The sequence below is a fragment of the Chenopodium quinoa genome, unplaced genomic scaffold, assembly GCF_001683475.1.
Source record: "Chenopodium quinoa cultivar QQ74 unplaced genomic scaffold, ASM168347v1, whole genome shotgun sequence".
In the NCBI taxonomy this organism is placed as follows: Eukaryota; Viridiplantae; Streptophyta; class Magnoliopsida; order Caryophyllales; family Amaranthaceae; genus Chenopodium; species Chenopodium quinoa.
The window spans coordinates 4162015-4306193 of NW_018745286.1; the positions used below are offsets into that span (position 1 = coordinate 4162015).

At 36.9% G+C, this 144179-nt stretch overlaps 8 protein-coding genes, 3 long non-coding RNA genes and 6 pseudogenes across 11 annotated transcripts in view; 10 read left to right on the forward strand and 7 right to left on the reverse strand.

The window, feature by feature from the left end:
* The first annotated feature begins 1431 nt into the window (after positions 1-1431).
* Positions 1432-4790, forward strand: LOC110712004. Its single transcript, XR_002509486.1, has 2 exons — positions 1432-1618; positions 3003-4790. It is a non-coding gene; the product is annotated as an uncharacterized LOC110712004 (long non-coding RNA).
* Positions 4791-15033: 10243 nt separating this feature from the next.
* LOC110712065 lies at positions 15034-17557 on the reverse strand. The gene is made up of 6 exons (XM_021890489.1): positions 17071-17557; positions 16851-16947; positions 16285-16732; positions 15914-16192; positions 15181-15831; positions 15034-15123 (listed from the first exon to the last, which is right to left on the reverse strand). Exons 1-6 carry the CDS (start codon positions 17555-17557, stop codon positions 15034-15036), a joined length of 2052 nt encoding a protein of 683 aa, XP_021746181.1.
* An 865-nt stretch (positions 17558-18422) lies between these two features.
* LOC110711949 lies at positions 18423-25562 on the forward strand. The gene is made up of 2 exons (XM_021890387.1): positions 18423-24143; positions 24239-25562. Exon 1 carries the CDS (start codon positions 18495-18497, stop codon positions 20388-20390), a length of 1896 nt encoding a protein of 631 aa, XP_021746079.1. The 5' UTR covers positions 18423-18494; the 3' UTR covers positions 20391-24143; positions 24239-25562.
* A 606-nt stretch (positions 25563-26168) lies between these two features.
* LOC110711991 lies at positions 26169-27830 on the reverse strand. The gene is made up of 2 exons (XR_002509475.1): positions 27483-27830; positions 26169-27330 (listed from the first exon to the last, which is right to left on the reverse strand). It is a non-coding gene; the product is annotated as an uncharacterized LOC110711991 (long non-coding RNA).
* An 805-nt stretch (positions 27831-28635) lies between these two features.
* On the reverse strand, positions 28636-32073 carry LOC110712066 (annotated as a pseudogene).
* Positions 32074-37012: 4939 nt separating this feature from the next.
* Positions 37013-39516, forward strand: LOC110711975 (annotated as a pseudogene).
* Positions 39517-39666: 150 nt separating this feature from the next.
* Positions 39667-40966, forward strand: LOC110711898 (probable glutathione S-transferase). Its single transcript, XM_021890337.1, has 2 exons — positions 39667-40290; positions 40622-40966. The coding sequence occupies exons 1-2, from the start codon at positions 39970-39972 to the stop codon at positions 40961-40963; spliced, it is 663 nt and encodes a 220-aa protein (XP_021746029.1). The 5' UTR covers positions 39667-39969; the 3' UTR covers positions 40964-40966.
* Positions 40967-43040: 2074 nt separating this feature from the next.
* On the forward strand, positions 43041-51579 carry LOC110712024 (annotated as a pseudogene).
* A 26329-nt stretch (positions 51580-77908) lies between these two features.
* LOC110712025 (calcineurin subunit B-like) lies at positions 77909-78706 on the reverse strand. Its single transcript, XM_021890453.1, has 3 exons — positions 78375-78706; positions 78154-78278; positions 77909-78039 (listed from the first exon to the last, which is right to left on the reverse strand). Exons 1-3 carry the CDS (start codon positions 78442-78444, stop codon positions 77920-77922), a joined length of 315 nt encoding a protein of 104 aa, XP_021746145.1. The 5' UTR covers positions 78445-78706; the 3' UTR covers positions 77909-77919.
* A 776-nt stretch (positions 78707-79482) lies between these two features.
* LOC110712067 (probable glutathione S-transferase) lies at positions 79483-80424 on the forward strand. Its single transcript, XM_021890490.1, has 2 exons — positions 79483-79747; positions 80080-80424. The coding sequence occupies exons 1-2, from the start codon at positions 79483-79485 to the stop codon at positions 80400-80402; spliced, it is 588 nt and encodes a 195-aa protein (XP_021746182.1). The 3' UTR covers positions 80403-80424.
* Positions 80425-82742: 2318 nt separating this feature from the next.
* Positions 82743-83689, forward strand: LOC110712027. The gene is made up of 3 exons (XR_002509491.1): positions 82743-82781; positions 82919-83034; positions 83602-83689. It is a non-coding gene; the product is annotated as an uncharacterized LOC110712027 (long non-coding RNA).
* A 303-nt stretch (positions 83690-83992) lies between these two features.
* On the forward strand, positions 83993-84653 carry LOC110712068 (annotated as a pseudogene).
* A 17763-nt stretch (positions 84654-102416) lies between these two features.
* LOC110712069 (calcineurin subunit B type 2-like) lies at positions 102417-104097 on the reverse strand. The gene is made up of 5 exons (XM_021890491.1): positions 103939-104097; positions 103728-103824; positions 102657-102766; positions 102578-102608; positions 102417-102493 (listed from the first exon to the last, which is right to left on the reverse strand). Exons 1-5 carry the CDS (start codon positions 104095-104097, stop codon positions 102417-102419), a joined length of 474 nt encoding a protein of 157 aa, XP_021746183.1.
* An 11790-nt stretch (positions 104098-115887) lies between these two features.
* On the forward strand, positions 115888-117679 carry LOC110712070 (annotated as a pseudogene).
* A 709-nt stretch (positions 117680-118388) lies between these two features.
* On the forward strand, positions 118389-119529 carry LOC110712026 (annotated as a pseudogene).
* A 13437-nt stretch (positions 119530-132966) lies between these two features.
* LOC110712071 (peptidyl-prolyl cis-trans isomerase FKBP42-like) lies at positions 132967-133428 on the reverse strand. The gene has a single exon (XM_021890492.1). The coding sequence runs from the start codon at positions 133426-133428 to the stop codon at positions 132967-132969; it is 462 nt and encodes a 153-aa protein (XP_021746184.1).
* A 10503-nt stretch (positions 133429-143931) lies between these two features.
* LOC110711896 (WD repeat-containing protein 74-like) overlaps positions 143932-144179 on the reverse strand; it is a 6400-nt gene continuing 6152 nt past the window's right edge. Inside the window, exon 10 of the mRNA XM_021890335.1 lies at positions 143932-144179. This exon is cut by the window's right edge and continues 418 nt beyond it. The gene's annotated coding sequence lies outside the window, so the exon portion shown is untranslated.

Sequence of the window (144179 nt, forward strand, 5' to 3'; positions counted from 1 at the left end):
TTAAAGTTGAGGTAAAATGAGCTTGACCACTATTTTACAGAATTGGGACTTTTTAGAGAAGAATTGTAAATATGTAATAGAAAGCTTCAGTCTTGGAGAAATTGGGAAGTGCTCTGATATTTTGTTGATTGGAAATTTTTGTGGGATGATACCAAAGTTGCTGGGAAATACTGTGATGAAATTTATGTATAGGTAGAAAATTGTATGAAAAAGTATGAGGGTGATTTACCTGGATTTTCAATACAGTTGACTGATTGTAAAAATTACAGAAACTGCTGGTACTAGTTCCGACCACCACCCTAACCGTCTAAACACCGACGCCTCCAATTACAGTCGATTGCTGCTCTAGAGTCCAGACTCATCGATTTACTTGTACCAAGGCTATGGTTTTAACCTTTAAGGGCCCACCTTGTTTTTGTTTGATACGACTTATTCGAGATGATCTGATATGAACTTATTTTATCTGATTTAAATTTATGGTTTGATTTGACTAAATCAATATGTAATTTATATATTGCATATTTTTTTCAATATGGAATTAATCATATTTAGAGATTAAAATATTGCACAAAAAGCGATTATGATATGAAATACCCCAAAATGTATAGGAGGCTCGCATATTATTTAAATAGAAGGCTCGTATATAGCAACCATAAGTCGACCACTCTGTGAGTGAGAGATAGCTCAATTGGTAAGAGCTTTCCTCCCGATTCCAGGTGATACTGGGATCGATTCTCATCCCCGCCCTAAGTGGCTCATATGAACCAAAAAAAAAAGGTCGACCACTCTTTGGACAATATTACCCTTCCCTTCTTTGTCTCCTCTTCTTCTTTTTCTCGCTACCACCAATATCGCTCATTTCACCACCACCAACCACCACACTTATCTAGCTACCACAACCATCCGAACATTTTTATAACACCGAAAAACCAAGTTGGCATCATTTGATCGCCATCGACATAAGCTTGTCATTAGTGGTAGTGTCATCGATGTAAGGGTATTTTGGTACATTCATTTAATAATTGTTAGTACAATGATAAATTACATAATGTTATAAAAAATGATTGTAGGGTCATAAGGAAGATGGAGAAGTAATATACTACAAGTACTATATGTTAGCAGGGTTTCTATATTAGGTAATAGGACAGTAAAAAAAAAAAAAGGCCATTATTGAGAAGTGGGCCACTTGAAAAAAAAACGGAAGGAGTGAAAAGTTAGTACTTCCATTTCGTATTAATTACAACAATTTGAGTTTTACACTATCCATAAAAAAAAATTAGGTGTACATTGTAGAGTTGTCCTAAAATGATCAAAAGTTACTCTAAAATAGGTAGCTAGAGTAACTTTTGATCATTTTAGGACAACTCTACAATGTACACCTAATTTTTTTTATGTAACTTTTTTATCATTTTAGGACAACTCTACAATGTACACCTAATTTTTTAGAGTAACTTTTGATCATTTCAGTGAGTAGCTATAGTAAACAAATTCTCTTGTCTCTTTTGTAGTTATTTTCAGGGTTTATGACTCGGATGGCAATGGGAAGGTGACTTTCAATGACATTATAGAAGTGCTCAGTGATATGACTGGTTCATTCATGACTGCTGAGCAAAGAGAGGTATGGACAGTTTTACAACTACATTCATTCTTTGCTTTTTATACTGAGTTCATGTGGTTTGATACAAATGTCATGACCTGTATAAAATTTCCAATTGTGAAAACTACTAAAGATAGTTGGCTTAATTTAACAAAACTTTTTTTCTGTTTTATTCTTTACCAGTTACTTTTCTATTGCACGATGACCATTCTAGTTCAACAGAAATATTTAAAAACTCACTGATGAATGACATTGGTTGAGCTGGGTAACAACTCCCCTTCCTCCCCTTCTCTCAAGTCTTAATATAGTGATAAGATGTCAAGCAAGCACTAAGTATACCAGAATATAGGAAAAATATTATCTTGTAAATAAAGAATTCATAATGTTGCCTTATGTCTGTAATGGCGGAAGGACTTTATCTGTGATGGGTAAATAATAGGTTGTTTGTTGCTTTACAACAAATAAAAGTAGAACATGTTTATATTACGTCATTTGATTTAGTTGATAGATTGCTCAATAGTAACGCTTTTGATTTAATTAAACAAGGACAAGAAAGACGTCATTGATCCAGACAAAATATTATACTAGCATTGTTGTTGCTTTTCCATCTTTTTGGATCATCCATGAGAATTTAATGCCTTCAGAAGTCATTCTGTACAAAACCTGCTTTCTAAAATGTTTCTGCTTAATATGCGACTAAAGAGAAATTAGAGCAGTTTCTGCTTCATTTGATTGATATGGCCATACTGGCATTACTTCTGCCTATTGTTAGCCTCATTTTTTACTTAGGCATTACTTGGTGCCATATTTGACATTGTCAATGTTAAATGAGCTGTTTGTGTATCGCCTTTTGTGCCAGAATTGAGCTGTGTGTGTATGGCCTTTTGTGCCAGAATTGATGTCCATCTGATGTGTTCATAGTGTACCGTGTAAGGTCAAATTTCTATAAATGTAAATAATTATTAAACCACAATATGCTGTTGTTACGTATTGCAGTTTTCAAATTTTCGTAAAGTATTGAATATACATGGTTTTTTTTTTTTTTTTTTTTTTTTTTTTTTTTGTGTGTGTGTGTGTGTAATAGGACTCAAACATGAAAAGTGTGTTATTCTTTCAAAAACTGCAAAGGTTTTTGTAACACCAGATGTGATAATATTTTGGGATGAAAAAAAAACTATTTGCTGCATCATTAATGGTCACTCTTATAATGTAAAACTTTCTTATATAGCATATAGGCTGATAATCTCTTGGACTCTTCATTAAAAAGATAATCTCTTGGACTCTATTTTATGATTTTATCCCTTTGTATAAGCTTCGTGTATGTGGGCTTTGCTATGCTTGTGTAAGTGGAATATATAAAGTGCAGCATCGGTCAGTCTCTAATTGTTTGTAATATGTGCCATAGGCGGTGTTGACGCAATTGTTGCAGGAAGCTGGCTACACAAGGGAGTCTTATTTGATGCTGGATGATTTTGTGAAGGTATCATTCAAAAATATAAATCTGAGACAACGATTTGTTAGTTCAGCTTTATTGCTGTTTCTCATCTCAAAGTTGCCTCTATATTATATTTCATGTATCCCCAATTCCACATCATATCATAATAACTCGTGAATTGATGTCTTATTTCCAATGTGCTTCAAGGTGATAAGAAATTTTAGGAGTTGCTGATCAGATAATCATTTTTTAAATTGTTGGTATATGGCAACATCTAGAGTTATGCATGACAGCCTCCATGATCTTCTGTTTTATATTGTCAAAAATAGAGTGCCAAAAAAAAACAGAAAAAAAAGAGAAACCATACAAAACTGTTTGATGGCTTGCTATTTACGGAATTTTGTGTTGATTAAACTATAAAAATTAGTCTTCTCATAATGTATAGGCCTACCGTTGTTATGTTCTTTCTTACCATGATTTAGCCAGTTAGCCCCATGCTGTTTTCAGTTTGTGCTATGTTACCTGTCTATCATCCTTGACATTGTAGGCATCAATTCTTTTAGGGCAGCTTTAACCTCTAAAAGTAGGAAGCTTCTTTTCAAAGATATTTTGTATTGGATAATCTTTTCAAGAGTTACAAATGAAGTTTTTTTTTCCAAGTAATTATGTTTGATCCTTTTCTGTCCATGATAAGTTCTACTGATAACTGTTGAATATGAACTCTGAAACTTGACAAAAAGCATTCTAAATATGCATCCTTTGTTTTCTTGAGTTGGGAAGTTCTAGGAAGTACAACTTCCTCTCCGACACCTAGTGTTTGTCTTGGATAGTGCTGAACATTCCAAACACCGAGCAATGCAAAGTTGATGTATTTCCCTGTAATAGTATCTGCCCGTGTTTGCTCATGTGAAATGCAAATAGGTGGGAGCTACAAATTGATTGCTTGGAAAGAAATATAGAATAATTGGAATTTGAGTGTTACTGTTTATATGTAGTATTAATATTAATGTTTGTGCTGATGACTTGGAAGTTTTTGTATTTGTTGTCACTTGTGAGCAACTTTTGATGCAACTTTATAATATATTTTTGAGTTACTCCATGCTGATTTAGGTGAGTATATTTGTAAAAACATTTGTATAGATTTCTAGAGCTCGTATTTCTTTGCATCATATGGACTGTCTTCAGTGATTTCACGAGCACCTATTTGCTATTGAATTCTGTGTGATTGTGCCTCTTAAACCTCTTTGCACAGCTCTTTATCCAAACCTGACCGAATTTTCTGGTCATACTCAGATTTTGCAAATTCGGACATGAAGATGGATGTAGAGATTCCAATAGATTAAGCATGCATTTGAAAGACGGCACTTATTAATAATCAGAAACAGATGTTGCTAGAATGTGTTGTGGAGCAACTGTGAACTTTATAATAATATGGACACACTATATCATGCAAAAGCAAATGGATTAGTTGCTTCATTGAATTGGGTTTAGATTTTTTTTTTCTTTTTTTCTCTTTTAAAAAAAAAAGAAAATATATTGTGAAGCTGACAATTTCTTTTTCTAGTGCGAAGTGCATCATTAGTTATTAGCTAACAGCCTTCAGGCCAGTATCTTCATAGCATACACTGGGTAAATGCACATTTACGGTTTCTGTCTTTAGATTATCATATCTGATGTATCGATCATACATACACACGTCTGTTTATTTTAAGATTTGCAATATTACCTTTTCTTTGCCTTCAAAGAAGTTTTACCTCATATGAAGTACATGTCCTTACTATTAAAAAAAAAAGTACATGTTTTTGGCCAATTTAGCCAATCTTCAATTTTTATATTTTTCTCGAGGACAATTGATCGGATAGCTGATGTTGGTTATTTAGTTTGTATACTTGTATAGATTTTCATACTTATCTCGACGATTACATTTTCAATCATGGAGGAAAAATTTGGCGAAGTACTGGTTAGAAATTTGAAAGGGTAAAATTTCAAAGCTGCTATTATTTCACATATCAAATGAAGCCAAAACTTCTGCTGAAATACAGCCAAACTTTGCACCTTCTCAAGTAGGTGAAGGTGCAAGTCAACAAACAGAGCCGCAAAGCTTGCAGCTTTCAAATTAGCATATAGACAATATTCCTTTGATCAACTCCTATGCAGTGCGGTTCTAGTAACATCTACCTTAGACCACCGCTATTCTACATCCTGGGTTCTTGTAACATGATTTCTCGTACTCAAGGTTGTTTCTCCTAAACAAGAGTTAAGTAGAGGCGATAACATGAATCAACGATAGGGTCCTTAATAATGGATGAAAAATCTACCGCGAATTTTCCTAAGAGTGCTGAAGGTAGTAGTAGCAGTGGCAGCAGCGACAGCAATAGAAATATTGTAGCACCCATGGAAATCCTGAATAACAGACTGGACGTACTTGAACAAGAAGCTGAAAACATGAAGAAGATGTTGCTTGTTTCCATGAATGAGAGGAGAAAGACTATCACTGAGATTCTGCAGCTGTTCCAGACTCTATGCAGACATTTATATCATTCAGAAGCCAAGCATCCCCTCAGTTTTCACAAGGTAAGCTACCTTAGGATGATGCAAGTGTTCATAATATTTGATATGGTTTAAAATCTGTGGAAAGTTATGAATTCATGATGGCCTTTTATAGTTATGATAAGTTCATACAAATTTTCATAATAATGTATTTTTCTACGCGAATATATATTGGCAATTAGCGTTACCAATATTAATGAAAGTTTGTGAAGGAAAGGGTAGACAAACCATGAATTATAATTTTGGGTTTTGCAGACAAGCGCTTCAGGATCTTAATTACGGCATTATACCTCTTATATAAACCCTACTTTTAAACTTGTGACAATATTGACAATATTACTGCCTATAAAATGACCGAACAAGTCATGAGTTATATAGAGGATAATACTTCAATCTACATGAACATGACATTACCCTTCATACTCTTCATACCCCTCTGCACAGAATACTAATACACAACACTGGAGCTGTATACCTACGTCCTACATGTTGAAAGATGAATGCCTTGACTATTGATCATTGCGTTATTTGGTTATTATCGCAGCAGGAGACAAGGCACCAGAATATCGGTCTATTACAAGTTTTGTGTGAAGATTCCAATCCATTCCTGGTCTTGCGGAATTCTACCAAGACAAGTAGCCTTTCCTAGTTTTCTAAGAAATAGTGTGTTTAAGCTACATGATTCTGGATGGTTATAATATGTACTCGTCCACTTTGAGTCATTACATTATCTACTTTCTAGAACTTAGGCATTTCAAAATCATATACTTATGTTTTCAAACTCGAGTTGATTATATGTTCCTGTCAACTGCCTTGATCAACACCCTGCTAACGACAAATCTCAAGCATCAACTTGCAGCAAAGCGAACTATGAACTAGATCAATTATTGAAAGCAGTATTGACAAAAATATTACTCTAATGTGAATGCATGGCAGCCAGAGATTCTGTTCTGATTTCCACGGGTGAGTAATTTGCTTATTCACAATATATTCATCAAACTTTTCAAATACACCATATACCCCCGAGTCTAACAAAATGCCCCATATACCCAAATGCCCCATATACCCAAATGATTAACGGACGTCAATTCCGTTAGACATTAAGGGTTAATTGTGCCACGTGACATCTCTTGATTAGTTATTTTTTTAATTTATTAATTAATTATTAATAAAATCAAAATATTTTAACAAAAAAACAAGCCAGCTACCGCCGCTTCCCCTGAACCCAGCCACCGCCACCGCCGCCTCCTATGAACCCCACGCCAACACCGATGTCGGCGCAAATCCCACCTGAACCCCTGCGCCGACGTCAGCCCGACCCAACCCCTTGAAATTGGCCCAAACCACCATCCCCGCAACACCTAAAACCCCTCCCTCCCTCGAAAAAACCTCCCTCCCCACCTGCCGGCGCTCCAAAACCCCCTCCCCCGTACCGGAGAACACAATTCACCCCTCCCCCTACCACCTCCACCCTTTCCCCAACTTCATCGCTGGCGGCTGCAGAAAATCACCACCCCGAAACCCTAAAACTCCAAAATCGAAACCCTAATTTTGGTTTTAAGATATCGATTTTGGTTTTAATAAGGTTTTAGCGTGCTAGTTCAAGGGGAAAAGGGGCGTTAATGGCTGGGAGAGTGGCGAATTAAGTTCGCCGGCGCAGAAGGAGGGGTTTGGGCGCCGATGAGTGGTGATGGAGGGTTTTTCGAGGGAGGTGGTTTTCGGGTAAAGGAAGGATGGTTTAGGGGAAAGGGAGGGGCGTTGATGAGGCAAGGGGTTTTGGGGTGGCGCTGACGCTGTAGTTTAGGGCAGAGCGCCGGCGAGGGGTGGTTAGGGTGGGGGCAGGTGGCTGGCTGGGGAGTTGTGGGTGGTTGGGTTTATTTTTTTTGTTTTTTATAATTATAATTAAATAATTACTTTAATTTTTTATTGATTAAAAGAAATATAGACTAACGAGTTAATGTCCTTTACTAATTTGCGCATTTGGTGACATTGTTATTAAACTCAGGTGTATATGGTGTATTTGAAAAATTTCATAGGTATAATGTAAATTAACGAATTAGGTATTTGTTGAAATAACCATTGTTTTAATCCTCCATCAAGCGTGACCAAGGGCATCTGAATTCTGGTAATGGTCAATACACTTTGACTGAATCTAAGTCAACAATATATTTTTGGATAATTTGTAAATTACCACAAAAAAATGTACCCGTTTTTAAAATAACCACAAATTTAATTTTTATTTTTATTTTACCACCTCTTAAATTAAATAACCGCTCAGATTACCACCCATTTCAAAATTTTGATGGTTTTCCGTCTGTGGACCCCACCTAACGGGTGGTAATTTAAATATTTTCCCCATATTTTCAATTTTTTCCCTCAATTTTTTCTCAAACTGGGGGTTATGGAGCCCAGAGTTCCAAACTCCCAAACTGTACGTCGGTCATGTAGGACGTGTGCATGAAACACATAGGTAGAACGACGAGAAAAGTGTGAGCTGCAATTGTGCACCAAGTGCATAGGCTAGTTGCGTAGGGCACACAAAGTTGTCAGCCCCCTCTGTGCTCAAAGACGAAGGCTTTTGCTTAACTCTAAAGTATTAGGGGTACGGTTTTAACCGGTTTTAACCGGTTCAAGGAGATATTCTAAGAGTTTAGAGTAGATCGGGTCCACATAAGAGCCGTTTAGCTAGGGGTGAAACTAATGCGGTTTAAAACCGAATCAAACCGCAAATCACACCGAATTTGAAAATGTGGTGCGGTTTTTTTTCTAATATGGTTCGGTGCGGTTTGAGAATCCCAGAACCGAATTGATATGGTTTGGTTTCGGTTTTAAGATTTAAAAAACCAAAAACCGAAATACAAACTGAATTATAGCCCATATCCAAATTATAGCCTAGCCCAATAATAATTTCTACCTTACATATATAAAGCCAAAAAATAATAAAACTTAGTGTTTTTTTTAGGTCCTAGAATGTCAACCAATGTGGGTCATGTTGGAGTGAATGACCAGTTAGATGGAGCAAAAAGGAATAGGATGAAAAGTTTCGGTGTGGTTCAGTTTCTTTTGAAAAGCCGAATTTAAAACGGTGTGGTTTGATTCGGTTTCAATACTAATATGGTGCGATGTTTGAAAAATCCCAAAATCAAATTAATGTGGTTTGGTTTCGGTTTGGGCTATAAATCACACCGAAAACCGAACTTCCACCCCTACGTTTAGCTAGGCAAGAGAAGATAATGGTCCGATCCATCACGAGCCCATCATAAGCTCGACACAGCTCAAGAGGCACTCTAGTACCCCATGGGCTTTATTAACAAAATTTTGCTCAAACCTATATCATAAACATGACAAGTCAACCCGTGTTTCGGTCCACTTATTTTTAACCAATTTACCAAAAATATGTACTGTATATAAAATAATATAGCTTACTAAATCATAGCATGTTAAATAGGGAGTCACTTTTTGGTATCTATGGAAGCCCTCACTTTAGAAGAAATCCTATGAAGATAATTTAGGGGGTTTTTTATATCTTATATTAAAAAAAATCTAAGAAACCGTATTAGATTGATATATGATTTTTTATTTTTAACCTATGAAAACAGATACCTCTATTATAAGGTTTTGTATCTAAGATATTGGATTATGGTGATATATGGTTTCTTAGTTTTCACCCACAAATGGGATATCTCTCTTATAAGGTTTCTTTATTTAAGAAATCATATAAGTGAATTTTATGGTGTCTTAAGAATGGTTCCTTAGGCCTTTTATATGGTGTCTTAAGACTGGTTTTTTAGGCCTTTATTACAGTACTCCGTAGCTATGTTTGCCTATAGTGGGGTCAACCTTGCTTTAACCAGGGCTAATGGCAGTCAGATTTGCTGGTGACGGTCAATCTGCCTAGAATGGAGTTAATGACAGTTTATTCTTGCCTTGATTTTCTTGCCTTGATTTTTATAGGGATAGCATGCTTGCTAATTTTTCTCTAGGATAGAACAATCTGAGCTTGATTTTGACCTAAAAACGATTCTGAGACCTTAGCCTTGCATGAGGATTGAGGTTTAGAAAGTTAGACCCTATGGCTTGATGTTCAAACTTGTGTGCGCACATACGTGTGTGTGTGCGCTCTGATACATGAAAGGATTATGCTTTGATATGGACAATGCATGAATACCTAACTTTAGCACGGTTAGATGACTTCATTGACTCATTGGGACATCTTTGAAAACTTAGACGAACTATGATAAATTTTTATCCCGATTGATCTGCTAATTTGGTGTTGAAATAAAAAATAATTCTTGAAATAAATAGTGCTAGCTAACTTGATACTATTTTTCAAATTGGTATCCATTTAGTATTGGATATCGCAAAAATAAAAATAAAAATTCTTAGCTTTGGTTTAAGTGTAAAAAAATATAGAAAAACAAAATTAATAATAGATCAAAAGATGTTGTTGATGCTAGCTAGGACGCCATAAGGCCATCCCATTTATCCAACAAAAGTTTATGAATTGGGATATTTTGAAAATGTGTTTTTTAGTACTCCTTCCATCCCTAAATGATTTTCCCATTTGTGATAATACATGAAAATTAAGAAAGGGAAGGAAAAAGTAGTATAAATACAAGATAATCTTTAACAAATTAAAAGAGATACTCTACCTTAAAAAATATAGTCATTATAACTAGCTATACATTGAAAAATTCAAACATTCAAAATGAAAAAAAAAAAATAAAACTCTTAATAGTTAGCCATTAAAAAAGACAAGCTAATTAATTAGGCTATTACAAAAACTGCATATAGAAAGATTTGAATCTATGTATAGTAATTGGGTTGCTTAAACATGAACGTAAATTTAAAATATGTTATAATACGGTGAAATCTACATTTTAAGCTAGCAACTAGCAATTTATTTTTCTTGTAAATAGTATTAAGTTAAAATTTTAAAACTCAAAACTTGTAATAAAGAACTCAATTCACAATCAATACAACTAAAGGGTGTGGAAACTCACTTGAGAGACATGATAGCTACAACAAAGGAGATTCCAGTGATTGATGAGTTAAGATTTATTATTTAGGTTAGATAGAAAAAACTGGATAAAAGCGTAGATCATGATAAAGTAGGTTCACCTGATGGGTGTTCCATTTGATAGTAGAATGTTATAAACCTTCCTAAGGGAAGTCTCTCAAGTTATCATGTAAACAATGTCACAAACAGCTTAAACCATAATATGTTGTGACACTATAAACCATAAATCGAACTTTTCCCCAAAAGTATATTGTCCCATTTCATAGTGTCTCTCAAATCTCTCCCTTGTGACGATTTCATACATTTTCACCATTTGTCATAGTGTGTATAGCGTTATTATCCATGACATTACTAATATTATCACACCAGAACCCCTTAAATACATACATTCATTCAATGACATTTGTGTTATTTTATTATTATGTGAACTAATCATACAAGTACACAATCTCGTAGACTAATTTTTTATGGTATGTGTACTTGTACTAATTATTATATTACTAATTTTTATTACATTACTAATTTACTAGTATGCATATATCAAATAACATGCAATATTATTACATTACTAATTTTTATTACATTACTAATTTACTATCATGCATATATCACTGAAGTACCATAATATTTACTCCACAATTTTCACATAAGTATCAATTCACACACGAGTATGTTGCACTAGTAGAAAAAAAGTAATGGGAAGCCAGTAATTGGAAGCGGTTATTGGAATCCGCTTCCAATTCTGTACAAAAATAACCCGCGTAAAAAAAAAAAAAAAAAAAAAAAAAAAAAAAAAAAGAGAGAGAGAGAGAATTGGAAGCGGTTTGAGTTGAACCGCTTCCAATAAGTAATTAGAAGCAGTTCAAACGGCTTCCTTTTTTTTTAAAAAAAAAAAAAAAAAAAAAAAAAAAAAAAAAAAACGGGTTAAAGGCTTCTTCTTTCCCTCGTATTCATTCCCTCCTTCTAGCTTCAATTGTGCACTCCTTCTTTCACTGTCTCACCTCCTTCAACGTTCCTCTTTCACTTTCACACACCATCACAGCCCACAAGCAACCACCATTGTCGTGCATGTGTTACCCACCACAACTACAACCTTTGTCTTCGTTCCATTGAAGGGCTTGAACCACCGTTCTGCTTCACGGTGTTGGGTTCGAATAGGGCTAGCTGCTCTTGCTCCGACCACCACAACCACCATAAGCTGCCGCCGTTCTATTGTCGGCGCCTCCACCACAGCCGCCCTCCATCATGCTGCTGCCCCTGCTGCCTAAGCTCCATTACTAGCTGCAACCTAACCATAAGCTGCCTAAGCTCCTCTGCCAAGTGCACCTAAGCCCACCACACCTCTCCCTCTTACCCCACATTCCATATTTTTGGGTGAGTTTATGCTTAATTTAAATTCATTACTTATATGTTGTTAATAATTTCCCATATTTTAGGGTTTCAATTTTAGTTAATCAAATTTTATGTTTATTAATATATGAATTATTTGTATACAAAATGTTAATTCTTACCTTAATTGTATAATGTTATAAGTTGTTTTAATTTGAGTAGCTAAAAATGAATGGATTGAAAGTAAGATTAGTTTGCTTGTAGGTAGTCCAAATAGCATTGTATGAATGAATAAACTTGTGTTTTGTTAAATGTCAAACAAATGGAAATTTTTTAATGCTTGCATCATCATTTGCCTAGATACCCGTTCAAGTCTTTCTCATTAGGAGGAAGACTTGAATAGTCCCCGGTTGGGACTGTTCTTGGACGTTTAATCTCACTTAGGTAGTGAATGTATGTCTCTTTTTCGATTTTAAGGAATATCTCGGCTTAGCATTTCGTCTCCATGTTCTCCGGGTGCATATGTAGGTAATTATTTACCTACATTGTGTACTTGGAGAATTAGGGCGAAATGCTGCCGGATTTTCCTTAAAATTGGAAAGTTGACATACATTCACTAGTGAGATTAGACGTTCAAGGATGGGTTAGGTTGGAGTGATAAGGACCTTTTTGGGAGCATTCATTTTTACACTATATGCATGAACGATATAAATACAAACAATGTACTTTGATTATATGTTGCAATTTTACATTATTTATAATGTGTTGGTTTGCGTAAAGGCAATTTAAAACGTTGATGGATCACGGTTGGATGTATGGTAGACGTGATACGTTGGATTTCTTTAATGGGGTCCAAGAGCTTTGCGAGAGTGCTTCACAATATCAGATCAAAACGGGTGTGAATGACCTTTATTGTCCTTGTGTCAACTGTAATAATGTGACAATGGTCGACAGTGTTGATACAATAAGGGATCATGTGGTATGTCATGGGTTTAGGCCTCAATATCATGTGTGGGTTTGGCACGGTGAACAGGGATCGTATAGGGAGAATGTTGTTGGGAATGATACTCATGATAACAAAGCCGAGATTCGTGCGGAAGATGATTATGGTACTGATGGTGGTGGAGATGGAGATGAGGATGGGGATGAGATCGAGGACAGTGGTGGTGATCACTTGGATGAGATGATGCATAATGTTGAAGGTGAATTTGGTGACCGATGTGATGTATTTGAGTCATTATCAGAGGCTGCCAAAAAGCCTTTGTATCCCGAGTCGAAAAAATACACCAAACTATCAACCGTGCTAACACTTTTTAACATTAAGTCAAAGTATAACTGGAGCGACACTAGTTTTACTTCTTTGTTTTTTTTGGTAAGTAAGCAAGTATTATTACCAAAGAAACAACTTACAAGGAGTTGTACAAAAAACCCAAACTACACAAGCCAAAAAGGCACTCAACCACCAAAAACCAACCAGAGGGCAAGCCCTCACACTACCAACCACAGCCTATTAAGGCACACTAGCTCTAAGGCTAAAAAGTCATTTACAATGATTCCTATTCCATTTACAATTAACAAGTTGCCTACACCTATCTACTATTTCTATACAAATCACTTCACACAAAATATTAGGAAGAAAACAACTTTCTGCTAGAGGACATGGTTCCTGGCAAATCAGATATGATACACAATAGCTGATAAAGCAGCCATGCCAACTTTCCTGCAAATAGGGTCTTTGAGCTGCCTGCACCACTGCTTCCAAATTGCCTCAATGCTGTAAGCAGTATCTCTGATCTTTAACCAATCAGCAATCAAAGCAACACAATTCTTGCTATAATTGCACTCAAAGAACAGGTGGTTCCTGTTCTCAGTTGCATCACCACACAGCAGACACCTGTTGTCAGAACAGATGCCAAATCTTTCCAATCTGTCCCTTGTTTTGAGCTTATTGTGAATTGCAAGCCATGAAATGAACATGTGCTTAGGAGAATTAAATTGATTCCAAATCCATGATTTCCAATCAACTTCCTGACCTGAACCATGCAACCAGTCATAGACCTTATGAATGTTATAAGGACCCTGTAACCAGCCCTTCTCTATAAACCCATCCTGCAACTCATCTTTAACTCTACATAGCTTTTTCCATGCCCAACCAGCATTACCCTTAGGCCTATAATCCCACCAATTATGATCTTTCAAATACACAGAGTGAACCCATTTTACCCACAAAGAATCTTCCTTCTTTGCAATCTTCCAAACATACTTTCCCAAGGCAGCCTTGTTCCACATTCTGCAATTCCTGATGCCAAGTCCTCCAACATTCTTAGACTTACAAACCCAATCCCAAGAAATAGGAGGGCTCCTCGAGAGGTTAGCATTACCATCCCAAAGAAAAGCCCTGCAGATCTGGGTAATTCTGTCCAGTACAGAAGTAGGTAACAGCAAACATTGCGCCCAATACACATGCAGACTCATAAGAACAGCATTAATCAGCACAACCCTTGCAGCATAAGACAGATTTCTACTTGACCAACAGGTGATTCTTGCAAGCATTTTATCAATCAGAGCATCATAATCTACAAATCTTAAGTATCTGGAGTTCAAGGGAATTCCCGGGTATCTAAAAGGGAAATCACCTTCACTAAACCCTGTAAAACCCAGAACTTGGTCTTTAACAGTAGCAGACATATTACCAAAATAAATGGATGTCTTAGATTGATTTGCCAGAAGTCCAGAGCAGTTGCCAAAAGTTCTCAGAGCTTTATGAAGTAAAGAAATGGACTTCCTATCACCATAAGAAAACAACATTAAATCATCTGCAAAAATCAAGTGATTAAGGCCAATACTCCTACACCTAGCATGAAACTTGAAACCCTTGAGCTTCCCAACTTTTCTCAGCAGTCTGGACAGATACTCCATGGCTAATACAAAAAGCAAAGGAGACATAGGATCACCTTGCCTAATACCCCTAGCACCCTTAAAAAAAACCATACATCCCTCCATTAATCATCAAAGAATAAGAAGGGGAACAAATGCAAGTCATAATCCAGTTACAAAACTGAAAAGGGAATCCTAAAGCCTGAAGCATGCTTCAATGAAATCTCAGCTGATAGAATCATAAGCTTTCTGTAAATCCACCTTAACAGTGCAACGAGGTGGCTTCCTTTTGTTCTTGTAATCTTTAAGTATATCCTGACATAGCAAAATATTGTCCAAGATGGACCTACCAGCCACAAATGCACCCTAAACCTCAGAAACAAGATCTGGCAATACTTCCTTTAGCCTACTGCAAATCATCTTAGAGATGATTTTGTACATTACATTGCAACAAGAAATAGGTCTATATTGCCCAACTTTACTAGCACATTCCACCTTAGGGATCAAAGTAATAGCAGTATTATTAACCTGCCTCAGAAGTTTACCAGTTTGAAAGAAATCAAGAGCAGCCTTACATACATCTTTGCCCACAATACCCCAAGCCTTCTTGAAGAACTGGCTAGAAAACCCATCTGGACCAGGGGCCTTATTGTCATCTATATCCCACAAAGCCTTTTTAACATCAGCATCTAGAAAAGGCCTACAAAGCCCCCTGCTCCTATCACCATCAATCACAGGCCCTTCATCAATAACAGATTGATGAATGGAACCCTGAACAGGAACATCAGTACCTAGTAAATCCTTGTAAAACCCTAAGAAAGCATCTGCAATTTGCTCATGCCCCTGGACAGCCACCCCATCCTTATTCTCAATACTACTAATCCTGTTCTGAAGCCTTCTCTTCTTTATGCTAGCATGAAAATGAGCAGAGTTCACATCTCCATGTTTGAGCCAATGGAGCTTAGCTTTCTGTTTTAGAAAGCTCATTTTCTTCTTATGAGCCTCACCATACTGCTTCCTAGCCTCACATTCCAGATCAATCAACCTAACATTACAAGGATCCTTATTGAGTCTTTCCTACTTATCTTTAAGCTCAGCAGCCAACTTTTCCTCTAGGATCAACACATTTCTGGTTCTTATTCAAACCTTTAAGCCCATTTTTACAGGCTTTAAGTCTTTGAACTAAACAAAACATAGCAGTCCCAGTCACATTACAATCCCAAGCCCTAGCTACCACTTCTTGGAACTCAGGCAACTCAGACCAAAAGTTGAAGAACTTAAAAGGCTTTTTGAAACCCATCTCAGAATCCAATAGATCCACCACACAGGGACAATGATCCATGAGACCTTCTGGCAGAAACACAACCTTAATAGGCTTCACAACCTGCAACCAGTGATCATTAACCAAAACCCTGTCAATTCTTGAGAACACCCTGTCCTCCCCTTCTTGCTTATTATTCCAAGTATAGAACATGCCACTAGTGTTGAAATCAGTAAGCCCACAAACCTAAAAGCATCAACTTCTGCTAATGAAACAGGTGAACCAACCCTATCTCCAATATTCAGAGCATTATTAAAATCTCCAAAAACCATCCAAGGATCCATACTACACCTACTGATCTCTTCCAAATACCTCCATAAATCTTCCCTTCTACTAGGCTTATTAAAACCATTCACCACAGTCAACCAGAATAGCAGACCAGTAGCCTTATGCAGAATTTGAACATGAATACACTGATTTTCAATCTTGTTAATAGTAACAGTGAAAATAGTAGGTTTCCAAATAACCCAGATTCTACCCCCTACACACTTTGAGTAATTAGCACACACAGACCACTCATCACCAAAATTGGAGAAGACCTTACCAAAATTCTTGGCCTTCACCTTTGTTTCTAGGAGTCCAAACAGTCCAATATCCTGCTGTCTAACAAAATTCAAGACTTCACAGATTCTGTCTGAGCTGTTTAGACCCCTAGTGTTCCAGAACCCCCACCTATCCATGAGGAGGTGAAGGGTATGCAACCCCCTCCTCACTGCCATACACCACCTTGTCAACAAAAGCTAAATGCCTCCTCCCTATTGCCAAACAGTCACTGCCTTGTTCAACTTCCTCATTCTCAGTATCACTGCCTACAAGCCCTGCAAATCTGCCACCAATTGTACTCAAAACACCCATTAATCTTGTCCCATCCTGTTGAGGTGTTTGCTGAGATTGCTGGTTTATCAAAGGCCTCAAAACAGGCTTCTGAACTAATTTCTAACCTGCCTTCTGAACAGGTGATTGAACTGACTTCTGAGAAGGTTTCTGAACAGGCTTCCAAACCTTCCTAGTAGGTCCATTCTTCTTTTGATTATCTTTCTTGATATGAGGCCCATTCCTCTTTTCCATTCTCACCCTAGTACATTGAGAACTATCATGACCCAGTCCCTTACAACTAGTGCACAGGACAGGTTTCCATTCAAACTCCACCTCTTGTGTCACAATTTGGCCTAATTCATCCATGAATTCCACTTTCTCAATCCCACATCCTACTTGCACTTCCACTAGGAGCCTGGCAAAAGCAATCATGTCTCTATTTGCAATAGCTCTATCCATCCTAATTGGTTTACCAATTAAACTCCCTATCTTCATCAATGTCTGTTGTCCCCAAAACTTCAAATCAAGCCCATGAAGCCGAACCCACACTGGAACAACATCTACAGCAATATCTGACAGATTCAAACCAGCCTTCCAATGTTTCATAATCATCGTTTCCTGTCAAAGAAAATTGAGCCAGCTGACATGGCCCTCTCACTACCAGTCATGTCTTTGAATCTAACTAGGAACACGCCATTACTACTCATCGACACCTTGTCAATTCCAAATCTTCCCCACATACGTCTAGTAAACCCATTAAACACATATAAAGATGGTTTAGCACATAAAATGTAACAAACAACAGCTGAATTCCAGTAATCAACTTCAGCAGCCACATCATCCATTGTTAATTTGAGCATGCTCGAAGACTCACCCTCATGAATAGTGTTAGGGGAAGGATTATTCACAAAACAAGTACCCTCATCCGTCACATTCTTGAACTTATCACGCCAAGAAGAGCCAAGATTCAATCCCAGATTACTCCCCACCCCAGTATTCACAAAAACAGGGTCAGAAAAATTGGGGGTTTTAGGCGAATTCAAATCCTCAAGATTATCACAAATCATCATTAATGGAGTAGAATTAACTACATTTTCATTCAAGAAATCATCACAACAATCTATATTATTCCCCTCTACATCACTATTAACAAAACCATTATCCCCTATTTTACCCGCAAACGGAGAAGCAGAGTTTCGGTGAATTACCTCAAGCCATTGATTCAGTTGCTGCCTATGGATTACCAAATCATCATTATTGACATCCTTAACAGTAATACCCTCCATTGAAACATCATCAAGCCAGCTGACAACAGATTCATCTTCAAACTTTCCATTATCATCCCTCTTTTGAACCGTCTCCTTCTTCTTCTGTTTAGCCTTCTTTTTAGATTTGGAGGAAGAATTATTCTTCCCCTTACCCTTCTTTGCCTTGGCCATGCCAGAAAATAGCTGAGAAATCACGCAAAAATGGTGGGTTCAAGCCTTCTAGAGAGAGAAAGCTAGAGAGAGAAAGCTTAGGAACTTCTTTGTTGACTGTGTTATGTGACATGTTGCCTGATGAGAATGAACTTCCTAAGTCGTACTATTATGCAAAGAAACTCATGTGTCCATTTGGTTTGGAGTATAAGAAGATACATGCATGTCCTAATGACTGTGTTCTTTATCGAAATGAATATGAAGAGTTGGAGGAATGTCCACGTTGTGGTAAGTCGCGTTACAAGCGAAAGAGCTGCAATGCTGGTATGAAGGGACCTCCTACCAAAGTGTTATGGTATCTTCCCATCATTCCAAGGTTCAAGCGTCTATTTTCAATACCAAAAGATGCTAAGAACATGAGATGGCGTGCAGAGGGAAGAAAGAAAAACGGTTTGCTGAAGCATCCAGCTGACTCTCCGGGTTGGAAGAACATCGATATGAAGTTCAGGGCATTTGGTGATGAAGTCAGAAATTTGAGGCTGGGGTTGTGCACCGATGGTATGAATCCATTTGGCACTCTGAGTACCCAACATAGCACATGGCCGGTACTTTTAGTGATCTACAACTTGCTTCTGTGGTTGTGTACGAAACGAAAATACGTAATGCTGTCTCTTTTAATAACGGGTCCAAGGCAACCTGGACACGACATTGATGTTTACCTTGAGCCCCTTGTTGATGATTTGAGAAAGATGTGGGACGAAGGAGTTTCTGTTTATGATGCCCATAAGAACGAGATGTTCCTAATGCGTGCAGCCCTGATGTGGACCATTAATGATTTTCTCGCATATGGCAACCTGTCCGGGTATAAGAACAAAGGGTATAAAGCATGTCCTATTTGTATCGATGACACACCAAACGTGTACCTTGAACACTACGGCAAAGATGTGTACGTGAGGACCCGACGATTGCTTAGGCGCGATCACCCATATCATAGGCAGAAAAAGGCCTTCAATGGGAAAGTTGAAGAAGGGGTTGCGCCTAGGCCATTAAGTGGACATGAGGTGTATGGTCAAGTGAAGGGTATACCAACTGTTTTTGGTAAAACTTCGAAACCTTTAGACCCACATGCCTTATTTAAAAAGGAATCGATCTTTTGGAAGCTTGAGTACTGGAAAGAACATGATGTTAGACATTGTCTCGATGTGATGCATATAGAGAAGAATGTTTGTGATGCAGTTGTTGGGACAATAATGGGTATTCATGGCAAGACAAAGGATGAGAAGAGCGCCCGATTAGATTTGGAAGCGTGGGGTGTTCGTCCGGAATTGTGGGTCCAGCCAAAGGAAGGGAAGGCAAAGGTAATGGAAAAGGTAAGGGAAGATGGTGGCAATAAACGTAAGGGGGAGCGTAAAGGAAAGGGCATCAGTGTATCAAAGAAGAAAGATGAAAAGATGTATTTACCTCCAGCTTGCTACACATTGTCAAAGGAAGAAAAACGAAAGTTTTGTGCTTGTTTGTATGACATTAAGGTTGCCTCTGGTTTCTCGTCAAACATGAAAAGATTCGTTTCCTTGAATAGGGAATTGAAGTTGACTAGTATGAAATCTCATGATTGTCACATGATGATGCAAGTATTCCTACCGATTGCCATTCGTGGTATTTTACCAAAGCACGTGAGAGAAGCTATTACGAGCCTTTGTTTGTTTTTCAACACTATATGCAGCAAAGTGCTCGATCCTTTTACACTTGATGCTCTCCTGGCGAATGTAGTTGTAACATTGTGCAAATTTGAGATGTATTTTCCACCATCATTTTTTGACATAATGGTGCATTTGGTCCTTCATTTGGTTCGTGAGATCAAGATGTGCGGTCCAGTCTTTATGAGGTGGTGTTATCCTTTTGAAAGACACATGGGCACATTACAACATAAAGTCAGGAATCCATCCCATCCAGAAGGTAGTATGATTCAAGGGATTGTGGCGGAGGAGATTGGTAATTTCGTGGCGGAGTATGTTGCCGTTGCCTAACCAATTGGGCTTCCCACTTCCCGACATGAAGGGGGACTTGATGGTCATGGCACACTTGGGTCGAAATGGATCTCACCTACTCATGATCAGTTCTTGCAAGCTCACTTATTTGTGCTTCATCATGTTGCGGAGGTTCGCCCATATTTAGAAGAGCACATGGATAGTTTGCGTGCGGAATTTCCATCAAAAGGGGAAAGGGCACTAATGCAGTTGCATAATAAGAGTTTGCCAGTGCGAAGGATACATCACCGGTTGACGCACAATTATCCTACTACGGACGAATTCAGGAAATATGGGAACTAGATTATCGTGAGTTCAAGGTAGGTCTATTTAAATGTAAATGAGTTGATAATATTAGGCGCAACATCAGACACGATGACTTCACTCTTGTAGACCTTGGCCACTTGCGAGATAGTTTGGAACCATTCATCCTTGCATCTCAAGCTAAGCAAGTGTTCTATGTAACCGACCCAGCCGATCCTAAATGGTCCATAGTCCTTGCTAGCAAGAGAAGAATCTTAGGGGTTGGAGATGTCGAAGACGAGGACGAATATGATGCGTTTGATGATTCGCCCCCTTTCACTGCCCCTAGAGTTGACGTATCAAATGATGTAGACAAGGATGCAAATTATATTCGAGCAGACCATAATGAGGGAATACTCGAATGAGGTACATTTGTTTTTGCATCGTAATGACAATCTTCTTTTTTGCCATTTTGTACATATTTTGCTACCTACGTTCTTGTATTAGCATAAAATCATTACCTTTATCGCATTTTCAACTAGTAAACATGTTTTATATACCTAATGTGAGTTGTTAGAAGGATTAGATGTGAACTAGGAATGAAATTAACGAAGTTGGGAAAGGTAGAAGCCCTTTTTTGCCATTTTGTACATATTTTGTTCACTTCGTTGTTGTATTAGCATGGAATCATTTCATTTATCGCATATTCAGCTTTTAAACACTTATTTGTATACCTAATGTGAGTTGTTAGAAGGATTAGTTGTGTAATAGGAATGAAAATAACGAAGTTGGGAATGGTAGAAGCTCATTTTTGCCATTTTGTACATATTTTGTTCACTTCGTTCTTGTATTAGCATGAAATCATTTCATTAATCGCATGTTCAGCTTGTAAGCATTTAAGAAGCCCGGGGAACACATGGTTCTAGAGTTTGACGAGTTGGGTCAACCTACTGGGCAATGGCGCAGCAAATATTCCACACACATTGGCATCCTAACTCGTAAAATACCGATCACACTTGACTAGGCAGAGATTCCAAAAGGGTTGCTTCAAATGTTTTGGGATGATACAATGGTAAGTGTTAATTATTTCAGTTTTGTTCATAAAACTTCGAGTCAAAATCAATGCATTCTCACCGGAAAAAACAAAAATTCGTGCCTAAAAACCAAACTTCGAGCCTGCCTCGTTGTGGGTGCAGCATGACAGGCAGGCAGGCTCTGGCAGGTCCCTGCCTGGCTTGCCTGGCTGGGCAAGTGCCTGCCTAGCTGGGCAGGTCCCTGCCTGGCTGGGCTGCCTGGCTCGGCAGGTGTCTGGCTGGTTGGGCTGCCTGCCTGGCTGCTGCCTGCCTAGCTAGGCTCTTGCTTGGCTGTGTAGCCTGCCCGGGCTGTTTTGCAATGTGTTTTTTTTTTTTTTGACTAATTCCTTTCTCCATTTTTTCCTCAATTTTTTTTCACTTGACTGACATGGAAGTTTGCGATTCTTACATAGTGTGTTCAATATTCCCGATGACCTAGACAAGAGGTGATCGTTTGAAGGTTTTGTACAAGAGAGATTCAAAAACTTCAAAAGTACGTTAAGAACAAGATGGATCCATAAGAAACAAAGGCATAAACCCAAGAAAACTTTGATGGGTAATGCAGGAGAGGATGAAGTTGAGAAGAAACTGTGGGATGTATATCCACAAATAACGGTGAAGGACTGGGAGAAGTTCGTGGCGAAATCAACAACTACTACTGCACTTGTATGTAATCTTATATAAATTACAATTGTTTTGAAAAATTTGCTCACTTCATATAATGATGCGAACAATTGCTAATGTGTAGGAAAGAAGTCAACAAGCTATGCGCAATGCTGAGAAGAAAATGTATAACCATCATATGGGTTGTAAGACATTTGCGGAAAGTCGACAAAAGTGGATCAAAGAGGGTTTGTACCCTACATCCAAAATATCTTCACCTGATACACCGATTCCCTCCACGGTGACATCTTTGGTGAGTCGTGCCAATGACTGGTGGTGTGCTATGCATGGGATCGACAAGAACACCGGGAAGTACGTCATGCACCCGGATACCAAAACAGTAGCAGATGCACTTGTCAGCACCCTAATCTATGACATTTAATATAATATTTCACCGTTATTAATATTTAATATTTCGATAACGACTACATCTAACTTAGAATGAACCAAATTTTTTGTGTTGTTGCAGCTCGAGCATACGTCAAAAGTGGTTGAAGGCAAGCTCACTCCAAGCATTGAGAATGATCCTTTTACCTTGGCTTTGGGAAAACCATACCACCCTGGGCGAGTAATTGGAGCGGGCGGCAAACAACTTGGGTGGGAAAAGGTTATGGGTTCAGATTACACTAGATCAGGAAGATCTAGATCAAGTGTTAATTCGCCCTACCGAATGGATGCCAAGGAAAAAGAATCAATAAAGGTGGAGATCCGCAAAGAGGTGCAAGAACAGCTGCAAAGTCAATTCAATACTATTTTGAAGCATATGAACTTGCCAACCTTGTCTATGCCCCTGGTAACCCCAGCTGACTCATGTAGTCAACCCAAAGATGCCATGGACGATCCACTTGTTCACAGTGAGGTAATTGAATTACAATTGAGATCATGAACTCCATATCATCAAACGAGGCCTTAGCATGATTGTTTTGAACTTTTGCAGAATCCTAGTCCGACGCATGCAAACTCAAGAGGGATTGCAAACCAAAAATCTGATCCTTTTCCAAATGTTCAGGTAAATTTCAATCACTTATATGTCCTTGTATTAGCATGACGTTGGTTAATTAGGTTATAACTTGTCCTAATAAAATGTGTAGGAAGAGACGCCATGTGAGCTCCTTCACCCAGAGAAAAACATGAATGGTGAGTTGGTGGGGTATGGTAGCGCACAACCGTTTAACAAGGTCCATTTCAAGTCTACTACTAATACCCACTACATCTCCGTCGGCATCAATTCCATAGTACCTGGGTTTGAGGACTTGCCCCTACCGGTGCCTAGAGAGGAATATGACTTCATCACCCTACTTGATGCGAAAGGTAGCTTTGTTCAATGGCCACGTGATCGAGTGAGACTGATAGGAGGGGTAAGTGTTCACTACTTAGCTTGTTTAAAAAACATGTCCCATATAGCTTGTAATTTAACCATTTGCTTTTATGTTACAAATGAAATACAGTCATCCATAATGAAGAAGGTGGAGAAGCCAAAATATAAGAATGTCCAACAAGGACAAGGACAAGGGTTGACGAAGAGTTCGAGAGGTTCGGCCGCGAGTTGTACTCCACTAGTAGAAACTGACATACTGAACTCGTTGTCCAAAGCATGTACTTTTCTTCACAACCGTGTGAGCGAGTTGCCTAGGGGTAGATCTATTGAAGTGACTTTACCTAAGGCAATGTTCCACTATGATGACGATGGGATCGCACCAATTACAAAAGAGGATGCGAAGGAATTTCCATCGGGTGTCATGCTTAACATTTCCATCATTCAAGCTTTCATGAGGTAATTCAATGCCAATAATCATAATCATATAGGCTTTGCATTTTCGAATATAAACAATGTAATTAATAATTAATCCCTACATTAATGTCGTGAAGGGCACTACAGGAGCACCTTGTTAGTGGATGCAACTCCGAGGCTGCAATTGGGTGGTTATGCCCCGAGCAAACCTCCATTACCAAATGCTTATGCAACCCTTGTGAAGTGGAAGATTACCTAGAAAGGAGTATGAAGGAATCAACTCGTGGTGGAGATAAGTTCATATTAGCCCCATGTTTTGAGGAGTACGTCACAAAATGTCATAATTTAGTTTTTTTCTTTTTTCCAAATTCTGAAATTGCAGTTAGCTGAGGCGTATAATATGTTCACGTTTATGTAAATATATGCAGAAATCATTGGACCCTTTTGGTGATTTGTGTATCCAGTAACACAATCTACCACTTTGATTCTATTCGAGAGACTCCACCACGGAGGTTGCTAGTGAAGAACCTACTGAATAGGTACATATTGCTTCCCTTTGTTGATTGCCCTAACCTAAATCATTGAGAATTTATGTTTCTAACTTAGAACTTATTTTCCTAAAGTGTTATGAAGAAGTTAAACTGTCGTTCCGTTGCGGGTCCTAAGTGGAAATATGCAAAGGTAATGCCTTGAGTTAGTGATTTGTTTAATATACTTGGCTTCGGTAATGGCTACGCATGATAACAGTACCTTTGTGGCATGTGAGTGTGCCCAACAAAACAACGAACTTGATTGTGCCCTATACGTGATGAGGTTTATGCTTTTACTGTATTCAATCTATACCTTGCTTCCATTATTGCACCGAACATAAAACAAGCGTAACACGCAGGCTGCCCAAGCAAAGCAAGGTAGGCACCTGCCCAGCCAAGCAGGCAGCCCTCCCAGGCAGGGACCTGCCAACCAGGCAGGCACCCCAGCCAGACAGGCACCCCAGACAGGCATGGACCTGCCAGCCAGGCAGGCAGCCCAACCAGGTAGGGAACTGCGCAGCCAGGTACCTGCCAGCCAGTCAGCCCAGCCAGGCAACTCCTCCGACTACATGCTCGTGCTTCCACTGCATTTCGGTTGTTTTTGCATCTTGTTGGTTAATTTCTATGATTTTGGTGCTTTTCGGTGTTGGGGGTGCTACATACTGATGACAATGTTTGATTTTTATTTTCATCTTTAGTTTTGCAAGGTTGAAAGAGTAGGTCCGTTGTCAAGCAAGGAAATCAATGAAGTTCGCGACATGTGGGCTTTTTTCGTCACGTTTGATGGCATCTAGGTAGAATCGGTGTAATGGTTATATTGGTTTGTTAGCTTGCATTGACTTTATTAATTAGTTATTATATATCAACAATTATATATTTTAATGAATTGAAGTACGTATTAGTATGTTGTATTTGTAATCTTGTTACTAACATTATATATTTTAACTTTGGTGTAATTAAATATTGTTAAGTTTTATGTATATAATTAATTGTTGTTATATATATAATTGTATTATTTAGTTTGTAATAATAATAATAATAATATTATTAATTAATAATATTAATTTTATTATTAATTAATAATATTAATTTTATTTATTAATTAATAATTATAATTTTATATCGATTTATTGTATTCTTTTTTTATTGATTAATGATATGAAAGATCACTAATTTTATTATTTTATCAAAATTAATAATAATTCAAAAAAAAAAAAAATAGGTATTGGAAGCGGTTTGGCGCCATAACCGCTTCCAATTATATGAGAAACCACTTCCAATTAAATGGGATTTGGAAGCGGTTTGGCGCCAGAACCGCTGCCTTTTCCCATACTATTGGAAGCGGTTTGAACCGCTTCTAAAAAAAATTTACATAGGCAAGCCCCCCCAAAGAAAAATGGTTCAAAACCGCTTCCAATTTAGGGGTTTGAACTGCTTCCCAATTAGTTTATTCTACTAGTGATTTGTCGTTTCCTTATTTCAAAAGTAAATAATACTTGCCCAGGAGTAAATTAGAAAAACACAAAAGTAATAAATATAAAAATATCAAAAGTGTATCTATAATCTAATGGTTCGAAGCGTTAAAAAAAACCTACGTGGGATTTGAACCCACATTTTTTTGTGCACTTGCACAATGCTCTAACAATTGAGAGAGTAGGCTATTATAGAGTCATTTTTAGTTTCTTTATACATTATATATTTTAAAGTAAAGAAAACAAATACAAAAGTTAATAAGATATACTCAAAAGTAAATAAGAGAAGCACTAAAGATAACATTAGCCATATTAAACTAATTAGAGCTCAGTTTTCTTTCTAAATGGGAGGTTCTTAGAATAGGGGACAACTTGCTTCGAGGAAATATCCCCAAAAGTATTGGCAACATTATTGAATCGAAAGTTCTAGCCATTGCTTATTGCCTGTTGAATGGATGTGTCCCATCTAAGATAGGCAAACTTAAGAATTTGGTATCTCTTGATTTGCAACAGAACGCTCTCACGAGCCCAATTCCAAGTAAGATTGGTGACGTGAGAAGCAAAAATAATTTGCAACCTCCAACAATGTGCTCAACTCCAAATAACAACATTCATGTCATAGATAAATTACACATCAGTTCATGGTTGCTATTCGACATACAGCATGGTGTATTCAGATTTCAGAGTTTAGAACTTCAATAGCATTTTGATTATTATAGCACCAGTGATTCCCAAATGATTTGCTTTTCAACAAGGAAAATAGCTAATGGACTCCACTACTTCAAAATGCATCCTATTGTTAAAATCCAGCGTCGCCTATATACATTCTAGGAGATTAAAGTCTTAACTTAAATCTAGAAGGTTGAACTCAACATGAGAATACTGAATCATCACCAAGATTTAAGAAGGAAGAATTTTACAAAGAAAAACCAAATTATAATTGTACAAGGCCGTGACTCCGTGAGACCGATAGCCACTCCCCAGGCGGCCAGGCCCTAGTTCAGCCCCGACAGCCACCCCCTCCGACACCACCACCGAAACCACCCTAATTCCCTAAATTAGGTATATACTGACTCTGACAATAGCACTACTACACTAGTCACTAGATTATCAAGATCTAACCTCAGAGTAGGCTGCTTCAGTGGAGGAGCGAAAGCTTAGAAAGTCAGAAGCCGCTTGCCCGCTTCAATGGAGAATTTCGAGTTGCTACGCTCCACAAACCAAACCCTGCAACACATTAGCAAATAGCAACCAAAATTGACTCAATTATCAACCCACAATTATCAAACTTCGAAAAACCCTAAATTGAGTATATAGTAACAAATCTGACAATTAATTAATTAAATTAGGTCAATGATTACAGAAAAAGAAGATCTAACCTTTGAGACTGCTTCAGTGGAGGAGAGAAAGCTCAGAAGCCTCTTCAATGGAGATTTTTGAGTATGCATGACGCTTCAATGGAGGAAAGAGAGAGGAAACGTGTTTAGGTTTTGTTTTCTGGCTTTCTAGGACTTTGGGAGGAGAGAGAGTGACTGAGAGGCGTGAAAATTGATCTAATTTTTTTTTTTTTCAAAAAATAATAGTGTGTCACCGGACCCACAATGACTACATGTGGGTTCGCCACTGCGTACACTATGAACACATCAGATGGACATCAATTCTGGCACAAAAGGCCATACACACACAGCTCAATTCTGGCACAAAAGGCCATACACAAACAGCTCATTTAACATTGACAATGTTAAAGATGGCACCAAGTAATGCCTAAGTAAAAAATGAGGCTAATAATAGGCAGAAGTAATGCCGGTATGGCCATATCAATCAAATGAAGCAGAAACTGCTCTAATTTCTCTTTAGTCGCATATTAGGCAAGAGATGAGGATTAACGCCCATGCTAAAATTAAAGAACCACCCCCCTCCCCAAATTGCCCCTTTTCCTAATTTCATTGTTGTGATGGATCATGAAGCAGAGCTATAATTGGTATTTGGCACCTTGAATTTAAGAGTTGAAGGGAAAACTTTTAGGTGCAGAGAAAGGACAAAAATTAATGCTGAAAGGATTATTGCGCCTAAATTTTGGGGCCACAAACTGGACAAAACCAAGCAAAATAAAACATTTTAGAAAGTAGGTTTTGTACAAAATGACTTCTGAAGTCATTAAATTCTCATGGATGATCCAAAAAGATGGAAAAGCAACAACAATGCTAATATAATATTTTGTCTGGATTTATGACGTCTTTCTTGTCCTTGTTTAATTAAATCAAAAGCGTTACTATTGAGCAATCTATCAACTAAATCAAATGACGTAATATAAACATGTTCTACTTTTATTTGTTGCAAAGCAACAAACAACCTATTCTTTACCCATCTCATATAAACTCCTTCCGCCATTACAGACATAAGGCAACATTATGAATTCTTTATTTATAAGATAATATTTTTCCTATATTTTGGTATGCTTAGTGCTTCCTTGACATCTTATCACTATATTGAGACTTGAGAGAAGGGGAGGAAGGGGAGTTGTTACCCAGCTCAACCAATGTCATTCATCATTGGCTTTTTAAATGTTTCTGTTGAACTAGAATGGTCATCGTGCAATGGAAAAGTAACTGGTAAAGAATAAAACAGAAAAAAAAAAGTTTTGTTAAATTAAGCCAACCATCTTTAGTAGTTTTCACCATTGGAAATTTTATACAGGTCATGGCATTTGTATCAAACCACATGAACTCTGTATAAAAAGCAAAGAATGAATGTAGTTGTAAAACTGCCCATACCTCTCTTTGCTCAGCAGTCATGAATGAACCAGTCATATCACTAAGCACTTCTATAATGTCATTGAAAGTCACCTTCCCATTGTCATCCAAGTCATAAACCCTTAAAATAACTACAAAAGAGACAAGAGAATTTGTTTACTATAGCTACTCACTGAAATTTGGAGCTTACACAGGTGTCATTTAACAAATTGTTATGTTGAAAGGGGCATTAATACAAGTACCACAGAAGAGTTAATAATCATTCCTTTAAAGGATTTAAAGGAGAAGAGGGAGAGAGAATCTACAAAATAATCACACATTAAGATAAGGTGATAGTCACTGATTAACTCAATGACTGATAATCTAACCAGATTCTCAAATACTTAACTACACATCTATAAACAAAAAGGATTTATCCATCTTCTTACTACTTTTCTTTTACTTCCTCAGTACATTTTAATTGCATCATTTGGGGTCTACAACAACTTATTTCAAAATTTGAGGTCTACTAACGTGCCACAAATTCTTGGCCTCACAGAGGCAAAGTAAATAGAAGCTGGTTCTAGGAAGCAATAATGTTAATTGAGTCTTTGGCTCTTAGTTCTTAAAGACTTATTGTCTAAAAATTTATACAAAGGGTGCCATATTGTCACCTCAGCCATGGGTGGAAGCCATGGTATTCACTTGGTGTCATTCTAATTATGTATAATATCTTAATGATGAAAATCACTAGTCAACTTACAAAACCCCTAGGATATGTTGGCCCCACAAAATAAAATCCTTCTTCTCAAAAAACAATATTTCAATCCATATGCAATCCTAAAGTAAACAAAAACAGGAAGGATACAGTCATACAGCCCATCAGGTTTTTAAAATTAACTCAAAAAAACAGGATAGGCTATTCTGCTAACCATAATGTTGACCGAACCTTATTCCATTTACAAAGACTGAGATAGTACTCAAGCAGCTGAACAATCAAAATTATGAGGTAGCACTCTTGCCTAGAAGATGAAGACATCAACTAATTGAGATAACCATTAGCAATCCCCGATAAACATAAATCTATCAAATCAAAATCAAAAACTTATGGGCAGCTTTCTGCTCAATGCTTGCTTTGGCACTAAATGCAGATAAGAATGCAACAAAATCCTTAAAATTTAAACCATCAACCATCTTCAACAACCTCTGCATAAAGACACACCACGAATTCATAACATCAATTCCGCGAAAAAATCCTAATCAACAGTTAATTCATAACAGGCAACACGAGTATGATCTCAAAATCTGCACACTCAATACCTGAGCTAAAGGGTTCATTGCATACTCTGGCACAGACATAAATTCATCGGATGAAATAAAACTGATAGGCGGTCGCACACCTAGCAAAAATAACCTAACTATTCCTCCAAATTATGTAGCAGGGTAAGTCAGGGTCGATCCCACAGAGACTATGGGTCACCTAAATTAATTAGACTCAAGTAATTACCAAGCCAGAATCAATCAATGATGGAATAACTAAGAAGCTAATGTATGGAAAACTAGGAACAAATCAAAGAATATAATAAATCAATAAGCTAAAACATCCAAGATCAAGTATCACCACAATTACGATCGATGCAATTATATATCTACCCCTAACATACAATTCCAATGAACATGGGGAAAAGCAAACCCTTACCAATACCAAGGACCTCTCTCGAGTATCAATGGCTTCCCTAACCCACAATCAAGCCTATTCTCATGGTATCATGCAAATTAGAGACATTAAACACTTTACTTCACTTCCCAATTATCAATTCAACTACTCTCGTGATGAATCTCAAATCCTAAATTAATTTACTCAAATCCTTTAAAATCCAACTCTTATTGTGATAGAAACAATGGAATAATAACAATACTAATTATCTCTAATATAGCATTGGCATAATCACAATCAATTTAGCATAGACAATTACAATGGTTATTAGAGAATTAAAAGAATTAATTCATGCATCGATCATAATTGGGCTATCCTAGATCTTGGAATAAGAAATCTACTCACACATATTGAAAAAAGCAATAACAAAAATAATCAAAGAAAACATAATTGAAAACAAAAATAATTGAAAGAAAAAGAAATAGAGATGAATACCAATGATGCTTCAATTTAAATAACTCAAATTGTTAATCAACAATAATCAAATCTAATGAAGTAATTAAATTGCTTAAAAGAAATAAACTAGGGTTCTAGAGAGAGAATAAAACTTAAGGAATTAATCCCCGTTCTAATGATGATTACAATGGGTATTTATACCCTTAATGAGTTACAAAATCCCGAAAATAAGAAAGTTGGTTTCCATATAACTGTGCCCGGTCTAACCGGGCGGGTGGTGCCTGATCGGGCGCGAGGGCCTTCTTCTTGAATAGCTTGTTGCTGTCGAAAACACCTAATATCATCTAACTCTTATGTGCCCGGTCCAACCGGGCAAGGCATGCCCAACCGGGCACATGGTATCTGCAGCATATAATATGTATTTTGCTCATCCTTCTTTGCCCTGTCTGACCGGGCAAGCTAGGATCAACAGGGCATGGGGGAAATCTTCATCTTCATGCACTAATCTCTTCTATAAAATCCAAAACATGTTCGATTCATCCAAGAAACTTCACATTCCTATGAAACTTACAAAAATACATCGAACACACTAGAGAAGAGATTGTTAGCGTGAAATGGCTCCAAAGAGCCTAAAATCATGCAAATATACGTTGTAAAACCGGGATAAATCATGGTATAAAACTCATACATCAAAAACCTTTGGCAGTCCGATCAAGTTGACAAAATCTTTAATACAAAGAAACTATCTCTTGCTGATTGACTATATTAAAACAATAGCATATATCATATTTCATTGAATCATGACAAAATTTAGCATTCTACAAAATATAAGAGAAAATCAAAATAAACCCCATACAAAATTTATTGCAGTGTTCTTGAACTTCTTCAATATCATATTGGGTAAGAGTTGATGAAGCATTACCCATTTGCTTCCTTCTCAATCTGTGATAATTAATCAAGCAAAAAAATAAAAATCAATAATTACCATCGAAAAATTCACAAAAAATTTCTAGGAAAATCGAAAATTAAGCACGCCCACTAAATTATAACAATAAAATAGATGCATTGAAACTTGAAAAGCACCCTTCAATTGAAACCCATAAAATGAAAATCGAGATTTACCAAAACAGCAATTCCTTCAGGATTGTATTAAATGATAAATGAATATCGTTAAAGTTGAGGTAAAATGAGCTTGACCACTATTTTACAGAATTGGGACTTTTTAGAGAAGAATTGTAAATATGTAATAGAAAGCTTCAGTCTTGGAGAAATTGGGAAGTGCTCTGATATTTTGTTGATTGGAAATTTTTGTGGGATGATACCATAGTTGCTGGAAAATTCTGTGATGAAATTTATGTATAGGTAGAAATTTGTATGATAAAGTATGAGGGTGATTTACCTGGATTTCAATACAGTTGACTGAGAGTAAAGATTACAGAAATGGCCGGTACTAGTTCCGACCACCACCTTAACCGTCTAAACACCGACGCCTCCGATTACAGTCGATTGCTGCTCTAGAGTCCAGACTCATCGATTTACTTGTACCAAGGCTATGGTTTTAACCTTTAAGGGCCCACCTTGTTTTTGTTTGATCAACTTATTCGAGATGATCTGATATGAACTTATTTTATCTGATTTAAATTTATGGTTTGATTTGACTAAATCAATGTGTAATTTATATATTGCAAATTTTTTTTCAATATGGAATTAATCATATTTAGAGATTAAAAAATTGCACAAAAAGCGATTATGATATGAAATACCCCAAAATGTATAGCAGGCTCGTATATTATTTAAATAGAAGGCTCGTATATAGCAACCATAAGTCGACCACTCTGAGAGTGAAGGATAACTCAGTTGGTAAGAGCTTTCCTCCCGATTCCAGGTGATCTTGGGATCGATTCTCATCCCCGCCCTAAGTGGCTCATATGAACCAAAAAAAAAAGGTCGACCACTCTTTGGACAATATTACCCTTCCCTTCTTTGTCTCCTCTTCTTCTTTTTCTCGCTACCACCAATATCGCTCATTTCACCACCACCAACCACCACACTTATCTAGCTACCACAAACCATCCGAACTTTTTTATAACACCGAAAAACCAAGTTGGCATCATTTGATCGGCATCCACATAAGATCGTCATTAGTGGTAGTGTCATCGATGTATGCGTATTTTGGTACATTCATTTAATAATTGTTAGTACAATGATAAATTACATAATGTTATAAAATGATTGTAGGTTCATAAGGAAGATGGAGAAGTAATACACTACGAGTACTATAATGTTAGTGGGGTTTATATATTAGGTAATAGGACACTTTAAAAAAAAAAGGCCACTATTGAGAAGTGGGCCACTTGAAAAAAACGGAAGGAGTGAAAAGTTAGTACTTTTATTTCGTATTAATTACAACAATTTGAGTTTTACACTATCTATAAAAAAAAATTAGGTGTACATTGTAGAGTTGTCCTAAAATGATCAAAAGTTACTCTAAAATAGGTAAAAACTACCCTAATAAAGTTACTTTATTTAAAAGATTAGATATCAAATCTCAATCAGTGAAATTAATTATATAATCCTTATAAAACTTATGTCCCCAAATTGGCTAAAAAAACAACTATAATGCGTAAATTGCTTAAATGTCCCTTTCATCATCAATTCTCTAGCTCCTCACAACTTCTATGAGATCCTAACGGTGTTTGGGTTCATCGGAGTATAACCCATGCTCGTTGGAGAAATTTTATGAAAAACAACTTAGGGAGAACCCAGTATCCCTTTCTCGAATTTTTTTTTTTAAATATTTGTGTATTTAATTATGTTTGAAAATCTTGCTAGGAAAGATTTGAATTTTTTTCTAAGCCAATTGATTATTGAGAAGAAAAATAAATACCGAGTAAGAGGGAATGGATTAATAGTGTGTAAAAAGTAAATCTATTTACGAATTAGATACATAGTTGTAAGATATTCATTTGGTTAAAAGAAGGAATGGTAAAATTAGTTAGTGAAATATATATAAATATACATATATGTGTATTTTTAAATTATCTATTTTGCTAGTAATAGACTCTTTTATAATTAATTTATTTTACAAAGTAGTAACTTAAATAGATTTTTATTTTTAATTAAATATAGTGTTAATAATTATAGAGTAGTTATTGAAAATTACCGTGCATGGCACGGGACCTAACCTAGTTAAGTTAAAAGTTGATATATGAATAATGCAAAAATCAAAGTGATGTACTTATTGACGAGGGAGTAGCAAACATTTATTTGGATTCGTAATTGGAAGAGGGAATTGTTAAACATCGCCCACAAATTACTACATAAAGCCCACAAAATTAATATGATTTGATAGTTTTTCCCCTTTGTCAATTTTCTCTGAAAACGAAAATTTCACTCACCGAAAAATGTGGACTCGTACGGGGACGCCGGGGGAGGCCGGAGATTCGGGGACAACGAATGTCATCGGAAAAGACGGTTGTCGTCCGAAGGAGCCGCCACCACCGTGGCACAGTCGCCTGGCCGGGACGCCGCCACCATGGCGGTGGCGCCTAGCCAGGACGCCTGTACCATGGTTGAGGCTTCCAGGCCAGGCGCCATGACCATGGTACTGGCGTCCCGGCTAGGCGCCACCACCATGGTGGCGGCGTCCCCGCCAGGCGCCGGTTCCAGGGTGGTGGTCCGGCCATTTTTTTTTTCTACATTTGACTTGCTTAAAATTCAAAATAAAAAAATTTCTCAGTTACCAACAAAAAAAAACAAAATATTAAAAAAAAAAGAAATTTTTTTTCTCAATTTCCAACAAAAAAAACACAATATTACACAAAAAAAAGAAAACAAAAAATTATCAATTTCCAACAAAAAAAACACAATATTATTACACAAAAATAGAAAAAAAAATCTCAATTTCCAACAAAAAAAAAAAAATTTATACAAAAAAATTAAAAAAAAATTACAAAACAACCACGACAAGGTGGTGGGGCGCCTGGCCAGGACGGCCGATGGCTGGTGGTAGCGCCAGGTCCGGCAGCCACGTCCACCGGCCTGGCGTCTGGGCAGGACGCCCAGCCACAGTGACTGGCGCCTGTCCCAAACGCCACTCACCGTGGCTGGGCGTCCTGCCTAGACACCAGGCCGGTGGACGTGGCTGCCGGACCTGTCGCCACCACCACCTTGCCGCCACGAGCCAACCCTCCCTCCTCCGCAGCCGCCGCCAACTCTTTTCCTTGCCGCCTCGACATCCCCGTACTTTGATTTTTTTTGAGGTTGTGTTTTTTATTTTTTTAAGGTCAAGGGCAATATTGTAACTTCAATATAAGTTTGCGGGCTTTATGTGGAGATTTGCGGGCGATGTTTAGCAATCCACTTGGAAGAAGGTATGTTGGATATAGTTTTTAGGGTTTTAATGTTATTGTAATCAACATATTACTAATTAATTTGGTAACATAACATAAACCAATAATAGTCATTAATTAATTTATAATGATATATTATATTGAAAGAATTAATTTATAATGATAGATATATCGTGTGAAATTGATATTGATATCTTTGAACCTTGCATTTGAATAGTACATGTAGTGGTATTTCATTGGTATTATATTAGTTAATATGAATTTCACAATGTAAAAATTTATTTCATTGGTACAAGTTCTTAAGCAAGTTATAAGGTGAAGAAGGAGAAGTGATACGACAACACAAGCAAAAGTTAATACAAGTTTGCTAGTTGGAGTAGGATTAATGGTTTGAGCCCTGACTTTGGATTTGGGATTGAAGTGTGGAGTGAATATTGTGGTGGTCAAATGAGTTCTTGGTATTCTACTTGATGAACTTGATCATGGGACTGAAGTCTCCATTGTATAAGTGTGTTATAAAATGATTTCAATCAAATTCTAATAACTTTAATTTGGGGTTCGACTTTAATCAATTATTTGAAAATTTTGAGTTTGATGAACTATACAAATAAGAACTACTTTTATTTTGATTGAAAAGGTACACATAGCACGCATAATAATCCCTACAAATGTAAACTATAGAACATAAATGAAATTTACAAATAAAAAATTTAGAAATTACTTATGTGTTAATTTTGTGTTAAATGTATTAATTTAATCTTTATATAATTATATGTATTTAAAAATAATATGGCATTGTTGTAGGACTATGGTGGAGACATAAATGATTATAGTGGGATTTTTGTACATGATGGTCCCTTCGGAGATGCTCAACAAGTGATTGATTGGTGAAAACAAGTTGCAATTAGATCTGGTTTTTCTTCCAAGAAAAAAAAGATTAGAAAAGATTTAATGTATCCTTCCAAATATATATTGATACCATAAATTTCTTAAAATTATATGTCACTCTGTTTTATTAGAGTTTCTAATGAATTGTTTTATGACCCTACAATCATTTTATAACATTATGTAATTTATCATTGTACTAACAATTATTAGTGAATGTACCAAAATACCCTTACATCGATGATACTACCACTAATGACGAGCTTATGTGGATGCCGATCAAATGATGCCAACTTGGTTTTTCGGTGTTATAAAAATGTTCGGATGGTTGTGGTAGCTAGATAAGTGTGGTGGTTGGTGGTGGTGAAATGAGCGATATTGGTGGTAGCGAGAAAAAGAAGAAGAGGAGACAAAGAAGGGAAGGGTAATATTGTCCAAAGAGTGGTCGACCTTTTTTTTTTGGTTCATATGAGCCACTTAGGGCGGGGATGAGAATCGATCCCAAGATCACCTGGAATCGGGAGGAAAGCTCTTACCAACTGAGTTATCCTTCACTCTCAGAGTGGTCGACTTATGGTTGCTATATACGAGCCTTCTATTTAAATAATATACGAGCCTGCTATACATTTTGGGGTATTTCATATCATAATCTCTTTTTGTGCAATTTTTTAATCTCTAAATATGATTAATTCCATATTGAAAAAAAAAATTGCAATATATAAATTGCATATTGATTTAGTCAAATCAAACCATAAATTTAAATCAGATAAAATAAGTTCATATCAGATCATCTCGAATAAGTCATATCAAACAAAAACAAGGTGGGCCCTTAAAGGTTAAAACCATAGCCTTGGTACAAGTAAATCGATGAGTCTGGACTCTAGAGCAGCAATCGACTGTAATCGGAGGCGTCGGTGTTTAGACGGTTAGGGTGGTGGTCGGAACTAGTACAAGTCATTTCTGTAATCTTTACACTCAGTCAACTGTATTGAAATCCAGGTAAATCACCCTCATACTTTATCATACAAATTTCTACCTATACATAAATTTCATCACAGAATTTCCCAGCAACTTTGGTATCATCCCACAAAAATTTCCAATCAAAAAAATATCAGAGCACTTCCCAATTTCTCCAAGACTGAAGCTTTCTATTACATATTTACAATTCTTCTCTAGAAAGTCCCAATTCTGTAAAATAGTGGTCAAGCTCATTTTACCTCAACTTTAACGATATTCATTTATCATTTAATACAATCCTGGAGGAATTGTTGTTTTGGTAAATCTCGATTTTCATTTTATGGGTTTCAATTGAAGGGTGCTTTTCATGTTTCAATGCATCTATTTGATTGTTATAATTTAGTGGGCGTGCTTAATTTTTGATTTTCCTAGAATTTTTTTGTGAATTTTTCGATTGTAATTAGTGGGTTGTTTTTAATTTTTATTTTTTTGCTTGATTAATCATCACAGATTGAGAAGGAAGCAAATGGGTAATGCTCCATCAACGCTTACCCAATATGATATTGAAGAAGTTCAAGAACACTGCAATAAATTGTGTATGGGGTTTATTTTGATTTTCTCTTATATTTTGTAGAATGCTAAATTTTGTCATGATTCAATAAAATATGATATATGCTATTGTTTTAATATAGTCAATCAGCAAGAGATAGTTTCTTTGTATCAAAGATTTTGTTAACTTGATCGGACTGCCAAAGGTTTTATTTCATCCGATGAATTTATGTCTGTGCTGGAGTATGCAATGAACCCTTTAGCTCAGGTATTGAGTGTGTAGATTTTGAGATCATACTCGTGTTGCCTGTTATGAATTAACTATTGATTAGGATTTTTTCGCGCAATTGATGTTATGAATTCGTGGTGTGTCTTTATGCAGAGGTTGTTGAAGATGGTTGATGGTTTAAATTTTAAGGATTTTGTTGCATTCTTATCTGCATTTAGTGCCAAAGCAAGCATTGAGCAGAAAGCTGCCCGTAAGTTTTCGATTTTGATCTTATAGATTTATGTTTATCGGGGATTGCTAATGGTTATCTCAATTAGTTGTTGTCTTCATCTTCTAGGCAAGAGTGCTACCTCATAATTTTGATTGTTCTGCTGCTTGAGTAATATCTCAGTCTTTGTAAATGGAATAAGGTACGGTCAACATTATGGCTAGCAGAACAGCCTATCCTGTTTTTTTGAGTTAATTTTAAAAACCTGATGGGCTGTATGACTGTATCCTTCCTGTTTTTGTTTACTTTAGGATTACATATGGATTGAAATATTGTTTTTTGAGAAGAAGGATTTTATTTTATAGGGCCAACATATCCTAGGGGTTTTCTAAGTTGACTAGTGATTTTCATCGTTAAGATATTATACATAATTAGAATGACACCAAGTGAATACCATGGCTTCCACCCATGGCTGAGGTGACAATCTGGCACCCTTTTTATAAATTTTTAGACAATAAATCTTTAAGAGCTAAGAGCCAAAGACTCAATTAACATTATTGCTTCCTGGAACCAGCTTCTATTTACTTTGCCTCTGTGAGGCCAAGAATTTGTGGCACGTTAGTAGACCTCAAATTTTGAAATAAGTTATTGTAGACCCCAAATGATGCAATTAAAATGTACTGAGGAAGTAAAAGAAAAGTAGTAAAAATAAAGATAAATCCTTTTTGTTTATAGATGTGTAGTTAAGTATTTGAGAATCTGGTTAGATTATCAGTCATTGAGTTAATCAGTGACTATCACCTTATCTTAATGTGTGATTATTTTGTAGATTCTCTCTCCCTCTTCTCCTTTAAATTCTTTTAAGGAATGATTATTAACTCTTCTGTGGTACTTGTATTAATGTTCCTTTCAACATAACAATTTGTTAAATGACACCTGTGTAAGCTCCAAATTTCAGTGAGTAGCTATAGTAAACAAATTCTATTGTCTCTTTTGCAGTTATTTTCAGGGTTTATGACTCGGATGACAATGGGAAGGTGACTTTCAATGACATTATAGAAGTGCTTAGTGATATAACTGGTTCATTCATGACTGCTGAGCAAAGAGAGATATGGGCAGTTTTACAACTACATTCATTCTTTGCTTTTTATACAGAGTTCATGTGGTTTGATACAAATGCCATGACCTGTATAAAATTTCCAATGGTGAAAACTACTAAAGATGGTTGGCTTAATTTAACAGAACTCTTTTTTCTGTTTTATTCTTTACCAGTTACTTTTCCATTGCACGATAAATACCTATATTATACATAGCATATATAATTTTATTCTTTACCAGTTAATTACCTGTTTTTTTACCAGGCCACAAGTATTCATAATTAGAGATTTTTGATTCCCGATCCCCATAATATTTTTCTTCCAGCTTTTTTATTAATTATTATTATTCTTTCATATATAAATCAAATAAAGTAATATTTTAAATATTCCTTATAAACATATATTATGGGAAACTTTCTATCCATTTTTTTTTTTGACAAATCTTCTTATAAGATATATAATCTACTATTATATTTTTTTCCCCTATATTACCATTGTCCTTCTATATATACTCAGTATATATTTAATTAAAATATTGTTTCAAATCTTTATTGTCTTTTATATTAAGAAAAACTAATTTACATGCAACAATAAAGGATCATCATCCATCAACCTAGGATCTCCACAATTTTCCTTCACTCTCCAAAACCCTTTATAAATACCCTTCAAACCCACGTTATCAAAAACACCTTATTAAAAACCCTACTCCCTTTCTTTTACTCCACAAAAAAAAAAAAAAAAAAAATGGCAACAGATAATGTAGTACAATTGTTGGATTTTTGGGCAAGTCCATTTGGGATGAGAGTGAGGATAGCATTAGCTGAAAAAGGAGTGAAATATGAATACAGTGAACAAGATTTGAAGAATAAGAGTGAATTACTACTTAAGATGAACCCGGTTCATAAAAAGATACCAGGTCTTGTTCATAATAATAAACCGGTTTGTGAGTCTCTTATAATTGTTGAGTACATTGATGAAGTTTGGTCTGATAAAGCTACTTTGTTGCCTTCTGATCCTTATCGTAGGGCTCAAGCTCGTTTTTGGGCTGATTTTGTTGAGAAGAAGGTAACTCTTAAGAATTTTAACTTTTATTTTTATTTTTATTAGCCCGTCTCTTTTCAAGCGGTCTGATCGGAGATTATTAATGTGTTTAAAATCAATAATTAAAGGATTTCGATTAAAAGTAGTTATGGTAATTTATAAGTGAGTATTTATTAATTCAAATGGAAAAAACAAGTAGGACATTACTAAGTCTACCTAATTATAAAATGGTGAGTTTGATTTTCACTACCACTACTCTAGCTAGTTGAAATAGGTTCATTTTGTAATAATTTATACGTTAAGTTAGATGAAGATGTATGTCCAACATTTGATCAAATGACTAACATTTGTACAGATATACGATACTGGGAGGAGAGTTTGGACGACTAAAGGCGAAGATCAAGAGGCGGCGAAGAAGGAATTCATTGAGCACTTGAAGGTATTGGAGCAAGAGTTAGGGAACAAATCTTACTTTGGAGGAGATGAATTTGGGTTTGTTGATATTTTTTTTATCCCATTCTATAGTTGGTTTCACGCCTATGAAACATTGGCCAACTTCAAGATTGAAGAATCTTTCCCAAAGATCATTGAATGGGCTAAGAGGTGCATGCAAAGGGAAAGTGTGGCTAAAGCTCTTCCTGACCAAAACAAGGTTTATGAGTTTATTTTGGAGTTAAAGAAGAGGTTGGGCATTTAGAGAAGCTGCTTTTTTGATGCTGCATTGTATGGTTTGGTGAGAGTAATAATGTAAGGCGTATATTATCGTAGGATTGATAATGTTATCTTATTGTATGGTTTGGTGAGAAGTTGGTTTTTTATGCTATATTATTGTATGGCTTAGAAGTTGAGACTGATTTATTTGAAAACATAAAGCGTATATTATCGTATGAATAATAATCTTACTCGAGTGTTTCTAAGTCTAGTGTCTCTTGTTACTCCTATGAACCCTTTCTTTCAAAATATTTGACGCAATTTTATATTCTCTCGTCCCATAATTAAGTGTCCGTTTTTAATATTTCACAAAAATTAAGAAAAGTGTAAAATCATGTGGGTATGTAGTAATGAGAATAGTTACAAAGAATCAAATTGTATTATACGGAATATTTTACTCCGTATTTTTTAGTGAATACAATAATATAAAAACATACACTAAAGTAATAAAGACTAGCTCAACATATAAATTAAAATAAGTAATTAATATAATGACTAGTATAATACTATAGTATTTAACACTAACAATATATATTGATTAGATTGTCTAACAAGTAGGGCTAAGCAAAATTATCTGAAAATCCTAATCGAAAATTAAGGTACCCGTCTCAATAACCACAACAATTCGGGTACTCGATCCGATAATTTATTATTGGGTACGGTTATTGGGCTTCATTTTAAAATTAACGGTTATCCGATCCGATAAGCAATTTTTTTTTCCTACTTAAATCTATTTATCCAAAATCTAAACTCTTACTTTACATCGTAATCACTTCATAATTTAAATGATTAGTAATTATTAGGGGTGAACATGAGATAGGTTCCCGCACTGTTACACTATCGGTTCGGATACCCGATAACCAATAACACTAAAAATGATATCCATTATCCGAACTTCGGGTACCCGAATTTTAGGAACGGTTATCGGGTATCTAATATGATATCCAATAATGAAAATTTAGACTTTATAATATAGTTATTATGATATCATTCAACAATAATATCACATGATCATGACCAAATTACTAATAATTACTAGGGGTGAGCAAATTGGGTAACCGGTCAAAATTTTAGGACCCGGACCCGAAATTGGTTGGGACGAGGTCCTAAATCCGGAACCGGAATTGGAATTTGTTAAATCCGGTCCTAAAATTTAGGACTTAGAATTGGAATCACTGGATACCGATTTCGGTTTTGGGTACTCACTTATGTATATAATGGGCGAATGGTATACATAAAACCTAACGATCAATCATCAACACCAAACAAAAAAAATCACAAAATACAAACCCAAAAAGAGTCGCAAATTTGTAAAAACAACAATTGAATTTAAATTGAAGCAATCAGTCAAAATCTAATCTAATAACAAGTCATTAACATTAAAAAATCACAAAATACAAACCCTAAACAAGTCGCAAATGCTTAATAATAAAATTCACCAGGAAAATCCAAAACACAACAATTGTACATGGAAACAATTAAATCAAAATCAAAATAAAAAATGAAATAGCACTAACCGTGAAAAACTGATAGATCGAAATTCGTGAGGTTGTGTGATTTGATGAGAATGAAGAAGATTATCTCTCTCTAAAATGCGGAAGTTTGTGGAAAACTTGAAATTGTGGTTGGGGATAGCCTTATAAGGCGCAGGAAGGTTCTGGAGAATGCTGATTCAGATGTTATTTTTTTTATTTACTCCTATTTTTTATTCCGCTTCATAAAGGTGGTACCGCTAATAGCAAATAATTGAGTTCGTATTATTTTACACACACGTTAATAGTTGGTATTATTTTAAGCCAATTTTTCTAAAAATAATCGAAAGTTGTGATTATTTTGAGCAAATGAGGCAAAATACGAATTATTCTGAGCAATTTTTTCAAAAAAAAACTTTTTTTTTTTTTTCATAAAATTGGGTTCGCACTTAAACCTACCCTAAATACGCCTCTGGCTGCAGCCTTCCCTCTCTTTCTCCTCCATTGAAGCATACTCTGAAATTCTCCATTGAAGCGGCTTCTGAGCTTTCTCCCCTCCATTGAAGTAGCTTCTGAAACAAGGTACTTTCCTTTTAATTATCGAATATCAATTGTTTAATTCCACACTTTCGTTAATTTAATTTTCAATATACTCAATTTAGGGTTCAGATGATTGATCTATTGTAAGGGCGGAGCTAGAAGACACTTGTCCCCCCCCATTTTAAAAAAAAAAAATATTTAAAAAAAAAAAAGAAAAAACACGCGCTGTGCTGCTATTCTGCTAAGAGCCTAAGACAGAAAAAAGAAAACAAAAACCAAACCCTAACTTTTCAATTTTCAGTTTCTCTCTCTTCGAAGGCGGAAGGTCTCAAGATCGCCATTGATTCGCCGTCGCCGTTCGCCGTGCGTGGTGTTTCAGGCGAAAGCTCGGCCAGACGCTGCTTCCATTGGCTGCTTCGCAAATCTCAAATCTCAAATTGACAAGTTCTCACTTCGCAAATCTCTAGTTCACTGTTCGCACTTCGCAAATTCAATTGGCCAATTCACCCAAATCAATTAATTAATGGAGGTATGTATTATGTAAATCTGAATTTCATTACTTGTTTAATTGTTTTATAGTTTATACTTTTATTGTGAATTTGTCATTTGTGGGTATTGAATTGATTAATGATTATTGAAGTTTTGAATTTTGGACTGAGTCCGCCGCTCTCGCTCGTCGGCTCCACTCCCGGCACTCCGTCTCAACGGCTAAATCGCTAGACCCAATTCACGGTATGTAAATCTGAATTTAATCTCTGAATTATTAGTTTATTACTTGTTTAATTGTTTTACCGTTATACTTTTATTCAATTATTCTGGGTATTGAAGATTTGAAGTATTGTAATTTTGAAATGTGTTGGTTTATTGTCTTATTGAAATCTCTGAATATTGAAATTTGTTGGTTAATTGGTTTATTACTTGTTTTTTCTTCTGTTTTTGTGAATTTATTGAAATAATGAAATGTATAGTTAATTTTGTGAACTTTTGATTGCATTTTTTTCTCCTGTTTTTGTGAATTTTTTGAAATGTATAGTTGAAGTAGAATTTAAGGATTTATTATTATGTAATGATGTGGAATTGTGTATTGTAGAAATTGATGTATACTTTTCAATTTAATTAGGAAATATCAAAAGATTCACCTAATTCAAACAAATCCAAGGCAACTAGTCAACAACCCGATCTTCGACAATTCTTGTTTAAAAGATTGAAACTCAATGCAAATGAGTCAAATTTAAATATTAGGTATTAACCAATTTGTGTGTTTGATTTTTTTATTTTAGTAAGCTTTTTGTCCAAGTTAAAGCTTTTTGTCCCCCCAAGTTGAAAATCCCGGCTCCGCCACTCATTATTTGTATATAATTACTCGAAGAATTTAAGGTTTGCTAATTAAGTCAAATTTGGTTGCTAAATGTGTTGCAGTCCTCTGCCCATATACAGAAATGCCGCGAACAACCACAATAGAATGCCCAGGTTGCCCACCATTAAGAGCCCTAACTTTCGACGTACTTGGCCTTGTTAAAGGTACTAACTTTAATTTTAATTTATGCTTAATATTACCATACAATTTATTCATTTCATGGGTGTTTTTGTTTTTTTATTTTTTTTAATTTTTGTTGAATAATTTCCTTACAAAATTGTCGCCATTGTTGTTCAGTAATTGAAGCTCGGAGTAAGCTAGATGGAGTTCCTAAGGTTGTAGAGAGGTGGGGTGACCCTGATTCCTCTAAAGCTATCCTTGCCGCTTCTATCAATGACCGAAAATCCAACCTTGTATGTATGAGTTTTCTGTTCCTATGTTTATATTTTTGCTTATGATCTTACTTGTTTGTGTGCGTGTTTTTGTGAAGTTAGTGTATTGTGATGAACTTGTTGTTTTGGTTTATGTACTTTGTTTGCTTAAGTCTAATTTTTTGTGTTATTGCCGGACAACGTCTCCTTAATGCGTTTGAGGACTGTATATTTGTTTCATTAGCTATATTTCTTGATGAAATGGAGTTTTAGCCTCACAGTGCATGTTTGGGATTGTAGTTTAACTATCCCTGTGTTCTATTCACTTAATTTATATAAGTGGAAATAATGTGAACATGAACAGGGCTTCGTTGTTAGAGTATGAGTTCAAATTACATCATCAGTTTGACGGGGAGGGATGGAGCTGTATTCCAGGGGTGTGCCGTGTCATATACTTTTTTGTCTGGTTTAACATGCTCGTATGCCTTAATTTCATAGGAAAAGTTGTTGATTTTGTACATATTATGCTACTGCATTGTATCTATTCAATTGAAAATCTTATAAATATTGTTATTGATTGCTGCAGTTGCTAGCAGTTGCCAGGAAAAATGGTGCAGTAAGTTGCTTGCTTCCCATGTAAACACCAATGTAAATGGTATCATGCGTATCCTGCTTTACGCTCATAGTTTTTGCTGCGTTGTGTACACGGTATTGTACTATTCAGATTGAAGTTTTGAGCCCGGTTACTGGAGAGTTGTGTTTTTCAATTTGCGATGATGGTGATGACACTTCTCCATTAGATGACCCGATTGCTGGATTGCATTTATTTAAAAAGCGGATGGTAGAGTCATCATCAAGGTAGGTCATTTTAACTCTCTTTGTATGACATCAGAAAATAAAAGTTTCTTTTTGGTTTTTAAATTTTGACCTGAGTTAGTAAAGGATACAATGGGGTCACTGTGGTGGTATTAAATTTATCTCTATATGTTTTATGTGTAACTAGGTCGTGCACCTTGCTTTCTTGTACAACTAAAGGGAAAGCAAGCTTGAGGAGAATCGAAGATTTTGATTCACACACTGGTTCTGTTTCTTTTGCTACTCCAGAAACGTGGAGTGTGTGCGGTTCTGGTGAGATTTGCTGCTCCAAAGTACATGCTGATGAAGGCTACTCTGTGTTTGGAGGGTAAGCCTTGTGTATTCAGAACTATATTTCTTAAGAAATTTAAAAATTAAGATCTTTTACTGTTTCATTTCATTTAAATAATGCTGATTTTGTGTTGAATGATATGCTTTAATTTCTGTTATTATGTTTCTTTTTAGGAAAGGCATTGAAATTAACATGTGGGACCTGGAGAAGACTAGTAAGATTTGGAGTGCAAAATCTGTAAGCTAAATAATTTTACTAATTAATTCCTTCCTGAACTGCAATGTGACCTTGTTGTGTTTCACTTTTGTCAAGCAGACATAAATTCTAATTATTGTTGTTATGCTTTTGCAGCCCCAAGCGAATAACCTTGGAATTTTTACGCCAACTTGCTTTACATCTTTGACCTTCCTAAGCAACGATGATCATCGCAAGGTTGTGGTTGGTACCAAAAACCACCAGGTAATATCAGCTGATGGAGATTCTTGTTGTCAGTTGTATGGAGGCAAATGTGGTCCTTTTTAAGACCATGCTTTGTTTTATTAACTTCCTTAGATTTGGGAGATCCTTATATAGCCAGTTTCTTATGAGTGGTGGTGGGGGGGGGGTGGCGGGTAAGGGCGATGTGGAATTTCCTATGTCGTTTTTCCCCTGATGTAAACATGTCTGAGCACATTTGTAATTACATAAGCTATAGATTGCAATCCGCACTATTTCTTCAAAAAAGGTTTTCTCTTTGTTGACTTAGGGTCTGAAATGTCTCGATTTCTATTACTCTGGGAAAAGATGCATGAGCAATGCTCCATATCCTTTCCTAAGATCAGTCTGGGTGCATATTTGAGCAGATGGAGAGTAGCTTTAGTAATTCCCATCTAGGGATGCAAGAACTTTTTCATAGACTCAGCACACGATATGGGTGAAACTGTCTTTGCTTGTTTGAGTGTCACTTTCTATCAGCCACTAGTGGTTTACTCTTGGACATGGTTACTGCATTACTTCATGGATATTTTTATACACCATTATTTATTTAAAGTGTTTGTACCCTGTGGAGACTACCTATTCTCATTGGGGACCTTTCGGAACGTGACCCATCAAATCTCTGGGCATATTCAGGAATCTGCAAATCAAATCCACTTATTTTAGCCTTTTTTCAGAAGTTGATCTAAGTGTTAAATTTTCCTTTTTAAGATAGTTATTCAACTTAATAAGATATTTGCCTCTGGTTACCTTACGTGATAGAAATTTTAATTTTTTTTTTTAAACATGTTTTGATGTATTCGAAAAATAATACGGAGTAATAGATAATAAACTAGCCCAGTTTTTTGAATTTCCAACTGAGTAGTTGTTAAAAACCCATCTGCCTTAGCCCACAAGGAAGTTAAATAAGTCATATTCACTAAAATGCTTCATTAGAAAGATGTAAACATTCCCTTCATCCATTTCCACAGAAAGTACAAATAGCCATTAAAAAATTCTATTCTTTCTCTTCATCTTCTTTTTCTTTGTCATATTTGAGAGTTGTTATTTTTAATCAGTGACTAAAGATACAATTATATTTTGAAGATTTTAGGGAAGCATAATAGCAAGTTTACCTTTTATTTGCATTATTTGTTTACCGAATTTTAGCTTATGCTCACCTTTGTCTGGATAGGTTCGCCTCTACGATACATCATCACAGAGAAGGCCCGTGTTATCAATTGATTTTAGGGAAACACCTATTAAATCTGTTGCAGAAGATTTGGATGGACATACTATATATGTAGGAAATGGTTCTGGTGATCTGGGTTCTTTTGACATTCGTACAGGTAGTGAATTTGAATATCTTGAAATATAATTATCTTGTCTTTTTGACTAAACATAATTATGTATGGTACACCACCCTAATACATTCCCAATAGATATCTGGCCGATCCTTTCTTTGAGTGGTAATTCTTTGCTCATACCTGTGTATCTGAAATGCTATAAACATGTTCAACCAAAACAAAAATGCCATAGAGCTGGAAAATTGGAATCATCTTCTTGCAGAACTTAAGTGCAATATCAATCTTTTTGTCTAACATGAAAAGATCTCTGTTAAACTTCAATAGTTGCAAAATTGCCGTTCTCAGGGCGAAACTGAAATGAAAAGCTAAAAACAGATGAGTGATAATTTCTGGCTTTACACCACTGAAGTTACACAAGTAACACCCAGTTTCATTTTGTGTGAAGTGAATGTGTTTTTTGTGCCATTACTTTGAAGTTTGGCACCTAAGATGGTGATTTTGGATGTGGGGTAAAAATGTTGAATTGGCTTGGCTTAAATTTAAACCATTAAGTACAGAGTATTTATCTTCGGTTCGAATGCAACTTGATGTAATTCTTTAGTATAAGCACATTGCTGGAAATGGCTGGGTGGGTTCCTTCTTCATACATTTTTTAAATGTAACTGATGTGCGTGATTTGAAAGCATGGATCTGCCCTTTCTCCATTTCTCTTGGTTTTTATATTCTGCTTCCTTTCTCCTTTTTGCGTGCTCACTTTTAAGCTGACTCATGCTTCTCAATCTGTGAAGGGTTTTCATTAAATTAGCTTAATAGTGCTGTTTTGTCTATTTTATTAAAAGGGAGTGCTAGAAGATCCAATAGATAGTGTTAAGTGCTCATTTGGTTTGAGAAAAATGTGACAAGATAGTGGAAAAGCTCCAGAGTGCAAAAGTTAGTGTTCACTGGAGGCAGATTTTAAAAGTTCTGGTTTTTCAATTGGGTGTAGATTGAAAAAAAAGAAACCTTTATTAAGTTACGCTGCAATCTGTTATTGGGAGAGAGGGGGGAGGGGGGGGTCAGGTTGGAACAATTCCCCAATATAGGTTTTGTTTCCATATATATATGAAGAACAAACACAACACTCATCCCGGACTCTCTCCATCTACGAACACAATACTTGATAGTTAATAGGACAAGAAGCCTTACTCACTTTCATCACAGCATGTATACATTTACCAATTCCTTGGATGAAATCAAGTTTATTTTCAAAAGCTCTGTTTTCCCTCAAATTTTATACACTTTCACTGTTGCAGTAATCTAAGCACTTTTAATGCTCCAAAGCTTCTTGTCCTTCAAACCTTTCCCAAAAAAGACTCTAGTAAGTATCAATGTCGTTTACTTACTCTTCTAACCTTTAACCAGCCACAAACTTCTGGGATATGTAATTTATTAAATCACAAATACTGAGAATCTGGATCGTAGGGATACATGATGGGAAAAGAATTTAAACACTGATCTTTATGTATTGAAGCTTCTCCATAACGTTCTGTCTTCTTGCTTTGTTTGGGGTCCCTTTTACATAATTCTTATTCTAGGGCAAAAAGTGAAGTGTTAATAGTAGTCAATTAAGTTATATGATTTTGCTTTAATTTTTTTCTTTTTGATTTGAATCTATGACTTCAAATTTTTGATGCTGATGTTAATGTCTTACTACAATGAAGTTTGGTCAGTGTATCAGGCTTTCATTGGAGACTAATCTTTTCTTTATTTATTTATTTATCTATTATGTTGGATTGTGACAAGGAAGTTACTGGGATGCTTCTTGGGAAAGTGTTCTGGTAGTATTCGTTCCATAACAGCACTCTATCATAGCATCATGTGGTAATTACTTAATGATTTATTTTTGTTCATTTATTGATCAAATTATGTCTTAACTTATATATATATATATATATATATATTTATTTATTTATTTTATCATTAATAATTTTCTTTTAGATGTGAAGGGGGTGGGGTTAACTGTTTTTATTTTCATGTATATGTAACAAAAATTTAGCTGAAAGTGAAGGATGAGGTGCCTCTTCATTTTGAATCTAAGATGACCTTTGACTGCTGTTTGCAGAACTTCTCTTATATAATACTTTCCTTTCTGAATCAGGGTTGGACAGTTATGTGCGCTTTTGGGACATTAATTCTAGGCCGCTTCTTTCTGCGGTAAGTTCTTTGTTGCCATTCAAATGATTGTCTTTAGGAGCTTCTGTGACTTATTTCATGCATTACAGATTTTCAACTCTGTATGACGTTTCTAACTATTGCTCCCAGCGGGATCATTCAATTTCTCCATATTCCAATCTGATTTCCCTAAATCCATGCATACATGTTGATGCCTCCCTACGAAAATGCAAGATCTGTAATGTAGTGTGTTTTGGAGGGAAATTAAGCTCAAAGTATAACTGTTGATGTCATTGCTCATAAGATTTGAATTTACTTGCACAACAACTTTTTTTTATCTACTCAAGCAGTCTTGCGTTAAAGATGCTCTATTACTGAAGTTAAATTATGGTTTCTCCATCTTGCGTAGCCTATTATTTCAAGAATACTATGAAAATGTTGGTCATTCATGTGATTTCTGGGGAAATAGTTTTGTAAATACAAATTGGCCGGGGCCCTCTGAAGCTTTAACTTGATTTGGTTCGTCTGAAAGGAATGTGCTATATGCTGAAGGGGCTGATCAACTGCAACTTGAGCAGTTGTGAAACCAATTTGTGCGTACTTTGTCCCTGTGGGAGTGTACTATTTTGTATATAGGCAGAGATTTAAAATTGATATTCTTGTTGTGGTCAATCAAAATGCAACATCAGAATAGCCTTTTCTTCCCCTTGTACTGTAGTAGTGTAAAATAGTTCATAAGTGGATTCATAAGCTGGTTGGTTAGATTGACTTGTGCCTGAAAAAGTATGATTATCTTATCATGGTGATCAAATGTTGCCTATTGAAAACTATAATTCAGATTTAGCACCAATTTTTAATTAATTGCACCTTAAATGTTCAAATGGGCTTCTGAATGTTTGTGGTGGTGATGTAAAAAAGACTAGTACGTTTGTTTATCAAGTTGATACTTTTATAGTGCTTGTTCTTTTGCATATTTTTCATTTCTTGCTGCCTTTTATGAAAATAATTATGTAGCAAACTTACACAAGTATTCTTACCAGAATGTTTAGCTTTCAAGAAAGTGTTAATATAGCAGTTGCAATTATGATTGCATCTAGCTACGCAGTTGTTTTTCTGCGCTATACTACACATCATGTCCTAATAAATTGTGAAATAGAGAAAGAACTTCTGTAGCACCTTTACCAGGTTGATTGTATTGCATTGCGATGATTCTTTTTTCAAGTTTAAACCATCGCCAACTTCTATATTTGCCACATATCTGAAACATTGTTTTTCATCTGTAATGCTGGTGCAGGTGTTTTTAAAGCAACCTTCTTGGCGTCTTATAGTTGTCAGAGCCGGTGTTCTCATAAGAGTCATGAACCAGTCTCAGTCCCAGTCTGGACCTGTTAGAGGAGAGATCTATTCTAGGTTTATTGCAGAATTGTACATGTATACAAATCTAGATATTGAGATAGTGATATTGATTCACATAAGGATACATAAATTATTCCATTTCTTTCGTTGCTATAGCCTCATTAGAAAATCTCCTTTAAATTCTATTTTCAATATATTGGTGAACCGATTAGTAATGAAGTGAAATGATTATTTTATATGTGCAATTATGGTCTGTTTGATAGATAATAAAGAGTAAAAAGGCTTCTAAAGAAAACCTCTTGGCAAAGTCTGTGGTAGATTGGTAGTACAATTTCACTTTTGTGTATCCCATAAATGTCTCTCTACTACGTGCTTTAGGAAATTCAAGAAAAACACAATTATGCCATGAGATTCACATATTTCTCACAAACTTACATACATATTTATCTGTTACTGTAGTTTTGTTTTTGGTTATTGGTTTTTGTTTGTTTTTTTATTTTTTATATATTTTTTTATAATTATAATTATTTTTATTTTTATTAAAATCCTTGTGAAAGAACTTAATCATGCAGTCCCTCTCCCTTTTGCTTATCTGATGAAATAGTTTGCTTTTCTCCTTATAATTAGATATCCTTTTTGATTAAGTAGTAGTTTGTATTTGTTGAAATAAACTAGTATTCATGGAATGATCAATATTTGGACAGAAACGACAATTGCTATAGATCCACACAAAGATGAGATTCATGTTAGCAATGAGGAGCAATTTCAAAATGAAGAAGACGCACTGCCAGTAAAGAGGAAAAAGGCTTCTAAAGGAAAAATTGAAGCCAAGAAAAAATCCAAGAAAGTGAAGAAAGTTAAGGACGAGGTTCATGTTGAAGAGTAATATCATGGTCCCTAGAAAGATATATTCTAAGATTTTCATACTTTTCAGGTGCATCCATTTTTGCTAGATTACAAATTTTAAGACGTATGAGTCTTTGTAGTAGTTATTTTTTTAAAGTTTATTTATATAATTATGTATTTTTTTTATTAAAGAAAGAACAACTAATGTAATTTGTGTTTTTTAATACACTTTTTTGGTTAAAGAACAACTAATGTAATGAGAGATGATAATACACTTTCACGAGTCAAATTCAGGTGCAATTGTGTAATTTGTGTTTTATAACATTACAAGTGTAAAATGGAGTTTTCTAATTAACAGAAAACTACCTAGAAGTATAAGCCAATTAGACAAATAAATTTAAATAAGAAGCTAAAAGTGAAAAGAATAGACATTAAATAAACATTTATTGTACCGATTTACTTGTGAATTGTTAATACTTAAAAAAAAAGAAGTATATTCAATGTTTATGGATTGCATAAAGCATTATCAGTTTTTTTTTTTAATTTTTTTCTTGGGCAAAAAACTGCTCTATTTATAATAATTGACACACTTTATACGATACGTAGTTTAAGAAAATAATACGGAGTATGTATGAATTAGATTATCCAATGTTTGCTACTGTGTACTACCATTTGCGAAAGTCTTTTAGATTTTGCTTAGGTAGACGTTTGTTGACCAAAGGTTAATACATAAATACCCCTAGCCCCATGACTTGGAATGACAACACTATCTTTATTTTTTAGACAACGGAGTAATAACCAAAATACACTACTACTCATCTCTAGTGGGACCTGCTAGATTTTGACTTTTGAGTAGTCTTACACGAGGTACAAACTACAATAATTAAAATCAAAAGTACAAACACATAAACTAAAATTAAGCTTCTTATTTGGATGGTCAGAGAGATTCATTGATGTACCACCCTTCCTCTTCATACCTGCATGAAAATTGGATTTTATGATAGGATAGGCATGGGTAGGGTGCAAACTCTTGCTTTGTTTTTGAATCCTTTCTCTGATTCTCCTTTTCTGAAGGCTGGAAAATTTGTCTATGGCTTCTAAAGAGCTTTCCTCCTCGACTTACTCTTAAACTCTAGTAGAGGTTGAACGGGTTCTTTGTTAGGAATTGGTAGACTGGTATTCTTCTCTTTCAGACCCTGCACTTGATACTCATCCTTGATATAGATAGATTCTTGCGGCAGGTGGACATGGTTAGTTCAAACATCAACAAAGGTGATTAGGGGATTTTTCCCCAACTAGTCATCATCTGACAAGTGGACCATTCAGGACTTGCCATGTGTCCGCCACATGGACTAATGGGAGCCTGCCACGTGTCAGGCGTTGATCCTTCCACCATGGACCAATTGTGTCACGCCACGTGGCCACCATAAGCCAAACATGCCAAATGGCCACCTAGGCCCAACTGTCAAGGGAAGCCCAGTCAGCCCTAGGTAGACCTAAACCTAGTAATTGGCACGCTTCCCAAGACTATAAATATATTGATTAATCCTCATTTAACGAGGATTCCGCATTAATTACTCTCACTTAGAGAAGTCTAAACACATTGATCACTCCTCCCCTAGAGGAACCAGATCTTCCAACCTTTACGTTTTCGCACTATTTTACTCCTTAAATAAGTACTAACTTGACCGTCGGAGGCAGAACTCCCACCAACAGGAGTCTCCGTTATTTTGCAGGTACAGGCGTGTGGACATCAGAAAACCCCGAAACATTTTGGCGCCGTCTATGGGGAGAGTACTTTCGAGATGGCATCACAGTCTGTACTGGTTCCAAGTGACAAGCGTCCCATGGACGAACCTGAGGTCCACACGGACCATGACACTGATATTGAAGTCGAGGTCGAGACTCATACGGCCTCAGACGGGACCTTAAGGGCCCGACGCACCCGTCCCAAAGAGAGGAGGGAACGGGAGGATTGGCAAACTAGTCCCAGTCAACCAGCCGGTCCACCGCCTGAGCAACAGCAGGCGGCTGAGGGATCTGCTCCCATTACAAGGAATGAACTCATGAACCTCATGAGAGGGTTCAAGGGAGAGATCCAAGAGCTGATTAAGAACAGAACGACAGTCCCACCAAAGGAAAAGTCGGCCAGAAGACTCTCCTGTTCTGGGAGAAAGAAGCCGGTAGGAGATCGAGAGGCGACTTCTTATCCTAAATTCAAGGGTCGGGATCCGCCAGTGATTGATCTTACCAAGATCCGCTTCCCCTCTCCGGGGAAGAGAAAGCCCATCCGCCTTGTCCAGGCGGACGGGTCGAAGAAAACCTATTCAGATGCTCGACTGGTGATAGACCAAAAGAAGAATGTCCGACTATTAGAGTCGGCCTCTACGTCTGATTTTCCAGAAAGTTTACACAATACCTTACTAAGGTAATCTAAATCAAATTATGAGAGCTAGACAGACGGCACCTCCCGTCTGTCCGGACCCCATAAAGACCAGACGGCCCCGTATGTGCCACACTAGCCATACGTGCCGCAACAACAATATTTCTTGCAGCCTCCTCTGTTTGGAGGGCAAACGGCAAGGAATGTCCAACCTTTGGACTGGAAACTGCGGTTGCTTAAACTTGGGGAACAACTGTCAGCCTTCTCCAAGGAAATTATTGAGGCCGTCCAGCTGGCCAAAGTGAAGAATGTGTTGGTAGGAGCCTATGATGGCACTACTAACCCAGAGGACCATTTGATAGCGTTCACCAACCTTATGTATCTCCAAGGGTTGGATGATCCCTCATGGTGCAAGTGCTTCCCAGCCACTTTGAAGGGCATTGCTCAACAATGGTTCGGCAACCTGCCGACTGGTTGTGTGAACAATTTCAAGACTCTCGCCTACTTGTTCACCTCCAACTTTGCCATGAACATTACTGCTAAGAAGACAACCCTTGACTTGGGGACCATACATCAGGGTGAGAAAGAGGGACTCCGTTCCTACATCAAGCGGTTTAACCTGATGAGGATTCAAATTCAAGGGCTGCCTGATGAGGTCGCCTATACTGATTTTTTCAGAGGTTTTAAGGACGGGTTGACCTTCAAGTTTAACCTAGTCCGGAAGAGGGTTGCTACCCTTCAAGAAGTCTTAATAGAGGCTGAAGCCTACATACAGGCGACTAACCTTTATAATACTGGGAAGCAGTCGGATGGAAGGAGGTTCGACAAAAAAGAAAGCCGACCAAAGCAGTCGGCAAATAAAGATGAGAAAAAGAGAAAAGAAATCTGGGCGGCCGACTCTTCTGAACAGCCGTCCCAGAAAAAGAAGAAAGAATACAAGCCATACTCTTCTAAGTATGCCTTTAACAAGGATAGCCAAGCTATCCTCAATGAAATCAAGGGCTGGATCTCAATTGAGAAGCTGGCACCTATGAAAGGTTCTGCGAGCAATCGGAACCAAAATAAATTTTGTCATTTTCATGAGGACATTGGTCATGAAACCAATGAATTCGTAAGCCTCATGCGCTTTTTGGACCGCCTGGAAGAAAAAGGCGACCTTGATTCCTTTATCAAGAAGTCCAATGGGAATGCTCCCCCCAAACAGAAGCAGTCGGCCAAGAAGAATCACCGTTCGACTGACAGTTCTGACACTGATGACGCCGTCGTCTATACCATAGCAGGCAGCTTCGCAGGAGGCGGCCCCACAATTAGGGGCAACAAAGACAATATCAGGCGGTTGGATGTGAACTCTGTCAATCAAGGACAGACCGCCAAGAGTACATTCCCAGAAATTGTCATCACTGAAGAGGATCTAGGAGGTATTAGGGGGCCGCATGACGACCCCATTGTTATTGAATGTAAAGTGGCCAACCAAAGAGTTGGCCGGATCCTCATAGATACCGACAGTTCCTCTGATCTTATCAGCAATAAGTGCTTGGCAAAGCTCAAGTACAAACTAGACTGTATACACCCAGTATCTCACCCTTTAGTAGGTTTTGGAGGAAGTGTCGTACACCCGGTGGGACGGGTGGATTTACCCATCCGCCCGAGTGAGAAAGGGGAGGGCCGTCAGATGGTGGTCCGGTTCTTAGTTGTTGAAGAACTGTCGGCCTACAACATGATCTTGGGACGACCCACCCTGAACAACTCTAAAGCTGTCATCATTCCCTCTCTTATGCTGCTCAAATTTGAGAAAGATTATGGAACAGTCGGCTCCCTAAGGGTAGATCAGAAGATGACCCGAGAGTGCTACCTCTCGGATATCAAGCCCACTGTAGCGGCTGCTGGCCCAAGTGGAGAGAACAATGACCTTGAACAGATCAAGGAGAATGCGCATGCAGCAGGCGGCAAGAAAAGAAAGGCCGCCCAACTGGGAGCCGAGAGAAAAGAAAAAAGATAGCAATCACTGGCAGAGGAGCGGTCAGATGAATTCCGCCCTCAACCAGCTGGTGAGCATACAGATGTCGTCCTAGACGACTCATGTCCTGACCGAACAGTAAAAGTTGGGATGACTGCTCTTGCAGTACTAGGTGATGATCTTCACCAACTCTTGAAGGAATTCAAGGATATCTTCGCATTTGAGGTACATGAAATGCCAAGTATAAGTCCAGACCTGGCTGTGCACAAGCTAGCTGTGGATCCAAAAATGAAGCTGGTCCGGCAAAAGAAGCGGAACCATGGCGAAGAGAGAAGTCAGGCGGCAGCCACCGAAGTTAAGAAGTTGCTTGATGTAGGGTTCATTCGGTAATGTTATTTCCCTGACTGAGTTGCAAACATCGTCCTAGTGAAGAAGCCAAATGGTACCTGGCGAATGTGTGTAGACTACACTGATTTGAACAAGGCGTGCCCCAAAGATAGCTACCCATTGCCTAAAATCGATAGTCTGGTCGACTTAACAGACGACCACGCCCTAATGAGCTTCATGGACGCCTACTCTAGTTTTCATCAGATTCCCTTGTGGAAGAAAGATCAGGAGAAGACGACCTTCGTCACTAACCAAGGGTTGTATTGCTACACGGTCATGCCGTTTGGTCTGAAGAACGCCCCGGCCACCTTCCAAAGAATGATAAACACGATCTTCTTTGACCAGATTGGAAGGAATGTCGAGGCATATATCGATGATATGATTGTGAAATCCAAGCTTCAGACGAACCACTTGGCCGACCTCCGAGAAACATTCACCACACTCAGGCGGCACCATGTTATGCTCAATCCCAAGAAATGTGTCTTTGGGGTTGAGTCTGGGAAGTTTCTCGGATTTCTCATTAATCAGAGAGGTATAGAGGCGAACCCCGAGAAAGTGCAGGCGGTCATAGACATGCAGTCGCCTCGCACAGTCCTAGAGGTTCAAAAGTTAACAGGTTGCCCGGCGACTCTGGGAAGATTTCTCAGCCGAGCAGGCGACAAATGCCTTTACTTCTTTCAAGCAATCAAGAAAAGAGCTATGTTTGAATGGGGGCAGGATGTTGAGGTGGCCTTCCAATAGCTGAAAGACTATCTGCACTCCTTACCAAGGCTGGTCAGCCCCTTGCCCATAGAAGTGCTCTACATGTATCTGGCGGTGTCTGACCATGCTTTAAGTACTTTCCTCCTTGCTGAAAGAGACGGATTCCAGCTCCCGATCTATTTTGTCAGCCATGTGTTGAAAAATGCTGAGTTGAGATACCCCCTAGTGGAAAAATTCGGTCTTGCCCTCTTCATGGCAGTTAGAAAATTGAAGCCTTACTTCTTGGCACATCCAGTCGTTGTATATACAGATCAGCCAATTAAGCGGCCACTGTCAACCATGGAGTCGTCAGGCCGAATGATCAAAGGGGCGATAGAAACTCAGAGCCTGGAAATCACATTTGAGCTAAAAAAAGCAGTAAAGGGGCAAGCATTTGTTGATTTTGCTGTAGAGATGACTCGGCCCTCTGATTCTCAAATACCAGACTAAGTCTGGAAGGTCTATGTAGACGGAAGCTCCACTTCGAATGGTTGTGGGGCAGGCGTCATATGTCAGTCGCCAGAAGGCGACAGGTACGAGTATGCTCTACGTTTTAACTTCCAAGCCTCGTACAACGAGGTGGAATATTAAGCTTTACTGGCCGGCATCCGTATGTGTAAGGCGGGTGGGGCAAGAAAGATAAATGCATGTTCTGACTCACAGTTGATAGTAAGCCAGTACAACGACGAATATGAAGCAACCCATCCGGCCATAATTAAATACCTGCATGCGGTACGACAGGCGACTACGTCACTGGAAGAGTTTCATCTAACTCAAGTACCCCGGTCCGAGAACAACCAGGTGGATGCTCTCTCAAAATTAGCATCCTCGGCCTCCTATGACACTCCAAGAACCGTCTTCTGGGAAGTTATGGAAAAGAGAAGCATTGAAGAAGAACCTATTGGAGTTTTAGATCGAAGTTCGACCTGGATGGATCCAATCAGGGCATATTTAACAGATGGCACCTTGCCGGATGATCAATCCCAGGCGACCCTGCTGAAAAAGCGGGCGTCAAACTTCGAAATGTGCAAGGGAGAGCTCTTTAAGAAGGGTTTACCTTCAGCCTTTCTTAAAGTGTGTGACCCCAGAAAGAAGACGAGAGGTCCTAGAAGACCTACATTTAGGGTATTGTGCCTCACACATAGGCGGTAGGTCGCTCGCTCAACGAGCAAGGCGGAAAGGTTACTTCTGGCCTTCCATAGAAGCAGACGCCATGGAGATGGTGAAAAAATGTGACAAGTGCCAAAGGTTTGGCAAGCTAATCCACCGACCGACTACTAATCTAACGGCCATACATAGACTACTACCATTTGCTAAATGGGGCATGGATATCCTAGGTCCCTATACGCCTGCTATAGGCGGCAGGCGGTACATACTGGTTCCAGTTGAATACTTCACCCAATGGGTAGAAGCAGAAGCTGTTAAGGGAATTAAGACGAAGGATGTGATCTCATTCATCTGGAAAAATGTCATCACTAGGTTTGGAGTGCCCATGTCTATGGTTTTTGATAATGGTCCCTAATTTGAGACGCTTGTTCTCAAAAATTGGCTAGGAGACCAAGGCTTCTCACACTGCTTTGCCTCAGTCGGCCGACCACAAGCAAACGACCAAGTAGAAGCTTTCAATAAAATCGTCTCAAACGGTATTAAGAAGAAGATTGAACGAGCAAGTGGCCTACGGGCAGATGAACTACCACATGTTCTCTGGGCCATTAGGACGACTGAAAAAGGGGCGGCTGGAGAGACTCCATTCCTCCTAACCTATGGGGCAGAAGCTATTCTACCAATTGAACACTACGAGCCGACTCTTCGGATAATATTGTATGACGATGAGACGAGTTGGGAGTCCATGCGCCTGGCATTTGATTCACTCCCAGAGCGAAGGGGCAATGCGGCCCTGCGCCATGAAATCTATCGCCTGAGGATGACAAGGTCATATAACAAAAAAGTGCACAGGCGTCCACTCAAAGTGGGGGACTTTGCACTGAGAAAGATGGAAGTAGTCGGTAGGGCTAATGAGTCAGGCAAATTAACTCCCAACTGGGAAGGACCCTACCGAATCTATGAAGAGGTCAGGGACGGCACCTACCGCCTGGAAACACCAGATGGCCAACCCTTACCTCGAACCTGGAATGTAGATAATCTAAAATAGTATTATTTTTGAATGATGTAAATAGCCGGGAGCTACTAATAAAGATTGTTATTTTGCTTCATCTATATTGCAGAGGGGCATGCCAACTAGTAAAACAGTCGGCTACTCTCCATTTTATTTAATATGTACTGATTTAAGAGGGGCACACCGCCTGTATCTATACAATCGAATGCTCTCCATCAAAGGTGGCTGCCTGAACCAAACAGACGGCTACCCCACCATACTTAGTTCGCCATGAACTACATAAGGCCTATGGTCGAATGATAAGTCCAGGCGCCCAACTAACTGATCCAATCTTTAAACTTATACGACCTGTCCCAACATAATAGCAGGCGTCCGACGGCATCCCTTCGGATGAAATTCGTCGCAGAGAGCAGCTCCCTTTTGGGTGGAACATTGCTCTATAAACTAATTACACGACACCTAGACGACTGTCCCCAAGGGCAACCACGTAGCCATTTCTGAGACAAGGATAACTCTAACACTAAGCTAAAAAAGTGTTAGCAGTTAACATCCGTGTCAGATGACCGTTTGTATTACTTGGGATAAGTACAGCCGGTACCTCTACTACTCAAGCAGGAGTGACGACGACTGATCAACTCCCACGTTGAGTCATAGTCACTCCCTCAAACTTAGTATGGAACCTAAAAGGTATGAGTAGACGCCTGATTTTTAGCAAACAGAGGTACTCAAACCACTACTCCTACTAAGTTAACGACCTTTGAGTTAATAGCCAAGCAAAACTTGGCAAATCAAGGGGACCAGCCGATTTCCACCGCCTGGTACCTCTACTACTCAAACTCAAAAGCTGACGAATGAGTAATCCCAAAGATCACTCAATGTCACTCTCTCATACTTAGTATGGAACCAAAGAGGTATGAAGAGTCCGCCTGTCTAAATGCGAACAAAAACTCTCGTACCACGACCCCTACTAAGATGGTTTCATTATAAACAAAATATGTTTAAAAAGCGACTGGTTTTTGACAAACAGGCGGTCTGATTATAAGCGGCCTGTCCTTATCTAGCTTGAAAAAGTTAATCAAACCTAACGTATTTTCTAAAAATACGTTGGGGATCCGACTGGGCAAATGGCCGACTAATCGCCAATTTGGAGCCAAGATAACCAGTCATCCAGGGGCATAGGCAGTCGGTACCTATTCGTAATCTTTAGTTACAAATTTTAAAATAATCCAGCCAAAACAGTCGGTATAAACATCCAAGCGGATATCAAGGATCCTCTACACTTGGCAAAAATAAGCATAAACAAAATTTAGCAATAAAAAAACTACCGAAAGATGGTCGCCAAATTCGTATAAACAGCCGGCCATAAAGACCGGCAAAAATATTCAGAAACACCGGCCCCTCGGCCGGGTAAAATGATACAAGAACAAACGGCACGCAGGCCGGAGAAAAGTTTGAAAAACAAGAGCTTTAAACATTGGGAGGGGCTTCAGTATTAACAGCGCCTGATCGAGCTCAACGGTGGGTGCTTGATTCTTCGAAGCATCCTCCTTTGTTGACTTGCCTTTAGGGGCCAGATCTTTAGATGCATCCACCTCAATCGGCTGAAGGGCCACCACCACCTCTTCCTCCTCATCGCTGGGCTCCTGTGCCTTGTCTGCTTCGGCCGCCGCCTGCATGATCCTCCGATTGTACACTTCAGTACAAGCGTGGAATTTCTTTTCCCATGAGGCATTGTTGGCTTTTGGAAAGAGGGTGGTCTAGGTCATCTTCATAATCTGGGCCGAGTCCTCCATCATGGCTTGAGCTAAAGCCATCTTGTCAAACTCGGCCTTAGCCTTGAGCTCTTTGGTGATGGCCGCCTCCTGGACCTTCAGCTACCTCTTAAGATTCTCTACGGATTTCAGCAAAGATTCATTAAGGTGCGCAGTATGCTTAAGCGGCCTCAGCTCATCCCGGAGGGTTATGATGGTCGCCTCCAGCTCCTTGTTCTTTTTCTTGGCCGCCTCCAACTCAGTTCGAGCAGACGAAGTGGCCTGCGCCTGATAATAAAGAATATCAGTTGTCAAAATTTCATTTTGGGCAATTTGAAACATTGCCTTGTCAAAGTCAGAGGCGACCATAGCTTTAGCAGCCTTTACCTCTTTGTTCTTGGCATTTATCGGCCTACGGAGGCCGTGTACTCGCAACAGAGTCTGTAGACGGAAAGCAGGCGTCAGATACTAGACAAAAAGCTGGAATCCTAATAAAGAACACCAAAAAATAACAAGTATACCTCAAAAAGGAGACCCATAATGCCGTCAAGATCCAGGGTGCCGACTCCCCGAACCGCGTCCCTCTCCTCTAGAGGGACGACTCTCACCATGGACTTGGCCATTTGGACCAAGTCCGGTTCTTGATGGCCGCCTGCATCCAAATGCAAAATGTCATCATAATGTAACAGAGAAAAAATAAGCAAGGAATCAAAAAACAAGGGGGCCAGATTATACCTCTTGAGGGCCGGTTATCCCTTGGGACTTGAGTGATTTTAACCCCAGATTATGGGGTGCTTGGCTGTTTATCAGACGCCTGTTTTCTGGACGAGCTAGGAGTCCTCCCAGCTGTCTGCTTTCGGGCTTTAGCGTCCGGTTGCTGGGAGGAGGAGGGTTTGGAAGTGTCCGCCTACAAAAAATATGAATTGTCAATACTAATGAAAGCAAGTGTGTAAGACAAAGTCCAAAGGCTCAGAACTCACTTGGGGCGTCTCCTTTGCAGGAGATTCAATTGAGGGCGCTTGGAGCCCATTATGGCGGCTCTGAGCATAGCGGCCGCCTTCTTAGAAGCTGAGATGTCCTTAAGTTCCACTGAAAAGAGACAACCAAGATTTAGAAAAATTTTGAGAAATAAATCAAAAGCTGCATAAGAAAGATATAGGGTGCCTGCTACCTCTCGAGGCCCGACTACTCAAGCCACAAGCGGCTAGGAAGTACTCGTCATATAGCCAACTTGAATTTGGGGACACAGTTCAAAGGCACCTGCTCCCGTGCCCCACTAGTGGGGTTGAATTTTATTTCCACCTTGAAGAGTCCTCGGTCGAGGATCTCATCCCTCGCTTGGCGAAGAACAAGCGGCATGCTGGCGCCGCCTGCAAGAAGGGGCGGATTTCTATTCCATCTGTTGCACCGCTTGTTCAACAGAAGGTCGGAGGTTTGGATGAGGTAGAAAGGTGTTCCTCCAGTCCTTCCATTTATTTTCTTTCCCCCTTGTCATCAAATAGCCCCTATGGCTTGTTAGCTGGTACCAGCCGGTACCGCTTGCTTTGGGGGTCCGACTCAAATAATTCATATGGGTGAACGCCTCAAAATTTGGCTCCACCCTATGCATTTCACATCCGGCTACATAGCTAAGGATGTTAAACCAGGAATTCGGGGCTAACAGCCATAGCCCCACCTCGTATCCATCGAGGATTTTTTGAACGGCCGGAAGCAGGGGAAATCGAAGACCAGCCTTAATGGCCGCCTCGTAGCAGCCAAAGTAGGCGTCCCCATAACTAGCCGCCTCAGGCCAGATTACTGCATCTTCAGCATCCGGAACAAATAATTCAAAGTCCGGACCCATCACATGGTCCGATATAAAAGTGTCCATTTTTTCTTTCATGGCCTTGATTCAGATGGTTCAACTCCCTATTCGAGGCGGATGGTTCTGACCATTCAACCCCTTTTTCAGCCGCATGAGAAAGTCTTGCCTCATGCAGGCGGGAATGCCTTTCTTCTGAGTTTAGGGAAAGGCGGCTTGAAGAGCTAGAGCTAGACTCACTATCAGAAGAGTTTGACTCCTCCCCTCTCCCTGAGAGGGCTGACCCCTCTTCTTCAACAGGGGTCGTTTGCTGACTGGCCAGGTCAACAAAGAAGTGGGAAGGGACCACCTTGGCACCCTCCTCAGAGCTCTCGGCGACAGAGCCGCCTTGAGTGACCTCGGCATCAGGCGCCTGGTCTGATGTCTCGCTGACTGGCACACAGAAGGAAGAGCCATCAGAGTTGGTGCATCTGGTCGTCCTCTTAGTTCGAGCCATCGTTATCTGCACAGACACAGAGACAGTCGGGCTATGTATAAAGGGCGAAGCTTGGTCCAGAAAGGGGCAGGCGGCACTCCTAGTCCTAGATTCAGCCGTCCCCGGTGACCGAGTGATCACTAACCTAGGTCGTGCCGGGTGCTTTCGAGGTACCATATTTCAAACGAAATAAAAGAAAAGTTAGAGAACTGACGGTTACCTGAATGTTTGAAGAATTGATGAAGTTGAAAAAAGCGGTCGTCCGAAAATCAGCCGCCTTGTCAGAATCAGTCGGTAGGTTAAAAATGTCCAAAGTGTCAGAGCAAGTTCAGGGGTTTGAGTGTTCTCTTTCAAAGATTGCATAATGCGAAAATAAAACTTGAAGTCAACAACCCTTATATAGGCAAGAGGAGAAGTCGAAGGGTCACTCTCAAATTCAAAAAATGAGCGGGAAAAACCCTCGGCCACTCACTGGCCGACACCTGTAGCAGGCAAATGATTAGGGGATTTTTCCCCAACCAGTCATCATCTGACAAGTGGACCATTCAGGTCCTGCCATGTGTCCGCCACATGGACCAATGGGAGCCTGCCACGTGTCAGGAAATGATCCGTCCACCATGGACCAGTTGTGTTACGCCACATGGCCACCATAAGCCAAACGGGCCAAACGGCCACCTAGGCCCAACTGTCAAGGGAAGCCCAGTCATCCCTAGGTAAACCTAAACCTAGTACTTGGCACGCATCCCAAGACTATAAATATATTGATTAATCCTCATTTAACGGGGATTCCGCATTAATTACTCTCACCTAGAGAAGTCTAAACACATTGATCACTCCTCCCCTAGAGGAACCAGATCTTCCAACCTTTACCTTTCCGCACTATTTTACTCCTTAAACAAGTACTAACTTGACCGTCGGAGGCGGAACTCCCACCAACAGGAGTCTCCGTTATTTTGCAGGTACAGGCGCGTGGATACCAGTCCCGGAATTCTAACTCTCCCGTAGGACACCAGAAAACCTCAAAACAAAAGGTATTTTCAATTTCATTCACGAACGATGACTGTTTTCGTTTGGTGTCATCATCCTTAATAACACTGCTTCCCTCGAGCTATGTTCGTGGGGGGTCTCCATCATGATATATCTTTTGGGGTGAAGGTACGCACCTTCGACAAAGACGTAGAATGTGGTTGATAGAGCCACAACTCTTTCCCCTACCTCAACTTATGTAAATCTGGACGAGCGATTCTCAAACAAGAAGATGGCTTTTTCCGGTTGACAAAAGCCACCTTACCCTCACAAGAGGTAAAACTCGAACAATTCGAGCCTTTCAAAGTATCCACCTTCATGGGGACTCCACTATCCTTCATATAAGACTCCTGACTGCCATTAAGCACTTCTTTGGTAGCTTCCAGCTTAGCAACAAAAGTCTCCACTTCATTCTTCTCCACCTTGGACCCTTCAAATCTAGTGCCAGAATCTATATCTTTTTCATTAATTAAGCTTCCTTGATCTTCACCATATTGAAGATGCATATTCTCCTCAACCTTTTCCTCATTACCATCCCGTTTCCTAAACACAACTTCCTCCAGTCTAGTCATTTCCTTCCCAATTTCCTTATTATTAGGTTCAATCTTTTGCTGATTTAAAATCATCATATGCCTTCTCCAATGTTATTCCTCTTCTAAACAATGCGTTTACAATTCTCTTATTAGACTCCAAAAACAAGGAACATGAAGTAATGGCCTCACTAAACTTGTTGAGCTTAATCGCACTAGCTGCAATATTCAAAAGAAGGCTAAATGCTAACCCTTTCAACTCAAGGTGAGCCTCACACATATGAGAATCATCACTAATGGCACATATTATAACACACAAGCATTTTATACCTTTATTATACATCACAAAAGCAGTACTAAATTTTTTCAATTTGAATAGGGCATTTGCTTCATCCTTTAGAGCAGTCATATACGAGACAGTCTCCTCCGGGCTATTGGTTTTTCAAACATTTCCTCAACATCACAGTAATCCTCCCCCAAATGGTCTAAGTGATGTAGCAAGATAGGTCCTAAACTTGAACTTTTCCCCATCCCTTAAAAAAAACCCAAACAATTTTACGCAAAAAAAAAAAAAAAAAAAAAAAAAAAAAAAAAAAAAAACTAAGCTAAAACCAAATTAGCAAACAAGCATCTTCCCAAGAAGCTAGAAAGATGCAGACTCAGAGCAAGAACAATTCTATTGAAAAGGACTTACAAATTAATTGAAACGCCGACGCCGATGAAAAAAAAACCCACAGATCTTTGAAGATACATAAATATTGAGACAGCAGGGAATCGGTGCTTTAAGGGAAGCTCGCCGACAACTAAAGGAGGGGAATGGGCCGCCGGCGAGCTTGCAGGTGTAGGAATGTAGTGGGTTAGGGGAGAGAGGTATTTTCAATTTTTAGTTGTCACTCTTCAAAATTATCATAATTTTATTAAATTTGACTAATTTTAGATTCCTTTTATATATTTTTATAATTTTGAAAACAAAAAAAAAATTTAAAAATAGAAAACCACAGCGATACCAAACGAACTTTAAAAACATATTTTTATTTATCTGCTGTTAAAGGACGTTTTCTAGATAAATGTTATTACATAAATACCCCTAGCCCCACATTGTAAAATGAAAACCCTACCCTAAGATAATATTTTTTTTATTTATCTTTGTTATAAATTTAAATTTTCTCCTTTTATCTCCTCTCACCCCATCAGCCCCGAAAATTAATTATATACACCTGAGTGCACCGTGTACATAACTAACCCAAGGTTAATTTTTACTATTCACTTGATGATTAAATTAGAAACAATCATCAAATTGAGAACAACATACTCGTGTGTGAATTGATACTTATGTGAAAATTGTGGAGTAAATATTATGGTACTTCAGTGATATATGCATGATAGTAAATTAGTAATGTAATAATATTGCATGTTATTTGATATATGCATACTAGTAAATTAGTAATGTAATAAAAATTAGTAATATAATAATTAGTACAAGTACACAAACCATAAAAAATTAGTCTACAAGATTGTGTACTTGTATGATTAGTTCACATAATAACGAATGTATGTATTTAAGGGGTTCTGGTGTGACAATGTTAGTAATGTCATGGATAATAACGCTATACACACGACAAATGGTGAAAATGTATGAAATTGTCACAAGGAAGAGATTTGATAGACACTATGAAATGGGACAATAAACTTTTGGGGAAAAGTTCGATTTATGGTTTATAGTGCCACAACAGATTATGGTTCAACCTGTTTGTGACATTGTCTACATGATAACTTGAGAGACTTCCCTTAGGAAGGTTTATAACATTCTACTATCAAATGGAACACCCATCAGGTGAACCTACTTTATCATGATCTACGCTTTTATCTAGTTTTTTCTATGTAACCTAAATAATAAATCTTAACTCATCAATCACTGGAATCTCCTTTGTTGTAGCTATCATGTCTCTCAAGTGAGTTTCCACACCCTTTAGTTGTATTGATTGTGAATTGAGTTCTTTATTACAAGTTTTGAGTTTTAAAATTTGAACTTAATACTATTTAATAGAAAAATAAATTGCTAGTTGCTAGCTTAAAATGTAGATTTCACTGTATTATAACATATTTTAAATTTACGTTCATGTTTAAGCAGCCCAAGTACTATTCATAGATTCAAATCTTTCTATATGTAGTTTTTGTAATAGCCTAATTAATTAGCTTGTCTTTTTTAATGGCTAACTATTAAGAGTTTAATTTTTTTTTTAATTTTTTTTTTCATTTTGAATGTTTGAATTTTTCAATGTATAGCTAGTTATAATGACTATATTTTTTAAGGGAGAGTATCTCTTTTAATTTGTTAAAGATTATCTTGTATTTATACTACTTTTTCCTTCCCTTTCTTAATTCCCATGTATTATCACAAATGGGAAAATCATTTAGGGATGGAGGGAGTACTAAAAAACACATTTTCAAAATATCCCATTTCATAAACTTTTGTTGGATAATTGGGATAGCCTTATGGCGTGGCTAGCTAGCATCAACAACATATTTTGATCTATTATTAATTTTTTTTTTCTATATTTTGTTTACACTTAAATAAAAGCTATTTTTTATTTTTTATTTTTGCGATATCCAATACTAAATGGACACCAATTTGAAAAATAGTATCAAGTTAGCTAGCACTATTTATTTCAAGAATTATTTTTTATTTTAACACCAAATTAGCAGATCAATCGGGATAAAAATTTATCATAGTTCGTCTAAGTTTTCAAAGATGTCCCAATGAGTCAATGAAGTCAATCTAACCGTGCTAAAGTTAGGTATTCATGCATTGTTCATATCAAATCATAATCCTTTCATGTATCAGAGCGCACACACACACGTACGTGCGCACACAAGTTTGAACATCAAGCCATAGGGTCTAGCTTTCTAAACCTCAATCCTAATGCAAGGCTAAGGTCTCAGAATAGTTTTTAGGTCAAAATCAAGCTCTGATTGTTCTATCCTAGAGTAAAGGTAGAAACTCCATTGTAATTGAAGCGCTTACCAAAATTGGGGCCTTACTAACACTCGTTCTTAGATTTCGAAGTAAAGGTTAAACATCCTCCCAAGCGAAGCCAAGTACAAAAAATTTGGGATCTAGTCCCCACTTCCCTAGAAAAATTAGCAAGCATGCTATTCCTATAAAAATCAAGGCAAGAAAATCAAGGCCAGAATAAACTGTCATTAACTCCATTCTAGGCAGATTGACCGTCACCAGCAAATCTGACTGCCATTAGCCCTGGTTAAAGCAAGGCTGACCCCACTAACCGTGCTAAAGTTAGGTATTCATGCATTGTCCATATCAAAGCACAATCCTTTCATGTATCAGAGCGCACACACACACGTACGTGCGCACACAAGTTTGAACATCAAGCTATAGGGTCTAGCTTTCTAAACCTCAATCCTGATGCAAGGCTAAGGTCTCATAATCGTTTTTAGGTCAAAATCAAGCTCAGATTGTTCTATCCTAGAGAAAAGGTAGAAACTCCATTGCAATTGAAGCGCTTACCAGAATTGGGAGCTTACTAACACTCGTTCTTAGATTTCGAATTAAAGGTTAAACATCCTCCCAAGCGAAGCCAAGTACAAAAAATTTGGGATCTAGTCCTCACTTCCCTAGAAAAATTAGCAAGCATGCTATCCCTATAAAAATCAAGGCAAGAATAAACTGACATTAACTCTATTCTAGGCAAATTGACCGTCACAAGCAAATCTGACTGCCATTAACCCTGGTTAAAGCAAGGCTGACCCCACTATAGGCAAACTTAACTACGGAGTACTGTAATAAAGGCCTAAGAAACCTGTCTTAAGACACCATATAAAAGGCCTAAGGAACCAGTCTTAAGACACCATAAAATTCACTTATATGATTTCTTAAATAACGAAACCTTATAAGAGAGATATCCGATTTTGTGGGTGAAAACTAAGAAACCATATATCACTATAATCCAATTTCTTAGATACAAAACCTTATAATAGAGGTATTTGTTTTCATAGGTTAAAAATAAGAAATCATATATCAATCTAATACAGTTTCTTAGATTTTTTTTAATAAAAGATATAAAAAACCCCCTAAATTATCTTCATAGGATTTCTTCTAAAGTGAGGGCTTCCATAGATACCAAAAAGTGACTCCCTATTTAACATGATATGATTTAGTAAGCTATATTATTTTATATATCGTACATATTTTTGGTAAATTGGTTAAAAATAAGTGGGCCGAAACACGGGTTGACTTGTTATGTTTATGATATAGGTTTGTGCAAAATTTTGTTAATAAAGCCCATGGGGTACTAGAGTGCCTCTTCAGCTGTGTCGAGCTTATGATGGGCTCGTGATGGATCAGACCATTATCTTCTCTTGCCTAGCTAAACGTAGGGGTGGAAGTTCGGTTTGCGGTGTGATTTATAGCCCAAACCGAAATCAAACCACATTAATTCGATTTTGGGATTTTTCAAACCACACCGCACCATATTAGTATTGAAACCGAATCAAACCACACCGTTTTAAATTTGGTTTTTCAAAAGAAACTGAACCACACCAAAACTTTTCATCCTCTTCCTTCTTGCTCCATCTAACTGGTCATTCACTCCAACATGACCCACATTGGTTGACATTCTAGGACCTAAAAAAAACACTAAGTTTTATTATTTATTGGCTTTATATATGTAAGGTAGAAATTATTATTGGGTTAGGCTATAATTTGGATATGGGCCATAATTCAGTTTGGATTTCGTTTTTGGTTTTTCAAATCTTAAAACCGAAACCAAACCATATTAATTCGGTTATGGGATTCTCAAACCGCACCGAACCATATTAGAAAAAAAACCGCACCACATTTCTAATTCGGTGTGATTCGCGGTTTGGTTCGGTGTTAAACCGCATTAGTTTCACCCCTAGCTAAACAACTCTTATGTGGAGCCGATCTACTCTAAACTCTTAGAATATCTCCTTGAACCTGTTAAAACCGTACCCCTAATACTTTAGAGTTAAGCAAAAGCCTTCGTCTTTGAGCACAGAGGGGGCTGGTAACTTTGTGTGCCCTACGCAACTAGCCTATGTACTTGGTGCATAATTGCAGCTCACACTTTTCTCGTCGTGCTACCTATGTGTTTCATGCACACGTCCTACATGACCGACGTACTGTTTGGGAGTCTGGAACTCTGGGCTCCATAACCCCTAGTTTGAGAAAAAATCGAGGGAAAAAATTGAAAATATGAGGAAAATATTTAAATTACCACCCGTTAGGTGGGGTCCACAGACGGAAAATCACCAGAATTTTGAAATGGGTGGTAATCTGAGCGGTTATTTAATTTCAGGGGTGGTAAAATAAAAATAAAAATTAAATGGGTGGTTATTTTAAAAACAGGTACATTTTTTTGGTGGTAATTTCTAAATTATCCAAAAAAATATTGTTGACTTAGATTCAGTCAAAGTGTATTGACCATTACCAGAATTCAGACGCCCTTGGTCACGCTTGATGGTGGATTAAAACAATGGTTATTTCAACAAATACCTAATTCGTTAATTTACAATATACCTATGAAAATTTTCAAATACACCATATACACCTGAGTTTAACAACAATGTCACCAAATACGCAAATTAGTAAAGGACATTAACTCGTTAGTCTATATTTCTTTTAATCAATAAAAAATTAAAGTAATTATTTAATTATAATTATAAAAAAAAAACCCAACCACCCACAACTCCCGAGCCAGCCACCTGCCCCCCACCCTAACCACCCCTCGCCGGCCCTCCGCCCTAAACCACAGCGTCGACGCCACCCCAAAACCCCTTGCCTCGTCGATGCCCCTCCCTTTCCCCTAAACCATCCTTCCTTTACCTGAAAACCACCTCCCTCAAAAACCCTCCATCACCACTCACCGGCGCCCAAACCCCCTCTTCTGCACCGGCAAACTTAATTCGCCACTCTCCCAGCCATTAACGCCCCTTTCCCCTTGAACCAGCATGCTAAAACCTTATTAAAACCAAAATCGAGACCTTAAAACAAAAATTAGGGTTTCGATTTTGGAGTTTTAGGGTTTCGGGGTGGTGATTTTCTGCAGCCGGCGGCGATGAAGTTGGGGAAAGGGCGGAGATGGTAGGGGGAGGGGTGAATTGCGTTCTCCGGTACGGGGGATGGGGTTTTGGAGCGCCGGCAGGTGGGGAGGGAGGTTTTTTCGAGGGAGGGAGGGGTTTTAGGTGTTGCGGGGATGTTGGTTTAGGCCGATTTCAAGGGGTTGGGTCGGGCTAACGCCGGCGCAGGGGTTCAGGTGGGATTTACGCCGACATCGGTGTTGGCGTGGGGTTCATGGGAGGCGGCGGTGGCTGGGTTCAGGGGAGGCGGCGGTAGCTGGCTGGTTTTTTTTTTAAAATGTTTTTATTTTATTAATAATTAATTAAATAAATTAAAAAAATAACTAACCAAGAGATGTCACGTGGCATAATTAACCCTTAATGAGTAACGGAATTGACGTTCGTTAATCATTTGGGTATATGGGGAATTTTTGTTAGACTCGGGGGTATATGGTGTATTTGAAAAGTTTGATGAGTATATTGTGAATAAGCAAATTACTCACCCGTGAAAATCAGAACGGAATCTCTGGCGGCCATGCATTCACATTAGAGTAATATTTTTGTCAATACTGCTTTCAGTAATTGATCTAGTTCATAGTTTGCTTTGCTGCAAGTTGATGCTTGAGATTTGTCGTTAGCAGGATGTTGATCAAAGCACTTGACAGGAACATAAAATCAACTCGAGTTTGAAAACATAAGTATATGATTTTGAAACGCCTAAGTTCTAGAAAGTAGATAATGTAATGACTCAAAGTGGACGAGTACATATTATAACCATCCAGAATCATGTAGCTTTAACACACTATTTCTTAGAAAACTAGGAAAGGTTACTTGTCTTGGTAAAATTCTGCAAGACCAGGAATGGATTGGAATCTTTACACAAAACTTGTAATAGACAGATATTCTTGTGCCTTGTCTCCTGCTGCAATAATAACCAAATAACGCCATGATCATTAATCAGGTCATTCATCTTTCAACATGTAGGACGCAGGTATACAACTCCAGTGTTGTGTATTAGTATTGTGTGTAGAGGGGTATGAAGAGTATGAAGGGTAATGTCATGTTCATGTAGATTGAAGTATTATCCTCTATATAACTCATGACTTGTTCGGTCATTTTATAGGCAGTAATATTGTCAATATTGTCACAAGTTTATAAAGTAGGGTTTATATAAGAAGTATAATGTTGTAAGAAAATTATAATTCATGGTTTGTCTACCCTTTCCTTCACAAATTTTCATTAATATTGGTAACGCTAATTGCCAATATATATTCTCTTAGAAAAATACATTATTATGAAAATTTGTATGAACTTATCATAACTATAAAAGGCCATCATGAATTCTTAACTTTCCACATATTTTAAATCATATCAAATATTATGAACACTTGCATCGTCCTAAGGTAGCTTACCTTGTGAAAACTGAGGGGATGCTTGGCTTCTGAACTATATAAATGTCTGCATAGAGTCTGGAACAACTGCAGAATCTCAGTGATAGTCTTTCTCCTCTCATTCATGGAAACAAGCAACATCTTCTTCATGTTTTCAGCTTCTTGTTCAAGTACGTCCAGTCTGTTATTCAGGATTTCCACGGGTGCTACAATATTTCTATTGCTGTCGCATCTGCCACTGCTACTACTACCTTAAGCACTCTTAGGAAAATTCACGGTAGATTTTTCATCCATTATTAAGGACCCTGTCGTTGATTCATGTTATCGCCTCTACTTAACTCTTGTTTAGGAGAAACAACCTTGAGTACGAGAAAGCATGTGACAAGAATCCAGGATGTAGAATAGCGGTGGTCTAAGGTAGATGTTACTAGAACTGCACTGCATAGGAGTTGATCAAAGGAATATTGTCTATATGCTAATTTGAAAGCTGCAAGCTTTGCGGCTCTGTTTGCTGACTGGGACCTTCACCTACCTAAGAAGGTGCAAAGTTTGGTTGTATTTCAGCAGAATTTTTGGCTTCATTTGATATGTGAAATAACAGCAGCTTTGAAATTTTACCCTTTCAAATTTTTAACCAGTACTTCGCCAAATTATTCCTCCATGATTGAAAATGTAATCGTCGAGATAAGTATGAAAATCTATACAAGTATACAACCTAAATAACCAACATCAGCTATAAGATCAATTGTCCTGGAGAAAAATAAGAAAATGGAAGATTAGCTAAATTGGCCAAGAACATGTATTTTTTTTTTTTTTGAATAGTAAGGACATGTACTTCATATGAGGTAAAACTTCTTTGAAGGCAAAGAAAAGGTAATATTGCAAATCTTAAAACAAACAAACGTGTGTATGTATGATCGATACATCAGATAAGATAATCTAAAGACAGAAACTGTAAATGTGCATGTACCCAGTGTATGCTATGAAGATACTGGCCTGAAGGCTGTTAGCTAATAACTAATAATGCACTTCGCACTAGAAAAAGAAATTGACAGCTTCACAATATAATTTTTTTTTTTTAAAAAAAGAAAATAAAATATAAACCCAATTCAATGAAGCAACTAATCAGAAACACTGATTGGTTGCTTATCCATTTGTTGTTGCATGATATAGTGTGTCCATATTAATGTAAAGTTCACAGTTGCTCCACAACAGATTCTAGCAACATCTGTTTCTAACTATTAATAAGTGCCTTCTTTCAAGTGCATGCTTAATCTACTGGAATCTCTACATCCATCTTCATGTCCGAATTTGCAAAAATCTGAGTATGACCAGAAAATTCTGTCAGGTTTGGATAAAGAACTATGCAAAGAGGTTTAAGAGGCACAATCACACAGAATTCAATAGCAAATAGCTCGTGAAATCACTGAAGACAGTCCATATGATTCAAAGAAACACGAGCTCCAGAAATCTATACAAATGTTTTTACAAATATACTCACCTAAATCAGCATAAAGTAACTCAAAAATATATTATAAAGTGGTATCAAAAGCTGCTCACAAGTGACAACAAATACAAAAACTTCCAAGTCATCAGCACAAACATTAATATTAATACTACATATAAACAGTAACACTCAAATTCCAATTATTCTATATTTCCTTCCAAGCAATTAATTTGTAGCTCCCACCTATTTGCATTTCACATGAGCAAACACAGGCAGATACTATTACAGGGAAATATATCAACTTTGCATTGTTCGGTGTTTGGAATGTTCAGCACTATCCAAGACAAACACTAGGTGTCAAAGAGGAAGTTGTACTTCCCAGAACTTCCCAACTCAAGAAAACAGAGGATGCATATTTAGAATGCTTTTTGTCAAGTTTCAGAGTTCATATTCAGCAGTTATCAGTAGAACTTATCATGTACAGAAAAGGATCAAACATAATTACTTAAAAAAAATCTTCATTTGTTATCTCTTGAAAAGATTATCCAATACAAAATATCTTTGAAAAGAAGCTTCCTACTTTTAGAGGTTAAAGCTGCCCTAAAAGAATTGATGCCTACAATATCAAGGATGATAGATTGGCAACATAGCACAAACTTAAAACAGCATGGGGCTAACTAGCTAAATCATGGTAAGAAAGAACATAACAAAGGTAGGCCTATACATTATGAGAAGACTAATTTTTATAGTTTAATCAGCACAAAATTCCGTAAATAGCAAGCCGTCAAACAGTTTTGTATGGTTTCTTTTTTTTTTCTTTTTTTTTGGCACTCTATTTTTGACAATATAAAACAGAAGATCATGGAGGCTGTCACGCATAACTCTAGATGTTTCCATATACCAAAAATTTTAAAAATGATTATCTGATAAGCAACTCCTAAAATTTCTGATCACCTTGAAGCACATTGGAAATAAGATATCAATTCACGAGTTATTATGATATGATGTGGAATTGGGGATACATGAAACATAATATAGAGGCAACTTTGAGATGAGAAACAGCAATAAAGCTGAACTAACAAATCGTTGTCTAAGGTTTATATTTTTGAATGATACCTTCACAAAATCATCCAGCATCAAATAAGACTCCCTTGTGTAGCCAGCTTCCTGCAACAATTGCGTCAACACCGCCTATGGCACATAATACAAACAATTAGAGACTGACTGATGCTGCACTTTATATATTCCACTTACACAAGCATAGCAAAGCCCACATACACGAAGCTTATACAAAGGGATAAAATCATAAAATAGAGTCCAAGAGATTATCTTTTTGATGAAGAGTCCAAGAGATTATCAGCCTATATGCTATATAAGAAAGTTTTACATTATAAGAGTGACCATTAATGATGCAACAAATAGTTTTTTTTTCATCCCAAAATATTATCACAGCTGGTGTTACAAAAACCTTCGCAGTTTTTGAAAGAATAACACACTTTTCATGTTTGAGTCCTGTTACACACACACACAAAAAAAAAAAACCCATGTATATTCAATACTTTACGAAAATTTGAAAACTGCAATACGTAACAACAGCATATTGTGGTTTAATAAATATTTACATCTACAGAAATTTGACCGTACACAGTACACTATGAACACATCAGATGGACATCAATTCTGGCACAAAAGGCCATACACACACAGCTCAATTCTGGCACAAAAGGCCATACACAAACAGCTCATTTAACATTGACAATGTCAAAGATGGCACCAAGTAATGCCTAAGTAAAAAATGAGGCTAACAATAGGCAGAAGTAATGTCGGTATGGCCATATCAATCAAATGAAGCAGAAACTGCTCTAATTTCTCTTTAGTCGCATATTAGGCAAGAGATGAGGATTAACGCCCATGCTAAAATTAAAGAACCACCCCCCTCCCCAAATTGCCCCTTTTCCTAATTTCATTGTTGTGATGGATCATGAAGCAAAGCGATAATTGGTATTTGGCACCTTGAAATTTAAGAGTTGAAGGGAAAACTTTTAGGTGCAGAGAAAGGGCAAAAATTAATGCTGAAATGATTATTGCGCCTAAATTTTGGGGCCACAAACTGGACAAAACCAAGCAAAATAAAGCATTTTAGAAAGCAGGTTTTGTACAAAATGACTTCTGAAGTCATTAAATTCTCATGGATGATCCAAAAAGATGGAAAAGCACAACAATGTTAATATAATATTTTGTCTAGATCAATGACGTCTTCCTTGTCCTTATTTAATTAAATCAAAAGCGTTACTATTGAGCAATCTATCAACTAAATCAAATGACATAATATAAACATGTTCTACTTTTATTTGTTACAAAGCAACAAACAACCTATTCTTTACCCATCTCAGATAAAGTCCTTCCGCCATTACAGACATAAGGTAACATTATGAATTCTTTATTTACAAGATAATATTTTTCCTATATTCTGGTATACTTAGTGCTTGCTTGACATCTTATCACTATATTGAGACTTGAGAGAAGGGAAGGAAGGGGAGTTGTTACCCAGCTCAACCAATGTCATTCATCAGTGACTTTTTAAATATTTTTGTTGAACTAGAATGGTCATCGTGCAATGGAAAAGTAACTGGTAAAGAATAAAACAGAAAAAAAAAAGTTATGTTAAATTAAGCCAACTATCTTTAGTAGTTTTCACCATTGGAAATTTTATACACGTCATGGCATTTGTATCAAACCACATGAACTATGTATAAAAAGCAAAGAATGAATGTAGTTGTAAAACTGCCCATACCTCTCTTTGCTCAGCAGTCATGAATGACCCGGTCATATCACTGAGCACTTCTATAATGTCATTGAAAGTCACCTTCCCATTGCCATCCGAGTCATAAACCCTAAAAATAACTGCAAAAGAGATAAGAGAATTTATTTACTATAGCTACTCACTGAAATTTGGAGCTTACACAGGTGTCATTTAACAAATTGTTATGTTGAAAGGGGCATTAATACAAGTACCACAGAAGAGTTAATAATCATTCCTTTAAAGGATTTAAAGGAGAAGAGGGAGAGAGAATCTACAAAATAATCACACATTAAGATAAGGTGATAGTCACTGATTAACTCAATGACTGATAATCTAACCAGATTCTCAAATACTTAACTACACATCTATAAACAAAAAGGATTTATCTTTCTTTTTACTACTTTTCTTTTACTTCCTCAGTACATTTTAATTACATCATTTAAGGTCTACAACAACTTATTTCAAAATTTAAGGTCTACTAACGTGCCACAAATTCTTGACCTCACAGAGGCAAAGTAAATAGAAGCTGGTTCCAGGAAGCAATAATGTTAATTAAGTCTTTGGCTCTTAGCTCTTAAAGATTTATTGTCTAAAAATTTATACAAAGGGTGCCAAATTGTCACCTCAGCCATGGGTGGAAACCATGGTATTCACTTGGTGTCATTCTAATTATGTATAATATCTTAACGATGAAAATCACTAGTCAACTTAGAAAACCCCTATGATATGTTGGCCCCACAAAATAAAATCCTTCTTATTAGAAAACAATATTTCAATCCATATGCAATCCTAAAGTAAACAAAAACAAGAAGGACACAGTCATACAGCCCATCTGGTTTTTAAAATTAACTCAAAAAAACAGGATAGGTTGTTCTGCTAGCCATAATGTTGACCGGACCTTATTCCACTTACAAAGTTTGAGATATTACTAAAGCAGCAGAACAATCAAAATTATGAGGTAGCACTCTTGCCTAGAAGATGAAGACAGCAACTAATTGAGATAACCATTAGCAATCCCCGATAAACATAAATCTATCAGATCAAAATCGAAAACTTACGGGTAGCTTTCTGCTCAATGCTTGCTTTGGCACTAAATGCAGATAAGAATGCAACAAAATCCTTAAAATTTAAACCATCAACCATCTTCAGCAACCTCTGCATAAAGACACACCACGAATTCATAACATCAATTTCGCGAAAAAGTCCTAATCAACAGTTAATTCATAACAGGCAACACGAGTATGATCTCAAAATCTACACACTCAATACCTGAGCTAAAGGGTTCATTGCAAACTCCGGCACAGACATAAATTCATCAGATGAAATAAAACCTTTGGCAGTCCGATCAAGTTGACAAAATCTTTGATACAAAGAAACTATCTCTTGCTGATTGACTATATTAAAACAATAGCATATATCATATTTCATTTAATCATGACAAAATTTAGCATTCTACAAAATATAAGAGAAAATTAAAATAAACCCCATACACAATTTATTGCAGTGTTCTTGAACTTCTTCAATATCATATTGGGTAAGCATTGATGGAGCATTACCCATTTGCTTCCTTCTCAATCTGTGATGATTAATCAAGCAAAAAAATAAAAATTAAAAACAACCCACTAATTACCATCGAAAAATTCACAAAAAAATTCTAGGAAAATAAAAAATTAAGCACGCCCACTAAATTATAACAATCAAATTGATGCATTGAAACTTGAAAAGCACCCTTCAATTGAAACCCATAAAATGAAAATCGAGATTTACCAAAACAGCAATTCCTTCAGTGATATGACTGGTTCATTCATGACTGCTGAGCAAAGAGAGGTATGGGCAGTTTTACAACTACATTCTTTCTTTGCTTTTTATACAGAGTTCATGTGGTTTGATACAAATGCCATGACCTGTATAAAATTTCCAATGGTGAAAACTACTAAAGATAGTTGGCTTAATTTAACAGAACTTTTGTTTCTGTTTTACTCTTTACTGGTTACTTTTCCATTGCACGATAAATACCTATATTATACATAGCATATATAATTTTATTCTTTACCGTTTACTTACCTGTTTTTTTACCAGGCCACAATTATTTGATTCCCGATCCCTATAATATTTTTCTTCCTGCTTTACCATTAATTATTATCATTCTTTCATATATAAATCAAATAAAGTAATATATTAAATATTCCTTATAAACATATATTAAGGGAAACTTTCTATCCATTTTTGTTTTTTGACAAATCTTCTTATAAGATATATAATCTACTATTATATTTTTTTTCCCCTATATTACCATTGTCCCTCTTTATATACTTAGTATATATTTAATTAAAATATTATTTCAAATCTTTATTGTCTTTTATATTAAGAAAAACTAATTTACATGCAACAATGTAGGATCATCATCCATCAACCCAGGATCTCCACAATTTTCCTTCACTCTCAAAAACCCTTTATAAATACCCTTCAAACCCACTTTATCAAAAACACCTTATTAAAAACACAACTCCCTTTCTTTTACTCCACAAAAAAAAAAAAAAAAAATGGCAACAGATAAATGTAGCACAATTGTTGGATTTTTGGGCAAGTCCATTTGGGATGAGAGTGAGGATAGCATTAGCTGAAAAAGGAGTGAAATATGAGTACAATGAACAAGATTTGAAGAATAAGAGTAAATTACTACTTAAGATGAACCCGGTTCATAAAAAGATACTGGTTCTTGTTCATAATAATAAACCGGTTTGTGAGTCTCTTATAATTGTTGAATACATTGATGAAGTTTGGACTGATAAAGATACTTTGTTGCCTTCTGATCCTTATCGTAGGGCTCAAGCTCGTTTTTGGGCTGATTTTGTTGAGAAGAAGGTAACTCTTAAGAATTTTAACTTTTTATTTTTATTTTTATTAGCCCGTCTCTTGTCAAGCGGTCTGATAGAAGATTATTAATGTGTTTAAAATCAATAATTAAAGCATTTCGATTAAAAGTAGTTATGGTAATTTATAAGTGAGTATTTATTAATTCGAATGGAAAAAACAAGTAGGATATTACTAAGTCTACCTAATTATAAAATGGTGAGTTTGATTTTCACTACCACTACTCTAGCTAGTTGAAATAGGTTCATTTTGTCATAATTTATATGTTAAGTGAGATGAAGATGTATGTCCAACATTTGATCAAATGACTAACATTTGTACAAATATACGATACTGGGAGGGGAGTTTGGACCACTAAAGGCGAAGATCAAGAGGCAACGAATAAGGAATTCATTGAGCATTTGAAGGTATTGGAGCAAGAGTTAGGGAACAAATCTTACTTTGGAGGAGATGAATTTGGGTTTGTTGATGTTGTTTTCATCCCATTCTATAGTTGGTTTCACGCCTATGAAACATTGGCCAACTTCAAGATTGAAGAATCTTGCCAAAGATCATTGAATGGGCTAAGAGGTGCATGCAAAGGGAAAGTGTGGCTAAAGCTCTTCCTGACCAAAACAAGGTTTATGAGTTTATTTTGGAGTTAAAGTAGAGGTTGGCATTTAGAGAAGCTGCGTTTTTTATGCTGCATTGTATGGTTTGGTAAGAGTAATAATGTAAGGCGTATATTATCATAGGATTAATAATGTTATCTTATTGTATGGTTTGGTGAGAAGTTGGTTTTTTATGCTATGTTATTGTATGGCTTAGAAGTTTAGAATGATTTATTTGAAAACATAAAGCGTATATTATCGTATGAATAATAATCTTACTCGAGTGTTTCTAAGTCTAGTGTCTCTTGCTACTCCTATGAACCCTTTCTTTCAAAAAATTTGACGCAATTTTATATTCTCTCGTCCCATAATTAAGTGTCCGTTTTTAATATTTCACAAAAATTAAGAAAAGTGTAAAATCACGTGGGTAAGTAGTAATGAGAATAGTTACAAAGAATCAAATTGTATTATACGGAATATTTTACTCCGTATTTTTTAGTGAATACAATAATATAAAAACATACACTAAAGTAATAAAGACTAGCTCAACATATAAATTAAAATAAGTAATTAATATAATGACTAGTATAATACTATAGTATTTAACACTAACAATATATATTGATTAGATTGTCTAACAAGTAGGGCTAAGCAAAATTATCCGAAAATCCTAATCGAAAATTAAGGTACCCGTCTCAATAACCACAACAATTCGGGTACTCGATCCGATAATTTATTATCGGGTACGGTTATTGGGTTTCATTTTAAAATTAACGGTTATCCGATCCGATAAGCAATTTTTTTTTCCTACTTAAATCTATTTATCCAAAATCTAAACTCTTACTTTACATCGTAATCACTTCATAATTTAAATGATTAGTAATTATTAGGGGTGAACATGAGATAGGTTCCCGCACTGTTACACTATCGGTTTGGATACCCGATAACCAATAACACTAAAAATGATATCCATTACCTGAACTTCGGGTACCCGAATTTTAGGAACAGTTATCGAGTATCCAATATGATATCCAATAATGAAAATTTAGACTTTATAATATAGTTATTATGATATCATTCAACAATAATACCACATGATCATGACCAAATTACTAATAATTACTAGGGGTGAGAAAATTGGGTAACCGGTCAAAATTTTAGGACCCGGACCCGGACCCAGAATTGGTTGGGACGGGGTCCTAAATCCGGAACCGGAATTGGAATTTGTTAAACCAGGTCCTAAAATTTAGGACTTAGAATTGGAATCACCGGATACCGATTTCGGTTTCGGGTACCCACTTATGTATATAATGGGCGAATGGTATACATAAAACCTAACGATCAATCATCAACATCAAACAAAAAAAATCACAAAATACAAACCCAAAAAGAGTTGCAAATTTGTAAAAACAACAATTGAATTTAAATTGAAACAATCAGTTAAAATAAAATCTAATAACAAGTCATTAACATTAAAAAATCACAAAATACAAACCCTAAACAAGTTGCAAATGCTTAATAATAAAATTCACCAGGAAAATCCAGAACACAACAATTGTACATTGAAACAATCAAATCAAAATTAAAATAAAAAATGAAATAGCACTAACCGTGAAAAACTGATAGATCGAAATTCGTGAGGTTGTGTGATTTGATGAGAATGAAGAAGATTATCTCTCTCTAAAACGCGAAAGTTTGTGGAAAACTGGAAATTGTGGTGGGGGATAGCCTTATAAGGCGCAAGAAGGTTCTGGAGAATGCTGATTCGGACGTTATTTTTTTTATTTACTCCTATTTTTTATTCCGCTTCATAAAGGTGGTGCCGCTAATAGCAAATAATTGAGTTCGTATTATTTTACACACACGTTAATAGTTGGTATTATTTTAAGCCAATTTTTCTTAAAATAATCGAAAGTTGTGATTATTTTGAGCAAATGAGGCAAAGTATGAATTATTCTGAGCAATTTTTCCAAAAAATAAAAACTTTTTTTTTTTTTCATAAAATTGGATTCGCACTTAAACCCACCCTAAATACGCCCTTGGCTGCAGCCTTCCCTCTCTTTCTCCTCCATTGATGCATACTCTGAAATGCTCCATTGAAGCGGCTTCTGAGCTTTCTCCCCTCCATTGAAGTAGATTCTGAAACAAGGTACCTTCCTTTTAATTATCGAATATCTATTTCATATTCAATTGTTTAATTTCACACTTTCGTTAATTTAATTTTTCAGTATACTAAATTTAGGGTTCAGATGATTGAACTATTGTATATAATTACTCGAACAATTTAAGGTTTGCTAATTAAGTCAAATTTGGTTGCTAAATGTGTTGCAGTCCTCTGCCCATATACAGAAATGCCGCGAACAACCACAATAGAATGCCCAGGTTGCGCACCATTAAGAGCCCTAACTTTCGACGTACTTGGCCTTGTTAAAGGTACTAACTTTATTTTTAATTTATGCTTAATATTACAATACAATTTATTCATTTCATGGGTGTTTTTGTTTTGTTTTTTAATTTTTTTAATTTTTGTTGAATAATTTCCTTACAAAATTGTCGCCATTGTTGTTCAGTAATTGAAGCTCGGAGTAAGCTAGATGGAGTTCCTAATGTTGTAGAGAGGTGGGGTGACCCTAATTCCTCTAAATCTATCCTCGCCGCTTCTATCAATGACCGAAAATCCAACCCTGTATGTATGAGTTTTCTATTCCTATGTTTATATTTTTGCTTATGATCTTACTTTTTTGTGTGCGTGTTTTTGTGAAGTTAGTGTATTGTGTTGAGCTTGTTGTTTTGGTTTATGTACTGTGTTTGCTTAAGTCTAATTTTTTGTGTTATTGCCGGACAACGTCTCCTTAATGCGTTTGAGGACTGTATATTTGTTTCATTAGCTATATTTCTTGATGAAATGGAGTTTTAGCCTCACAGTGCATGTTTGGGAATGTAGTTTAACTATCCCTGTGTGGGTTTAGAGTGTGTTCTATTCACTTAATTTATATAAGTGGAAATAATGTGAACATGAACAGGGCTTCGCTGTAAGAGTATGAGTTCAAATTACATCATCAGTTTGACGATTAAATATGGAAGGATGGAGCTGTATTCCAGGGGTGTGTCGTGTCATATACTTTCTTGTTTGGTTTAACATGCTCGTATGCCTTAATTTCATAGGAAAAGTTGTTGATTTTGTACATATTATGCTACTGCATTGTATCTATTCAATTGAAAATCTTCTAAATATTGTTATTGATTGCTGCAGTTGCTAGCAGTTGCCAGGAAAAATGGTGCTGTAAGATGCTTGCTTCCCATGTCAACACCAATGTAAATGGTATCATGCGTATCCTGTTTTAAGCTCATAGTTTTTGCTGCGTTGTATACACGGTATTGTACTATTCAGATTGAAGTTTTGAGTCCGGTTACTGGAGAGTTGTGTTTTTCAATCTGCGATGATGGTGATGACACTTCTCCATTAGATGACTCGATTGCTAGATTGCATTTATTTAAAAAGCGGATGGTAGAGTCATCATCAAGGTAGGTCATTTTAACTCTCTTTGTATGACATCAGAAAATAAAAGTTTCTTTTTGGTTTTTAAATTTTGACCTGAGTTAGTAAAGGATACAATGGGGTCACTGTGGTGGTATTAAATTAATCTCTATATGTTTTATATGTAACTGTGTCGTGCACCTTGCTTTCTTGTACAACTAAAGGGAAAGCAAGCTTGAGGAGAATTGAAGATTTTGATTCACACACTAGTTCTGTCTCTTTTGCTACTCCGGAAACGTGGAGTGTGTGCTGTTCTGGTGAGATTTGCTGCTCCAAAGTACATGCTGATGAAGGGTACTCTATATATGTTTGGAGGGTAAGCCTTGTGTATTCAGAACTATATTTCTTAAGAAATTTAAAAATTAAGATCTTTTACTGTTTCATTTCATTTAAATAATGTTGATTTTGTGTTGAATGATATGCTTTAATTTCTGTTGTTATGTGTCTTTTTAGGAAAGGCATTGAAATTAACATGTGGGACCTGGAGAAGACTAGTAAGATTTGGAGTGCAAAATCTGTAAGCTAAATAATTTTACTAATTAATTCCTTCCTGAACTGCAATGTGACCTTGTTGTGTTTCACTTTTGTCAAGCAGACATTAAATTCTAATTATTGTTCTTATGCTTTTGCAGCCCCAAGCGAATAACCTTGGAATTTTTACGCCAACTTGCTTTACATCTTTGACCTTCCTAAGCAACGATGATCATCGCAAGGTTTTATTAACTTCCTTAGATTTTGGAGATCCTTATATAGCCAGTTTCCTATGAGTGGTGGGGGGGAGGGAGGCAGGTAAGGGCGATGTGGAATTTCCTATGTCTTTTTTCCCCTGACGTAGACATGTCTGAGCACATTTGTAATTACATAAGCTATAGATTGCAATCCGCACTATTTCTTCAAAAAAGGTTTTCTCTTTGTTAACTTAGGGTCTGAAATGTCTCGACATCTATTACTCTGGGTAAAGATGCGTGAGCAATGCTCCATATCCTTTCCTAAGATCATTCTGGGTGCATATTTGAGCAGATGGAGAGTATCTTTAGTAATTCCCATCTAGGGATGCAAGAACTTTTTCATAGACTCAACACACGATATGGGTGAAACTGTCTTTGCTTGTCTGAGTGTCACTTTCTGTCAGCCACTAGTGGTTTATTCTTGGCCATGGTTACTGCATTACTTCATGGATATTTTTATACACAATTATTTATTTAAAGTGTTTGTACCACTACCTATTCTCATTGGGGACCCTTCGGAACGTGACCCATCAAATCTCTGGGCATATTCAGGAATCTGCAAATCAAATCCACTTATTTTAGCCTTTTTTCAGAAGTTGATCTAAGTGTTAAATTTTCCTTTTTAAGATGGTTATTCAACTCAATAAGATATTTGCCTCTGGTTTCCTTATGTGATAGAAATTTTAATTTTTCTTTTAAACATGTTTTGATGTATTCGAAAAATAATACGGAGTAATAGATAATAAACTAGCCCAGTTTTTTGAATTTCCAACTGAGTAATTGTTAAAAACCCATCTTCCTTAGCCCACAAGGAAGTTAAATAAGGCATATTCACTAAAATGCTTCATTAGAAAGATGTAAACATTCCCTTCATCCATTTCCACATAAAGTACAAATAGCCATTAAAAAATTCTATTCTTTCTCTTCATTTTCTTTTTCTTTGTCATATTTGAGAGCTGTTATTTTTAATCACTGACTAAAGATACAATTATATTTTGAAGATTTTAGGGAAGCATAATAGCAAGTTTTATTTTTTAAGAAACTTCTCTTAATGTTGGTTTATCTCTTTTTTTAAGGACATAGTTGAGCTTTTATTCCTATTTGAATGTGCTTATGTTACTTTGTGATTCTTATACGTAGTTGGTCCAGGCTAAGTTGGCAATATCTAGTGCAAAATTGCTAATCCTGAATACAACAATCAATCAATCAAAGCCTTAAACCCATAAGTAGGGTCGGCTACATGAACCAAATTTAATTATTCCATGTAGTCATCGACATAAATCTTCCTCCTGCATCCCTTATGATCTAATGCTTCATCCTCATTCAAATCCATATACTTCACATCCTTCCTAATTTCTTCCAACCAAGTCATTTTCGGTCTCACTCTCCATCGTTTAAGCTCTCCATGTTCCAACTCTTCCACTCTTCGAACCGGTGCACCCTCGGGTCACCGTCTTACATGCCTAAACCAACGCAAACGATTTTCCCTTAGTGTGTCTGCAATGCCTGCCACCCTTACCCTTACTTTCTTGCAAATAACTTTATTTATGATTTTATCTCTTAGAGTGTTCCCACAACATCCACCTTAACATGCGCATTTCCGTAACCTCCATCTTTTTAATGTGCTCATTCTTAGAAGCCCAATACTAAGCAACACTGGTTTTATGGCAGTCCTGTAGAATTTCTGCTTCAACTGTAAGGGGATGCTTCGGTCACATAACATTCCAATGGCTGCTCTCAATTTAATCCACCACAACTTAATCCTGTGGGCCACCTCTTGATCAATGTCACCATTTTTCCTGCCTAGATACTTAAAACATTCACTCATGAAAGCGTCATACCAAATATTCAGTCTTACTCCGACTTAGCTTAAATCCTCTAGATTCCAACCTTTGCCTCCATTGCACCAACTTTGCGTTAACCCCACCTTTAGTTTCATCCACCAAAACGATATCATCTGCAAACAACATACACCATGGAACCTCATCTTGAATTGGTCTAGTTACACCATAAACACCTTTACACCTCTATTGATATACCATCAGGGCAACCGCCTTCTTAGGCTTCATCTTCCTCATTGCATTCTCCACCTCTACTCTCCTATTCCTCTGCACATACTCCGTGTTGATTTCTTCATCACTCACGGAGGTATCTCCTGCCAAAACTCCATTACTTCCATTAAACAATTCATCGAAGTACCCCTTCCACCTTTGATGTCCTCCTCTTGTACTAGGACAATTTAGTTCTTATCTTTGACACATTTTACCATGCCAATATCCTTCCTTGCCCTCTGTCTTCTCTTTGCCATTATAAATGATCTTTTCTCCCTCCTCGGAGTCAAGCTTTTCATAAACCTCATGATAAGCCTTTACTTTGGCTTGGTGAACAACTGCCTTTGCCTTACTCTTAGCCTCCTTATACGTTGCAAAGGTTTTGTCACTCCTACATTTTCCCAAGGCTTGATAGCATTCCCTTATTTGCTTAATTACTGCTTTCACATCGAAGTTCTTCCCCTTATTCCCCTAAGACCTCTTTGGCCACTCTTAGGAAACAGTTCTTCATTCGTAACCAAGTTATGTCTGGATCCTCCTTATTGTCCACCATCTTATCCTTGGCTCCTCTTGTCTTCCTTTTTTCTTCGCCTTTTCTTTCAAATGAATAGTCATAACCAGAAGCCGGTGTTGGGTGACCATACTCTCTCCTGGATGACCTTGTAGTTTAAGCAACTTTGTCTATCCGTGCTCCTTGTGAGCAGGAAGTCTATTTGCGTTGCATTTGCTCCGCTTCGGAAAATTATCAAGTTTGAATCCCGTTTCTTAAACCAAGTATTAGCTAAAACTAAATCATATGATTGGGCAAAATCCATAATACCTTCACCACTTACGTCCATCTACCCATACCCAAAGCCTCCATGAGCACCCTTGTAGCCATCTTGACTCACCCCAACATGAACACTCTTATGGTGGACATCCTGTACCACCTCGTCTAAATCGTCCCAAAATTGTCGCTTCTCTTCTGCATTTAACCAACTTGGGGAGCATAAGCACTAAGGATTCAGTTGGTTGGATCATTTGGAATGGATTGGAATGGAGTTAGAATCTATTCCAACAACTTTTTTGTTTGGTTGAGTTTTTTAGTAATGGAATTTAACACCCAAGGGGTTCTAATTCCCCCTCCCCCCCTACCTATGGAATTCCATACCAACCTCTCCCCCTAAGATTCACAATCCATTCTATTAATGAAGTATAGAATCCATTCCAACAATAAAACCAAACAACTTTAGACTAGTATGGGTTTTCGAATCCATACCTCTTTAGTATGAGATTCCATACCAATTCATTCCAATTTGATGAACCAAACACCCCCTAATTACATTCACAATCTCCTTGCCACATAGCAACTTCACCTTATCAACCTATAATTCTTCCGAAAGACCTCGATTACCTCCTTCAACAACCTCTCATCAAGAATCACACCAACTTCGTTCCTCGCTCCACCATTCCTAGTCTTATGGCTCGTTTCCTGTCTAACGTACCACACCTTATACCCCATAATCAAGCCTCGAGCTCTTTCTCTCGTCCACCTTGTCTCTTGGAGGCACATGATGTTTACCACATTTTTTTTTTTGGCATATGAAGTTTTTGTGAATATCCAAAAGGATATTATGATAAAAATATTATATAGCACAAAAACCAAACCACCCAAGCAATCTCATATAGCATTAGTTTAACATTTATTTTACTGTCTAGAAAGAGTGGAATACGAGACTCACTTGATAGAGAGCAATACTTATTATAAACACCAAGACATATCAACACTGAAAAATCATCCTACACAATAAGAAGCTGCCTATACATCAATGTATGGTACACCACCCTAATACATTCCCCATAGATATCTGGCCGATCCTTTCTTTGAGTGGTAATTCTTTGCTCATACCTGTGTATCTGAAATGCTATAAACATGTTCAACAAAAACAAAAATGCCATAGAGCTGGAAAATTGGAATCATCTTCTTGTAGAACTTAAGTGCAATATCAATCTTTTTGTCAAACACGAAAAGATCTCTGTTAAACTTCAATAGTTGCAAAATTGCCGTTCTCAGGGCGAAACTGAAATGAAAAGCTAAAAACAGATGAGTGATAATTTCTGGCTTTACACCACTGAAGTTACACAAGTAACACCCAGTTTCATTTTGTGTGAAGTGAATGTGGTTTTTGAGTCATTACTTTGAAGTTTGGCACCTAAGATGGAGATTTTGGATGTGGGGTAAAAATGTTGAATTGGCTTGGCTTAAACCATTAAGTACAGAGTATTTTATCTTCAGTTCGAATGCAACTTGATGTAATTCTTTAGTATAAGCACATTGCTGGAATGGGTGGGTTCCTTCTTCATACATTTTTTTTAATGTAACTGATGTGCGTGATTTGAAAGCATGGATCTTCCCTTTCTTCATTTCTCTTGGTTTTATATTCTTCTTCCTTTCTCGTTTTTGCGTGGTCACTTTTAAGCTGACTAATGCTTCTCAATCTGTGAAGGGTTGTCATTAAATTAGCTTAATAGTGCTGTTTTGTCTATTTTATTAAAAGGGAGTGCTAGAAGATCCAATAGATAGTGTTAAGTGCTCATTTGGTTTGAGAAAAATGTGACAAGATAGTGGAAAAGCTCTAGAGTGCAAAAGTTAGTGTTCACTGGAGGCAGATTTTAAAAGTTCTGGTTTTTCAATTGGGTGTAGATTGAAAAAAAAGAAACCTTTATTAAGTTACACTGCAATCTGTTATTGGGAGAGAGGGGGGAGGGGGGGTCAGGTTGGAACAGTTCCCCAATATAGGTTTTGTTTCCATATATATATGAAGAATAAACACAACACTCATCTGGTACTCTCTCCATCTACGAACACAATACTTGATAGTTAATAGGACAAGAAGCCTTACTCACTTTCATCACAACATGTATACATTTACCAATTCCTTCGATGAAATCAAGTTTATTTTCAAAAGCTTTGTTCTCCCTCAAATTTTATACACTGTTCACTGTTGCAGTAATCTAAGCACTTTTAATGCTCCAAAGCTTCTTATCCTTCAAACCTTTCCCAAAATAGACTCTAGTAAGTATCAATGTCGTTTACTTACTCTTCTAACCTTTAGCCAGCCACAAACTTCTGGGATATGTATTTTATCAAATCACATTAAAATACTAAGAATCTGGATCGTAGGGATACATGATGGGAAAAGAATTTAAACACTGATCCTTATGTATTGAAGCTTCTCCATAACGTTCTGTCTTCTTGCTTTGTTTGGGGTCCTTTTTACATAATTCTTATTCTAAGGCAAAAAGTGAAGTGTTAATAGTAGTCAACTAAGCTATATGATTTTGCTTTAATTTTTTCTTTTTGTTTTGAATCTATGACTTCAAATTTTTGATGCTGATGTTAATGTCTTACTACAATGAAGTTTGGTCAGTGTATCAGGCTTTCATTGGAGACTAATCTTTTCTTTATTTATTTATTTATCTATTATGTTGAATTGTGACAGGGAAGTTACTGGGTTGCTTCTTGGGAAAGTGTTCTGGTAGTATTCGTTCCATAACCAGACAACCTGAGCACTCTATCATAGCATCATGTGGTAATTACTTAATGATTTAATTTTTGTTCATTTATTGATCAAATTATGTCTTATCTTATATATATATATATATATATATATATATATATATATATATATATACATATATATATATATATATATATGTATATATATATATGTATATATATGTGTGTGTATATATATATATGTATATATATGTGTGTGTGTATATATATATATATATATATATATATATATATATATATATGTATATGTATATATTTATTTATTTTATCATTAATAATTTTCTTTTAGATGTAAAGGGGGTGGGTTTAACTGTTTTTATTTTCATGTATATATAACAAAAATTTAGCTGATAGAGAAGGATGAGGTGCCTCCTCATTTTGAATCTAAGATGACCTTTGACTGTTGTTTGCGGAACTTCTCTTATATAATACTTTCCTTTCTGAATCAGGGTTGGACAGTTATGTGCGCTTTTGGGATATTAATTCTATGTAGCACCTTTCTGCGGTAAGTTCTTTGTTGCCATTCAAATGATTGTCTTTAGGAGCTTCCGTGACTTGTTTCATGCATTACAGATTTTCAACTCTGTATGACGTTTCTAACTATTGCTCCCAGTGGGATCATTCAATTTCTCCATATTCCAATCTGATTTCCCTAAATCCATATATACATGTTGATGCCTCCGTACGAAAATGCAAGATCTGTAATGTAGTGTGTTTTGGAGGGAAATTTGGGGAATTAAGCTCAAAGTATAACTGTTGATGTCATTGCTCATAAGATTTGAATTTACTTGCACAACAGCTGTTTTTTAGCTACTCAAGCAGTCTTGTGGTATATCACGGGAAATAAAATCTTGGCTTATGTTACCGACTTACTAATTCCAATTTTAATTTTACGATTTAAGTTTGTGTTTTGTTGTAATATTGTTACAATTCTCGAATTTTTCTTGGGCAAAAAACTGCTCTGTTTATAATAATTGACACACTCTATATGATACGTAGTTTAAGAAAATAGTACGGAGTATGTATGAATTAGATTATCCAATGTTTGCTACTGTGTACTACCATTTGCGAAAGTCTTTCAGATTTTGCTTAGGTGAACGTTTGCTGACCAAAGGTTAATACATAAATACCCCTAGCCCCATGACTTGGAATGACAACACTATCTTTTTTTTTTAGACAACGGAGTAATAACCAAAATACACTACTACTTATCTCTAGCGAGACTTGCTAGATTTTGACTTTTGAGTAGTCTTACACAGGGTACAAATACTACAATAATTAAAATCAAAAGTACAAACACATAAACTAAAATTAAGCTTCTTATTTAGATGGCCGTAGAGATTCATTCATGTACCACCTTTCCTCTTCATACCTGCATGAAAATTGGATTTTATGATAGGGTAGGCATGGGTAGGGTGCAAACTCTTGCTTTGTTTTTGAATCCTTTCTCTGATTCTCCTTTTCTGAAGGCTGGAAAATTTGTCTATGGCTTCTAAAGAGCTTTTCCTCCTCGACTTACTCTTAAACTCTAGTAGAGGTTGAACGGGTTCTTTCTTAGGAATTGGAAGACTGGTATTCTTCTCTTTAAGACCGTGTACTTGATATTCATCCTTGATATAGATAGATTCTTGCGGCAGGTGGACATGGTTAGTTACAACATCAACAAAGGTATTTTCAATTTCATTCACGAACGGTGATTATTTTCGATTGGTGTAATCATCCTCAATAACACTGCTTCCCTTGAGCTATGTTCGTGGGGGGTCTCCGTCGTGATATATTTTTTTGGGGTGAAGGTACGCACCTTCGACAAAGACGTAGAATGTGGTTGATAGAGCCACAACTCTTTCCCCTACCTCAACTTATGTTAATCTGGACGGGCGATTCTCAAACAAGAAGATGGATTTTTTCGGTTGACAAAAGCCACCTTACCCTCATAAGAGGTAAAACTCGAATAATTCGAGCCTTTCAAAGTATCCAACTTCATGGGGACTCCACTATCCTTCATATAAGACTCCTGACTGCCATTAAGCACTTCTTTGGTAGCTTCCAGCTTAGCAACAAAAGTCTCCACTTCATTCTTCTCCACCTTGGACCCTTCAAGTCTAGTGCCAGAATCTATATCTTTTTCATTAATTAAGCTTTCTTGATCTTCACCATATTGAAGATGCATATTCTCCTCAACCTTTTCCTCATTACCATCCCGTTTCCTAAACACAACTTCCTCCAGTCTAGTCATTTCCTTCCCAATTTCCTTATTATTAGGTTCAATCTTTTGCTGATTTAAAATCATCATATGCCTTCTCCAATGCTATTCCTTTTCTAAGTAATGCGTTTACAATTCTCTTATTAGACTCCAAAATCAAGGAACATGAAGTAATGGCCTCACTAAACTTGTTGAGCTTAATTGCACTAGCTGCAATATACAAAAGAAGGCTAAATGCTAACCCTTTCAACTCAAGGTTAGCCTCACACATATGAAAATCATCACTAATGGCACATATTATAACACACAAGCATTTGATACCTTTATTATATATCACAAAACCAGTACTAAATTTTTTCAATTTGAATAGGGCATTTGCTTCATCCTTTAGAGCAGTCATATACGAGATAGTCTCCTCCGGGCTATTGGTTTTTTCCAACATTTCCTCAACATCACAGTCATCCTCCCCCAAAGGGTCTAAGTGATGTAGAAAGATAGGTCCTAAACTTGAACTTTTCCCCATCTTTTAAAAACAACCCAAACAATTTTACGCAAAAAAAAAAAAAAAAAAAAAAAAAAAAAAAAAAAAACTAAGCTAAAACCAAATTAGCAAACAAGCATCTTCCCTAGAAGCTAGAAAGATGTAGACTTAGAGCAAGAACAATTCTATTGAAAAGGACTTACAAATTAATTGAAACGCTGACGCCGATGAAAAAAAAAACCCACAGATCTTTGAAGATACATAAATATTGAGACAGTAGGGAATTGATGCTTTGAGGGAAGCTCGCCGGTGACTAAAGGAGGGGAATTGGCCGCCGGCGAGCTTGCAGGTGTAGGAATGAAGTGGGTAAGGGGAGAGAGGTATTTTCAATTTTTAGTTGTCGGCCTTCAAAATTATCATAATTTTATTAAATTTGACTAATTTTAGATTTCTTTTATATATTTTTATAATTTTGAAAACAAAAAAAAATCAAAAAATAGAAAACCACAGCGATACCAAACGAATTTTATAAACATATTTTTATTTATCTGCTATTAAAGGACGTTTTCTAGATAAATGTTATTACATAAATAACCCTAGCCCCACAATGTAAAATGAAAACCCTACCCTAAGATAATTTTTTTTTATTTATCTTTGTTATAAATTTAAATTTTCTCCTTTTATCTCCTCTCACCCCATCAGCCCCGGAAATTAATTATATACACTTGAGTGCACCGTGTACATAACTAACCCAAGGTTAATTTTTGCTCTTCACTTGATGATTAAATTAGAAACAATCATCAAATTGAGAACAACATACTCGTGTGTGAATTGATACTTATGTGAAAATTGTGGAGTAAATATTATGGTACTTCAGTGATATATGCATGATAGTAAATTAGTAATGTAATAATATTGCATGTTATTTGATATATGCATACTAGTAAATTAGTAATGTAATAAAAATTAGTAATATAATAATTAGTACAAGTACACAAACCATAAAAAATTAGTCTACAAGATTGTGTACTTGTATGATTAGTTCACATAATAACGAATGTATGTATTTAAGGGGTTCTGGTGTGACAATGCTAGTAATGTCATGGATAATAACGCTATACACACGACAAATGGTGAAAATGTATGAAATTGTCACAAGGAAGAGATTTGATAGACACTATGAAATGGGACAATAAACTTTTGGGGAAAAGTTCGATTTATGGTTTATAGTGCCACAACAGATTATGGTTCAACCTGTTTGTGACATTGTCTACATGATAACTTGAGAGACTTCCCTTAGGAAGGTTTATAACATTCTACTATCAAATGGAACACCCATCAGGTGAACCTACTTTATCATGATGTACGCTTTATCTAGTTTTTTCTATGTAACCTAAATAATAAATCTTAACTCATCAATCACTGGAATCTCCTTTGTTGTAGCTATCATGTCTCTCAAGTGAGTTTCCACACCCTTTAGTTGTATTGATTGTGAATTGAGTTCTTTATTACAAGTTTTGAGTTTTAAAATTTTAACTTAATACTATTTAATAGAAAAATAAATTGCTAGTTGCTAGCTTAAAATGTAGATTTCACTGTATTATAACATATTTTAAATTTACGTTCATGTTTAAGCAGCCCAAGTACTATTCATAGATTCAAATCTTTCTATATGTAGTTTTTGTAATAGCCTAATTAATTAGCTTGTCTTTTTTAATGGCTAACTATTAAGAGTTTTATTTTTTTTTTAATTTTTTTTTTCATTTTGAATGTTTGAATTTTTCAATGTATAGCTAGTTATAATGACTATATTTTTTAAGGGAGAGTATCTCTTTTAATTTGTTAAAGATTATCTTGTATTTATACTACTTTTTCCTTCCCTTTCTTAATTCCCATGTATTATCACAAATGGGAAAATCATTTAGGGATGGAGGGAGTATTAAAAAACACATTTTCAAAATATCCCAATTCATACTTTTGTTGGATCAATGGGATGGCCTTACGGCGTGGCTAGCTAGCACCAACAACATCTTTTGATCTATTATTAATTTTGTTTTTCTATATTTTGTTTACACTTAAATAAAAGCTATTTTTTATTTTTTATTTTTGCGATATCCAATACTAAATGGACACCAATTTGAAAAATAGTATCAAGTTAGCTAGCACTATTTATTTCAAGAATTATTTTTTATTTTAACACCAAATTAGCAGATCAATTGGGATAAAAATTTATCATAGTTCGTCTAAGTTTTCAAAGATGTCCCAATGAGTCAATGAAGTCAATCTAACCGTGCTAAAGTTAGGTATTCATGCATTGTCCATATCAAAGCATAATCCTTTCATGTATCAGAGCGCGCACACACACGTACGTGTGCACACAAGTTTGAACATCAAGCCATAGGGTCTAGCTTTCTAAACCTCAATCCTGATGCAAGGCTAAGGTCTCAGAATCGTTTTTAGGTCAAAATCAAGCTCAGATTGTTCTATCCTAGAGCAAAGGTAGAAACTCCATTGTAATTGAAGCGCTTACCAGAATTGGGGCCTTACTAACATTCGTTCTTAGATTTTGAATTAAAGGTTAAACATCCTCCCAAGCGAAGCCAAGTACAAAAAATTTGGGATCTAGCCCCCACTTCCCTAGAAAAAGTAGCAAGCATGCTATCCTTATGAAAATCAAGGCAAGAAAATCAAGGCAAGAATAAACTGTCATTAACTCCATTCTAGGCAGATTGACCGTCACCAGCAAATCTGAGTGCCATTAGCCCTGGTTAAAGCAAAGCTGACCCCACTATAGGCAAACTTAGCTATGGAGTACTGTAATAAAGGCCTAAGAAACCAGTCTTAAGACACCATATAAAAGGCCTAAGGAACCAGTCTTAAGACTCCATAAAATTCATTTATATGATTTCTTAAATAAAGAAACCTTATAAGAGAGATATCCGATTTTGTGGGTGAAAACTAAGAAACCATATATCACTATAATCCAATTTCTTAGATACAAAACCTTATAATAGAGGTATCTGTTTTCATAGGTTAAAAATAAGAAATCATATATCATAATAATACGGTTTCTTAGATTTTTTTTAATATAAGATATAAAAAACCCCCTAAATTATCTTCATAGGATTTCTTCTAAAGTGAGGGCTTCCATAGATACCAAAAAGTGACTCCCTATTTAACATGCTATGATTTAGTAAGCTATATTATTTTATATACCGTACATATTTTTGGTAAATTGGTTAAAAATAAGTGGGCCGAAACACGAGTTGACTTGTCATGTTTATGATATAGGTTTGTGCAAAATTTTGTTAATAAAGCCCATGGGGTACTAGAGTGCCTTTTGAGCTGTGTCGAGCTTATGATGGGCTCGTGATGGATCGGACCATTATCTTCTCTTGCCTAGCTAAACGTAGAGGTGGAAGTTCGGTTTGTGATGTGATTTATAGCCCAAACCGAAACCAAACCACATTAATTCGATTTTGGGATTTTTCAAACCACACCGCACCATATTAGTATTGAAACCGAATCAAACCACACCGTTTGAAATTCGGTTTTTCAAAAGAAACATAACCACATCGAAATTTTTCATCCTCTTCCTTTTTGCTCCATCTAACTGGTCATTCACTCCAACATGACCCACATTGGTTGACATTCTAGGACCTTAAAAAAACACTAAGTTTTATTATTTTTTGGCTTTATATATGTAAGGTAGAAATTATTATTGGGCTAGGCTATAATTTGGATATGGGCCATAATTCAGTTTGGATTTCGGTTTTTGGTTTTTCAAATCTTAAAACCGAAACCAAACCATATTAATATAATTCGGTTCTGGGATTCTCAAACCGCACCGAACCATATTAGAAAAAAAAACCGCACCACATTTCTAATTCGGTGTGATTTGCGGTTTGATTCGGTTTTAAACTGCATTAGTTTCACCCCTAGCTAAACGGCTCTTATGTGGACCCGATCTACTCTAAACTCTTAGAATATCTCCTTGAACCTGTTAAAATCGTACCCCTAATACTTTAGAGTTAAGCAAAAGCCTTCGTCTTTGAGCACAGAGGGGGCTGGCAACTTTGTGTGCCCTACGCAACTAGCCTATGCACTTGGTGCACAATTGCAGCTCACACTTTTCTCATCGTGCTACCTATGTGTTTCATGCACACGTCCTACATGACTGACGTACAATTTGGGAGTCTGGAACTCTGGGCTCCATAACCCCCAGTTTGAGAATAAATCGAGGGGAAAAATTGAAAATATGGGGAAAATATTTAAATTACCACCCGTTAGGTGGGGTCTACAGACGGAAAACCACCGGAATTTTGAAATGGGTGGTAATCTGAGCGGTTATTTAATTTTAGGGGTGGTAAAATAAAAATAAAAATTAAATGGGTGGTTATTTTAAAAACAGGTACATTTTTTTGGTGGTAATTTACAAATTATCCAAAAAAATATTGTTGACTTAGATTCAATCAAAGTATATTGCCCATTACCAGAATTCAGACGCCCTTGGTCACGCTTGATGGAGGATTAAAACAATGGTTATTTCAACAAATACCTAATTCGTTAATTTACAATATACCTATGAAATTTTTCAAATACACCATATACACCTGAGTTTAACAACAGTGTCACCAAATGGGCAAATTAGTAAAGGACATTAACTCGTTAGTCTATATTTCTTTTAATCAATAAAAAATTAAAGTAATTATTTAATTATAATTATAAAAAATAAACCCAACCACCCACAACTCCCCAGCCAGCCACCTTCCCTCACCCTAACCACCCCTCGCCGGCGCTCCGCCCTAAACCGAAGCGTCGACGCTACCTCAAAATCCCTTGCCTCGTCCACGCCCCTCCCTTTCCCCTAAACCATCCTTCCTTTACCCGAAAACCACCTCCCTCGAAAAACCCTCCATCACAACTCACCGGCGCCCAAACCCCCCTCTTCTGCACCGACAAACTTAATTCGCCACTCTCCCAGCCATTAACGCCCCCTTTCCCCTTGAACCAGCATGCTAAAACCTTTTTAAAACCAAAATCGAGACCTTAAAACCAAAATTAGGGTTTTTATTTTGGAGTTTTAGGGTTTCGGGGTGGTGATTTTCTGCAGTTGGCGGCGATGAAGTTGGGGAAAGGGCGGAGATGGTAGGGGGAGGGGTGAGTTGCGTTCTCCGGTACGGGGGAGGGGGTTTTGGAGCGCCGGCAGGTGGGGAGGGAGGTTTTTTCGAGGGAGGGAGGGGTTTTAGGTGTTGCGGGGATGTTGGTTTAGGCCGATTTCAAGGGGTTGGGTCGGGCTAACGCCGGCGCAGGGGTTCAGGTGGGATTTGCGCCGACATCGGTGTTGGCGTGGGGTTCATGGGAGCCGGCGGTGGCGGTGGTTGGGTTCAGGGGAGGTGGCGGTAGCTGGTTGGTTTTTTTTAAATATTATGATTTTATTAATAATTAATTAAATAAATTTAAAAAAAAATAATTAATCAAGAGATGTCACGTGGCACAATTAACCCTTAATGACTAACGGAATTGACGTCTGTTAATCATTTGGGTATATGGGGCATTTTTGTTAGACTCGGGGGTATATGGTGTATTTGAAAAGTTTGATGAGTATATTGTGAATAAGAAAATTACCCACCCGTGGAAATCAGAACGGAATCTTTGGCTGCCATGCATTCACATTAGAGTAATATTTTTGTCAATACTGCTTTCAATAATTGATCTAGTTCATAGTTCGCTTTGCTGCAAGTTGATGCTTGAGATTTGTCGTTAGCAAGATGTTGATCAAAGCACTTGACAGGAACATATGATCAACTCGAGTTTGAAAACATAAGTATATGATTTTGAAACGCTTAAGTTCTAGAAAGTAGATAATGTAATGACTCAAAGTGGACGAGTACATATTATAACCATCCAGAATCTTGTAGCTTCGAAACACTATTTCTTAGAAAACTAGGAAAGGCTACTTGTCTTGGTAGAATTCCGCAAGACCAGGAATGGATTGGAATCTTCACACAAAACTTGTAATAGACCGATATTCTGGTGCCTTGTATCCTGCTGCGATAATAACCACATAACGCAATGATCATTAGTCAGGGCATTCATCTTTCAACATGTAGGACGTAGGTATACAGCTCCAGTGTTGTGTATTAGTATTGTGTGCAGACACACATGAAGAGTATGAAGGGTAATGTCATGTTCATGTAGATTGAAGTATTATCCTCTATATAACTCATGACTTGTTCGGTCATTTTATAGGCAGTAATATTGTCAATATTGTCACAAGTTTATAAAGTAGGGTTTATATAAGAAGTATAATGTTGTAAGAAAATTATAATTCATGGTTTGTCTACCCTTTCCTTCACAAATTTTCATTAATATTACTAGAACTGCACTGCATAGGAGTTAATCAAAGGAATATTGTCTATATGCTAATTTAAAAGCTGCAAGCTTTGCGGCTCTGTTTGCTGACTGGCACCTTCACATACTTGGGAAGGTGCAAAGTTTGGCTGTATTTCAGCAGAAGTTTTGGCTTCATTAGATATGTGAAATAACAACAGCTTTGTAATTTTACCCTTTCAAATTCCTAACCAGTACTTCGCCAAATTTTTCCTCCATGATTGAAAATGTAATCGTCGAGATAAGTATGAAAATCTATGCAAGTATACAAACTAAATAACCAACATTAGCTATCCGATCAATTGTCCTCGAGAAAAATATGAAAATGGAAGATTGGCTAAATTGGCCAAGAACATGTACTTTTTTTTTTGTTTTTAATAGTAAGGACATGTACTTCATATGAGGTAAAACTTCTTTGAAGGCAAAGAAAAGGTAATATTGCAAATCTTAAAATAAACAGATGTGTGTATGTATGATCGATACATCAGATAAGATAATTTAAAGACAGAAACTGTAAATGTGCATGTACCCAGTGTATGCTATGAAGATACTGGCCTGAAGGCTGTTAACTAATAACTAATGATGCACTTCACACTAGAAAAAGAAATTGACAGCTTCACAATATATTTTCTTTTTTTAAAAAATTAAAAATAAAAAATCTAAACCCAATTCAATGAAGCAACTAATCAGAAACAGTGATTGGTTGCTTATCCATTTGCTGTTGTATGATATAGTGTGTCCATATTAATGTAAAGTTCACAGTTGCTCCACAACACATTCTAGCAACATCTGTTTCTGATTATTAACAAGTGCCTTCTTTCAAGTGCTTGCTTAATCTACTGGAATCTCTACATCCATCTTCATGTCCGAATTTGCAAAAATCTGAGTATGAACTGTGCAAAGAGGTTTAAGAGGCACAATCACACAAAATTCAATAGCAAATAGGTGCTCGTGAAATAACTGAAGACGTCTATATGATGCAAAGAAACACGAGCTCCAGAAATCTATACTAATGTTTTTACAAATATACTCACCTAAATAAGCATGGAATAACTCAAAAATATATTATAAAGTTGCATCAAAAGCTGCTCACAAGTGACAACAAATCCAAAAACTTCCAAGTCATCAGCACAAACATTTATATTAATACTACATATAAACAGTAACATTCAAATTCCAATTATTCTACATTTCCTTCCAAGCAATCAATTTGTAGCTCCCACCTATTTGCATTTCACATGAGTAAACACGGGCATATACTATTACAGGGAAATACATCAACTTTGCATTGCTCGGTGTTTGGAATGTTCAGCACTATCCAAGACAAACACTAGGTGTCGGAGAGGAAGTTGTACTTCCCAGAACTTCCCAACTCAAGAAAACAGAGGATGCATATTTAGAATGCTTTTTGTCAAGTTTCAGAGTTCATATTCAGCAGTTATCAGTAGAACTTATCATGGACAGAAAAGGATCAAACATAAACTTCATTTGTAAACTCTTGAAAAGATTATCCAATACAAAATATCTTTGAAAAGAAGCTTCCTACTTTTAGAGGTTAAAGCTGCCCTAAAAGAATTGATGCCTACAATGTCAAGGATGATAGACAGGTTACATAGCACAAACTGAAAACAGCATGGGGCTAACCTAAATAACAAAGGTAGGCCTATACATTAAGAGAAGACTAATTTTTATAGTTTAATCAGCACAAAATTCCTTAAATAACAAGCCATCAAACAGTTTTGTATGGTTTCTCTTTTTTTCTGTTTTTTTTTTACAATATAAAACAGAAGATCATGGAGGCTGTCATGCATAACTCTAGATGTTGCCATATACCAACAATTTAAAAAATGATTATCTGATCAGCAACTCCTAAAATTTCTTATCACCTTGAAGCACATTGGAAATAAGACATCAATTCACGAGTTATTATGATATGATGTGGAATTGAGGATACATGAAATATAATATAGAGGCAACTTTGAGATGAGAAACAACAATAAAGCTGAACTAACTTGTTATTCACGTGTTACAAAAACCATCGCAGTTTTTGAAAGAATAACACACTTTTCATGTTTGAGTCCTGTTACACACATACACAAAAAAAAAAAAAAAAAAAAAACCCATGTATATTCAATACTTTACGAAAATTTGAAAACTGCAATACGTAACAACAGCATATTGTGGTTTAATAAATATTTACATCTATAGAAATTTGACTGTACACAGTACATTATGAATACATCAGATGGACATAAATTCTGGCACAAAAGGCCATACACACACAACTCAATTCTGGCACAAAAGGCCATACACAAACAGCTCATTTAACATTGACAATGTCAAAGATGGCACCAAGTAATGCCTAAGTAAAAAATGAGGCTAACAATAGGCAGAAGTAATGCCGGTATGGCCATATCAATCAAATGAAGCAGAAACTGCTCTAATTTCTCTTTAGTCGCATATTAGGCAAGAGATGAGGATTAACGCCCATGCTAAAATTAAAGAACCACCCCCCTCCCCAAATTGCCCTTTTTCCTAATTTCATTGTTGTGATGGATCATGAAGCAGAGCTATTATTGGTATTTGGCACCTTGAAATTTAAGAGTTGAAGGGAAAACTTTTAGGTGCAGAGAAAGGGCAAAAATTAATGCTGAAAGGATTATTGCGCCTAAATTTTGGGGCCACAAACTGGACAAAACCAAGCAAAATATAACATTTTAGAAAGCAGGTTTTGTACATAATGACTTCTGAAGTCATTAAATTCTCATGGATGATCCAAAAAGATGGAAAAGCAACAACAATGCTAATATAATATTTTGTCTGGATGTCCTTGTTTAATTAAATCAAAAGCGTTACTATTGAGCAATCTATCAACTAAATCAAATGACGTAATATAAACATGTTCTACTTTTATTTGTTGCAAAGCAATAAAAAACCTATTCTTTACCCATCTCATATAAACTCCTTCCACCATTACAGACATAAGGCAACATTATGAATTCTTTATTTACAAGATAATATTTTTCCTATATTCTGGTATACTTAGTTCTTGCTTGACATCTTATCACTATATTGAGACTTGAGAGAAGGGGAGGAAGGGGAGTTGTTACCCAGCTCAACCAATGTCATTCATCATTTGCTTTTTAAATGTTTCTGTTGAACTAGAATGGTCATCGTGCAATGGAAAAGTAACTGGTAAAGAATAAAACAGAAAAAAAAGTTCTGTTAAATTAAGCCAACTATCTTTAGTAGTTTTCACCATTGGAAATTTTATACAGGTCATGTCATTTGTATCAAACCACATGAACTATGTATAAAAAGCAAAGAATGAATGTAGTTGTAAAACTGCCCATACCTCTCTTTGCTCAGCAGTCATGAATGAACCAGTCATATCACTAAGCACTTCTATAACGTCATTGAAAGTCACCTTCCCATTGCCATTCGAGTCATAAACCCTGAAAATAACTGCAAAAGAGACAAGAGAATTTGTTTACTATAGCTACTCACTGAAATTTGGAGCTTACACAGGTGTCATTTAACAAATTGTTATGTTGAAAGGGGCATTAATACAAGTACCACATAAGAGTTAATAATCATTCCTTTAAAGGATTTAAAGGAGAAGAGGGAGAGAGAATCTACAAAATAATCACACATTAAGATAAGGTGATAGTCACTGATTAACTCAATGACTGATAATCTAACCAGATTCTCAAATACTTAACTACACATCTATAAACAAAAAGGATTTATCTTTCTTTTTACTAATTTTCTTTTACTTCCTCAGTACATTTTAATTGCATCATTTGGGGTCTACAACAACTTATTTCAAAATTTGAGGTCTACTAACGTGCCACAAATTCTTGGCCTCACAAAGGCAAAGTAAATAGAAGCTGGTTCCAGGAAGAAATAATGTTAATTGAGTCTTTGGCTCTTAGCTCTTAAAGATTTATTGTCTAAAAATTTATACAAAGGGTGCCAGATTGTCACCTCAGCCATGGGTGGAAGCCATGGTATTCACTTGGTGTCATTCTAATTATGTATAATATCTTAACGATGAAAATCACTAGTCAACTTACAAAACCCCTATGATATGTTGGCCCCGCAAAGTAAAATCCTTCTTCTCAAAAAACAATATTTCAATCCATATGCAATCCTAAAGTAAACAAAAACAGGAAGGATACAATCATACAGCCCATCAGGTTTTTAAAATTAACTCAAAAAAACAGGATAGGCTGTTCTGCTAGCCATAATGTTGACCGGACCTTATTCCATTTACAAAGACTGAGATATTACTCAAGCAGCAGAACAATCACAATTATGAGGTTAGTTGCACTCTTTCCTTGAAGATGAAGACAACAACTAATTGAGATAACCATTAGCAATCCCCGATAAACATAAATCTATCAGATCAAAATCGAAAACTTACGGGAAGCTTTTGGCTCAATGCTTGCTTTGGCACTAAATGCAGATAAGAATGCAACAAAATCCTTAAAATTTAAACCATCAACCATCTTCAGCAACTTCTACATAAAGACACACCACGAATTCATAACATCAATTCCGCGAAAAAATCCTAATCAACAGTTAATTCATCACAGGCAACACGAGTATGATCTCAAAATCTACACACTCTATACCTCAGCGAAAGGGTTCATTGCAAACTCCGGCACAGACATAAATTCATCGGATGAAATAAAACCTTTGGCAGTCCGATCAAGTTGACAAAATCTTTGATACAAAGAAACTCTCTCTTGCTTATTGACTATATTAAAACAATAGCATATATCATATTTCATTGAATCATGACAAAATTTAGCATTTTACAAAATATAAGAGAAAATCAAAATAAACCCCATACACAATTCCTAGAATGCGCGATACGACGTCTGTACCTGCAAAATCACGGAGACTTCGGCTGGGGGGTGGAGTTCCGCCTCCGAAGATCAAGTTAGAATACGTCTAAGGTAAAAGAACGGAATAGTAAATACTTCTCGCTGATTTGGAGAATTCTGCAATTAAATATTGCTCGGGATTTGTGTTTTTAATTTGTTGATCCGTAATAAATGAGATTTGCCCCACTATTTATAGTGGGGAAGACGAATTCCCCAATTAGGGTTCAAAGGACACGTGTCACCAAGGGGTTGGGCCTTGGCTGACCATTGAACACTTGAATCATGTCAAGTGCTTATTAGGCCACGTGTCTAGGGTAAATTTTTACCCTAAACATCTGCCCCTCATAGGTTGACGTGGCCTTGTCACGTGTCACCTGTGACAGGTGTCAGACGGCTGGGAAGTGACGGTTTGTCTATTTCTCGTCTTCTTCTTCTTTTTTTTTTGAATTTGAATTTGAAGGCAGAAGGTGTCGATTCACCTTCTGCTAGCTTCCTATAAATAAGGAATGAGCCTCCTCCCCTCCATACTTTACATAAATTTTCAAAAAATTTCTTGAGAGCTCTGACACCGTCTGCTTTTTACTTCCCAAAATTTCTCTGCATCCGGCTTTAGAAACTCACTAGCATCCAGCTATCGGCTGAGTACCTTCTTCAATCGTTTTCCAAAGGTACCGACTGATCTCTTATTTTCTTTATGTTTTAAGGACCACAACCGGCAAAACACCGCCTAGGAACTTTTAGGACATGTTTTTCAAATGTAAACCCAACCGGTAGAAAACCGGTTGAGACCTCTTCAACTAATTTCTCCAAAATAGCATTATATAACCTCACCCGGAGAAGATCTGTCTGAGTAACCTTTCAATTTTTCTTGCTCTTTACTATACCCCCATCCGGTGATTCACCTCCTGGGTTGCTTTAGGACAATTTTTTTAGGACTTCTCTCATAGACCCACAGACGGTTACATTCCGCTTGTGAAATCTTTAAATTTTTCACAAAAATCTACAATTTATCCCCAGCCGGTAGTACACCACCTGGGGATCTTTCAAATCCATACTGCTTTCATGAGACTTTCATCCGGTGAAAGCACCGGATGGGGTGCTTTTGAACGCTTTCCATGGATACCGCCTGGGGTATCTTTGGATAACTTTGCCAATTTATTTTAAACTTCTTTAAAAGGTCACAGGCGGATACTTATGTCTGTGGTATCTTGGATCAATTCAAAAAATTTGCTTTGCAACTTTCTAAGCAGCCACAGGCGGACACTTCCGTCTGTGGTATGTTTGAGTGATCTAAGCAAAATTGCTTTGCTTTTTTCTAAAAAGGCCACACGCGGTTATTTCCGGCTGTGGTATCTTGAAGTGACTTTTCAGAATAAAGGCTGATCATTTTTCTTGTTTTCTCAGGTTTAAATACATCCGGATTCCACCGTTTGAGGCATCTCCAAGCCACTCTTCAAAGTTACGGTTGCCTTCAACATCTCAAATTTTTAAGGTACAACTTGCATTCTTTGCTGTTCTTCTTTTAGCATCTCAATTCCTGGTTGTGCAGTTTTGTTATAGAGTAAATGGTGTCTTTCAAAACACACACGGCACAGCCTACGACAGTGGTCATTCGGTCACCTGAGACGGCTGAGTCTAAGAATGGGGATGTCGTCTGGGGGTGTTTGGGCCACCCTTCATCTACCTCGAATCCGACCGTCTCTGTACTTGTGTAGGACAAAATGGCTCGGATCAGACAGATGGCAAGAGATCCCGATTACAGGTCTGATGACGCAGCCGTCGACCCGGCTGAACCCATAATTGAAAACCAAACTGAAGAGTCGTTTGACCAAGTGCCTGATGATGCGCTTGGTACTCCCAACACTCCGCATGACAACATTTTAAACGAATCCAGCTCTGCAAATTAAGAATCTGGCGGAGAGTCGTGCTCTGAAGAATCTTCAGAGGAAGCTGCCCTGGTTAATGAGGAGGCCTATAAGTGGCCGCCTGTGGTAAATCCCTTAGATGCAAGCATGACCGCCAGAGATATGGTCACTCTAAACGCCACCATTGAACATGCAGACGAGTATTTCGGCTGCTATGAGGCGGCATTCAAAGCCGGCCTCCGGTTCCCCCTCCACCATTGCATAAAGGCCATACTAAGGGGGTATGACCCGGGTGTTTGGAAGTTGACCCCCCATCTCATGGGTCAACATTCTTGGATATATTTCCGCATGCGAGATGTAGGAGGTAAAGCCCAGCTGGGAAGCTTTCGCACACACACACTACCTTAGCCGTGCGCCGGGTGGGTGGAATGCTTGGTACACTCTTACCACGCACCCGGAATATATGATGACCTTGGACAAGCCGTCCAAGTGGAGCAGTTCGAAAAGCAAGTTTTACGCTGTTTCTTCTCCAACTCCCCAACTAAATCGCCGGCTGCGAAGATACAACAAGCATGCGACTTTGCTTGGAAAGAAATGTGCTCTTCCTAGAGCGCTGGGTGAGGCCTGTGACCAAATCATGGAGAGGGGTCTTTTTGAAAAGACATCCCTCCGCCTGGATGAAGGGAGTGCGATCATCGTCCCAAAGTTCTGGGTGCCCCACCCGGACTGGTTCAAGGATGAGGCTTTTCTCTCTGCTTGTAACCTAAGCATTATGTTCAAACAGAGTAGGTTATTCTAAAACAACCGGCATCTGCCGCCTGTAATGGAAAACTTGAATCTAACTTTTCTTTTGTTTTTGTAGAAGCTTCCAAGGACATGTTGCCAAAGGAGAAAACACCAGCTACCACAGCTGCCCAGCTTAAAAAGGAGCAAATAGAAAAGAAAAAGTCGCAGCTGGCGGCTAAAGGAAGGGGGGTATCATTTGATTTTATTTCTATCTATTTAGCCGACTGTAGGTTTTGTATAAGTGTATTACTTAACCGGTTGTGTTTTACATATTTTCAGGCCGGGAACAAGACTGTTCCTCTCTCCTTATCAATAACGGTCAAGAGACCGGCTAGGGAGATGCCAAAGTTCCAAAAATGTCGGTTCCTGCGCTGGAAAAAGCCTTCGTGGAATAGTCCCCACCATTGACGTGGTGGTGGAGGATATTAAGGAGCTGGAGACTCCGGCTGGCCAGACCCATACGGGTACTGGTTCCAATGCGGATGGGGGTGATCTTACCCCACAGTCCGTTAAAGGTATGACTTTTGCCTTTGATCCCCCCTGGCCGCTTGGGCCTATGCGAGTCCAGACCCAAGCTTGCCAATCCGGGGATTCTTCTGTCAGCCGTTAGAATATTGGAGCAGCGTATGCCCAACACCTGACAGATAAATCTATCATTGCAGATGCCTCCTCCAGCCGGCCGAACTACCAATAATATGCCAAGAGGATGATCCGGGCCCTTACCTGGACCGAAAAAGAGGCAGTGCCGGATGTGCATTCAGCTAACATTGACCGGATCACTTCTCTCCTTGCTGAGGTAATTTTGACCAGTTGCATCATCTGCTTGTAATTTCTTTGATTGCCGCTTTAGTTTTTATTTTTATAAAATAATTCTAACATTCATTCACCGGCTGATGTCACAGGTGTTGCTGAGAGTTGATGGGCTTCAAATCCCCTTGCGCAAGAAGCAAGTGGAGGTAGAGGATGCCCAGAGACGGGCATCTGAGCTCATTGATGTTTCCTAATACAATGCAATTAGATATGAACTGGAAACTAAAAGGCGGGAGTTGAAACAAGAGGAGCTTCTGAAAGAGACTATTGCTGCTGCTGAGGCGGCCAAAGCTAGGGCGGATGAGCTTGATCTGCAAGTCAAAAACCTCCAAGCCGATCTCAAGGCTTTGGAGGGGGCTGACAAGGAAAACACCGACCTCCGCACCGAGAACAACCGGCTCAAAAATGAACTGGCTCTAAGTCATGCGGCTCACAAAAAAGAGCTTGAAAAAGAACAACGCCACCTGATAGCTAAGAACGAGACGGACTGCGAGGAGCGCATCAAGCTCGCCTGGGGGCTCATACACCCGGACTATGACTATGAGTTCTTTGACCTTAGGTAGAAGTATGCCTCAGAGGTATACGATGCCAAGGTGCTTGGCTTGGACCCGCCTGCTCCTTTCGAAGAGTGGGCCGGACTGGCTGAAAAAGAGCATATAGAGGGTGAGCAGCAGGCGGAGAATCAAGAGCCGGCTCATGAGCAGCAGCCGGAGCAGCAAGCGCAGCAATAGACTTCCTTTTTTTTATCATCTTTAACTAGCCTGCGAGCCGCGTGTTTCTTTGTACTTTCCCCGGACAAGGGTCCGGCTGACATTTATTAATTTTTAATATATATATTTACCGACATAGTCGGTTTGCTTTCATCCTATCTTTACAATCTTTAATTTGCATTTGTTTTTACAAGTACTATATATGCTTTTCTCAATTTATCCGGATGCTACAATTGTAGATGCCCCTGAACGGTTGTTAATTTATGGCTAACTTAAAATCAGCAGCCGTTCATGAGAAGCTCCGGTTGAGGGTCCACCATTGGTCCATCTATTTGGATGGATATAGGTGTACCATGATTAGATTTAGACATTCCACCTGTACTTTCTTTCAAGGTTTACAAAAAGACCGTCTGTGCTACTTTTAGAATTGGCCGCACCCAATTTGCCGTCTCTACTGCATTGTAGTAAAGCCCGGCTGCATTTTGGGTGTAGTGATTAGTAAAACAGCTATAACTGTAACCGGTTAGGGCCGCCTGTGTTTGTTTAAATTTTGCACAGGGCTAATTTTACTTATACAGTTTTTAGACCCGAGGACTTTTAACCGTCTATGGTGCTTTTGCGCAAAGGTCGGTTATGTTGTCACCATGATTTGAAAAATGCCATTTGTAAAACTTAAAAGTAAATACCGGTTGTATCTTGGGTTCGAAGGATCATTCCAATGGCCATTTATTTTCTATAAACTTTACCCAGTTAATGCCATTTGAGTTATGATCGCTTGAACAATGTACCACCCGGAAGGGAGCTGTTCTCTTCGACGATTTCACCCAAATAGGTGTCGCCGGATATCTGCTCTTTTTGGAGCAGACGGTTTTTTAATAATATTAGTCTTCCGGTGTTTTTGCACCGGATGAGTACAAATACAAAAGAAATGCTTAAATTTCTCATTCAATTTACAAATTTACAAAAATGCAAAAATGCAAAATTCAAAATACAAGATTCTTCAGAAGTAGTACTTTTTCAAGTTGTCTGCACTCCAAGTTCGAGGGAGCTTCCTGCCGTCTGGGGTTTCCAGACGATAGGTACCATTTCTAACTTCTTCAAAAATCTGGTAGGGGCCTTCCCAATTGGGAGTTAATTTTCCTTGTTCATTGGCCCTACCGGTTGCCTCAAGTTTTCGTAGCACAAAGTCCCCAAGCTTGAGGGGCCGTTTGTGTACCCTCTTGTTGTAGGCTCTCGTCATTCTCAGACGGTAAATTTCATGACATAAGGCGACATTGCCCCTTCTCTCCGGGAGGGTGTCCAAGGCTAGGCGCATGGCTTCCCAATTTGCTTCCTCATCATAAAGCATGATTCGAAACGTTGGTTCATATAGCTCAATGGGAAGGACAGCTTCTGTGCCGTATGCCATGAGGAATGGGTCTCTCCGGTTGCCCCTTTTTTAGTAGTTCTGATGGCCCATAGAATGTGAGGTAATTCCTCTGCCCAAAGACCGCCATCTTTCTCCACTTTTTTCTTGATGCCGCCTGAGATAAGCTTGTTGAAAGCTTCAACTTGTCCGTTTGCCTGAAGGTGGCCTACGGATGCAAAATAATGTGAGATTCCTTTATCCCCCAACCAACTCTTGAGTACAAGCGTTTCAAATTGAGGGCCATTGTCAAAGACCATTGATATGGGTACCCCAAACCGGGTAATAATGTTCCTCCAAATAAAGGAGATGACATCCTTCGTTTTTATGCCTTCAACCGCCTCTGCCTCAACCCATTTGGTGAAGTAATCTACAGCAACCAAGATGTATCTTCGTCCGCCTGCAACAGGCGTATAAGGACCCAAGATATCCATGCCCCATTTTGTAAATGGAACCGGACTGTAAATGGTCGTGAGAGTAGTGGCCGGCTGGTGTATGAGCCGGCCAAACCTTTAACACTTGTCACATTTCTTCACCAGGTCTAAGGCGTCTGCCTCAAGGGTAGGCCAAAAATAACCCTGCCGCCTGGTTCTTTTCGCTAAAGTTCTGCCGCCTATGTGTGATGCACAAAATCCCGCGTGCAAATCCTCTAGCACTTCTTTTCCCTTTTCAGGGGTAACACATTTTAGTAGCGGCTGTAGGTAGCCCTTGTGAAAGAGTTCCCCTTTGTACATGACGAATCTTAATGCCCTTTTCTTAAGAGCTGCCGCCTTTGACGAGACATCCGGCAAGATGCCATCTATAAGGTAAGACCGGATGGGATCCATCCAAGTGGAACTTCTGTCAAGTACTCCAATGGGATCATGGTCGATCACATGTGGCGGATAAGGCTAACTTTGAAAGTGCATCCGCCTGATTATTTTCAGACCGTGGTACTTGACTTAAATTGGATTCGTCAAATGTCCCGGCTTCATTTTTAACCGCCTAAAGGTATTTGATCATTGTCGGATGGGTGGCTTCATAGTCACCATGGTATTGACTAACAATCAGTTGAGAATCAGAATAAGCGTCAACTTTCCTTGCCCCTGTCGCCTTACACATACGGATACCGGCTAGCAGGGCCTCATACTCAGCTTCATTGTTTGAAGCCTGAAATTTAAACCGTAGTGCGTATTCATATTTATCCCCTTCAGGAGAATGACAAATTACGCCTGCACCACAACCGTTAATAGTAGAGCTACCGTCTACAAACAACTTCCAGACGTGATCATTATTTTCCGGTTGTACCGGCCTAGTCATTTCGACAATGAAATCGGCAAATGCCTAACCTTTCACTACCCGCCTTAGTTCAAAAGTTATTTCCAGACTCTGAATTTCAACGGCCCATTTGATCATTCTATCGGATGACTCCATTGTGGTCATTGGCCGCTTGAGTGGCTGATCTGTGTAAACGGTAACCGAATGAGCCAAGAAATAAGGCTTCAGCCGCTTGACCGCTTTATACAAAGCCAAGCCAAAATTTTCAATCATGGGGCACCGGAGCTCAGCATTCCTCAACACATGACTGATGAAATACACCGGGATCTGTTTGTCGTCTCTCTTAGCAAGGAGAACAGCACTTAGGGAATGATCTGAGACTGCTAAGTACATATAGAGAGCCTCCTGTGGTAGGGGACTCACTAATCTTGGTAAAGAATGCAAGTGTTGCTTTAGTCTCTGAAATGCAACTTCAGCCTCTTGTCCCCATTCAAATCTAGACCTCTTTTTTATTGCATGGAAGAAGTAAAGGCACTTGTCACCCGACCGGCTGAGGAATCTCCCCAATGCCACCAGACAACCGGTAACTTTTGGGCCTCTCTGACGGTACGAGGCGACTGCATGTCAATCACCGCCTGTACCTTATTAGGATTGGCCTCTATACCCTTTTGATCAATCAAAAATCCAAGAAACTTCCCAGACTCAACACCAAAGACACACTTTTTGGGATTAAGCATGACTTTATGCCACTTGAGGGTGGTGAAGGTTTCTCGGAGGTCAGCTAGATGATCCACCTATAATTTGGATTTAACTATCATGTCATCAATGTACGCCTCTACATTCCTCCTAATCTGATTGAAAAAGACCGTGTTAATCATTCGTTAGAAGGTAGCAGGTGCATTTTTCAACCCAAACGGCATCACCGTGTAACAGTATAACCCTTGATCAGTGACGAATGCCGTCTTTTCCTGATCCTTCTTCCAGAGGGGAATCTTATGGAAGCCTGAGTAAGCATCCATGAAACTTATCAGAGCATGACCGGCTGTAGAGTCGACCAGGCTGTCGATCTTTGGAAGTGGGTAACTGTCCTTTGGACATTCTTTGTTCAAATTTGTGTAGTCTACACACATCCGCCGGGTGCCATTCGGCTTTTTCACAAGGACGACATTTGCTACCCAATCCGGGTAGTACCATTGCCTAATGAATCCTGCATCTAGAAGTTTCTTGACCTCGGCGGCTGCCGCCTGAGATCTCTCGTCACCGTGGTTCCACTTCTTTTGCCTAACCGGCTTCTTTTTAGGATCCACGGCAAGTTTGTGGATAGCTAGATCCGGGCTGACGCCTGGCATCTCTTCCTCTTCAAAGGCTAAAAGGTCCTTGAACTCTTTTAGCAATGAGAGAAAATTGGCTCCCAATTTTTCAAAAGCAATCGTTCCAACTTTTACGGTTCTGTCAGGCCGGCTTTCATCTAAAATGATATCAATACTTTCGCTAACCGGCTGGGGTCGGAGGTCGTCTGACCTCTCCCCAGACAATGATTGCTATTGTTTTTCTATTCTGACGGGTTCCATTTGGTCCGCCTTCCTCTTTTTACTGGTTTCCCTTGGAGCCGGTGCCGCCTGATCACAGTCGTCGAGTTTAAGATCCTCGTTTTAACCGGCAGTGACTGCAATTGGTTTGATGTCTAAGAGGTAACACTCCCTCGCCATCTTCTGGTCCCCACTCAAGGAACCGACTGTGCCATCATCCCTCTCAAATTTAATCAGCATGAGAGACGGGATGATGACAACTGGAAACATTAAGGGTTGGACGTCCCAAGATCAGGTTGTAGGCTGTCTGCTCCTCAACAACAAGGAATTTAATGAACATATGACGCCCTTTGCCCTTTTCTCCTAGCCGGATGGGTAGGTCAATCCTACCCACCCGATGCACCACTCCACCCCCAAAACCAACTAAAGGGTGGGAAGCTTGATGCATGCTGCTAGATTTGTACTTGAGCTTTACCAAGCACTGATAGCTTATAAGATCAGACGAGCTCCCGGTGTCTATGAGGATCCGGCCAACTCGCTGATTGGCTACTTTGCATTCGATGACCAAGGGGTCATCACGAGGCCGCCTGACCTGGCCTCGATCCTTTTCAGAAATAAGGACCTCCAGAAAGGTGTTTTGGGATGACTGACCCTCATCCACTAAGTTAACCAGTCTCCTGATGTTATCCTTTGTACCCCGGATGGAAGGACCTCCTCCAGCAAAACCGCCTGCAATGGTGAAGATGGTTTCTTCATCTGTGTCAGAGTTACTAGCAGGCGCTTTGGACGGCTATCCCTTGTTCTGCCTGGGAGTCTCTTTGGACTTGGGCATATAAGATTTCAGTGCCCCTTCATCAGCCAACCTGTCAAACAGCCGCCTGAGGCTGAAACAGCCTTCAGTATCATGACCAACATCCTCATGAAAGTGGCAATATTTGCTTTTATCCCGGCTGCTGACAGGACTTTTCATTGCCGCCGGCTTCTCAAGTCTTAACCGGTCTTTCACCTCCTTTAATATAGAGGCGCAGTCTTTTGTAAATTCGTACTTTGGAACATAAGGGTCTGACCTCTTTCCCTACTTTTGGAACGGCTAACCAGCAGGTTCCGCCGCCCATACTTCTTTTCTTTTCCTTTCTTCTTTCTTTGCCGGCTGTACGGGCCGACTTTCTCTTTTATCAGGCTTCTTGTAGTTAGATGGGATTTTAACTGCAAAAAGTTCCATGGCCTGTATATAAGCCTCTGCTTCCATTAGTGCCGCAAAAAGGGTGGAAACCCTTTTCCGGACCAGGTCAAACTTGAAAGTAGACCCGTCTTTCAGACCTTTGAAGAAGTCTGTGTAGTCGACATCATCAAACAGCCCTTGAATCTGAATTCTCATCAGATTGAACCGCCTGACATAGGACCTTAGCCCCTCTTTTTCTCCCTGCTGTATTGCCCCTACATCAAGGGTAGTCTTTTTAGCCAGGATATACATGGAAAAGTTCGAAGTAAACCAATAGGCCAACGTTCGAAAATTATTGATGCATCCGGCAGGTGAGTTGCTGAACCACCGCTAGGCTATGCCTTTCAGCGTTGCCGGGAAGCATCTGCACCAGGCGACATCATCCAAACCCTGCAAATACATCAGGTTGGTGTAAGCCATTAGGTGATCTTCCGGATTTGTGGTACCATCATAGGCACCTACCAGTACATTCTTAACCTTGGCCGGTTGTGCCGCCTCGGTTATGTCCCTTGAGAACGCCATAGGCTGTTCCCCAAGGTTAAGCAGCCGGAGCTGCCAGTCCATAGGCTGGACGTGTGGCGGCTTACCCCCAAAGAGGGGTGGCTGCATGTAAGGAGATCCATACTACATGTATGGGGACCCATAAGGTAACGGTTGGATCACGTTAGGGCTAGAGCGCACGGAAACCTCGTGCGCCTGACTCTCTCTGTTTGTCTCCAAATGCTTCATAGATGCAATTCGGAAACTGTCCGGGTAAGCTGACGTTGAGGCCGACTCAGACTTGTGGTGACTTCTCTTATCTTGGATTAGAGTCCGAGCATCAGAGTAGGTCTTTTTCTATCCATCCGGCTGTACATGCCGGATGGGCTTCTTTCGTCCCCCCGTAGGGAACCGAAGCTTTGAAATATTTATGATCTTTTCCGCCGCCTGTGACTTTGGGTGAGGCGTAGGCACACGATCTTTCAACGCCTTAGGCGTTTTCTTTCCATGACGAAGCCTTTCATCCGCCTGACCCTTAGGGGAGTTGGCTAACTTGTCAAGGAGGCTCTTGATCTCCCCTTTGAAACTCATCATGAGGTTCATGAATTAGTCTCTTGAGACAGGGGTATCTCCTTCTGCCGTATGGGTGAACTCAGGCGGCCTTCTGGTCGGGCTCTTAGGAGCAGCGTCAGTCTCTCCTCGTTTGGGGGTGGAGTTCATATGAACCAAAAAAAAAGGTTGACCACTCTTTGGACAATATTACCCTTCCCTTCTTCCTTTTTTTTTGGTTCATATGCGCCACTTAGGGCGGGGATGAGAATCGATCCTAAGATCACCTGGAATCGGGAGGAAATCTCTTACCAACTGAGCTATCCCTCACTCTTAGAGTGGTCGACTTATGGTTGCTATATACGAGCATTCTATTTAAATAATGTATGAGCCTGCTATACATTTTGGGGTATTTCATATCATAATCGCTTTTTGTGCAATTTTTAAATCTCTAAATATGATTAATTCCATATTGAAAAAAAAATTGCAATATATAAATTACATATTGATTTATTCAAATCAAACCATAAATTTAAATCAGATAAAATAAGTTCATATCAGATCATCTCGAATAAGTCGTATCAAACAAAAAAATGGTGGGCCCTTAAAGGTTAAAACCATAGCCTTGGTACAAGTAAATCGATGAGTCTGGACTCTGGAGCAGCAATCGATTGCAATCGGAGGCGTCGGTGTTTAGACGGTTAGGGTGGTGGTCGGAACTAGTACCAGCCGTTTCTGTAATCTTTACACTCAGTCAACTGTATTGAAATCCAGGTAAATCACCCTCATACTTTATCATACAAATTTCTACCTATACATAAATTTCATCACAGAATTTCCCAACAACTTTGGTATCATCCCACAAAAATTTCCAATCAACAAAATATCAGAGCACTTCCCAATTTCTTCATAACTGAAGCTTTCTATTACATATTTACAATTCTTCTCTAGAAAGTCCCAATTCTGTAAAATAGTGGTCAAGCTCATTTTACCTCAACTTTAACGATATTCATTTATCATTTAACACAATCCTAAAGGAATTGTTGTTTTGGTAAATCTCGATTTTCATTTTATGGGTTTCAATTGAAAGGTGTTTTTTATGTTTCAATGCATCTATTTGATTGTTATAATTTAGTGGGCGTGCTTAATTTATGATTTTCCTAGAATTTTTTTGTGAATTTTTCGATGGTAATTAGTGGGTTGTTTTTAATTTTTATTTTTTTGCTTGATTAATCATCACAGATTGAGAAGGAAGAAAATGGGTAATGCTCCATTAACGCTTACCCAATATGATATTGAAGAAGTTCAAGAACACTGCAATAAATTGTGTATGGGGTTTATTTTGATTTTCTCTTATATTTTGTAGAATGCTAAATTTTGTCATGATTCAATGAAATATGATATATGCTATTGTTTTAATATAGTCAATCAGCAAGAGATAGTTTCTTTGTATCAAAGATTTTGTCAACTTGATCGGACTGCCAAAGGTTTTATTTCATCTGATGAATTTATATCTGTGCCGGAGTTTGCAATGAACCCTTTAGCTCAGGTATTGAGTGTGTAGATTTTGAGATCATACTCGTGTTGCCTGTTATGAATTAACTGTTCATTAGGATTTTTTCGCGGAATTGATGTTATGAATTCGTGGTGTGTCTTTATGCAGAGGTTGCTAAAGATGGTTGATGGTTTAAATTTTAAGGATTTTGCTGCATTCTTATCTGCATTTAGTGCCAAAGCAAGCATTGAGTAGAAAGCTGCCCGTAAGTTTTCGATTTTGATCTGATAGATTTATGTTTATTGGGGATTGCTAATGGTTATCTCAATTAGTTGTTGTCTTCATCTTCTAGGTAAGAGTGCTACCTCACAATTTTGATTGTTCTGCTGCTTGAGTAATATCTCAGTCTTTGTAAATGGAATAAGGTCCGGTCAACATTATAGCTAGCAGAACAACCTATCTTGTTTTTTTGAGTTAATTTTAAAAACCTGATGGGATGTATGACTGTATCCTTCTTGTTTTTGTTTACTTTAGGATTGCATATGGATTGAAATATTGTTTTCTGAGAACAAGGATTTTATTTTGTGGGGCCAACATATCATAGGGGTTTTCTAAGTTGACTAGTGATTTTCATCGTTAAGATATTATACATAATTAGAATGACACCAAGTGAATACCATGGCTTCCACCCATGGCTGAGGTGACAATCTGGCACCCTTTGTATAAATTTTTAGACAATAAATCATTAAGAGCTAGGAGCCAATGACTCAATTAACATTATTGCTTCCTGGAACCAGCTTCTATTTACTTTGCCTCTGTGAGGCCAAGAATTTGTGGCACGTTAGTATACCTCAAATTTTGAAATAAGTTGTTGTAGACCCCAAATGATGTAATTAAAATGTACTGAGGAAGTAAAAGAAAAGTAGTAAAAAGAAAGATAAATCCTTTTTGTTTATAGATGTGTAGTTAAGTATTTGAGAATCTGGTTAGATTTATTGTCAGCTTTATAGTATCTGAGGTCATCAGTCATTGAGTTAATTAGTGACTATCACCTTATCTTAATGTGTGATTATTTTGTAGATTCTCTCTTCCTCTTCTCCTTTAAATCCTTTAAAGGAATGATTATTAACTCTTCTGTGGTACTTGTATTTATGCCCCTTTCAACATAACAATTTGTTAAATGACACCTGTGTAAGCTCCAAATTTCAGTGAGTAGCTATTGTAAACAAATTCTCTTGTCTCGTTTGCAGTTATTTTCAGGGTTTATGACTCGGATGGCAATGGGAAGGTGACTTTCAATGACATTATAAAAGTGCTCAGTGATATGACTGGTTCATTCATGACTTCTGAGCAAAGAGAGGAATGGGCAGTTTTATAACTACATTCATTCTTTGCTTTTTATACAGAGTTCATGTGGTTTGATACAAATGCCATGACCTGTATAAAATTTCCAATGGTGAAAACTACTAAAGATAGTTGGCTTAATTTAACAAAACTTTTTTTTTCTGTTTTATTCTTTACCAGTTACTTTTCCATTGCACGATAAATACCTATATTATACATAGCATATATAATTTTATTCTTTACCAGTTACTTACTTGTTTTTTTACCGGGCCACAAGGTTTCATAATTAGAGATATTTGATTCCCGATCCCTATAATATTTTTCTTCCAGCTTTACCATTAATTATTATTATTCTTTCATATATAAATAAAATAAAGTAATATTTTAAATATTCCTTATAAACATATATTATGGGAAACTTTCTATCCATTTTTTTTTTGACAAATCTTCTTATAAGATATATAATCTACTATTATATTTTTTCCCCTATATTACCATTGTCCCTCTTTATATACTTAGTATATATTTAATTAAAATATTGTTTCAAATCTTTATTGTCTTTTATAAGAAAAACTAATTTACATGCAACAATGTAGGATCATCATCCATCAACCTAGGATCTCCACAATTTTCCTTCACTCTCCAAAACCCTTTATAAATACCATTCAAATCCACTTTATCAAAAACACCTTATTAAGAGCACAACTACCTTTCTTTTACTCCATATAAAAAAAAAGAAACAAATGGCAACAGATAATGTAGTACAATTGTTGGATTTTTGAGCAAGTCCATTTGGGATGAGAGTAAGGATAGCATTAGCTGAAAAAGGAGTAAAATATGAATACAGTGAACAAGATTTGAAGAATAAGAGTGAATTACTACTTAAGATGAACCCGGTTCATAAAAAGATACCGATTCTTGTTCATAATAATAAACCGGTTTGTGAGTCTCTTATAATTGTTGAATACATTGATGAAGTTTGGTCTGATAAAGCTACTTTGTTGCCTTCTGATCCTTATCGTAGGGCTCAAGCTCGTTTTTGGGCTGATTTTGTTTAGAAGAAGGTAACTCTTAAGAATTTTAACTTTTTTTTATTTTTATTTTTATTAGCCCGTCTCTTGTCATGCGGTCTGATCGGAGATTATTAATGTGTTTAAATTAAATAATTAAAGGATTTCGAATAAAAGTAGTTATGGTAATTTATAAGTGAGTATTTATTAATTCGAATAGAAAAAACAAGTAGGACATTACTAAGTCTACCTAATTATAAAATGGTGAGTTTGATTTTCAATACCAGTACTCTAGCTAGTTGAACTAGGTTCAATTTGTAATAATTTATATGTTAAGTTAGATGAAGATGTATGTCCAACATTTGATCAAATGACTAACATTTGTACAGATATACAATACTGGGAGGAGAGTTTGGACCGCTAAAGGCGAAGATCAAGAGGCAGCGAAGAAGGAATTCATTGAGCATTTGAAGGTATTGGAGCAAGAGTTAGGGAACAAATCTTACTTTGGAGGAAATGAATTTGGGTTTGTTGATGTTGTTTTCATCCCATTCTATAGTTGGTTTCACGCCTATGAAACATTGGCCAACTTCAAGATTGAAGAATCTTGCCCAAAGATCATTGAATGGGCTAAGAGGTGCATGCAAAGGAAAAGTGTGGCTAAAGCTCTTCCTGACCAAAACAAGGTTTATGAGTTTATTTTGGAGTTAAAGAAGAGGTTGGGCATTTAGAGAAGCTGCTTTTTTATGCTGCATTGTATGGTTTGGTGAGAGTAATAATGTAAGGCGTATATTATCGTAGGATTAATAATGTTATCTTATTGTATGGTTTGTTGAGAAGTTGGTTTTTTATGCTATATTATTGTATGGCTTAGAAGTTGAGACTGATTTATTTGAGAACATAAAGTATGAATAATAATCTTACTCGAGTGTTCTAACTCTAGTGTCTCTTGTTACTCCGATGAACCCTTTCTTTCAAAAAATTTGACGCAATTTTATATTCTCTCGTCCCATAATTAGGTGTCCGTTTTTAATATTTCACAAAAATTAAGAAAAGTGTAAAATCACGTGCGTAAGTAGTAATAAGAATAGTTACAAAGAATAAAATTGTATTATACGGAATATTTTACTCCGTATTTTTTAGTGAATACAATAATATAAAAACATACACTAAAGTAATAAAGACTAGCTCAACATATAAATTAAAATAAGTGATAAATATAATGACTAGTATACTACTATAGTATTTAACACTAACATATATGTTGATTAGATTGTCTAACAAGTAGGGCTAAGCAAAATTATCCAAAAATCCGAATCAAAAATTAAGGTACTCGTCTCAATAACCACAACAATTCGGGTACTCGATCCGATAATTTATTATCGGGTACGGTTATTGGGTATCATTTTAAAATTAACGGTTATCCAATCCGATAAGCAATTTTTTCCTACTTAAATATATTTATCCAAAATCTAAACTCTTACTTTATATCGTAATCACTTCATAATTTAAATGATTAGTAATTATTAGGGGTGAGCATGAGACAGGTTCCCGCACTGTTACACTATCGGTTCGGATACCCGATAACCAATAACACTAAAAATGATATCCATTACCCGAACTTCGGGTACCCGAATTTTAGGAACGGTTATCGGGTATACAATATGATATCCAATAATGAAAATTTAGACTTTATAATATAGTTATTATTATATCATTCAACAATAATACCACATGATCATGACCAAATTACTAATAATTACTAGGGGTGAGCAAATTGGGTAACCGGTCAAAATTTTAGGACCCGGACCCGGAATTGGTTGGGACGGGGTCCTAAATCTGGAACTGAAATTGGAATTTGTTAAACCAGGTCCTAAAATTTAGGACTTAGAATTGGAATCACCGGATACCGATTTCGGTTTCGGGTACCCACTTATGTATATAATGGACGAATGGTATACATAAAACCTAACGATCAATCATCAACATCAAACAAAAAAAATCACAAAATATAAACCCAAAAAGAGGTCGCAAATTTGTAAAAACAACAATTGAATTTAAATTGAAACAATCAGTCAAAATAAAATCTAATAACAAGTTAGTGTATTGTGATGAGCTTGTTGTTTTGGTTTATGTACTGTGTTTGCTTAAGTCTAATTTTTTGTGTTATTGCCTGACAACGTCTACTTAATGCGTTTGAGGACTGTATATTTGTTTCATTAGCTATATTTCTTGATGAAATGGAGTTTTAGCCTCACAGTGCATGTTTGGGATTGTAGTTTAACTATCCCTATGTGGGTTTAGAGTGTGTTCTATTCACTTAATTTATATAAGTGGAAATAATGTGAACATGAACAGGGCTTCGCTGTTAGAGTATAAGTTCAAATTACATCATTAGTTTGACAATTAAATCTGGAAGGATGGAGCTGTATTCCAGGGGTGTGTCGTGTCATATACTTTCTTGTCTGGTTTAACATGCTCGTATGCCTTAATTTCATAGGAAAAGTTGTTGATTTTGTACATATTATGCTACTGCATTGTATCTATTCAATTAAAAAATCTTCTAAATATTGTTATTGATTGCTGCAGTTGCTAGCAGTTGCCAGGAAAAATGGTGCAGTAAGTTGCTTGCTTCCCATGTCAACACCAATGTAAATGGTATAATGCGTATCCTGTTTTAAGCTCATAGTTTTTGCTGCGTTGTGTACACGGTATTGTACTATTCAGATTGAAGTTTTGAGTCCGGTTACTAGAGAGTTGTGTTTTTCAATCTGCGATGATGGTGATGACACTTCTCCATTAGATGACCCGATTGCTTGATTACATTAATTTAAAAAGCGGATGGTAGAGTCATCCTCAAGGTAGGTCATTTTAACTCTCTTTGTATGACATCAGAAAATAAAAGTTTCTTTTTGGTTTTTAAATTTTGACCAGAGTTAGTAAAGGATACAGTGGGGTCACTGTGGTGGTATTAAATTAATCTCTATATGTTTTATGTGTAACTAGGTCATGCACCTTGCTTTCTTGTACAACTAAAGAGAAAGCAAGCTTGAGGAGAATTGAAGATTTTGATTCACACACTGGTTCTGTTTCTTTTGCTACTCCAGAAACGTGGAGTGTGTGCAGTTCTAGTGAGATTTGCTGCTCCAAAGTACATGCTGATGAAGGCTACTCTGTGTTTGGAGGGTAAGCCTTGTATATTCAGAACTATATTTCTTAAGAAATTTAAAAATTAAGATCTTTTAATGTTTCATTTCATTTAAATAATGCTGAAATAGATTGCAATCCGCACTATTTCTTCAAAAAAGGTTTTCGCTTTGTTGACTTAGGGTCTTAAATGTCTCGACTTCTATTACTCTGGGTAAAGATGCATGAGAAATGCTCCATATCCTTTCCTAAGATCAGTTTGGGTGCATATTTGAGCAGATGGAGAGTAGCTTTAGTAATTCCCATCTAGGGATGCAAGAACTTTTTCATAGACTCAGCACACGATATGGGTGAAACTGTCTTTGCTTGTCTGAGTGTCACTTTCTATCAGCCACTAGTGGTTTACTCTTGGCCATGGTTACTGCATTACTTCATGGATATTTTTATACACCATTATTTATTTAAAGTGTTTGTACCCTGTGGAGACTACCTATTCTCATTAGGGACCTTTCAGAACGTGACCCATCAAATCTCTGGGCATATTCAGGAATCTGCAAATCAAATCCACTTATTTTAGCCTTTTTTTATAAGTTGATCTAAGTGTTAAATTTTCCTTTTTAAGATGGTTATTCAACTCAATAAGATATTTGCCTCTAGTTACCTTACGTGATAGAAATTTTAATTTTTCTTTTAAACATGTTTTGATGTATTCGAAAAATAATACGGAGTAATAGATAATAAACTAGCCCAGTTTTTTGAATTTCCAACTGAGTAATTGTTAAAAACCCATCTGCCTTAGCCCGCAAGGAAGTTAAATAAGTCATATTCACTAAAATGCTTCATTAGAAAGATGTAAGCATTCCCTTCATCCATTTCCACAGAAAGTACAAATAGCCATTAAAACATTCTATTCTTTCTCTTCATCTTCTTTTTCTTTGTCATATTTGAGAGCTGTTATATTTAATTAGTGACTAAAGATACAATTATATTTTGAAGATTATAGGGAAGCATAATAGCAAGTTTACCTTTTATTTGCATTATTTGTTTACCGAGTTTTAGCTTATGCTCACCTTTGTCTGGATAGGTTCGCCTCTACGATACATCATCTCAGAGAAGGCCGGTGTTATCAATTGATTTTAGGGAGACACCTATTAAATCTGTTGCAGAAGATTTGGATGGACATACTATATATGTAGGAAATGGTTCTGGTGATCTGAGTTCTTTTGACATTCGTACAGGTAGTGACTTTGACTATCTTGAAATATAATTATCTTGTCTTTTTGACCTAACATCTTTGTATGCCAGTCTTTGGTTGATTGATTGTATATCTAGATAAGTAGGTCATATTGTTGTTGTACATAGCATTGCAATTTCTTTTATTTAATCGATCACGTCACTAGTGTTTTATTTTTTAAGAAACTTCTCTTAATGTTGGTTTTTCTCTTTTTTTAAGGACATAGTTGAGCTTTTATTCCTATTTGAATGTGCTTATGTTACTTTGTGATTCTTATACGTAGTTGGTCCAAGCTAAGTTGGCAAAATCTAGTGCAAAATTGCTAATCCTGAATACAACAATCAATCAATCTAAGCCTTAATCCCATAAGTAGGGTCGGCTACATGGACCAAATTTAATTATTCCATGTAGTCATCGACATAAATCTTCTTCCTGCATCCCTTACGATCCAATGCTTCATCCTCATTCAAATCCATATACTTCATATCCTTCCTAATTTCTTCCAACCAAGTCATTTTCGGTCTCACTCTCCCTCGTTTAAGCCCTTCATGTTCCAACTCTTCCACTCTTCAAACCGGTGCACCCTCGGGTCACCGTCTTACATGCCTAAACCAACGCAAACGATTTTCCCTTAGTGTGTCTGCAATGCCTGCCACCCTTACCCTTACTTTCTTGCAAATAACTTTATTTTAGATTTTATCTCTTAGAGTGTTCCCGCACATCCACCTTAACATGCGCATTTCGATAACCTCCATCTTTTTAATGTGCTCATTCTTAGAAGCCCAACACTAAGCAACACTGGCTTTATGGCAGTCCTGTAGAATTTCCACTTCAACTGTAAGGGGATGCTTCGGTCACATAACATTCCAGTGGCTGCTCTCAATTTAAGCCACCACAACTTAATCCCGTGGGCCACCTCTTGATCAATGTCACCATTTTTCCTGCCTAGATACTTAAAACATTCACTCATGAAAGCGTCATACCAAATATTCAGTCTTACTCCGACTTAGCTTAAATCCTCTAGATTCTAACCTTTGCCTCCATTGCACCAACTTCGCGTTAACCCCACCTTTAGTTTCATCCACCAAAACGATATCATCTGCAAACAACATACACCATGGAACCTCATCTTGAATTGGTCTAGTTACACCATAAACACCTTTACACCTCTATTGATATACCATCAGGGCAACCGCCTTCTTAGGCTTCATCTTCCTCATTGCATTCTCCACCTCTACTCTCCTATTCCTCCGCACATACTCCATGTTGATTTCTTCATCACTCACGGAGGTATCTCCTGCCAAAACTCCATTACTTCCATTAAACAATTCATCGAAGTACCCCTTCCACCTTTGATGTCCTCCTCTTGTACTAGGACAATTTAGTTCTTATCTTTGACGCATTTTACCATGCCAATATCCTTCCTTGCCCTATGTCTTCTCTTTGCCATCTTATAAATGATCTTTTCTCCCTCCTTGGAGTCGAGCTTTTCATAAACCTCATGGTAAGCCTTTACTTTGCCTTGGTGAACAACTGCCTTTGCCTTACTCTTAGCCTCCTTATACGTTGCAAAGGTTTTGTCACTCTTACATTTTCCCAAGGCTTGATAGCATTCCCTTATTTTCTTAATTACTGATTTCACATCGAAGTTCTTCCCCTTATTCCCCTAAGACCTCTTTGGCCACTCTCAGGAAACAGTTCTTCATTCGTAACCAAGTCATGTCTGGATCCTCCTTATAGTCCACCATCTTATCCTTGGCTCCTCTTGTCTTCCTTTTTTCTTCTCCTTTTCTTTCAAATGAATAGTCATAACCAGAAGCTGGTGTTGGGTGACCATACTCTCTCCTGGATGACCTTGTAGTTTAAGCAACTTTGTCTATCCGTGCTCCTTGTGAGCAAGAAGTCTATTTGTGTTGCATTTGCTCCGCTTCGGAAAGTTATCAAGTGTGAATCCCGTTTCTTAAACCAAGTATTAGCTAGAATTAAATCATATGATTGGGCAAAATCCATAATACCTTCACCACCTACGTCCCTCTACCCATACCCAAAGCCTCCATGAACACCCTTGTAGCCATCTTGACTCACCCCAACATGCCCATTTAAATCACCTCCAATACATATCTTCTATGTGTGGTGGACATCCTGTACCACCTCGTCTAAATCGTCCGAAAATTGTCGCTTCTCTTCTGCATTTAACCAACTTGGGGAGCATAAGCACTAAGGAGTCAGTTGGTTGGATCATTTGGAATGGATTGAAATGGAGTTAGAATCTATTCCAGCAACTTTTTTGTTTGGTTGAGTTTTTTAGTAATGGAATCTCATTCCCAAGGGGTTCTAATTCCCCCCCCCTACCTATGGATTTCCATACCAACCTCTCCCTTTAAGATTCACAATCCATTCTATTAATGAAGTATAGAATCCATTCCAACAATAAAACCAAACAACTTTATACTAGTATGGGTTTTAGAATCCATACCTCTCTAGTATGAGATTCCATACCAATTCATTCCAATTTGATGAACCAAACACCCCCTAATTACAATCACAATCTCCTTGCCACATAGCAACTTCACCCTATCAATCTATCATTCTTCTGAAAGACCTCGATTACCTCTTTCAACAACCTCTCATCAAGAATAACACCAACTTCGTTCCTAGCTCCACCATTCCTATTCTTGTGGCTCGTTTCTTGTCCAACGTACCACACATTATACCCCATAATCAAGCCTCGAGCTCTTTCTCCCGTCCACCTTGTCTCTTGGAGGCACATGATGTTTACCACATAATTTTTTATTTTTTTTTTGGCATATGAAGTTTTTGTGAATATCCAAAAGGATATTATGATAGAAATATTCTATAGCACAAAAACCAAAGCACCCAAGCAATCTCATATAGCATTAGTTTAACATTTATTTTACTGTCTAGAAAGAGTGGAATACGAGACTCACTTGATAGAGAGCAATACTTATTATAAACACCAAGACATATCAACACTGAAAAATCATCCTACACAATAAGAAGCTGCCTGTACATCAATGTATGGTACACCACCCTAATACATTCCCAATAGATATCTGGCCGATCCTTTCTTTGAGTGGTAATTCTTTGCTCATACCTGTGTATCTGAAATGCTATAAACATGTTCAACAAAAACAAAAATTCCATAGAGTTGGAAAATTGGAATCATCTTCTTGCAGAACTTAAGTGCAATATCAATCTTTTTTTAAAACATGAAAAGATCTCTGTTAAACTTCAATAGTTGCAAAATTGTCGTTCTCAGGGTGAAACTGAAATGAAAAGCTAAAAACAGATGAGTGATAATTTCTGGCTTTATACCACTGAATTTACACAAGTAACACCCAGTTTCATTTTGTGTGAAGTGAATGTGGTTTTTGAGCCATTACTTTGAAGTTTGGCACTTAAGATGGAGAATTTGGATGTGGGGTAAAAATCTTGAATTGGCTTGGCTTCAATTTAAACCATTAAGTACAGAGTATTTATATTCAGTTCAAATGCAACTTGATGTAATTCTTTAGTATAAGCACATTGCTGGAAATGGCTGGGTGGGTTCCTTCTTCATACATTTTTTTAATGTAACTGATGTGCGTGATTTGAAAGCACGGATCTGCCCTTTCTCCATTTTTCTTGGTTTTTATATTCTGCTTCCTTTCTCCTTTTTGCGTGCTCATTTTTAAGCTGACTCATGCTTCTCAATCTGTGAAGGGTTTTCATTAAATTAGCTTAATAGTGTTGTTTTGTCTATTTTATTAAAAGGGAGTGCTAGAAGATCCAATAGATAGTGTTAAGTGCTCATTTGGTTTGAGAAAAATGTGACAAAATAGTGGAAAAGCTCTAGAGTGCAAAAGTTAGTGTTCACTGGAGGCAGATTTTAAAAGTTCTGGTTTTTCAATTGGGTGTAGATTGAAAAAAAAAGAAACCTTTATTAAGTTACACTGCAATCTGTTATTGAGTGAGAGGGGGGGAGGGGGGTCAGGTTGGAACAATTCCCCAATATAGGTTTTGTTTCCATATATATATGAAGAACAAACACAACACTCCTCTGTACTCTCTCCATCTACGAACACAATACTTGATAGTTAACAGGACAAGAAGCCTTACTCAGTTTGATCACGGCATGTATACATTTACCAATCCCTTGGATGAAATCAAGTTTATTTTCAAAAGCAGTGTTCTCCCTCAAATTTTATACACTGTTCACTGTTGCAGTAATCTAAGCACTTTTAATGCTCCAAAGCTTCTTGTCCTTCAAACCTTTCCTTAAATAGACTCTAGTAAGTATCAATGTCGTTTACTTACTCTTCTAAGCTTTAGCCAGCCACAAACTTCTAGGATATGTAATTTATCAACTCACATTAAAATACTGAGAATCTGGATCGTAGGGATACATGATGGGAAAAGAATTAAAACACTGATCTTTATGTATTGAAGTTTCTCCATAACGTTCTGTCTTCTTGCTTTGTTTGGGGTCCCTTTTACATAATTCTTATTCTAGGGCAAAAAGTGAAGTGTTAATAGTAGTCAATTAAGCTATATGATTTTGCTTTAATTTTTTTCTTTTTGTTTTGAATCAATGACTTCAAATTTTTGATGCTGATGTTAATGTCTTACTACAATGAAGTTTGGTCAGTGTAACAGGCTTTCATTGGAGACTAATCTTTTCTTTATTTATTTATTTATCTATTATGTTGAATTGTGACAGGGAAGTTACTGGGATGCTTCTTGGGAAAGTGTTCTGGTAGTATTCGTTCCATAACCAGACACCCTGAGCACTCTAGCATCATGTGGTAATTACTTAATGATTTATTTTTGTTCATTTATTGATCAAATTATGTCTTATCTTATATACATACATATATGTATGTATATATATATATATATATATATATATATATATATATATGTATGTATGTATGTATGTATGTATACATATATATATATATATATATATATATATATACGTATACATATATATATGTATATATATATATATGTATATATATATATATATATCTCTATATATGTATGTATTTATTTATTTATTTATTTTATCATTAATAATTTTCTTTTAGATGTGAAGGGGGTAGGGTTAACTGTTTTAATTTTCATGTATATATAACAAAAATTTAGCTAGAAGCGAAGGATGAGGTGCCTCCTCATTTTGAATCTAAGATGACCTTTGAATGCTGTTTGCAGAACTTCTCTTATATAATACTTTCCTTTCTGAATCAGGGTTGGACAGTTATGTGCGCTTTTAGGATATTAATTCTAGGCAGCTTCTTTCTGCGGTAAGTTCTTTGTTGCCATTCAAATGATTGTCTTTAGGAGCTTCTGTGACTTATTTCATGCATTACAGATTTTCAACTCTGTATGACGTTTCTAACTATTGCTCCCAGAGGCATCATTCAATTTCTCCATATTCCAATCTGATTTCCCTAAATCCATGCATACATGTTGATGCCTCCCTACGAAAATGCAAGATCTGTAATGTAGTGTGTTTTGGAGGGAATTTTGGGGAATTAAGCTCAAAGTATAACTGTTGATGTCATTACTCATAAGATTTGAATTTACTTGCACAACAGCTGTTTTTTAGCTACTCAAGCAGTCTTGCGTTAAAGATGCTTTATTACTGAAGTTAATTATGGTTTCTCCATCTTGCGTAGCCTATTATTTCAAGAATACTATGAAAATGTTGGTCATTCATGTGATTTCTGGGGAAATAGTTGTGTAAATACAAATTGGTCGGGGGCCCTCTGAAGCTTTAACTTGATTTGGTTCGTCTGAAAGGAATGTGTTATATGCTGAAATGGCTTCTTTTTTTTAGATCAACTGCAACTTGAGCAGTTGTGAAACCAATTTGTGCATACTTTGTCCCTGTGTGGAGTGTACTATTTTGTATATAGGCAGAGATTTAAAATTGATATTCTTGTTGTGGTCAATCAAAATGCAACATCAGAATAGCCTTGTCTTCCCCTTGTACTGTAGTAGTGTAAATAGTTCATAAGTGGATTCATAAGCTGGTTGGTTAGATTGACTTGTGCCTGAACAAGTATGATTATCTTATCATGGTGATCAAATGTTACCTATTGAAAACTATAGTTCAGATTTAGCACCAATTTTTAATTAATTGCACCTTAAATGTTCAAATGGGCTTCTGAATATTTGTGGTGGTAATGTAAAAAAGACTAGTATGTTTGTTTATCAAGTTGATACTTTTATAGTGCTTGTTCTTTTGCATATTTTGCATTTCTTGCTGCCTTTTATGAAAATAATTATGTAGCAAAATTACACAAGTATTCTTACCAGAATGTTTAGCTTTCAAGAAAGTGTTAATATAGCAGTTGCAATTATGATTGCATCTAGCTACGCATTTGTTTTTCTACGCTATACTACACATCATGTCCTAGTAAATTGTGAAATAGAGAAAGAACTTCTCTAGCACCTTTACCAGGTTAATTGTATTGCATTGCGATGATTCTTTTTTCAAGTTTAAACCATTGCCAACTTCTATATTTGCCACATATCTGAAACATTGTTTTTCATCCGTAATGCTGGTGCAGGTGTTTTTAAAGCAACATTTGACCAATGTGGTATTTGATTCAAATTTTTCCAATGAAGGTTAGTTCATTTCTTCAATGCCACCTTTTGATGCCTCTTAATATGGATCTTTCGAAGTATTTTTTATGGAAATTTTCATGAACTTGAGGAGAATCACGTAACATGAAAGTGAGATGATTATTTTACATGTATTTTAGTGCTATTGTTATTCTTTTTGCTACCTTGAATTTTTCTATGGGAGGCAAATATACCTTGATTTCAACATATAAATAAAGAAAATGTTACAAGGTTACGTTCTCTATTTTTCCATATATAATTATTACGTCTTTCTTACCTGTTGTACTTCTATTCTTTGACCTTTAATTCTGCACGTGATATCAATTAATTTTTTAATGGTCATACACTCATTACATGAGATTTTCATTGCAACACAGTATCCACTTAAACCAGTTATATATGAGCCATTGCATTTTTTTCATCCTTCGCTATGAATTCTTGAACCTTCTTGGCGTCTTATAGTTGTCAGAGCCAGTGTTCTCATAAGAGTCATGAACCGTCTCAGTCTTAGTCCTAGTCCCAGTCCAAATTCTGGACCTGTTAGAGGAGAGATCTATTCTAGGTTTATTGCAGAATTGTACATGTATACAAATCTAGATACTGAGATAGTGATATTGATTCACATAAGGATACATAAATTATTCCATTTCTTTCGTTGCTATAGCCTCACTAGAAAATCTCCTTTGAATCCTATTTTCAATATATTGGTGAACCGATTAGTAATGAAGTGAAACGATTATTTTATATGTGCAATTATGGTCTGTTTGATAGATAATAAAAAGTAAAAAGGCTTCTAAAGAAAACCTCTTAGCAAAGTCCGTGGTAGATTGGTAGTATAATTTCACTTTTGTGTATCTCATAAATGTCTATCTCTACTACGTGCTTTAGGAAATTCATGAAAAACACAATTACATCAGAAACTCAGAGCAAAGTTGAAGTATTGAGATTCACATATTTCTCACAAACTTACACACATATTTATCTGTTACTATAGTTTTGTTTTTGGTTTTTGGTTTTTGTTTGTTTGTTTTTTTTTTGTTTTTTTTTTGTTTTTTTTTTTATTTTTTTTTATAATTATAATTATAATTATATTTTTTTTAATTAAAAGCCTTGTGAAAGAACTTAATCATGAAATCCCTCTCCCTTTTGCTTATCTGATGAAACAGTTTGCTTTTCTCCTGATAATTAGATATCCTTTTTGAGTAAGTAATAGTTTGTATTTGTTGAAATAAACAAGTATTCAAGGAATGATCAATATTTGGACAGAAACGACAATTGCTACAGATCCACATAAAGATGAGATTCATGTTAGCAATGAGGAGCAATTTCAAAATGAAGAAGACGCACTGCTAGTAAAGAGGAAAAAGGCTTCTAAAGGAAAAATTGAGGCCAAGAAGAAAAAATCCAAGAAAGTGAAGAAAGTTAAGGACGAGGTTCATGTTGAAGAGTAATATCATGGTCCCTGGAAAGATATATTCTAAGATTTTCATACTTTTCAGGTGCATCCATTTTTGCTAGATTACAAATTTTAAGACGTATAAGTCTTTGTAGTAGTTATTTTCTTAAAGTTTATTTATATAATTATATACTTTTTTTGTTAAAGAAAGAACAACTAATGTAATTTGTGTTTTCAATACACTTTTTTGGTTAAAGAACAACTAATGTAATGAGAGATGATAATACACTATCACGAGTCAAATTCAGGTGCAATTGTGTAATTTGTGTTTTATAACATTACAAGTGTAAAATGGAATTTTCTAATTAATTAGGATGTCTAAGAGAAAACCACCTAGAAGTATAAGCCAAACTAGACGAATAAATTGAATTAAGAAGCTAAAAGTGAAAATAATAGACATTAAATAAACATTTATTGCACCGATTTACTTGTGAATTGTTAATACTTAAAAAAAACAGAAGTATATTCAATGTTTATGGATTGCATATAGCATTATCCTTTTTTTTTAAAAAAAAAAAATTTCTTGGGCAAAAAACTGCTCTGTTTATAATAATTGACACACTCTATACGATACGTAGTTTAAGAAAATAGTATGGAGTATGTATGAATTAGATTATCCAATGTTTGCTACTGTGTACTACCATTTGCGAAAGTCTTTCAAATTTTGCTTAGGTGGACATTTGCTAACCAAAGGTTAATAAATAAATACCCCTAGCCCCATGACTTGGAATGACAACACTATCTTTTTTTTTTAGACAACGGAGTAATAACTAAAATACACTACTACACATCTCTAGCGAGACTTTCTAGATTGTGACTTTTGAGTAGTCTTACACGAGTTACAAATACTACAATAATTAAAATAAAATTACAAACACATAAACTAAAATTAAGCTTCTTATTTGGATGGCCGGAGAGATTCATTGATGTACCACCTTTCCTCTTCGTACCTGCATGAAAATTAGATTTTATGATAGGATAGGCATGGGTAGGGTGCACACTCTTGCTTTGTTTTTTAATCCTTTTTCTGATTCTCCTTTTCTAAAGGCTGGAAAATTTGTCTATGGCTTCTAAAGAGCTTTTCCTCCTCGACTTACTCTTAAACTCTAATAGAGGTTGAACGGGTTCTTTCTTAGGAATTGGCAGACTGGTATTCTTCTCTTTAAGACCCTGCACTTGATACTTATCCTTGATATAGATAGATTCTTGCGGCAGGTGGACATGGTTAGTTCCAACATCAACAAAAGTATTTTCAATTTCATTCACGAACGATGACTGTTTTCGATTGGTGTCATCATCCTCAATAACACTGCTTCCCTCGAGCTATGTTCGTGGGGGGTCTCCATCATGATATATCTTTTGGGGTGAAGGTACGCACCTTCGACGAAGACGTAGAATGTGGTTGATAGAGCCACAACTCTTTCCCCTACCTCAACTTATGTAAATCTGGACGGGCGATTCTCAAACAAGAAGATGGCTTTTTCCGGTTGACAAAAGCCACCTTACCCTCATAAGAGGTAAAACTCGAACAATTCGAGCCTTTCAAAGTATCCACCTTCATGGGGACTCCACTATCCTTCATATAAGACTCCTGACAGCCATTAAGCACTTCTTTGGTAGCTTCCAGCTTAGCAACAAAAGTCTCCACTTCATTCTTCTCCACCTTGGACCCTTCTAGTCTAGTGCTAGAATCTATATCTCTTTCATTAATTAAGCTTCCTTGATCTTCACCAGATTGAAGATGCATATTCTCCTCAACCTTTTCTTCATTACCATCCTGTTTCCTAAACACAACTTCCTCCAGTCTAGTCATTTCCTTCCCAATTTCCTTATTATTAGGTTCAATCTTTTGCAAATTTAAAATCATCATATGCCTTCTCCAATGCTATTCCTCTTCTAAATAATGCGTTTCCATTTCTCTTATTAGACTCCAAAATCAAGGAACATGAAGTAATGGCCTCACTAAACTTGTTGAGCTTAATTGCACTAGCTGCAATATTCAAAAGAAGGCTAAATGCTAACCCTTTCAACTCAAGGTTAGCCTCACACTTATGAGAATCATCACTAATGGCACATATTATAACACACAAGCATTTGATACCCTTATTATACATCACAAAAGCAGTACTAAATTTTATCAATTTGAATAGGGCATTTGCTTCATCCTTTAGAGCAGTCATATACGAGATAGTCTCCTCCGGGCTATTGGTTTTTTCAAACATTTCCTCAACATCACAGTCATCCTCCCCCAAATGGTATAAGTGATGTAGCAAGATAGGTCCTAAACTTGAACTTTTCCCCATCCCTTAAAAAAACCCAAACAATTTTACGCAAAAAAAAAAAAAAAAAAAAAAAAAAAAAAAAAAAAAAAAACCAAATTAGCAAACAAGCATCTTCCCAAGAAGCTAGAAAGATGCAGACTCAGAGCAAGAACAATTCTATTGAAAAGGACTTACAAATTAATTGAAACGCCGACGTTGATGAAAAAAAAAAACCCACCGATCTTTGAAGATACATAAATATTGAGACAACAGGGAATCGATGCTTTAAGGGATGCTCGCCGGCGACTAAAGGAGGGGAATGGGCCGCCGGCGAGCTTGCAGGTGTAGGAATGCAGTGGGTTAGGGGAGAGATGTATTTTCAATTTTTAGTTGTCAGCCTTCAAAATTATCATAATTTTATTAAATTTGACTAATTTTAGATTCCTTTTATATATTTTTATAATTTTGAAAACAAAAAAAAAATCAAAAAATAAAAAAGCACAGTGATACCAAACGAATTTTATAAACATATTTTTGTTTATCTGCTATTAAAGGACGTTTGCTAGATAATTGTTATTACATAAATACCCCTAGCCCCACAATGTAAAATGAAAACCCTACCCTAAGATAAATTTTTTTTATTTATGTTTGTTATAAATTTAAATTTTCTCCTTTTATCTCATCTCACACCATCAGCCTCGGAAATTAATTATATACACCTGAGTGCACCGTGTACATAACTAACCCAAGGTTAATTTTTGCTCTTCACTTGATGACTAAATTAGAAACAATCATCCAATTTAGAACAACATACTCGTGTGTGAATTGATACTTATGAGAAAATTGTGGAGTAAATATTATGGTACTTCAATGATATATGCATGATAGTAAATTAGTAATGTAATAATATTGCATGTTATTTGATATATGCATACTAGTAAATTAGTAATGTAATAAAAATTAGTAATATAATAATTAGTACAAGTACACAAACCATAAAAAATTAGTCTACGATATTTTATACTTGTATGATTAGTTCACATAATAATAAAATAACACAAATGTCATTGAATGAATGTATATATTTAAGGGGTTCTGGTGTGACAATATTAGTAATGTCATGGATAATAATGCTATACACGCTATGACAAATGGTGAAAATGTATGAAATTGTCACAAGGAAGAGATTTGATAGACACTATGAAATGGGACAATATACTTTTGGGGAAAAATTCGATTTATGCAATGGTTTATAGTGCCACAACAGATTATGGTTCAAGCTGTTTGTGACATTGTCTACATGATAACTTGAGAGACTTCCCTTAGGAAGGTTTATAACGTTCTACTATCAAATGGAACACCCATCAGGTGAACCTACTTTATCATGATCTATGCTTTTATCCAGTTTTTTCTATCTAACCTAAATAATAAATCTTAACTCATCAATCACTGGAATCTCCTTTGTTGTAGCTATCATGTCTCTCAAGTGAGTTTCCACACCCTTTAGTTGTATTGATTGTGAATAGAGTTCTTTATTACAAGTTTTGAGTTTTAAAATTTTAACTTAATACTATTTACAAGAAAAATAAATTTCTAGTTGCTAACTTAAAATGTAGATTTCACCGTGTTATAACATATTTTAAATTTACGTTCATGTTTAAGCAGCCCAAGTAATATACATAGATTTAAATCTTTCTATATGCAGTTTTTGTAATAGCCTAATTAATTAGCTTGTCTTATTTGATGGCTAACTATTAAGAGTTTTATTTTTTTAATTTTTTTTTTCATTTGGAATGTTTGAATTTTTCAATGTATAGCTAGTTATAATGACTATAGTTTTTAAGGGAGAGTATCTCTTTTAATTTGTTAAAGATTATCTTGTATTTATACTACTTTTTCCTTCCCTTTCTTAATTCCCATGTATTATCACAAATGGAAAAATTATTTAGGGATGGAGGGAGTACTAAAAAAAACATTTTCAAAATATCCCAATTCATAACTTTTGTTGGATCAATGGGATGGCCTTATGGCGTGGCTAGCTAGCATCAACAACATCTTTTGATCTATTATTAATTTTGTTTTTCTATATTTTTTTTACACTTAAATCAAAGCTAAGAATTTTTTTTTATTTTTGCGATATCCAATACTAAATGGACACCAATTTGAAAAATAGTATCAAGTTAGCTAGCACTATTTATTTCAAGAATTATTTTTTATTTCAACACCAAATTAGCAGATCAATCGGGATAAAAATTTATCATAGTTCGTCCAAGTTTTCAAAGATGTCCCAATGAGTCAATGAAGTCAATCTAACCGTGCTAAAGTTAGGTATTCATGCATTGTCCATATCAAAGCCTAATCCTTTCATGTATTAGAGCGCACACACACGCGTACGTGCGTACACAAGTTTGAACATCATGCCATAAGGTCTAGCTTTCTAAACCTCAATCCTAATGCAAGGCTAAGGTCTCATAATCGTTTATAGGTCAAAATCAAGCTCAGATTGTTCTATCCTAGAGAAAAGGTAGAAACTCCATTGTAATTGAAGCGCTTACCAAAATTGGGGGCTTACTAACACTCCTTCTTAGATTTCGAATTAAAGGTTAAACATCCTCCCAAGCGAAGCCAAGTACAAAAAATTTGGGATCTAGTCCCCACTTCCCTAGAAAAATTAGCAAGCATGCTATCCCTATAAAAATCAAGGCAAGAAAATCAAGGCAAAAATAAACTGTCATTAACTCCATTCTAGGCAGATTGACCGTCACCGGCAAATCTTACTACCATTAGCCCTGGTTAAGCCAAGGCTGACCCCATAATAGGCAAACTTAGCTACGGAGTACTGTAATAAAGGCCTAAGAAACCAGTGTTAAGACACCATATAAAAGGCCTAAGGAACCAGTCTTAAGACACCATAAAATTCACTTATATGATTTCTTAAATAAAGAAACCTTATAAGAGAGATATCCGATTTTGTGGGTGAAAACTAAGAAACCATATATCACTATAATCCAATTTCTTAGATACAAAACCTTATAATAGAGGTATCTGTTTTCATAGGTTAAAAATAAGAAATCATATATCAGTCTAATACGGTTTCTTAGATTTTTTTTAATATAAGATATTAAAAACCCCCTAAATTATCTTCATAGGATTTCTTCTAAAGTGAGGGCTTCCATAGATACCAAAAAGTGGCTCCCTATTTAACATGCTATGATTTAGTAAGCTATATTATTTTATATACCGTACATATTTTTGGTAAATTGGTTAAAAATAAGTGGGCTGAAACATGGGTTAACTTGTCATGTTTATGATATAGGTTTGTGCAAAATTTTGTTAATAAAGCCCATGGAGTACTAGAGTGCCTTTTGAGCTGTGTCGAGCTTATGATGGGCTCGTGATGGATCGGACCATTATCTTCTCTTGCCTAGCTAAACGTAGGGGTGGAAGTTCGGTTTGCGGTGTGATTTATAGCCCAAACCGAAACCAAACCACATTAATTGGATTTTGGGATTTTTCAAACCACACCGCACCATATTAGTATTGAAACCGAATCAAACCACACCGTTTTAAATTCGGTTTCTCAAAAGAAACTGAACCACACCAAAACTTTTCATCCTCTTCCTTTTTTCTCCATCTAACTGGTCATTCACTCCAACATGACCCACATTGGTTGACATTCTAGGACCTAAAAAAAACACTAAGTTTTATTATTTTTTGGCTTTATATATGTAAGGTAGAAATTATTATTGGGCTAGGCTATAATTTGGATATGGGCCATAATTCAGTTTGGATTTCGGTTTTTGGTTTTTCAAATCTTAAAACCGAAACCATACCATATTAATTCGGTTCTGGGATTCTCAAACCGCACCGAACCATATTAGAAAAAAAACCGCACCACATTTCTAATTCGGTGTGATTTGCGGTTTGATTCGGTTTTAAACCGCATTAGTTTCACCCCTAGCTAAACGGCTTTTATGTGGACCCGATCTACTCTAAACTCTTAGAATATCTCCTTGAACCTGTTAAAACCGTACCCCTAATACTTTAGAGTTAAGCAAAAGCCTTCGTCTTTGAGCACATAGGGGGCTGGTAACTTTGTGTGCCCTACGCAACTAGCCTATGCACTTGGTGCACAATTCCAGCTCACACTTTTCTCGTCGTGCTACCTATGTGTTTCATGCACATGTCCTACATGACCGACGTACAGTTTGGGATTCTGGAACTCTGGGCTCCATAACCCCCAGTTTGAGAAAAAATCAAGGCAAAAAATTGAAAATATGGGGAAAATATTTAAATTACCACCCGTTAGGTGGGGTCCACAGACGGAAAACCAACGGAATTTTAAAATGGGTGTTAATCTGAGCGGTTATTTAATTTAAGGGGTGGTAAAATAAAAATAAAAATTAAATGGGTGGTTATTTTAAAAACAGGTACATTTTTTTTGGTGGTAGTTTACAAATTATCCAAAAAAATATTGTTGACTTAGATTCAGTCAAAGTGTATTGACCATTACCAGAATTTAGACGCCCTTGGTCACGCTTGATGGAGGATTAAAACAATGGTTATTTCAACAAATACCTAATTCGTTAATTTACAATATACCTATGAAAATTTTCAAATACACCATATACACCTGAGTTTAACAACAATGTCACCAAATGCGCAAATTAGTAAAGGACATTAACTCGTTAGTTTATATTTCTTTTAATCAATAAAAAATTAAAGTAATTATTTAATTATAATTATAAAAAATAAACCCAACCACCCACAACTCCCCAGCCAGCCACCTGCCCCCCACCCTAACCACCCCTCGCCGGCGCTCCGCCCTAAACCACAGCGTCGGCGCCACCCCAAAACCCCTTGTCTCGTCGACGCCCCTCCCGTTCCCCTAAACCATTCTTCCTTTACCCGAAAACCAACTCCCTCAAAAAACCCTCCATCACCACTCACCGGCGCCCAAACCCCCTCTTCTGCGCCGGCGAACTTAATTCGCCACTCTCCCAGCCATTAACGCCCCCTTTCCCCTTCAACTAGCACACTAAAACCTTATTAAAACCAAAATCGAGACCTTAAAACCAAAATTAGGGTTTCGATTTTGGAGTTTTAGGGTTTCAGGGTGGTGATTTTCTGCAGCCGGCGGCGATGAAGTTGGGGAAAGGGCAGAGATGGTAGGGGGAGGGGTGAATTGTGTTCTCCGGTACGGGGGAGGGGGTTTTGGAGTGGCGGTAGGTGGGGAGGGAGGTTTTTTCGAGGGACGAAGGGGTTTTAGGTGTTGCAGGGATGGTGGTTTTGGCCGATTTCAAGGGGTTGGGTCGGGCTAACGCCGGCGCAAGGGTTCAGGTGGGATTTGCGCCGACATCGGTGTTGGCGTGGGGTTCATGGGAGGCGGCGGTAGCTGGTTGGTTTTTTTTAAAAATATTTTGATTTTATTAATAATAAATTAAATAAATTAAAAAAAATAACTAATCAAGAGATGTCACGTGGCACAATTAACCCTTAATAACTAATGGAATTGACGTCCGTTAATCATTTGGGTATATGGGGCATTTTTGTTAGACTCAGGGGTATATGTTGTATTTGAAAAGTTTGATGAGTATATTGTGAATAAGCAAATTACTCACCAGTGGAAATCAGAACGGAATCTTTGGCGGCCATGCATTCACATTAGAGTAATATTTTTGTCAATACTGCTTTCAATAATTGATCTAGTTCATAGTTCGCTTTGCTGCAAGTTGATGCTTGAGATTTGTCGTTAGCAGGATGTTGATCAAAGCACTTGACAGGAACATATAATCAACTCGAGTTTGAAAACATAAGTATATGATTTTGAAACGCCTAAGTTCTAGAAAGTAGATAATGTAATGACTCAAAGTGGACGAGTACATATTAAAATCATCCAGACTCAAGTAGCTTCAACACACTATTTCTTAGAAAACTAGGAAAGGCTACTTGTCTTGGTAGAATTCCGCAAGACCAGGAATGGATTGGAATCTTCACACAAAACTTGTAATAGACCGATATTCTGGTGCCTTGTCTCCTGCTGCGATAATAACCAAATAACGCAATGATCATTAGTCAGGGTATTCATCTTTCAACATGTAGGACGTAGGTATACAGCTCCAGTGTTGTGTATTAGTATTGTGTGCAGAGGGGTATGAAGAGTATGAAGGGTAATGTCATGTTCATGTAGATTGAAGTATTATCCTCTATATAACTCATGACTTGTTCGGTCATTTTATAGGCAGTAATATTGCCAATATTGTCACAAGTTTATAAAGTAGGGTTTATATAAGAAGTATAACGTTGTAAGAAAATTATAATTCATGGTTTGTCTACCCTTTCCTTCACAAATTTTCATTAATATTGGTAACGCTAATTGCCAATATATATTCGCGTAGAAAAATACATTATTATGAAAATTTGTATGAACTTATCATAACTATAAAAGGCCAACATGAATTCATAACTTTCCACAGATTTTAAACCATATCAAATATTATAAACACTTGCATCATCCTAAGGTAGCTTACCTTGTGAAAACCGAGGGGATTCTTGGCTTCTGAATGATATAAATGTCTGCATAGAGTCTGGAACAGCTGCAAAATCTCAGTCATAGTCTTTCTCCTCTCATTCATGGAAACAAGAAACATCTTCTTCATGTTTTCAGCTTCTTATTCAAGTACGTCCAGTCTGTTATTCAGGATTTCCACAGGTGCTACAATATTTCTATTGCTGTCGCTGCTGCCACTGCTACTACTACCTTCAGCACTCTTAGGAAAATTTGTGGTAGATTTTTCATCCATTATTAAGGACCTTGTCGTTAATTCATGTTATCGCCTCTACTTAACTCTTGTTTAGGAGAAACAACCTTGAGTACGAGAAAGCATGTTACAAGAAACCAGGATGTAGAATAGCGGTGGTCTAAGGTAGATGTTACTAGAACTGCACTGCATAGGAATTGATCAAAGGAATATTGTCTATATGCTAATTTGAAAGCTGCAAGCTTTGCGGCTCTGTTTGCTGACTAGCACCTTCACCTACTTGAGAAGATGCAAAGTTTGGCTGTAGTTCAGCAGAAGTTTTGGCTTCCTTTGATATGTGAAATAACAGCAGCTTTGAAATTTTACCCTTTCAAATTTCTAACCAGTACTTCGCCAAATTTTTCCTCCATGATTGAAAATGTAATAGTCGTGATAAGTATGAAAATCTATACAAGTATACAAACTAAATAACCAACATCAGCTATCCGATCAATTGCCCTTGAGAAAAATATGAAAATGGAAGATTGGCTAAATTGGCCAAGAACATGTACTCTTTTTTTTTTTTGAATAGTAAGGACATGTACTTCATTTGAGGTAAAACTTCTTTGAAGGCAAAGAAAAGGTAATATTGCAAATCTTAAAATAAATAGACGTGTGTATGTATGATCGATACATCAGATAAGATAATCTAAAGACAGAAACTGTAAATGTGCATGTACCCAGTGTATGCTATGAAGATACTGGCCTGAAGGCTGTTAGCTAATAATTAATGATGCACTTCGCACTAGAAAAAGAAATTGACAGCTTCACAATATATTTTCTTTTTTTTAAAAAAGGAAAAAAAATCTAAACCCAATTCAATGAAGCAACTAATCAGAAACACTGACTGGTTGCTTATCCATTTGTTGTTGCATGATATAGTGTGTCCATATTAATATAAAGTTCACAGTTGCTCCACAACACATTCTAGCAACATCTGTTTCTGATTATTAATAAGTGCCTTCTTTCAAGTGCATGCTTAATCTATTGGAATCTCTACATCCATCTTCATGTCCGAATTTGCAAAAATCTGAGTATGACCAGAAAATTCTGTCAGGTTTGGATAAAGAACTGTGCAAAGAGGTTTAAGAGGTACAATCACACATAATTCAATAGCAAATAGGTGCTCGTGAAATCACCGAAGACAGTCCATATGATGCAAAGAAACACGAGCTCCAGAAATCTATACAAATGTTTTTACAAATATACTCACCTAAATCAGCATGGAGTAACTCAAAAATATATTATAAAGTTGCATCAAAAGCTGCTCACAAGTGACAACAAATACAAAAACTTCCAAGTCATCAGCACAAACATTTAAATTAATACTACATATAAACAGTAACACTCAAATTCCAATTATTCTATATTTCCTTCCAAGCAATCAATTTGTAGCTCCCACCTATTTGCATTTCACATGAGCAAACACGGGCAGATACTATTACAGGGAAATACATCAACTTTGCATTGCTCGGTGTTTGGAATGTTCAGCACTATCCAAGACAAACACTAGGTGTCGGAGAGGAAGTTGTACTTCCCAGAACTTCCCAACTCAAGAAAACAGAGGATGCATATTTAGAATGCTTTTTGTCAAGTTTCAGAGTTCATATTCAGCAGTTATCAGTAGAACTTATCATGGACAGAAAAGGATCAAACATAAACTTCATTAGTAAACTCTTGAAAAGATTATCCAATACAAAATATCTTTGAAAAGAAGCTTCCTACTTTTAGAGGTTAAAGCTGCCCTAAAAGAATTGATGCTTACAATGTCAAGGATGATAGACAGGCTACATAGCACAAACTGAAAACAGCATGGGGCTAACTGCCTTAATCATGGTAAGAAAGAACATAACAAAGGTAGGCCTATACATTAAGAGAAGACTAATTTTTATAGTTTAATCAGCATAAAATTCCTTAAATAACAAGCCATCAAACAGTTTTGTATGGTTTCTCTTTTTTTTCTGTTTTTTTTTTGGCACTCTATTTTTGACAATATAAAACAGAAGATCATGGAGGCTGTCATGCATAACTCTAGATGTTGCCATATACCAACAATTTAAAAAATGATTATCTGATCAGCAACTCCTAAAATTTCTTATCACCTTGAAGCACATTGGAAATAAGACATCAATTCACGAGTTATTATGATATGATGTGGAATTGGGGATACATGAAATATAATATAGAGGCAACTTTGAGATGAGAAACAACAATAAAGCTGAACTAACAAATCGTGGTCTCAGATTTATATTTTTGAATGATACCTTCAGAAAATCATCCAGCATCAAATAAGACTCCCTTGTGTAGCCAGCTTCCTACAACAATTGCGTCAACACCGCCTATGGCACAGAATGTAAATAATTAGAGACTGACCGATGTTGCACTTTATATATTCCACTTACACAAGCATAGCAAAGCCCACATACACGAAGCTTATACAAAGGGATAAAATCATAAAATAGAGTCCAAGAGATTATCTTTTTGATGAAGAGTCCAAGAGATTATCAGCCTATATGCTATATAAGAAAGTTTTACATTATAAGAGTGACCATTAATGATGCAGCAAATAGTTTTTTTTCATCCCAAAATATTATCACAGTTGGTGTTACAAAAACCTTCGCAGTTTTTGAAAGAATAACACACTTTTCATGTTTGAGTCCTGTTACACACACACACACACACACACACACACACACACACACACACACACAAAAACCGATGTATATTCAATACTTTATGAAAATTTGAAAACTGCAATACGTAACAACATATTGTGGTTTAATAAATATTTACATCTATAGAAATTTTACCGTACACTCAGTGGCGGATCCAGGATTTAACGGATAGTGTGTCACCAACGTGACCACATATAATTCAATAACACGGGCCGACTTATCAACTACCCGGATCTGAACACCCCTAAGTAGAGTAGAGTATATTTAACATTCAAATTTTTTTAAAAAAAATCTCAAAAGTAAATAAAAAAATATCAAAGTATATCAAAACATCTATAGAGTATACGTAGTACAATTTTTGAGGGATTTGAAAATTTTCTTGTACTCAAAGTATACTAGAGTCAATATGAACTGCCTCCATGGCCCTCCAAGAGTTCCAATTTGATGTACATATATATGATATAGCATTTGTCGTTTCCTTATTTCAAAAGTAAATAATACTTGCCCAAGAGTAAATTAGAAAAACACAAAAGTAATAATAATAAAAATATCAAAAGTGTATCTATAATCTAATGGTTCGAAGCGTTAACCTACGTAGGATTTGAACCCACATTTTTTGTGCACTTGCACAATGCTCTAACAATTGAGCTAGTAGGCTATTATAGAGTCATTTTTAGTTTCTTTATACATTATATATTTTAAAGTAAAGAAAAAAAATACAAAAGTAAATAAGATATAATCAAAAGTAAATAGGAGAAGCACTAAAGATAACATTAGCCATATTAAACTAATTAGAGCTCAGTTTTCTTCCTAAATGGGAGGTTCTTAGAATAGGGGACAACTTGCTTCCAGGAAATATCCCCAAAAGTATTGGCAACATTATTAAATCGAAAGTTCTAGCCATTACTTATTGCCTGTTGAATGGATGTGTCCCATCTAAGATAGGCAAACTTAAGAATTTGGTGTCTCTTGATTTGCAACAGAACGCTCTCACGAGCCTAATTCCAAGTGAGATTGGTGACGTGAGAAGCAAAAAAAATTTGCAGCCTCCAACAGTGTGCTCAACTCCAAATAACAACATTCATGTCATAGATAAATTACACATCAGTTCATGGTTGCTATTCGACATACAGCATGGTGTATTCAAATTTCAGAGTTTAGAATATCAGTAGCATTTTGATTATTATAGCACCAGTGATTCCCAAATGATTTGCTTTTCAACAAGGAAATAGCTAATGGACTTCACTACATAAAAATGCATCCTATTGTTAAAATCCAGCTTCGCCTACATACATTCTAGGAGATTAATGTCTTAACT

Excerpts from the sequence above, each read along its gene's own strand:
- LOC110712065 (XM_021890489.1), bottom strand. The coding sequence starts at position 17,557 with ATGATTATGAAACATTGGAAGGCTGGTTTGAATCTGTCAGATATTGCT. Across the intron at positions 16,193-16,284 it reads TACTGATTTCAACACTAGTG|GTTGTGAAGCCTATTAAGGT; the intron begins GCATGTTCTATA and ends CACTGGTTGCAG. Across the intron at positions 15,124-15,180 it reads TGCCAGATCTTGTTTCTGAG|GATATACTTAAAGATTACAA; the intron begins GTTTAGGGTGCA and ends TTGCTATGTCAG.
- LOC110711949 (XM_021890387.1), top strand. The coding sequence starts at position 18,495 with ATGTTGCCTGATGAGAATGAACTTCCTAAGTCGTACTATTATGCAAAG.
- LOC110711898 (XM_021890337.1), top strand. The coding sequence starts at position 39,970 with ATGGCAACAGATAATGTAGTACAATTGTTGGATTTTTGGGCAAGTCCA. Across the intron at positions 40,291-40,621 it reads CTGATTTTGTTGAGAAGAAG|ATATACGATACTGGGAGGAG; the intron begins GTAACTCTTAAG and ends ACATTTGTACAG.
- LOC110712025 (XM_021890453.1), bottom strand. The coding sequence starts at position 78,444 with ATGGGTAATGCTCCATCAATGCTTACCCAATATGATATTGAAGAAGTT. Across the intron at positions 78,279-78,374 it reads AGAACACTGCAATAAATTGT|TCAATCAGCAAGAGATAGTT; the intron begins GTATGGGGTTTA and ends GTTTTAATATAG. Across the intron at positions 78,040-78,153 it reads CAATGAACCCTTTAGCTCAG|AGGTTGCTGAAGATGGTTGA; the intron begins GTATTGAGTGTG and ends GTCTTTATGCAG.
- LOC110712067 (XM_021890490.1), top strand. The coding sequence starts at position 79,483 with ATGAGAGTGAGGATAGCATTAGCTGAAAAAGGAGTGAAATATGAGTAC. Across the intron at positions 79,748-80,079 it reads GGCTGATTTTGTTGAGAAGA|AAATATACGATACTGGGAGG; the intron begins AGGTAACTCTTA and ends TAACATTTGTAC.
- LOC110712069 (XM_021890491.1), bottom strand. The coding sequence starts at position 104,097 with ATGAAATATGATATATGCTATTGTTTTAATATAGTCAATAAGCAAGAG. Across the intron at positions 103,825-103,938 it reads CAATGAACCCTTTCGCTGAG|AAGTTGCTGAAGATGGTTGA; the intron begins GTATAGAGTGTG and ends GTCTTTATGTAG. Across the intron at positions 102,609-102,656 it reads TGACTGCTGAGCAAAGAGAG|TTCATGTGGTTTGATACAAA; the intron begins GTATGGGCAGTT and ends TTTTATACATAG.
- LOC110712071 (XM_021890492.1), bottom strand. The coding sequence starts at position 133,428 with ATGGGGAAAAGTTCAAGTTTAGGACCTATCTTGCTACATCACTTATAC.